General features: G+C 44.4%; 3 protein-coding genes and 1 non-coding gene across 14 annotated transcripts; 2 read left to right on the forward strand and 2 right to left on the reverse strand.

The window, feature by feature from the left end:
- Nucleotides 1-26,781: 26,781 nt before the first annotated feature.
- IRF7 (interferon regulatory factor 7) lies at nt 26,782-44,885 on the forward strand. Of its 4 annotated transcripts, none has more exons than XM_060276525.1 (13): nt 26,800-26,895; nt 27,773-27,895; nt 32,284-32,425; nt 33,808-33,973; nt 34,679-34,874; nt 35,102-35,187; nt 36,280-36,331; nt 38,048-38,128; nt 38,602-38,823; nt 39,710-39,922; nt 40,334-40,717; nt 42,603-42,721; nt 44,604-44,885. In XM_060276525.1, exons 3-13 carry the CDS (start codon nt 32,403-32,405, stop codon nt 44,748-44,750), a joined length of 1,689 nt encoding a protein of 562 aa, XP_060132508.1. In that variant the 5' UTR covers nt 26,800-26,895; nt 27,773-27,895; nt 32,284-32,402; the 3' UTR covers nt 44,751-44,885. The 4 variants fall into 4 exon arrangements, with proteins under 4 accessions (XP_034978207.2, XP_060132508.1, XP_060132510.1 ...); XM_060276527.1 differs by having other exon boundaries at nt 36,283-36,331; XM_035122316.2 differs by lacking the exon at nt 27,773-27,895 and having other exon boundaries at nt 26,782-26,895.
- Nucleotides 44,886-45,912: 1,027 nt separating this feature from the next.
- Nucleotides 45,913-45,980, forward strand: TRNAA-UGC (transfer RNA alanine (anticodon UGC)). The gene has a single exon. It is a non-coding gene; the product is annotated as a tRNA-Ala (tRNA).
- A 4,071-nt stretch (nt 45,981-50,051) lies between these two features.
- On the reverse strand, nt 50,052-66,890 carry LOC118088548 (malignant fibrous histiocytoma-amplified sequence 1 homolog). 3 transcript variants are annotated; one of them, XM_035122302.2, is made up of 11 exons: nt 66,835-66,890; nt 64,498-65,377; nt 63,292-63,583; nt 61,725-61,914; nt 60,359-60,549; nt 58,792-59,273; nt 57,527-57,684; nt 55,678-55,837; nt 52,876-52,946; nt 51,606-51,706; nt 50,052-50,504 (listed from the first exon to the last, which is right to left on the reverse strand). In XM_035122302.2, the coding sequence occupies exons 1-11, from the start codon at nt 66,851-66,853 to the stop codon at nt 50,487-50,489; spliced, it is 2,562 nt and encodes an 853-aa protein (XP_034978193.1). In that variant the 5' UTR covers nt 66,854-66,890; the 3' UTR covers nt 50,052-50,486. The 3 variants fall into 3 exon arrangements, 2 of the variants coding, with proteins under 2 accessions (XP_034978193.1, XP_034978183.1); XM_035122292.2 differs by lacking the exon at nt 50,052-50,504 and having other exon boundaries at nt 51,211-51,706; XR_009557842.1 differs by lacking the exon at nt 50,052-50,504 and having other exon boundaries at nt 52,550-52,946.
- Nucleotides 66,891-68,179: 1,289 nt separating this feature from the next.
- Nucleotides 68,180-94,457, reverse strand: PHRF1 (PHD and ring finger domains 1). 6 transcript variants are annotated; one of them, XM_035122389.2, is made up of 18 exons: nt 94,263-94,457; nt 91,879-91,993; nt 90,470-90,583; nt 88,584-88,804; nt 87,807-87,890; nt 87,059-87,177; nt 85,811-85,911; nt 85,113-85,285; nt 84,822-84,951; nt 83,101-83,225; nt 82,593-82,780; nt 82,148-82,267; nt 75,989-76,143; nt 72,500-75,238; nt 71,519-71,595; nt 70,440-70,700; nt 69,401-69,529; nt 68,180-69,198 (listed from the first exon to the last, which is right to left on the reverse strand). In XM_035122389.2, the coding sequence occupies exons 2-18, from the start codon at nt 91,967-91,969 to the stop codon at nt 69,061-69,063; spliced, it is 4,965 nt and encodes a 1,654-aa protein (XP_034978280.2). In that variant the 5' UTR covers nt 91,970-91,993; nt 94,263-94,457; the 3' UTR covers nt 68,180-69,060. The 6 variants fall into 6 exon arrangements, with proteins under 6 accessions (XP_034978280.2, XP_034978272.2, XP_034978262.2 ...); XM_035122381.2 differs by lacking the exon at nt 94,263-94,457 and adding an exon at nt 93,501-94,241; XM_035122371.2 differs by lacking the exon at nt 94,263-94,457 and adding an exon at nt 93,071-93,491 and having other exon boundaries at nt 88,584-88,798.
- Between the last annotated feature and the right edge of the window lie 31,298 nt (nt 94,458-125,755).

Consider the following 125,755-nt stretch of genomic DNA (forward strand, 5'->3'; position numbering starts at 1 on the left):
GAGAAGAGACCAAAAAGAATGTAATTAAAACACTGCTCTTTAAGGCAAATGGCCCATTTAGTTCAGTACAGTATCCTGTTCTCACAGTGGCCAACCACTGAGTTTCCTGGGGAAAGGGATTAATTGTTAAACCACCCTAGCAACTGCAGCTCTTTGAGCAAACTAGGGGGCGGGGGCGGGTCTCCTAACAACTTTCAGCACACTGAACAAACCAGGATTGTTTGGGGGAAGCTATGGCCGTTTAAAGTGGTGTGATACTGCTTTAAATGTATAGTGCAGATGGGGTCATAGTTCTTCATAACCATCAAATTGAAACCACAATAGCCCTTTAAAAATGAACAATTGATCCCCAGTGCAACAATTAATAAAACACACATTGATTATTATTTTTCAGGCTTTTAGATTTCTCCTTAAAACTGCTAACCACAAGGTCACACATATTTCCCAGGGGAGCTAATTCAACAAGTACATAGCCCCTGACAAAAGCAAAAACCCTGGATTTCAGAAGGATCTCAAAAGATGATTTTAAAGCCTGGGCTTATAAAGTTTATTGTAAGAGTTATTACACAGAATCCATTGCCAGATTGCATAGCCGATGATGCAACTAGGCTGAAACAGAAAGTGAAAGGGAGAAAACTCAGGTGGGTATTGAGGAAGCAGTACTGTGAAGTCATTATTAAGCAGAGAGAGATCCCAAGAAGCAGCAATCTTTGTGCAACCCAGCCAGACCCACCCACTGCGAGGTCATACATGAGGCTGCTGCCTTGGATGAATTCTATATTTAGGATCATCCAGATTTGCAGCCCTGTGCCATGTAACCACGGGTGCCACCCTTTCAATTAACTCAGTATTCTAGTTTACCCAAAGGGAGTGGAAGATCAGCATTCCTTCCTGTGTAACTGCAGAAGGAAAGGTTTATAACTGTAGAGTGTGTGTAGGGCAAACAGATTCTTTTAGGCTTAATTTGTGACACGGCTGTACCTTGAAATAGCGGTGTGTGTGTGTGTGTGTGTGTGTGTGTGTGTGTAACTTCTCTGCCTCAAGCAGCAAAATGCTTGTGCTGGCCCTGGTGTAGTTCCTTTAGAGTGCTGGGCATAGTAGCTCTGCAAGGGATAAACTACAGTTCCCAGGATTTGTTTGGAAAAGCCATGGGCTTTGAATGTATGGTGTGTATGCAACTATAGTCTGTTATAAGAATTTTAAGGTCTCAAATATATAATAAATATTCATAAATTCACACATATCTAAATATATGAACCATGTGTGTGAAATAGGAGAGCAATCCTGAAGCCATTTTGACTCTCCCAATGACCTCAAATATTGCTCTGCAGTAAGGGAGGCAAATGGGGAAAGCCTTCCCTTTGTGTTTTTGCTTGCAAAGCCTGTCTTAAGGGCATATTTGTGTGTGAATTGGTGGGCCTGTGACCTGGATTCAGGAACTAAAGTATTAACCATCACAAAAGAATGGCCAGAACGCCCAGGTAATGCAATCAGTGACTATCATAGCTGCCAAGTTTTCCCTTTTCTCGTGAGGAAGCCTATTCAGCATAAGGGAATTTCCCTTTAAAAAAGGGAGAACTTGGCAGCTATGGTGACCATTATTAGATATCCTGGCAGGAAGGATTTCTGCTGTAGACCGCCTCCTTCTGTGATGTATGTATGGTGTTTTGGGGGTGGTCTTGGGCTACAGAGTGAGCAATTTCAAAAGTCTATACAGTATAAGGGGTTGTGCACCATTGTTCAGGGTTCAGTATCTGAAGAAGTGTGCATGTACACGAAAGCTCATACCTATGACAAACTTAGTTGGTCTCTAAGGTTCTACTGGAAGGATTTTTTTATTTTGTTTTGACTGCATCAGACCAACACAGCTACCTACCTGTAACAGGTTTTTCAAGATATTTTTCCAAATGACGCCATTTTCGATGTCTGATTCCTGGATATGTCTGGGAAAACCCAGACGTTTGGCAGCCCTAGCTAACATGCAACCCAATGCAGTCAATGGGACTTACTCCCACATAAGTGTTTACTGCAACCAAGCTTTATTCCTTCAGCTAGCAAGGTTCTCAGAGGCTGCCTCTTTTACTACTGGCTGTCATCATCACCAACCTCAGTAACCAAAGGGACTTTCCCTGCAATTGAAATCAATCTAAGTCAAAGAGAATTAGAGAAAGAATGCAGAGCTGCAAATAGGAGTGGCTGCTCTATGTGGGGGGAAACCCATTGCGTGGGAGTAGAGAAGAGAATTTTGTCTGCCCTGTGCTTAAGTAATTTCATCATTCCTTAAGATCTGGGTATTTCCTGCTCTCCCAAGGACTGCTATTGCATAATCCCAGCATGGGTAAGAGTTCTTGTAACACAAGTGTGTGTGTGTGTGTGTGTGTGTGTGTGTGTGTGTGTGTGTGTGTGTAGAGCAGGGATATTTCACAGAGACTTTTAGGAGGGAGGGTGGGGTGGTATTCTTGGACCTATCATTGTCATTGGAGGTCCCAATGGCCACCATGGCAGGAGCAGTTTCTATCAGTTTCAGCTGGTGGCTCAGCTGCGGCTCCATCGGGGTGGGGAATGGCAACCTGGCAAATAGAAAAGGGTGCTGCTATTGGTTCTGTGGGTGTGTTTTTGCTGGAAAGGCCCTGCTCCGCTATGATCATGTGCTATACAGTACTGTCTTCCTCTTCTTCCTCCATCCGGAAGGGTCAGGATGGGGAGGTGGTCTCCCCCATTTCCCCTCCTCTGCCCAGACCCTGACATTGTGGCAGTGGCATAGGAAGATAGGGGCAGTGGGGGCGGGCCGACCCAAGCGGTGGGCTCCAAGGGGCCCAGGTGGCTAGGAATACCTATGCCAAATGTTGGCTGCGGTGCCAACTACTATATCCTTTGCAGAATAGGGCTAACCTAGCTACGGTTGCCCATATTCTGGTAACCTCCAGGATGGACTTTATACTGTAATGCACTTTATGTGGGGCTCCTACTGAAGACAGTCTCAAAACAGCAACTAGTGCAAAAACGTGGTGACCAAGGTGCTCATGGAAGTGGTAGGCCAAGTGTATATAGCATCTATTTTTTAAAAAAAATCACTGGTGGCCAGTTGCTTTCCAAATCACAGCTCTAACTTCCCTGAATCCAGAGAGTAAAGAGAACAGAAAAGCAACATTTTGTATGAACTTTGCTTAAAACTATCTGTTTCATGAAGCCTAATCTGGGTCGGGAGAATTTATTGCTTCTCTTCTTTGAAGATCTCCTAAGGTTAGCTCATTCTTCTCCGTTTTGGAAGCTGATAAGAGAGGCCCACGATAGGTGCTATGCCAGCAAAAGACAGAAGTGCATTTTCTATTCATAGATTGGGTGTGTGTGTGCAGGGAGAATTAGCAAGCTGCCAGAGCTTCAAGGCCAAGACAGCAGTGAATTTCTTGCAAAATAATAGAGAGCTAACAGCAAGAGAGAGAGAGAGAGAGGTGCCTATACTGTATTTCCAATACAGGACAATGGAAACCACATTGCGGCTGTGACTGTGTGTGGTTGTGACTGTGAGAACGTGTTTATGCAGACTCAGCATGAACTGAGGTTAGTTGTACATCAGAAACGTGTGCTGTGGGTTCTGGCATATTTCCTGGGCCAGTTTAAAAAATCAATATGAATTTATCATGTGATGGCTGTGCTTCATCCACAAGCACACTGCACACCTCCTGAACAAAGCTCACGGGCAACTGGCAGTTTGCAGACCACAGACCAGGAACCCCTTCCCTAGACTGCTAAAGTTTTGGTTTTTCTCAAAATAAATAAATAAATAAATAAATACTTGTACCAGTTTTTAACTCCAAAATACTTTGGCTAAATATTTTACAAGCACAACCAGGCAGCCCAAGGGTTGCTAGTCTATTACAGGAAACGGCAGCCTGCCTCTTCCCTCTCCTTGTTCTTAATCATGGAGTCACTTAGAGTTGCCAAAAGACCAGAGAAAATGACTTTGCCTGCGCTTTCCCACTGGCCACTGTATGTGTGTCTTGAAGAGCCGCTTGATGTGCTTATTCCCATAGCAATAAAAAGCTTCACCTTTTGACTTTAGCACAACAAGCTGTTGTCATAAGAGAAGATTATGCCACTCCTCCCCCTTATTAATTGGCTAGACAATTTTTGTTTGTAAAAACACCCAAAGACTCACCGAAGCATAGGGGCCAAGGTACCTTTGGCCACCCCTAATAAAATATTTGAGGGATGTGCCCCTGCAAGGTTGATGGGCATTGCCATTCAAATGGGGGGGGGGTGCTGCATCTTGCAATTGATTATGTGGGGCACAAGCGCCATCTTGCCCTTGCAATTGAGGGGGGGCATGCAACATCAGCGCGCTGTGCACACATGCCCTACAGTGTGCATGCATGACATCAGTACACCCCACAGCATGTATGCATGGCTGCCAAAGAACTTGGGGGGGGGTGGCTCTATGGTTTGAAATTTGGGGAGCTGCCCCCCAGCCCCCCTACTTAGTGCCCGCAGGGGTGTGACTTACCTTGGCTCCCACAATATTTTATTCAAGTTGGTACCCCTGCTGGAAAGCCTCTTAAATGTGCCAGGTCAAGGTACTTTGTCTCTTTTTTCATGTTTTTCCCCTCTAAGTTATTGTGAGATTCCTCAGATTCTTTCACCACAAATTCTTTCACTTGTCCAGGTTAGTGTTTTTGGTTTCTGTCCTAGAATGAGTTTTTTCTTCTTGGACACATATACAGAAACTTTCACAAGAGGTTGGGAAGTTAGCAAATATTGAATACTAGAATAGCTGGAAGCAAAATTAATGGTCCTGATCCTTTTGTCTCCAGCTGACCTGGTATGCAATATGAATCAAGGAAGTTGGTTACGTGATCTACTAGGCAAATGCCAGGTATCTGCATTACCATCCACTGCCTCAGGAAGTGTGTCCGGATGTGACTCAGGTATGTTACACCTGGGTGTGGTTTCCTTCTTTTATTTTTTTTACTGCCCTTGCTCCCATGCTTCTAACATTCAGAAATTAAGAAGGGGAAAAAAATCAGGTTTTTTACAAGTTTCTCAAAAGTTTTCTTGGTATGAGGAAGAGTTTAATCTGCCTAATTAGTGCATCTTATGCAACTGTAAAAGGCAGAGGAGCAGAGATGGTTTAAAAAGTTGACAATCCTAGCTCATGCAAAACTCAGTTAAGGTTTCAGTACAAAGTAAACAAGCCAGGGAAGAAGAAGAAGAAGAGTTTGGATTTGATATCCCGCTTAATCACATCCATCATGTGGCTAGAAGAAAAAGCACAAGAAGTCTAAGCAAAAAGTAGAGGGTTTTAAGATTAAACAATGGTATTATGAAATAAATTTTTTTTTTCAGTAGCACCTTAAAGATCAACTAAGTTTTTATTTTGGTATGAGCTTTCGTGTGCATGCACACTTCACTGTGTGAAGTGACCTCATTTCATTTAACAGTAGGGCCAGTCCTATGGCCCTCAGTCAACTCCAAAGGGCCATAAGTGGCAATGCTCCAGGAACCATTCTCATGGGTGCTATACTGCACAGCCTTACATATGCAAAATAATTTTGTGCCACTAAAGATGAAATCTTATGTGCTTCACAGTGAAAATGTATAGGTAGGATTTGATTGCTTGAGTTGTTGGGGAACCCATTAGAATGCATATTTTCCTCTTTTAACCACTACAGAAATGCTTTTATTTATTTAGGCCATCATAGGTGCATCTATCAACTTTCAAGATGTAGATAATCTGTTTTACAGAGTCCTATCTTCTTAACTTAGACATCCTTCAACATGGTGCCTGCAAGACTCTCACTGTCTACCACTGACACCCAAGTGGCCTGTATAGGTCAGCTTCCATCCTAATCATGCAGCAACCATTTGGAGTGATTATAAAATGGCTATCACATGATGAGGATGGGAGCCTCCCATACAGAGGCACAGCTTCTTTGTACCATCAAATTAAAACAATACAGTGCACCACACAGTAAAAATTACAAATCCAGAACTTGTCAATACCACAATGGCACAAAAACATTGATCGGAGCCACGGATTCTAAAGATTCTTACAATGCATTCTCTCCAGTACCTCTGTGTCCACAGATGTGTACTGTGATTTGCTTGTGATTCTGTTTGGAACACCTGTTAAAAAATTATGAAAATTCATGAGAACATGTGCCTTGGGTCCATGTTTTTGTGCCACTGCAGTGCATTTTTGTTCCATGGTGGTGGTAAACAGCCAGTCTTTAAATTAATTTACTTTGCAGTCGGCAGACACCAATGTAAGCTTTAACTTGATAGTGGCTTGCAGAGCATCTTATGTAATAATCATACAAGAGAATCACTGTTTTATCTGCTAGATGCTACTTTTACATTCTTGCTGTTTTGTGGTGGTGCCCACATCACTTTTTCACAATGCTAAATTCACCCAGGCCCAAAAGATTGAGGAACACTGATTTCTAATCAGAGCAGTATGCAAACTACAGCTGAATGGAGCTGTTAAGTGAACCCTGCTAAATAATGAGCAGTAGGACCATGATGATGGTTGAATGCCACATTCTACCAACCAAATTCTTAAGACTTAAAAAATTCAAAAGCATTACCTTTCTAGTTGAAAGATGCAACATTAGTTCAATATATTAGTTCTATCCCCAGATAGGGGAATCAAAGAATAACTACCCAAACGCTAATGTTTTTAAAAATGCAGTGGGGGTCCTAAATGTTTCAGTCCTGAAGTTTTAACTGTTTTTACCAATAAGAAAACCATTTCCACAGAATCAGAAGGATATGCCTTTATTAGCAGAGAATTCAACAGAGACTTCATATTTCAATACATGAAAGCTCTAATACACACTTTGAGAAACTTGTAAAAAAAACTGAAACATGAAACAGAAAGAGTTCCCATCAACATAATGAACTAGGAAGGCCAGAAATCCAGACTTTAGGACAGAGAAAACATCACTCAAACATTGAGACAGGTATTGAGAAACAAAAACTGGATAAAGAATTTGAGAGTGATTACCCTAACCTTTCATAGTCCTTTTAAACAAGGTGGGATTATAGAGCTGCAAAGGAGCATAAACCTTTATATCTTCAGATGTGCCGGATGTCCTGTCTTCTTTAAACTGCCTCATTCCTTGCAGGTGTTAAGAGCAAAGTGGGTATAATCAAATGCCAGATGCTAATTCATCTGGTAATAATTTCTGCCATACTATAGAGCATCGAAGGATCAGTCGCAAGCCAGATGAAGATACTGCTGTGACAAAAGATTCCCACTATCAAAGCAGCAATATTCAGGTACTTTGCTTTCTTGCCGTGCACAGCTGCACCTTCAGGATCTCCCATGACTTTACAATCCCTTGACTGAAACAGGGGTAGAGAAAAAACATATTTTTAAATAAATAAATAAAAAAGCAGTAAGGTTGTATATTGTCTCCCTGCTTATTTAACTTATATGCAAAATTCATCATGCGAAAGGCTGGACTAGATGAATCCCAAACCGGAATTAAGATTGCCGGAAGAAATATCAATAACCTCAGGTATGCAGATGACACAACCTTGATGGCAGAAAGTGAGGAGGAATTAAAGAACCTTTTAATGAGGGTGAAAGAGGAGAGCGCAAAATATGGTCTGAAGCTCAACATTAAAAAAACCAAGATCATGGCCACTGGTCCTATCACCTCCTGGCAAATAGAAGGGGAAGAAATGGAGGCAGTGAGAGATTTTACTTTCTTGGGCTCCTTGATCACTGCAGATGGTGACAGCAGTCACGAAATTAAAAGACGCCTGCTTCTTGGGAGAAAAGCAATGACAAACCTAGACAGCATCTTAAAAAGCAGAGACATCACCTTGCCTACAAAGGTCCGTATAGTTAAAGCTATGGTTTTCCCAGTAGTGATGTATGGAAGTGAGAGCTGGACCATAAAGAAGGCTGATCGCCGAAGAATTGATGCTTTTGAATTATGGTGCTGGAGGAGACTCTTGAGAGTCCCATGGACTGCAAGAAGATCAAACCTATCCATTCTGAAGGAAATCAGCCCTGAGTGCTCACTGGAAGGACAGATCGTGAAGCTGAGGCTCCAATACTTTGGCCACCTCATGAGAAGAGAAGACTCCCTGGAAAAGACCCTGATGTTGGGAAAGATTGAGGGCACAAGGAGAAGGGGACGACAGAGGACGAGATGGTTGGACAGTGTTCTCGAAGCTACGAACATGAGTTTGACCAAACTGCGGGAGGCAGTGCAAGACAGGAGTGCCTGGCGTGCTATGGTCCATGGGGTCACGAAGAGTCGGACATGACTAAACGACTAAACAACAACAAGTTTTAAACGGTTTGAGCATGTTGAAAGAAGGGCAGCAAAGATGGTGAGGGGCTGCGAAGCTGGTGAGTTGGGTATGTTTAGCTTGGAGAAGAGACCATAAAGAATGTAATTAAAACACTGCTCTTTAAGGCAAATGGCCCATTTAGTTCAGTATCCTGTTCTCACAGTGGCCAACCACTGAGTTTCCTGAGGAAAGGGATTAATTGTTAAACCACCCTAGCAACTGCAGCTCTTTGAGCAAACTAGGGGGGGGGGTGTCTCCTAACAACTTTCAGCACCCTGAACAAACCAGGATTGTTTGGGGGAAGCTATGACCGTTTAAAGTGGTATGATACTGCTTTAAATGTATAGTGCAGATGGGGTCACAGTTCTTCATTACCATCACATTGAAACCACAATAGCCCTTTAAAAATGAACAGTTAATAAAACACACATTGATTATTATTTTAAGGCCTTTAGTTTTCTCCTTAAAACTGCTAACGACGAGGTCACACATATTTCCCAGGGGAACTAATTCAACAAGTACATAGCCCCTGACAAAAGCAAAAACCCTGGATTTCAGAAGGATCTCAAAAGATGATTTTAAAGCCTGGGCTTATAAAGTTTATTGTAAGAGTTATTGCACAGAATCCATTGCCAGATTGCATAGCTGATGATGCAACTAGACTGAAACAGAAAGTGAAAGGGAGAAAACTCAGGTGGGTATTGAGGAAGCAGTACTGTGAAGTCATTATTAAGCAGAGAGAGATCCCAAGAAGCAGCAATCTTTGTGCAACCCAGCCAGACCCACCCACCACGAGGTCATACATGAGGCTGCTGCCTTGGATGAATTCTATATTTAGGATCATCCAGATTTGCAGCCCTGTGCCATGTAACCACAGGTGCCACCCTTTCAATTAACTCGGTATTCTAGTTTACCCAAAGGGAGTGGAAGATCAGCATTCCTTCCTGTGTAACTGCAGAAGGAAAGGTTTATAACTGTAGAGTGTGTGTAGGGCAGAGAGATTCTTTTAGGCTTAATTTGTGACACGGCTGTACCTTGAAATAGCGGTGTGTGTGTGTGTGTGTGTGTGTGTGTGTGTGTGTGTGTGTGTGTAACTTCTCTGCCTCAAGCAGCAAAATGCTTGTGCTGGCCCTGGTGTAGTTCCTTAAGAGTGCTGGGCATAGTAGCTCTGCAAGGGATAAACTACAGTTCCCAGGATTCGTTTGGAAAAGCCATGGGCTTTGAATGTATGGTGTGTATGCAACTATAGTCTGTTATAAGAATTTTAAGGTCTCAAATATATAATAAATATTCATAAATTCACACATATCTAAATATATGAACCATGTGTCTGAAATAGTATGGGAGAGCAATCCTGAAGCCATTTTGACTCTCCCAATGACCTCAAATATTCCTCTGCAGTAAGGGAGGCAAACGGGGAAAGCCTTCCCATTGTGTTTTTGCTTGCAAAGCCTGTCTTAAGGGCATATTTGTGTGTGAATTGGGTGGGCCTGTGACCTGGATTCAGGAACTAAAGTATTAACCATCACAAAAGAATGGCCAGACCGCCCAGGTAATGCAATCAGTGACCATTACATAGCTGCCAAGTACCCCGTTTTCCCCGGGAAACCCCCCGTTTTTACTTACCTTTTCCCGGTGGCCCCCCATATCACTGTGTCTCCGTTTTTCTCTGTTATTTTCTCCTGCCGGCGGCCATTTCCCCCCCTGATTTGCCTTCTATGGGCACCAAAAATTGCCGCCGCCGGCTTCAAAAGTCGCATCTACGCATGTTCGGAAGTGCATAACGCGACTTCCGGTGGTGGTGGCGGCCATTTTTGGTGCCCATAGATGGGCAGAGCGACACCGGAAGTTGCGGCAACGCACTTCTTGACATGCATAGAAGCGACTTTCGAAGCCGGCGGCGGCCATTTTTGGTGCCCATAGAAGGGCAAAGCGACACCGGAAGTTACGTCGACGCAACTTCCGGTGTCACACGGCTGCCGGTCCCGGATTCTGCAGTCCGGGACTTGGAAGGTAAGCCATTATCAGGTATCCTGGCAGGCAGGATTTCTGCTGTAGATCTCCTCCTTCTGTGATGTATGTATGATGTTTTGGGTGTGGTCTTGGGCTGCAGGGTGAGCAATTTCAAAAGCCAATATATAAGGGGTTGGGCACCATTGTTCAGGGTTCTCCTCTCTCCTGTGTGTGGTGAGTGGGGACTCTATTGCAACAGTTAATAAAGATCAGGCTCACTAGCCACTTTGCTTTTCAATATACTCTAGTTGGCCTTTATTTTCTCCTACCGATAGGGAACCGACTTAAGGACTACTATACGGGCTCTGGAACACCCCATAAGAAAAAAGGGAGCAGATTTTCTTATAACAAGTCTATGTTTAAAAACAGTGGGAAACACTGTGATCCAGCAATGTGTTTTCAATTTGCAAAGCAAAAGTGCATGCTTAGGCTCTCTTAACAGCTGAGTCATCAAAACTCACTGAAGAACATTAAGAATCCAATAATGAAACTATCAGGCACTAGAACAAGGATTGGTGAAATGAGAAAGAGTGAAACTGTCTCTATGTGCTGGCCATGTGTCCTACTTCACATAGGACAGGGGTCAGCAACCTTTTTCAGCCGTGGGCTGGTCCACCGTCCCTCAGACCATGTGGTAGGCTGGACTATTTGGGGGGGGGTGAACAAATTTCTAGGCTCCACAAATAATCCAGAGATGCATTTTAAATAAAAGCACACATTCTACTCATGTAAAAACACCAGGCAGGCCCACAAATAATCCAGAGATGCATTTTAAATAAAAGGACACATTCTACTCATGTAAATCACGCTGATTCCCAGACCGTCCACAGGCTGGATTGAGAAAGCGATTGGGCTGCATCCGGCCCTTGGGCATTAGGTTGGTGACCCCTGACATAGGACAACTCTCTATTTCAGGGGTAGGCAACCTAAAGCCCGGAGGGCTGGATGCGGCCCAATTGCCTTCTCAATCCAGCCCACAGACAGTCCGGAAATCAGTGTGCAGCGACAGCAGGAGGCCCCATTAGCTAAAGTGGTACCTCAGGTTAATAACAGTTTCAGGTTAAGAACAGACCTCCAGAATGAATTAAGTTCTTAACCAGAGGTACCACTGTACCTTTAACACACATTTAAAGCACATTCTTTCCTTCAAATAATTCTAGGCACTGTAATTTGTTAAGGGTTGCTGGGGATTCTGAGTCTGTGAGGGGTAAACTACAGAGCCCAAAATTCTTTGAGGGACAGAATGTACTCTAAAAGTATAGTGTGTGCACACAGCCTTAATACTGACTTAGGTCCCACTGAAAGCAATGGGACATTAATGCAGCTAATTAGGGTTGCCATATTTTAAAAAGTGAAACCCAGACACCCAAGTTGATGAGTTTTTTGTTGTTGTTTTAGCAATGTCTGCCCCCAAAAAAGTTTATGAGCAATTTTCCAGGAAAATTGGCAAAAAACAAAAACAAACCCACTCCCAACAGGAGTCGCCAGATATCCAGGTTTTTCAATATATTTTTCCAAATGACGCCATTTTCGATGTCTGATTCCTGGATATGTCTGGGAAAACCCAGACATTTGGCAGTCCTAGCTAACATGCAACCCAATGCAGTCAATGGGACTTACTCCCACATAAGTGTTTACTGCAACCAAGCTTTATTCCTTCAGCTAGCAAGGTTCTTTTACTACTGCCTGTCATCATCACCAACCTCAGTAACCAAAGGGACTTTCCCTGCAATTGAAATCAATCTAAGTCAAAGAGAATTAGAGAAAGAATGCAGAGCTGCAAACAGGAGTGGCTACTCTATGTGGGGGAAAACCCATTGTGTGGGAGTAGAGAAGAGAATTTTGTCTGCCCTGTTCTTAAGTAATTTCATCATTCCTTAAGGTCTGGGTATTTCCTGCTCTCCCAAGGACTGCTATTGCATAATCCCAGCATGGGTAAGAGTTCTTGTAACACGTGTGTGTGTGTGTGTGTGTGTGTGTGTGTGTGTGTAGAGCAGGGATATTTCACAGAGACTTTTAGGAGGGAGGGTGGGATGGTATTCTTGGACCTATCATTGTCATTGGAGTTCCCAATGGCCACCATGGCAGGAGCAGTTTCTATCAGTTTCAGCTGGTGGCTCAGCTGCGGCTCCATCTGGGTGGGGAATGGCAACCTGGCAAATAGAAAAGGGTGCTGCTATTGGTTCTGTGGGTGTGTTCTTGCTGGAAAGGCCCTGCTCCGCTATGATCATGTGCTAGGTTAGGTTTATCACAAGCCATCCTTCTGGCTGACTCAGGATTGGAGATCCAATGAACGCCTATTCTAGATTAGAGTTTCTGTTTTGCTTCAGATTGTAAAATGCAGAACCAAGCAGCTTTATTTGCTCGGCCAGTTTCAATTGTCCTCATAAACTCTGCCTCGGGGAGGAAAAATAACAAGGAAGAGAAACAAGGAAGGAAGTAAAACAGCTTGTCTTCAGTAGAACAAGGCTTAATAGGAAGCTTAATAGGAAGCAGGCTTTCTGTGCATGAGGCTGCCTTTTGCGGCTGTTAGATGCAAAAACAATACTTAGTTCTTTCATTTCCCCCACTTGTTGTCATCCTTTATAACACACTCCTATGCGTATCTAACATGAACGCAAGTCCCTAATATGTTCAGTGGCCCTTACTCCCAACCACAGTGTGTGCAGGATTACAGTCATAACCTGGTAAACCAGAGGAAGGACGCATTCTGGACCGGGGCTTTTCTAGTGTATGCAATGACTGTTATATCAACTTTTCCCAACGAGGGGTTCTGGCTAGGGTTGGCGAGAGTTGTAGCCTCAAATGTCATGGGTACCTTCCAAACCGGTGATCCTGTGTAGGTGAGGATAGAATCTCAACATTGGGATCGCTCAGTTGGGAGAGCACAAGACTCTTAATCTCAGGGCTGTGGGTTTGAGCCCCACATTGGGTGGAAGATTCCTGCTTTTGCAGGGAGTTGGACTAGATGATCCTTGTGGTCCCTGTGGCATTCACACATTGACCCTGTGCCACCACGTCTATTCTCTTCCACTGCCACCAACCAGGTTTCCCCGGTAATATATTCAGACTCAGTCAGGTTGTAACGTATTAACAAAGATTCCAGTTTAAGTTTTAAATACTTTGAAACACTGTAATCCGATTCACTCTCTCTGTCTCCCCTCTGTCTCTAACCCACTCTGACTCCTATGCCTCCCACCCACAAGAAAACCAACCAAACTAACTGTCTCTCTATTTCCAACTGTCTTCCCCACTGTCTAAACCTCTGGCTAAGCCTTGTAAAAGCAGGTAGGCTCCGCCTCTGGGCATTTCTATTGGTCTACCTATTAAAACTTTCTCCCCCTCCCCGTACAGACATTTCCAGGGGCGTACCCAGGATCAAAACCGGGGGGCAAGGGGCGGGGCGAAAGCACGGGAGGGGAGGGGCCACAAAGTGGGAACGTGGGCGGGGCTCCGGAGCCCAGGGGAAACTGACTCCGGTCTCACCTAGGCGCCGCGAAGCTTTTTGCAGTCAGAGGTGCCGGGGCTCCGCTGACAGCACCCAGCCAGGGTGCTCGCTCTGGCCCGCCGGGCTGCCCCCGGTGCACTAAGGCCAGCACCCCGGTAGAGCGTGCAGCCGTGGCCAAGAGCGGCGCTGCTGGCGGGGCTGATGGGCAGAGGCGGAGGCGGAGAACAGCCCAGCGGCATGTGAGAGCTGCGTTCCCGCCCGCCGCACTCTCCAGCTTCCTGACGGCTCTCTGGTTCCCCGCCGTGCTTGGCCTTGCTGGAGGGCGCGGCGTGGTGGGTGGGCTCCGCCGGGCTGTGCTCTGAATGGAAGTTAGAAGCAGCTGTGGTCCAGCGAGAGAGTTATTGTCAACTTTTGAACCAGTCCCTTTAACTGTACAGTATTGGGCAGAGGGGGCTTGGTCTGCAGCAATTAGAAAGGGAACTGTGTCAATCTCTATGTCTGGAAGAGTCACTGGAATACCAGGCTGCTGTGAAGGTCACAAAAGCAGACCAGGCTTACCCCCACCCCTCTATTCATTTATTTTGATCATCTCAACACCTGCCCCAGACAGATGCCCAACTGTAAAAGACGAGGACTCCTTTTAGCAGTTGTTTGGAAAAGGGAATATCAGCAGATGCTGTTTGTCATGTGAGGTGCACCTGCTTAAATTTCCCTCTTCTACACAAGGCAGGAGCCCTTTCCCTCTTTCGCACCTGCCAAGCTGAGACCAGTGCTTTCCAAAGGTTTCTTCCCCATAGACTACTTGAAAGTTGCTGACGGTCTTGGCAGACCACTTAATCATTTTTCTGTTTGTAATGTGCTATGCTGGATGCTGTATGAGTTTTAACTCTATTCTGTTGCTTCTTTTCTTTCTTAATATGTATTACATTTTATTATTGCGTTCCATAGAACTCATCACTATGCAATACAAAAGAATATATGGAATACAAAAGAAGAAAATGTTAACCAACAAAGGAGAGTGGAATAAAATGCTGGCCCTTCCGCCAAAAGAAGGCAAACTCAGCACGTGAAAAGAGTTCATATTTATTGCTGCAGGATAAAGCTAGAGGCCCCAGTGGATATCTATGAAAAGCTGGGACCCCAAACAAAGGGTGCACAAAATTTTTATAATATTACAGAAAGAAATACAATTACTACAGAAGCTTAAACTGTCTCAGTTGGCTATATCTATGCATTCTCAAGACATGATCCTATGTACCATGCAAATACCATAGCAACAGATAACAGAAAAGCAACATTTTTTATGAACTTTGCTTAAAACTATCTGTTTCATGAAGCCTCATCTGGGTCGGGAGAATTTACTGCTTCTCTTCTTTGAAGATCTCCTAAGGTTAGCTCATTCTTCTCCGTTTTGGAAGCTGATAAGAGAGGCCCACGATAGGTGCTATGCCGGCAAAAGACAGAAGTGCATTTTCTATTCATAGATGGTGTGGGTGTGTGTGCAGGGAGAATTAGCAAGCTGCCAGAGCTTCAAGGCCAAGACAGCAGTGAATTTCTTGCAAAATAATAGAGAGCTAACAGCAAGAGAGAGAGAGGTGCCTATACTGTATTTCCAATACAGGACAATGGAAACCACATTGCGGCTGTGACTGTGTGGGGTTGTGACTGTGAGAACGTGTTTATGCAGACTCAGCATGAACTGAGGTTAGTTGTACATCAGAAATGTGTGCTGTGGGTTCTGGCATATTTCCTGGGCCAGGTCATGACACCCAGTTATCAAACGCAATAAAAAGACAATTTAAAAAATCAATATGAATTTGTCATGTGATGGCTGTGCTTCATCCACAAGCACACTGCACACCTCCTGAACAAAGCTCACAGACAACTGGCAGTTTGCAGACCACAGACCAGACTCTGGGAAGCATAGGAGCCAACTCATAGGGCCAAGGTACCTTTGGCTACCCCTAATAAAATATTTGAGGGATGTGCAGAGGAGCAGAAATGGTTTAAAAAGTTGGCAATCCTAGGTCATGCAAAACTCAGTTAAGGTTTCAGTACAAAGTAAACAAACCAGGGAATAAGAACCAAATGAAATGCCATGTTAAATACATGATCATATTGTTGATGGCAAGGAAAAATAGGTAAGAAAGGAGAATTATTTGGGTGCTAAGATCCAAGTTTGGAACAAGTACCCTTTGGTAAGAGAACACCAGCGGAGATTTAAAATCACAAAATATGCAGCAAAGTAAAATGTGTAAATATAGGCTTTTAGACCTCTAAAATATGCCCTTGTGAGTTCCAAAACTTCCTGCTTCCCTTAACATAGAAAAAGACCATGTGTTTGGTAAGTTAAAAGTGGTTTACTTACAAACTCTCCAAAGGCAAAGCCATAGCTATGTGTGTGGGGGGGCAGCCAGGTTTTTGCCCCAGGTGAAGCCTCCAGGGGGGCACCACTGAGGCTCCCATCCTGTGTGTGTGTGTGTGTGTGTGTGTGTGTGTGTGTGTGTGTGTGTACACGGGGGTGGGTAGGTGCCAAACTGGATCTTTGACCCAGATGAAATAAAACCAGGTGTTGCCCCTGCCAAAGGTCAGACTCATGTGCATTCAGAAAAGGATGCACAGGCAATAAAACATGGCTTAGTTACAGTGGTGAAAGTTCCTAAATTGTTGGGATAGGAACACAATAATGGCTTGAAAGAGCCTCTTCACATGTTGAGCTTCCCAGGTAGACTGAGGTGCAACAATAGGCTTGATTGACCTTCCTCCCAAGGTTAGGGCGAATGACTTAGCTAACCTTGGCAGGACAGCTTACTCTAAGGCATTAATCCCTTCGCGTATTAATTAGACTTAAACATGTTGGTTATACAGTGGTAGCTCTACTTACGAATTTAATGTGTTCCGAACACACATTTGTAAGTCTAAAAAATTTGTAAGTCGAATCCCATAGGAATGCATTGGGAGAAAAAAATTGTAAGTTGAAGCAACCCTATCTAAAAATTCGTAAGTAGAAAAAATCCTATCTAAACCGCATCCAAGATGGCGGACGGAGCTCCATTCGTAAGTAGAAACATTCGTAAGTAGAGTTATTCGTAAGTAGAGGTAGCACTGTACTGAGCACTAAGGCACGCAAAATGAAATGTAAGCTCGGAGCTGGATGAAAAAATCCTATCTAAACCGCATCCAAGATGGCGGACGGAGCTCCATTTGTAAGTAGAAAAATTCGTAAGTAGAGTTATTTGTAAGTAGAGGTACCACTGTACAGTATGGGGCTGGTTATCCACACATACATATTCACAGCTGGTTATAAGCACATACATATATTTGTCCATAAAGTGACTAGTTGCCAAAGAGGAGAGGGACTCTTGCACCTTTAGCAGTTGGGTAGGAGAGGGCATGTCAGCAACTTTGCTGCATCTTTCCATCCCTCTGCACTTTCCCAGCTGTGCCATGATGTACTCGGACTTATCTGGGCACGTTGGCACCCGAACATGCCTTTCTACCTCCACGTAGCTTGTCTTGGTATATGACAAATAACCTTTTTATTTTTTGCCAGGAGGTGGATGTTAAGACCTTCCCACCCTTTCCTGGAAGATGCTTTTCTCAAAAGTGGAGAGTTCAAGCAAGTTTCGCTTCCTTTCAGAAGCCTCAGAGCAGCATAGCATACTGAGGTGATGCCAGGAATGGCTTCATCCATCATGTGTGTGTTGATGTAAAGGTGTGTTTCTTACCCACCCACATTGCACCTGAAAACTCCCCCAACCTGTGGGGTTTTAGCAATGAACAGATTCTGATGCTGCAGTGCTTCTGCTGCTGCTCCAGCTTAATTTGGCATTCTGCTACATACATCTGAGATTCTAATATGACCATGTGAGTGAGGTCACTTAAAGAGAAGCTTGTGGGCTCTTTCTCTCTCTGTGTGTGATGTTTTAGCATGTGACAGATTTTTCTGGACATTGCAAAAATGATTTTGGGGGGGAAACACCTCCATAAACCAGCTGCACTTATAGGTGCTAGAAATACTTTCTCTTTCTAGTTTGGCTGGTTGTAACAGCCAAAATTCCCCTCTTTTATATTATATATATAGACTGCTAGTGGTAGGAGGAGGTTGCTGGCTTCTGCTTTGCAATATCTAGGCTATGATGATTCAAAACCTGCCTCATTCTGCTCAAATAATATGCCCCAAACCGATTCCTATGTGTTACTAACATAAAGTTCTGCTCATCCTCATGACTGCCTTTCCATCCTAGACTGGTGAGACACCTGCTTGTTCCGTTCCATCTCAGCCAAAACTAGCATGGCCTCTTAAGGGCCCAGGCCTCAGTTTCTTACTTCATCTACTCAGAATTTCCAGCTCTCTTCCAGAAGCTCTGCATTCTTTCCCACCTGTCTCCCCTACACCAGCCACTTAGACAGCCAACCAGCACCTTGTATGTAGGCCTGGCCCTCCATAGCTCAAATTGTTTCAGAGACCAAAGGCATCTTGGTTCCCAGGTCAAGCATGGGAAAAGATCACATTTCAGCTTTCAAAGCCAGATGGGGGGGAAGCAGAGCAACTTGTGACATCTTATAGACTGGGATCCCCTCCAGAAGACTGGTGAGGGTTTTGTTTTTGTATGTTTTGACACAATATCAGTGTCTTAGCAATAGATCTGTACTGGGCCAGCCACACACTGGGCCAGTCATTCTGCTTCATTGGTTGTTCTGTGATGTTTCTCCCAACATTACTGCACAGTTGGCATCTAGCATGGTGTTCTTGCACTATTTCATATATTTTTGTTGCCGTTGTTGTTTAGTCGTTTAGTCGTGTCCAACTCTTCGTGACCCCATGGACCAGAGCAGGGGTGTCAAACTCAAATTCATTGGGGGCCGCATCAGCAGTTTGGTCACCCTCAAAGGGCCGGTTGTATCTGTAGGACTATGTGTCCACTCTTTATTATCATAAATTATTGTCACTGCATTCAATTATTACTGTTTTTTGTAATAATGTAAGTAATAACTAGCTCTGAAAGAAGAAACATAGTCAGAATAATGGCAGATAGATATTCAAATGTACAATTATTGTACAATTTATTGAAAAATGATTTTTGGTAACTGCACTGGGTGGTGGAGGCTCGCTAGGGTTTCATGCAGGACCTTTGCAGAGCTACTAGTACCTGGAGATGCTGGGATCCTTCTGCATGCAGGACAGATGTTCTGCCAGTGACCCACCACCCTTCACCAAAGGGACTAGCTGAGGTTGACTCACTGAAGCTGCTCTCCTGGTTCCAGGGTTTAAGGGCCAGAAGTATAAAGCAGCATCCTATGTTTCTGAGGAGAGGGAGAGGGAGAGGGAGAGGGAGAGGGAGAGGGAGAGGGAGAGGGAGAGGGAGAGGGAGAGGGAGAGGGAGGGGAGGAAGGAAGGAAGGAAGGAAGGAAGGAAGGAAGGAAGGAAGGAAGGAAGGAAGGAAAGAGGGAGTGGGAGGGAGAGAGGAAGGAAGGAAGGAAGGAAGGAAGGAAGGAAGGAAGGAAGGAAGGAAGGAAGGAAGGAAAGAAGGGAGAGAAAGAAGAGTAGGAAATAAGGAAGAGAATAAAGAAGGAAAGAAAAAGAAAGAGGGAGAGAAGACGAAAAGAGAGAAAGAAGGAAGGAAGTAGAGGGAAAGAAAGAATAAGAATGAGGGAGAGGAAGAAAGTTGGGAAGGACGGAAGGAAGAAAGGAAGAAAGGAAGGAAGGAAGGAAGGAAGGAAGGAAGGAAGGAAGGAAGGAAGGAAGAAAGAAAGAAAGAAAGAAAGAAAGAAAGAAAGAAAGAAAGAAAGAAAGAAAGAAAGAAAGAAAGAAAGAAAGAAAGAAAAGAGGGAGCAGGAGGGAGAGAGGAAGGAAAGAGGTGAGAGAAAGAAGAGTAGGAAAGAAGGAATAAAGAAGGAAAGAAAAAGAAAGAGGGAGAGAAGACAAGAGATAAAGAAGGAAGGAAGGAGAGGGAAAGAAAGAATAAGAACGAGAGAGAGGAAGAAAGGGAGGGGGGTCGCCGCCTTGATTCAGCGCCAGAAAAGAGCGCGAAGTGACCCAGGACCAAAAAGCATTTTCCTGGCCCCAGCTGTTTGTCGGCGCTTTGTTGGCGCGGCGCTTCAGCAGCAAGGTCCCACTGCTGGGTCCCGCTGGCTGGGGCGCTCGGCGGGCCACATGACGAGGTCTGGCGGGCCGGATTTGGCCCCCGGGCCTTGTGTTTGACACCCGTGGACCAGAGCATGCCAGTCACTCCTGTCTTCCACTGCCTCCCGCAGTTTGGTCAGACTCATGTCTGTAGCTTCAAGAACACTGTCCAACCATCTCGTCCTCTGACGTCCCCTTCTCCTAGTGCCCTCAATCTTTCCCAACATCAGGGTCTTCTCCAGGGAGTCTTCTCTTCTCATGAGGTGGCCAAAGTACTGGAGCCTCATAGATTATTAGGATGTAAACTATTTCAGGATTTTTATTGATGCTGTTGGAGCCCATAGGGTGGTTTCCGAAGCATAATTGTGGTAGGGGAGGTTACGTGGACCATATGTATGCATGGGTGAGACAGAATGAATGTGTTGCATGTTCATGATGTGCATATGTAAATATGTAGCAGGTGGGTGTGTTGTGTGTGAAAGAGAATGGGAGGCTTTTTTGCTTTGGCTTCACCAACTTTTGGCATGCCACCCAATGAGTTTGCCAGGAAGCACTGCATTCTGGAGGCCAGAAAAAGCACCTATGGCATGCAGAGCTGAGACAAATAGAAACCCCTTCTGTGAGGTCCATTTCACACACTGGGAGGCATCAACTCTTGGTTTGCTGCAAGTGTATCCTTGACAGGGAGCTGCAGCCAATTCTGGCTCTTTCACAAGAGTAATGTGCAAACATGTTGGTTAAACTCACACTGTACATTTTTACTTGTACACAATGTGTGAAATAGCAATGCAGTTGTGCTGGAAATGTCAATTGTGAAGGCAACCAACACTTAACAAAATCCTGATATCTGTTTTCTAGTCAAGGGAGCTGAGACATTTGGAGGTTTGTCTTTGCAAAGTCAGACAAGAGTAGGCAGAACTGCTTGGGAAAAATGAGGGGCCTGAGAAGTAAGCAAGCAAGACAAGCCTGCTGGATCAGACCAATGACCCAACTACTTCAGGATTCTGTTCTCACCAACCAGATGCCTGTGGAAAACCTGCAAGCAGGATCCGAGCACCTAAACACTCTCCCAGCAATTGGTTTTCAGAGGCATATCGCTTCTGGCCGTGGAGATGGAATATGGCCATCATGACTAGTAGCTGTTGATAGCCTTTGGGCAAATCTCCTGGAGTTTTGTGCATGTTCAGGCTGATGGCATATTGCACAAAAACGGTGCTTCATTCTTAGAAGTCACAGTCAACTGCTTCCGCTAGCAACGAACTAACAAACCACTTCTTTTTTTCACTCTTATGTCAGCCAGTCGTCTGATGTAAGGGCACAAACCACAGAAGGAGAAAGTAAGACTGAGGGATGGGTAATCCCATCTATGCAAAAATTCGAAGTCACCTGATAAAAGGCTGTAGTCAGCTTTGCCGGTTTCAGTTCATGCTCATTCATGTGTAAAGCTATGAATGGGTAGGAGCAAGCCGCAGACTTAGTGAATGGAACTTAATTGCTTTGAATGAGGATTGCTGCCTTTTAAAATGACTCTGCTCCTGTGCCTTGAACAGCAGCTTGCCATGCAGAAATAGCGCAGGTGGAGATTTTTGTGGCATGTAACAAATGACAGGGAAAGCCTCGCCAACCTGGGCCCCCTCTAGATGTCCTTTTTATTGTGCATCCATGATGGTATCAGGGCTGTTATATGTGATCATGCTTTTAAGACTTTGTTTCCAATCAGTGCTGAAATCCTATAACTTTTCAAACCACATATGTTCCAGGGTTGTTGTTGTTGTTGGGGGGGGGGCTTCTCTCTCCTATTTGTTGTGTGCTACAATGCAGGCGTGCCCTTCTAGGTGGCAATAATGCAATAGCGTTGGGGAGGCATTGCAGAACAACTCATAAGGCAAAATAATTGTGTGGGCAACCCAGTATAAATCTACCACTAATGCACTATCATTGAGTCAATAACGTGTTGTAGAATATGCCTGTGAAAAAAACACCTGTCTGGAGGGACCCTTAATTCCTGCGTGTCAGGCCACTGTCAAAGAACAGGAACAGAGCCAGTAAAAACAGTTAGCAGGTGCTTCTGGTTGGTAGCAGAGGTCATTGCTGCTGTCAGGGGCACAGATAATGAGTTGTATGCTGATAAGAGCAAAGAGAATAAACAAATACTGCTAACTATGTCACTTAACAAATGTGTGGATGATCCAAATATTTTAGTTATGAATTGTTAATCCACAGGTCATCCTGATTGTCAACAAGAACTCCCAATAAGAACCTGAAATATTAGCGTGAATTATTTTCCATCCATAGCAATCATTTTCCAAAAGCAATTTGATCATCCCTGCAGCAGTTTGGTTGATTCAGTAATTGCTTTCTTCCACTTTGCTCCTGGAGAACCATTGCAGAATGAAGAACTGAATCACCAGACAGGGGTAAGGAATGCATCTGTTAACAGAATCTCTACATCCTCTCCAAAGCCCATAGAGGAAGATACACTTCCTCTTGCAACTTATAGAGTTTTTCATTCACCAAATACATTCTACTAAATCCCTCAGAGAGGGGAATCCCACCAGACCACTTGTACTGTATCAGCATAAGCAAAAATGTGGCTTTAAAAAAAGCAGTGCTTTAATTAGCTAGTGTGCAGTTTAGAAGCTGAGGGCATACAGATGTTAACAAAAAAAGAATAAATGCTTTTCTAAATAGTTTCAAATCCTCTGTGCCAACTGGGGATAATTCTAGATGATTTTAAGAAGTTGGAAAACAGCCTGAAGCTATGTACATGACTGTGTACATAACATTTAATGCACACACACACAAACGCACTGAAGAATCCTGGGGACTGTAGTTTGTTAAGGGTGCTGGGAGTTGTAGCTCTGTGAGGGGCATAGCTGCCAAGTATCCCGTATCCGCCGGGAAAACCCCTTTTTTCTTACTGTTTCCCAGCGGTCTCCCGTTTGCTGATAAATCCCGGCATTCTCCCTTAAATTCTTCCTGGCGGCCATTTTTCTGGTGCCGCTTTGCCCTTCTATGGGCACCAGAAAATGGCGACGCCGGCACTGGAAGTCGCTTCCGAGCATGACCGGAAGTTGCGTGACGCGACTTCCGGTGGCGCTTCGCCCTTCTATGGGCATCAGAAAATGGCGGCGGCGGCGCCGGAAGTCGCTTTTACGTGTTTCCGGTCATGCGCGGAAGCGACTTCCGGCGCTGGTGCCGCCATTTTCTGATGCCCATAGAAGGGCGAAGCGCCACCAGAAGTTGCGTCACGCAACTTCCGGTCATGCGCGCGCTGCCGATCCCAGATCTTTACGACCCGGACTTGGCAGCTATGGTGAGGGGTAAGCTACAGTTCCCAGATCCTATCGGAGGAAGGATACGCTTTAAATATGCTTTAAATGTACATAATGTACACAGTTACCTGAAGTGAGTCATGCTGTGATCGGTGGGACTTACAAGCAGAAGTGCGCAGATTTGCAGCCACCATGTGACAAGCCATGGCAAGCTAATCATTAAGCTGGCGGGGTGTGGGAGGGGGCTCCCAAGAGGGTTGGGTGCCACTATGAGGATCAACATAGTGGCAGACACAGCTGGGACGAATTTTATCTTGCATCCTCAGATTCTAACTGCACACGCTCTAGCTTTCTATGGAAACAACAGTAAAAGAAAAAGAAAAAGCTCCTCCAAAGTGGTGCCAAGCATGAGAACTAAGGGTAGGTTCTTAACGCAGGCCCCAGCACCACTGCAAACAAAGCTGTTCCACAGTGGCTTCTGTTGCCATGAGAAGTCAACTTAGGTGTAGAGTGTGCAGGAAGAGGACACTGGCTAAGATTTGTTCTGGTGAGGCATGCAAGCTTTTCTGTTCTTAGTCTCCCTGAAAGTTAAGCTTCATATGTCACACAGGGTGGCCAAATGCAAAAGAGGGAGGTGTGCTCATGCACTTTAGGAGTTGTCCAGTAGAGGGAATTTCATCAGGCTGTAACTTGCCACTTAAGGTGTGCCTGCGGAAATGCTCCTCTTCTGCACAACTCTTCAAGTTGTAGGTGCCCCTCTCCCCTTTTGCATCTGGCCAAGTTGCCCAATAACTACTCCCTCTATTTGTGCCTTTTGAGAGCAGAAGGATTAATAGACATTAGCAGGCATAAGGTGCACCTTCATGCTGTGTAAAGCTTCTGTAGAGGAAGCTACCCTGGTAAATTATCAGTCAATCTCCCCCTGGAAACTTTATTATGGAGTACTATTGGGTAGATTCCAGGAAAAAGCCGTTCCTGTTATTAATACAAAATATGGCATCAGGTTTTTAATAGGAGGAATAGCAAGTTCCCAGAAACCCAAAGCTAGCTGATTTGCAAATATGCTGGAAAAAAGATTTCAACTTATTTTAAAGACTGTGAAGACAAGTTGCGTTCTAAACGGCTAGAATGCTACAGGAGCAGCTTCTGTTGTCATTAAATACATACAGGCCATTCTGCAAATAGTAGTAGTGGTAGTTCAGCCCTGACACTGAGGTCCACTGAAGTCCAAGGGCCTTCTGAGTGTTTCCTCACCCCAAAAATTACAGAGTGGCAAAACAAATTGCAGGAAATGGCCGAAATGGCACAACTAACAAATAGTTTGAGAGGAAAAGGTCAGGAAGAATTTGTTAAAAGATGGGATAGATACAAGAAATATGTTAAAAAATATACGGGTGATAAAATCACTATGATAGCGTTTGAATGAACTGTTAAAGATATAGGTTGATTTAATAGATATTTGGAGACTTAAAGAACTAGAATGTGAAAAGATGTCAAAGTAGAAACAGCATTGATTGTACATACATTTGATATTTAAAGAACAAAAAAGCAAGCTGCTGGAGGTAACAGGAAGTCCAGAGGTTTATTTATTTAATTATGTATATATTATCTTTCTTATTGCTAATGTTTTTTTGTGTGTGTGTGTGTGTGTGTGTTTTCTTTACAATATTACTATTACTATTTTCCTTAAAATATTATATTTTATTCTTATTTTTTTTAAATGATGTATAGAAAATCTGTATAAGAATGTTGCTTGATTGGAAAATAAAATAAAGAAAAATTAAAGGAAAAAAAGGAAAAAAGATTTCAACTTATTTTAAAGACTGTGAAGACAAGTTGCGTTCTAAACGGCTAGAATGCTACAGGAGCAGCTTCTGTTGTCATTAAATACATACAGGCCATTCTGCAAATAGTAGTAGTGGTAGTTCAGCCCTGACACTGAGGTCCACTGAAGTCCAAGGGCCTTCTGAGTGTTTCCTCACTGCAAGAAGGGAAGTTACTGCAAACCAGGCAGTGGGACTTCTTGGCAGTGGCACCCTCCCTGTCAGATGTCCCATCAGATGTCAAGGAGATAAAGAACTACACAGCTTTTAGAAGACTTCTGAAGGCAGCCCTGTGTCGGGAAGTTTTTAATGTTTGACGTTTTATTATGTTTTTATATGTGCTGGAATCATAGCTGCCAAGTTATCCCTTTTTTACAGGGATTTTCCCTTATGCTGAATAGGCTTCCTCGCGAGAAAAGCGAAAACTTGGCAGCTATGGCTGGAATCCATCCAGAGTGGCTGGAGAAATCCAGCCAGATGGGTGGGGAATAATAACAATACCCGCCTTGTTGGCTTAGGTGACTAGTGTACGTTAGAGGAAAAACTAACCCCTCTCCTATGCAATTATCAAAGGAGCAGGACCCCTATTCTGTCTCTAACTTATTTCCCTTTGGTTGGGTAGTGGTGCTGGACGGATCTGAATTATTGAACTGAAGAAACAGAATAGGCCTACTTGTAATGGAAAAGTGGAATAAATCCTCTCACACATTCCCAAATGGAGAACCTAACTTTCCCCAGAGGATCCAGAAGGATAGTCCTAACATCTGGGATGACTTTAGATCAGGCTGAATTAGACCACAGCACCACCCGCTCCCTTTGACAGCCATACAAACATAAAAGAACACAGGTAATGGCCCCCAACAGGAGGAGCACTTTGTGTAAATATCATTCTATTCTGGAGATGGTAGGAGTGATATCCCTGTACTGAGCCGAGTATTGAGGTTCTCGGATCATAGTTTTTGAGGTTGCTTATTACAGTAGTTTCTTTTTGCTGTTGGTATTTTATTAGGGTTGCCAGGCTCTAAATAGAGGACAGGACTTCTGGGCCTTTAATTGCCCTGCTCTCTTTTGAGTCTGGAAACCTTAAAGAGAAACCAGCAGACCCTTTGTGTAAATTCCAAGCAAACGGACTGCTGGTTTCTCTTTAAGGTTTCCAGACTCAAAAGAGAGCAGGGCAATTAAAGGCACAGAAGTCCTGTCCTCTATTGAGTCTGGCAACCCTATATTTTATGTGCCCTCTCCTGCTGCGGCGCAGGTCGTTGGCAAAGTTTTCTTGTGCCGTGAGGTGGCTGCTTGCCAGCAGAGGTGAAATCATTTCAGCCCTGCTCTGAGGGCGCATTTGTGGTCCTCCTATACAGTAGCTAGACCATAGCTGCCAAGTTTTCCCTTTTCTCGCGAGGAAGCCTATTCAGCATAAGGGAAAATCCCTTTTAAAAAAGGGATAACTTGGCAGCTATGAGCTAGACTCCTTCCTTCCAAAAAAAGAACCTATGCACTTTCTAAAGGGTGGCCAGCTGGCAAGTCACGTGGCCATGTGGCCCGCCAAGGAGTTCCGAGTCCTCGGAAATGAAACTTAAGTTTTCGTTGATATCATGTGATTTACAGGGACGGAAACCGCCGTATATGGTCAGGGGAGACGAGAAACGCCGGTTTCGGCAGCGGCGCAATGTTTGGGAGGAAAGAAAACACTCCATAGGGCGGGGCGCGGGACGCGGGGCGCGCGCCCATTCGAAAGGCGGCTGTCTCTGATTGGCCGACGCTGACGGCCTCCGAGCCATTCCGAGCCAATGAAATGCGTCCCGTCTTCTCATATAAGCCGTCGCAAGAGGGGGCGTGAGCTTATTGATATCGCCAGAATTCCACTACCTGCCGTGCAATAGAAAACACCTGGTAGCAATACAGGTAACGCACCTTTTTATTGGGTGTCTGGATCCCGGGGTGAGGGGAAGAGGGTCGCTGAGGTAGAGCAGCTTCAGTGCAGAGCGAGAGAGGAATAACTTGCATTATTTTCTGTCTTCCTCGTTTTAATCATACATGCACACTTACCTGAAAGTAAGTCGCCGTGAGGTCAGTGGGATTTGCTGCTGAGTATAGGATTGCAGCAACGAGCACGTCGAAGGGCAGCTTACAGTTTTGCGCAGGCTTTCCAGTGTGTTCGCGCGAGCACTGCCTCCCTCGCTCTTGAGAACAATTTTAAGGCTGTTTGTGAGAGAGAGAGAGAGAGAGAGAGAGAGAGAGAGAGAGACCAACACGGCTACCTCCCTGAATCTATTATCTGTTGTTATTTGCGCGCCTGGCCCGGGTCAGGTGGGAGGAGCAGCTCCCTGCGTGGCTGTGGTGGTCGAGCATATCCAAAGTTGGCATGCTCGTGCAAACCCCACCTGCCCGATGTGCACACTGTCAAATGGCTTGTAAAGACTATGTGTCGGGGGGGAGGGGGTTAAGAAAAATAATATCTGCACAGACATAGATGTACAGGAGTGGTAAAATGGCTTCTGGTGGCATAGGGAAAGACAAGCCTTCTTTAGAGAAAATTCTACCCTTTGGGATGTTGTTGAGCTGCACTGCAGCTACCAGTGCCAGTCACACGGCCAGTGATTAGGGATGATCAGAGTTGACCTGCAGCAGCACCTGGGGGGTTATGCACTGGCTAGGCCAGAGATACTCTGTGCCTCATCCCTGGTACAGAACAGGTTGTGGGAATGAGAATCCCTGGCACAAATTAAGCCTTGCATCATGTGTACCAGCCATAGCTGCCAACCCTCCCTTTTTTTGGCAGGAAACTCCTTTATTCCAAGCCACAGCTGTCAACTTTCCCTTTTTTTGCTGGGAATTCCCTTATTCCAGCGCCGTTTCCCGCTGCTATCCTGGATAGGACATACGTAGACTGTCCCCGGGACAGGTGAGGCTGCTGATCCCTTATTTTCAAATCTGAAAATTGACAGCTATGGTACCAGCACTGATGCAGTAGTTCCCTGGTCAGACTTGGGTTGCCTTTTAAAATGTCTTAACAGTCTAGGTTGCTTCTGCATTTTTGCAAGAGGGATGATAATTCCTCAGAAGAGGAGACCCCACTGAACTGCTGTGTCAATAGGAAGAAAATATTGCAACAGAAGTCAACCAGGGCAGTGGCATTTTTAAGGGAAGTCTCGCCTTTGGCTTCTCAGAGAAGCAGTTCTTCCCTGGTAATTTTTCAGTAGCACATGTCAGAAGACAGAATACTAGGTAGGTCCTATTCAAAGTTTTGCCAAAGGACAGTTGTTGGCAATGCACAAATGGCCCTTTGTCAGCACCAGCCAAATATTCAGTAACTTGAAACCGATGCTTGATTACTCTAAATTGGTGTAGTTCTGAAATTACATTTGTTTTCTATCCTTCTAACCTCCCTCATAAGTTCACGGGGGGGGGGGGGATTCACTCTGGCTGGGCAGAACATGCCACCAAAAGGGATAGGGTCGCTAAGGAAGCTCCCTCAACACTAATTAGTTGCCCCCTGCTGCACTTCAGACACAATGACATCAGTTATGATGGCATTGGTGTGCAATTGGCCTGGAGTTTTACTGATGAGGATGTAACAGAGGTTTCGCTAATGGGAAGGTAACTGCAGCAAAATATATTCATCCTAAACTGCTGAAAATGTTGTTAGGAGGTGCACTTTTGTGCAACAAGTGAGGCTGAAATGTTTGGCTGCGGCTGTTTGGAAAATTACTATAGGTTTACAGGGTTGGCAGTAGTTTAGTTTCTTGCAGTTCTCAAGCAGGCTGAATTGGGCAGCACATTAGTAAATGAAATGATTGCAAAGACACTGACTGTCTAGCCCAGGGTGCCCAAACTACGGCCCCCGGGCCGGATGCGGCCCAATTAGCCTGCCAATCTGGCCCGCGACGACCGCCGCTGCCCGCTCTTACAGCGTGCAGCGCGGCAGCGCTCTTCCGGGTTGGGAAAAAAAAGCGCTGAAAATCCTTTGTGCGCATGCGTATGGGCCTCTCCCGACCCGGAAGAAGTCATTTCTGGTGCACTTCCGGGTCGGGGGAGGCCCACGCGCATGCACACAACGGATTTTCGGTGCTTTTCCCACCCTGGAAGCGCGCCACCGCGCCAGTAAGCACCCGTGCGCATGCGCACGGGCGCGCACTCCCCCGCCCTCCGGCCCGCCACGCGATCGGCGCGGTGGGAACCGGCCCAAACGCCGGTAAGTCTGGGGACCCCTGGTCTAGCCATAATAATAGACTATGACTTAATATTTTTAAGCAGGTGTGAACCTTGGGGTGCACCTGTGTCAGGGGATTTTTTTATTTTATTTTTTGCCTCAAGTGGCAAATGTCCCCAACTTGCCCTGTAGGACTCCTTTTATGCTCTTGGAACACATGGCAGTTTTTGTTGCCATTATATGCTTCTGCATCTAGTATGTGGGTGTGGGGACTTATGGAAGCACTTTTGTAGTGGTTCTGCTCTTATATTGCCAGATTAGTTCCATAGAAATTAGCTCTGAGTCCCACAGGGCTCTTATTTTCTCTCACACACATGCTTCTTCACAGCTGCAGGAAATTAGGTAGTCATGAAGGACAGTTAATTTTATTTCTCCTTTCTATCTGAAGCAGCTGTGACTGGATGAGGTCAGATAAGTTGAAACTCATCGCAGACAAGAGAGCTGCTGATGGTTTCAAAAAAGAGAAGTAGTGCAAGTGGTTATTCTGAGTAGTGTTTGCACACTTCCTGAAGTGCAGCGCTCCTGTTTTTCTCCTCAATTCTCTCTCTCCCTCCTTTTAAAATTGTTTTATTTTTTCATGCTTATTTCCATGCTTATTACATACAAAAAAAACACCCCAATACCAAAAAGGGGTACAACTTAAGAGGGGAGGGAAAAGGAAAGAAAATAAAATTTACACAATCTGTTAATAAAATAAAAATTATGACATAAATTTGTGATTGCAATTTCATGTTACAATAAAAATAAAAATCTCATTATCTTTTATACCCGACCTCCCATTTATTCCTTAATTCTTTTTACATGAATTTACTGCCATACCAAAATACTATTTTTATATTAATATTTTCACAATTTATAAATGTTTATATTTATATAAGCTATTAATAAAAACTGCTGGGATCACTCAAAAGCTGCTACAGATTTTAACATGGTATAATTTCGTTTAAGATATACCGTATTCTGAAGGCCTCCCATTTTGATACAAATTCAATTCTCGGTTTATTGGTTGTTTTTTTCCAGATAGACTATCTAATTCAGCATATTCAGTCAATTTTTGTATCCACTCTTGTCTAGAAGGAATTATGTCGCTCTTCTACCTTGTAGCTGTAAGAACTCTCGCTGCCACTGTTGCATACAAAAAAAGATCTTTAATTTTTTTAGGAATATCTGAATCAGTAATGCGCAACAGATATGCCTCTGGTTTCCTGATAAATAAGATTCTTTACATTTTTTCTAGTTCAAAGTGGATTTCCTCCCAAAATTTCTTTCTTTTGATACATTGCCACCATATATGGTACAGTGAGCCTGTCTGGTCTCCACATCTCCAACAATTACTTTTGGCTCCTTTGTACATTTTGGCTAATTTCCATGGAGTTAAATACCACCGGTGTTGCATTTTTAACAAGTTTTCCTTTATGGCATACCACGTAGTAAATTTCCAACTATTCTTCCACAGGTTTTCCCATTGGGACATTGTTATAGCATACCCAAAGTCTTGAGACCACTTCATCATAGCTGATGTAACTTCCTCCTCCTCGACTTTCTAGTCGAGGAGGAGGCAGTAAGTTTTAGAACGGGTTTTACTTTTTGAATTTATTATGTCGGATTCAAATCTCGAGGTTTCCTTGGCGAACCCTTTTTGTTTATCTACTTTAAATCTTTCAAATATTTGATAATATTGGAACCAATCTGTATGGCATCTCTTAATTCCTCAAAACTCTTAAGTTTCCATTGGTTCTCTTCTTCTATTAAAAGTGTTTTATAGGTAGGCCAATTTTCCTACATATTCTTTTTCTTCACCACTGTGTCCTCTACTAGAGAGGTCCAACACAGAATTTTGAACTCCAACTGATCTTTATATTTCTCCCAAACTTTAAGAAGTGATCTCCTTATGATATGATTTGAGAAATCTCTCTGTATTTTTGCCTTTCCATATATTAAATAAGCGTGCCAACCCCAACGGTTATTACTGTATGTCCCTCCAACATATCCATATCTTTCAAATTGCACCATTCCTTCATCCAGGTGAGGCACTCTGCCTCGTAATACAATTTCAAATCGGGAAGGGCGAAGCCACCTCTATCCTTTATATCTATTAGAATTCGATGTTTAATCCTGCGTCTCCTGCCCTCCCATATAAATTTACATATTTCTTGTTGCCATTTTTTGAGGCAGCCTAGCTCACTCAGAATTGGGATCATTTGAAATAAGAAAACCAGTCTAGGGAGAACATTCATCTTATGATCAAAATCCTACCAAGGAATGACAACTTCAATTTAGTCCAGGTTTCAAGTTTTTTATTTTATTTCTTGCCAAGCTTTTATATAGTTATCCTGAAATAAATTTAGATTTTTGGAGGTAATCCAGATGCCCAATTATTTTGCTTTCCGGCAAATCTTCAGTCCTTTCTTTCTCCATGTCTTTCTTTTCAGTCGTAGGTACATTTTTAACTATTAACCTTCAATTCTTTCATAAACTTCCAGTACGCATTATCGAAAGCCATCTCAGCATCGACAAACATGATGGCTGCTGGTTTATCAGTTTTAAATCCAAGTACTGTATTCAAATACATTTATCAGTATTCTTATACTGGATTGCATATATGTTCCAGGGAGAAAACCTGGGAGTTCTGGTAATATTTCTGAGAGATTGTGATAGTTGCTGGTGGTTCATGTTGCTGTTATTATGGTATTTAGCCTCATAGAGGACCCTCAGATTTTGCACAACCTAATGCAGAGCTTTCCAGACTTTTCATGTTGGTGATACACTTTTTAGACATGCATCATTTCACAACACAGTAATTCAGTTTTACTAGCAAACCAGAGGTTAAACTAACCCCTTTCCAGCCCAGGGAGGAGTGTGGGGAGCGTTTGCCCGACATACCTATACACTGCAGCTGGCACAGTGATGTGTCGCGACACACAGTTTGGAAAGCTCTGACCTAATGCATACACCCTGTGCTCGCTTGGTAGCAACTCAATCATACAGTAACTCTGTTTTCTAACATGTAATAAAGCCTATCAAAACTTCCAAGTCTGCTAACATGGCTTCCGCCTTTTGATTTTCTCTGGTCTGTACAGATTTTGCCTCATGATCTTCCATTAGTCCACAAGACATTAAGCAGTACAAGATTCAGAGTGTGTGACTCTCATATTTCAACTTGCCACGAGGCATATTTTAAGACATCTTTGACTCCAGAATGGCTGCACCAACAAATGAGAGGTGAGTGTTCTTGTGGCAAACAAGAGGCATGCAGGCGTGGGCAGGGAGGGAGAACTGGGTGCGCGTAAATACACACACACACACACACACACTTCTACACAATAACTCCTGAAACTGTGTTGGTTGAGTTTGTCAGCCAAAATTGACATATTTATTTATTTATTTATGTGGTAGCACCCCATGGTAACTAGAACATGCTCAATCCAATCCTACACATGTTTACTTAGAAGTAATCTGATGTGTTCAGTAGGGCTTACTAGTAGTAAATGAGTTTTAGGACTGCAGACCTTACTGCATGAGACATCAATGGCCAAACAGTAGCGCCATTGAGGGTAGCTAAAATTGAGGTAAAACCTAATATAATAATAGGTCCAGTGTTTGTTCTGCTACACTTTTTTTTGAGGTTGTTCCTTTGATTTCCTGCTCCAGATAGTTTTAGTTTCTCTTGAGTGTCCAAATCCACTTTATGGTGAGCCTGTGCTTTGGAGTTTGGGCTTACCCAACTACAGCCCTCACCTGTGGTGAGTAGATATGTACAAGTTTCATGATTATTGCGCAAGAATCCAAGTGCACCTTCTTTACCCCAGCCTTGTAACAATAATAATTAATCCAAGCAGTTTTCTCATCAAGGTGAATTGCCCTGATTTTCATGGTTCAAATGGTAGACAAGTTCAGGTTCAGACTGAAGTCCACATCCAACTCAACTGTTGCCCTCCAGCTGCTGATTTGTTGACCCTCTTCACTCTCACGTCTCTTAATGAATTATATTGCTGGGCTGTCCTGTCCTGGGGGTATCCAGGAAGCTGCTGCTTTAAAAGTATTTTTGACATTTGTATGAGGAAAAGTGTTGCCTTCAAAGGCCAGAGCAACCTGTTGCCGATCGGAAGGTCAGCAGTTCGAATCCCCACGATGGGGTGAGCTCCCGTTGCTTGGTCCCTGCTCCTGCCAACCTAGCAGTTCGAAAGCACGTCAAAGTGCAAGTAGATAAATAGGTACCGCACCGGCAGGAAGGTAAACAGCATTTGCGTGCGCTGCTCTGGTTCACCAGAAGCGGCTTAGTCATGCTGGCCACATGACCTGGAAGCTGTACGCCGGCTCCCTCGGCCAAGAGAGCAAGATGAGCGCCGCAACCCCAAAGTCGGTCATGACTGGACCTAATGGCCAGGGGTCCCTTTACCTTTATGGTAATTGCCATCTATTTTTGTGTAGGATCCATGTCTTTTCTTTTTCCTAGAGGTCTGACATGAGTGATTTCTAGAGCCATTGTGCCACCTGTGCATCCAGCATAATTGACGGTGCTGCTGCATGTTCTGGTGATATCTAGGCTACATTCCTTCAGTATTTTTGAACCTCCAGTTCAGTATTTCTCTTTGCTGTTTCAGGGGCCGTCAAAAGGTCCGTTTCTTTGATTGGTTGATCAATGAGATCAACAGTGGAAGATATAAAGAAAAAGTGACCTGGACTGATGACACCCACACAACCTTTCGTATCCTTTGGAAGCACAATTCAAGGAGGAACCTTGTGGCAAGTGATTACAAGATTTTCCAGGTAATACTCTTGTTCTACTAAGGCTGACTTCTTGCATGTATTTGCCATGGCCAGATTCAGCTAATGGGTCGTGCCATTTAAGAACTTTGGTAGTGCAATTGGGATCCCCCTCCTCTCCTGCACCCCCATCAAATTGGCTCTGGGGGTTTCAGGAGACACCCACCCCAGAACAGCACCAGGGGTGGGGAAGGGGAAGAGAGATCATTCCATCAGGCAAGCAGAATGATCTCTTTAATGCTACATTGACTTCCTCCAACTCTCTAGTATAAAAGCCATTTCTGGCACCTTAAAAAGATTAACAGATGTATTATGGCATAAGCTTTCACAGACTGGAGTCCAATTTACTAGAGGCTGCAGCAGAATAATATGGCAGCTTCTCTGGTAGGCATGCAGAGTGCCCATTTCTGCAAACATGCAGTGTACCCGGCCTCTGAATGCGTCCTGCAGCTGGTATAATTTCCATAGTGGTTTCACAGTCAATCCCTCTTCCTAGGGAACTTGGAATTGTAGCTCTGGGAGGGTCACCTAACAACTCTCAGTACTCTTAACAAACTACAGCTCCCAAAATTCTTTGGGGGAAGCCATGACTGTTCAAAGAGGTATCATAGTGCTTTAAAAACATGGTGTGAATGTGGTCTTCATCAAAATACGGTAGTTCTTTCACACTTTTCCATCTCTTACTCTCCCATGTTTCTGTGTGGAAAGGCGTGGGCTATGTTCAGCGGAAAGTACAATGAAGGTGAACCAAACCCAGCCAAATGGAAAACCAACTTCCGCTGTGCCTTAAACAGTACAAAAAGATTTGAAGAAGTTGAATCGGATAACCCTGACTACCACGTGTACCGAATCATCTCCCACAGCCACAACTCTACATTGCCTGCTAATCCTCCTGCTGACACAAGTAAGGACAGAAAAAGGATGCAGGGTTAGGGCTTGATAAATTTCAGGAAGTGTGGGCATCCACCACAGGCTTTCTTTGTGGCATGATACTGCTTTAAATGTATAGTGCAGATGGGACCATAGTTCTCTGCAGCCAGGTCATGAAATTATGTATCTTCTCATATTGGCATTTCATCCCGGAACTGTTGTTCATTGTGTCATTTTCCTATGTCTCTCCTCCTCTCCAAGTCAGTGGAAGTAACCATAAAGTTGATCAGTTGCATATGAGCCCCTGCAGTGAAGGATCCCCAGCTCTACACCAGTCTACATCCCAGGTACAATACAGTACTCCTTGAGCAGGGGAGAACATTGCTGAAGAACTAATGGAAGGACAGGCATCTCAAGTGGTGGCAGAGACATGAAGAATCCCTGTCTGTAGGGATTCAGTCTGTTAGAGGCAGCTTCTCGGTCAACTTAAAGGTTTTTAAATTGATTAATTCAGTAGCAGATCAGTGTATTTGTTTCTTGCATAAATTTTACATATATAAAAATAACAAAGATTATCCAGCAGCTTCAAGATATGGACACATGTTCATGATGTTTTCATGGGAAGTTGGGAAGTGTTTATGTTTATGGAGCTGCTGGTGAAAATGATGTCATTGCCACGTGGCAGGAAAGGAGGGAGATGTGCTTGTCTTTGTGCTTCGGTGCACTAGCAAATAGTATTTGCTCAAAGAGTATTGGTCCCGTTGCTGGCCAGCTTTGTGCAGCTGATTACAGGAGTAAATCCAACAAACTTTCCAGACTTAATACATACTGGACATTTTCACAGGGGATGGTTATGTTGCAATTAAGCACAAGCCACTTTAGCAGTGCATTCCTACACAGGCTGACTCCGTAATAGACATGCTTAGGATTTGATCCCAAATTTTGTATTTGAAAACGTACATTACTTTAAATACATGTGAGAGATTCAAAATGGTTGAAACCTCGCATATGAGAAATGCTCTTGAGATTGTAGCTCTGAGGGAAGCTTCCCTCAGTATTAGGCATGCACAGCTGATGTGAGGAAGCCTTTGGTCCCCCAGATGTTGCTGAACCACAACATCTGGCTGAACCATTGGCCATGCTGATGGGAGTTGTAGTTCAGCAACACCTGGAGGGCCAAAAGGCTTCCCAATCCTGAATGTAAGACAATTTAGAAGGTCCAGACTAGTTCTTGTCTTTGTTTGGCCTAACTTCAATTTTTGCAAATTAAAAGGCAAGGCTGTTGCTCTGAATCACAAGAGTTGAAAGACAGTTGATTACTAAAAATGTAGAAAGTTCCTGGGATAAGCTGCAATAGTATCATTTAAAGATGCTGAAAACAGCATCTTTTGTATGCATTGTCTTGGTCTTGGAGAAAACTTTATTTTTCTGGTTTGCAGCAGGAGATCGATGATATTTTTAAATCCCTGTCACTGGAAAATCCATGCCCAGGTAAGCTGTCAAAACTTGAATGCTCATTTTCTGGTTTATTAACATAAATTTGGGGTAGATGCTTAGAACATATTTTTGCTATATTTATTCATTTATCATATTTGCATTCCAACTTTCCTCCAGGTATCTCAAGAGAGCATACATAGTTCTCTTCCTCCCCATTTTGTCCCCACAACAACCTTGTGAGGTAGGTTAGGCTGAGAGTGACTGGCGCAAAGTCACCCAGTGAGTTTCATAGCTGAGCAAGACATTGAACTGTGTTCTCCCAGTCCTAGTCCAATACTCTAACCACTACACCACATTGGAATGAAACGTGCCTGACAGAGCTACCATTGGGAAGCATGCCTATCCCTGTAGGATCACAACACACCCAGCACAGCAATTGAAAAATATCAGTTGATACTGGAAGATCCACTGGAAGTTCTAAAAAAATGAAAACCCGCACAGGAATCCCTAATCCAACCATTTGGAATTAGGGGCTGCTCATGCAAATTTCCAAGCCTTGAATATGGTTTGCATCAAGCCATTTTGCCCACCATTAAAAGAAATAATGACCAGAGAAACTAGAAAGAGAGAAAGAAGCTTCACAAATGAGTGATTACTTTTGGAACTGTTTCAATAAAAGGATTTTGACTGTGTATACACTTTAAGCTTTAACATGGAAACAAAAACAAACAGCATCACCACTGTGCAGTTTTCTGCTGGGCACTGGCTTTTAGATATCACTTTTTTAAAAGCTTTGGCAGATGCACAGCCAGTTCCCTGTCACCCGTGGCAACTGAAAAAAATCAAGGCATCCCCTTGTTCATCTGACAAATTGGGAAACCACTACTCTATCATGTCCAGAGAGGCGCTTTCCAGGGGCGTTTTGCTGGCAGTTGGGGGTGGTGCTGAACTAGCTGTGCCTCTGATTGGATTCAGAATGTTGCTGTTTTGGTTGCTTGCCAAAAATACGTGGCAGTCATTCATGCCTTGATAATCTTGCAGCTTGATTTCCGTAACGTGCTCTGTGTGGGGCTCCCTTGGGTTCAGTCCAGAAGCTGCACCTGGTGCAGAATTAGTTGCTAAGCTGCTAATGGAACTTAATTGTCTGCAGTACATAATACTACTATGCGACTAGTCCAGGTTTAAGTATTGATCTATACAACCTTGCCCGCTATATACAGGTGTGGTTGGGGCGGAGTGTATGCCCGCACTGCCCAGGGCTGGCACGCAGACTGCACCCCCCGAGGGGGGAGGGGCGTGGAAGGCACCCTTCCGTGCACCACAGTTCAGGGTTGGAGAGGAACGGGGAAGCTGCTGCCCACTCTCCTCCTGCTCTCTGCTGCCAGGTCAGGCCTTTGTAGCCAAGGAGAGTGGGCGGCAGCATTGCTGCCAACTCTCCTGCTATCTGCTGCCGGGTCAGACCTGACCCGGCCACAGAACCACTGCAGCTGAGCATGCCTTGCTGTGGCCAAGGAAGGCTGCTCTCTGCCGCCGGGTCAGAAGAGCTGCTGCAGGGGGTTATTTATTACATACTTGGCACTGGCTTCTGTTTTGTGGGCTCTGTCTGCATACCCTCCTCCTCTAAACTTGCATGAGAGGAAGAGAGAATTTCAAAGGCATTAAATGCTTTAAAATTCGGACCGGTGCAGCACCCACATCAACATCATTCTGAACTAGTATAGACTTCATCTGCCCAAATGCATCACTGCTCATGCCTGTTTTACCATCTAGATGTGCTCCAGTGGGTTTTGCAGCAAGCTGACATGGAAGTTTCACAAGTCTCCTGGGCCCCTGTTCCAGAACATCCTCTAGGTGGGTCTTGCTGTGGGCTTGGCAAACTCACCTTGCATCTCTTCCTCTGAGTTCTAAGGATGGCTATACATTTCTCTTTCTGGCTGCTGCTCAGATACTTTTAATAACAAATGTGATCTCATGCTCAGGGGCTTTAATGTACAATCTCTCTCTCTCTCTCTCTCTCTCTTTCTCTCTCTCTCTCTCTCTCTCTCTTGTGTGTGTGTGTGTGTGATGGGGAGTGAGCCAGTGCAGAGAGAAGCTATATATCCCTATACTGTATCAAAATTTATTCAAGAGGCATGGCATAAAAATTTCACATTGTCTTTTTGTTAATTTGTTATAAAGGCTAGTATGTTCTCTTGAGTTGCATTATTATTATTATTATTAATTTTATTTATATCTCATCCATCTGGCCAGGTTTCCCCAGTCATTCTGGGCAGCTTCCATCATCTCCCTTCCATTGATTTGTTTCTTTTCCACCCCCAATACAGCAGGGGAAGTTCCACATGCAATCCCTTGTATCAACCAAAACAGCTGCTTGCCTCTGGGGCCTGGAGTAGTGAGTGAACCACTGGCAAATAACTGTTGTAAAGTAGCAGACAGCTGGCTGGCTGCACATCCACCAAATGTGAATTCCCAGCCAATTGCCGTTCATCCACTGCAGCATCCTCAACAAAACACACCTCCTGGGATAAATCAAGCTAACCATGTGGGTGAGTAGAGTTACTCTGCAGTCTGCATGTTACAAAATGAAGAATTGTGCTAAAAAGGAATTTACTGAGCTGTGCAGTGGTATTTGGAACGTTGGAGAGATTGTTTCATTGGATCTCCATTTGATTCCTGGAACTTGCATATGATAAACTATTTTAAGATTTTCAGCCTGTTTGAATTAGTATCAGATGTTCAAAGCAAATATGGTAGTTCCTAATGAACAAAAAATCCAAAACGGACAAGGTGTAGCAAAGCTCCTGATTTGCTTTAGCAACAAGCAGAAGACTGTGGTTTCCTCCAGACTGCCAGTCGTTTGCCCCAGGGATTCAATTACATACCAGAAATTTATGTTTGTGCCATTAAAGTGAATTAAAGCACCCTGGTGCAAATAATAATGATAATAATAATTAATGATAATCCACTTTAAAAAGAAACCTTTACTTTTTGCAATTAGGAAACTGAGGGGGAAATGCACTAAAAAGTGTTGGGCTAAGGTAGGCATCCCCAAACTGCGGCCCTCCAGATGTTTTGGCCTACAACTCCCATGATCCCTAACTAACAGTACCAGTGGTCGGGGAAGATGGGAATTGTAGTCCAAAACATCTGGAGGGCCGAAGTTTGGGGATACCTGGGCTAAGGGATGGGAAGATGTATAAACCCTGTACAAGTGTGAATGCTTATTGTCACATAACCTCCCCACAAAAGAAATCTGAATGAATGCTCAATAAAGAGCTACATGTATAAGCCTTGTGCAAGCAAATCCCTGCTATGCTGAGACTGTTGAGAGTTGGCATACCAAATATCTGGAGGGCACCAGGTCAGCAAAGGCTGAGCTAGGGCATGAATAACATTTGTTAGAATTCCCAAGGTGTTCCTCTTCTGTGCTAGGAGAAGCCCTGTATGATAACAACTTCATTGAAAACGTTTTTGTGAATGAAGAACCTCAGGGAAATGGAGTGATGAACAACCTGTCGAGAAATGACTGTCATCTGTTTCCAAACCAGCAAGCCATGGTGGAACAGAACACATTTCCACCTCCAGTTGTCCCCTCCCCACTAGAACAACTCCCCCTTCATGCTGCTCCATTGCAGAACAATGCAGGTTAGTGAATCCATCCTATTTTTGAGCAAGTCCAAAACAAATGTGGAATCATGAGGGCAACGGGTGTAGGTCTCTGGGCAGCAAAGAAGAAATAATTGTTTTTACTTCTGGGCCAAACCTTCACTACAACACTGTAGGGAATATGTGCTGTTTGCTTAGCTATGGCTTATGTGCACCAGAGCTGTAGTGCTAACTGCTTTAATTTAGCCACACTGATGATAATATAGCTTCCTCTGTGTTGGATATGATGGTTCTATCAATGTACCTGCCGCCACCACCAAATGGCATTTTCCCTCTGTCAGTGTAACCGCTGTGCTGTGCTGCAGATGGCTTGTCAGCCTGCACCCCTTAGCAGGCATAGAGCTAGTAAGCTTCCCCCCACTAGATTAAGCACGGTCTTGTCTCTTGCAGGATGTGCCCCTCTCAATCTGGATGTCTCTATCTACTACCGCGGGAAGCTGCTGCACGAAGCAGGAGTAGAATTTAACAGCTGTATGCTCACATACAACCAATACTACAAAATTGAAGGAAACCCACAGATACATCATGTTCTATTTCCAAACCCGGAGGTCCTCCCTGATCAAAAGCAAGTTAAGTTTACCTTGACACTGCTGCAGAATGCGGGTCTGCTGCTGTACCAGAAGAACAAGAAGATCTGTGCCCGGCGAATTGGTCGATGTAAGGTCTTCTGGGCTTTCTCCAAAGAGTTGGACCACATAGCACAGCGTCCTCCATCCAGGTTGTTGGGACGGGAGGTAGACACTGACATCTTCAACTATGAAAGATTCTGTCAAGGTGATTCTCTAGGAACATGGTATTTCCTCTGTGGGCACGAAATTAAACTGTGTGTTTATGCACGACTCATTTAAAAACAGGCACATGATGATACAATTGTGAAACTGCTTTTGTTGAGTCATTTTTGGAGCAGCCTCCACCTGGAGAAAACACCTGACACATGGGTCAGGCCCAAAGGCTTTGATTTGGAACCTTTGTGCACCTGAAAACCTCCCCAGTGTCATAAAAGGCCTCCCTTAGGGGGCAGTAAGACTTTTTGCTTAGCTGTGATTTGGCCATAATATGCTATTTCAAAAGCGCTTTGTGCAATGAATGGTGTTGGGTGTTATCAGTAGCCTGTGACTTTCACCCTACCCAGGCCTTACCATTTCAGCTCTTATGGATATGAGTGAGATGAGGCTGTTATTGGGTGCAGAATGTATCATTCTCAGAATCTCTGCTCCCCACCCCCTTTTTTAAAAGAACGTCTAGTCCACAGAGCTTCAGAACATGGAGCAATAAGCAACAGGTATGGTGGGTTGAGGAGCATGTCTTGGCACAGAGTTTGGATTACTTACTGCAGGGTACACATGGCACTAGTTGTGGCCCGTTTTCATTACGCCTGTCAAGCTTCTGGCAGTGCCAAAGTGAAGGAGAACAGTAATACTGCTTAATATTTTTGGAGTGGTTTAGAGAATATGAGGCAGTTCACGTACCCTATTTTAGTAATTCTTACAGTGATCCAGAAAGGTAGGTCAGTGTTGTAAGGGCTAAAAGCTGAGCATCTGACGCTAAGGCCAGGGGTGAAGAACCTCTTAGCCTGCCAGGAGGTCCACTTTCACCCACAAGACCTTACCCTAAGCTCCACCCGCCCGCCCATCAGCTGACACCACTCGCCACATCACCTGATGGGTGCAAAGGCAGGGTTAAATCCTGCATCGACCGCACACACCTGTTCACAGCAGAGAGCAACAGCACACAGCCAAACTGAAACCGATTCAGTGAGGGGTTTGAATCACAGTCCCCTGCTTAAAACAGAGATGGCGTCCCCTGTTGTATTAGCAGAGGTTACAAAGCTAACCTGCTAATCCCTCTGCTTTAGCAGATCTTCACTGTTCAGCCTCTGCTGCTTTTGTTATTAAACTACATTAACAGAACTCATCCACACTTCTGCTTGTCCCTTGCTAGGAAGCACGTGTCAGAGCGGTTTTCTGCTTGACCCATACTTTCTAGGCATGGGTCAGAGCAGTTTTGCTTTTGCCCCACTCCTTTCCCAGGGAATACCCACTCTTTAGTGCTAAATCAGAGCAAATGTCAATCCAGAGAAAATCTCAATTGCCACCTGCTCTGATTGAGTGCTAGAAAGTGGATCTTCTGTGGAAAGAGGAAGTGTGGATAAGAGGAAGTGTGGATAAACCCACAGTTCAGACTCAGTTGTCACCTGTGTATAGAAGTCCATTCCTACACGTTAAATCTCTATATGCTGTTGCAGTTGCAAATTGGCACTTGCAAACGGGTGAAGAGCTTATTGATTAACTTAAAATCACTTCTGCCTATATACTGCTGTTATTCCAAAGTTCTTTTCACATAGAAGGCTTATATTGATTTCTTCTTAAACTGGCCTATAATGCAATGCAAACATGTCTAAATCTATATTGCCTAGAGCAGGGATAGCAATATGATGCCCTCCAGATGTTGCTGAACTACAGCTTCCTTCATCCCTGACCATTGGACTGGGCTGATTAGATTTGGGAGTCCAGTATTCTTCATTAACCTTCACACATGACACAAGTAGCTTTTTACCAAGACAAGTGAAAACACCTTTGGGTTTTTTTTTATTGCCCTTTCTATTCATGGATCCCCAAAGTGACTTAGAAGAGCCTTGGATCTTTCTCTTTTGTAACAGAACTGGTGGCTTTCCGCGATGGTCAGAGATCTTCCTCTCCTGACTACACCATCTACCTGTGCTTTGGCCAGTCCTTTGCAGGTGACAAACCCAAGGAATCCAAGCTCATCTTGGTGAAGGTGAGCAAAAAGCAGTCCTCTGAAGTTAACAGTGCACAGTCTTTAGGAATAAAATGACTTGCTAGTTTACTTGTCCAGACAAAATCTGAAGGCCATTTCCACCACTGGTATGGTAGCAAACCTGGCTTGCTTTCAGAAAAGGAACCATGGTTACTCTGGACTCCCTGGCAAGCATACCTGTGTGATGCATGTGTTCGCAAACACCTTTGGAGGCAGTGTAAAGTAATGCATCCTCCAAGTAGATTAGGGTCCTGTGCATAATTGTTGCACCTCCCCACCCCACCCCCAAAGTATTTTATTCTAGTAACAACTGTGTAAAGCAGCTTAAGCAGAATGACTAGCCCAAGGTTGCCCAGTGGATTTTAAAATACCATATTCCAGGGGTGGCCAACTCCCAAGAGACTGCGATCTACTCACAGAGCTAAAACCTGGCAGTGATCTACCCCCTTTTTAGGGGTTCAGGTCAAAGTTGTTGAACTTTTTTAGGGAGGGGGAAAGCCATAGTTTTTAGGGGTGCAGGGCAAAAATGATGAGCTTCTTTTAGGGGAGCCAGACTTGTTGAGCTTCTTTGGGGGGAGCCAGGGATCTACCACAGAAGTCCAATGATCCACTGGAGATCACGATCTACCTGTTGGACATGCCTGCCATATTCCAATATTTGCCAACCTGGTGCCCTCTAGGTATTTTAGGCTTCTACTCACGTCAGCTTCCAGCTATAAAGCATGGGGCTAGCAGAAAACCCCTTGGACCCGTGCTTTCTTGCCATTGAACAAGTGGAAGCTTGAATGAGCCTTCCATGTACTACTAATGAAGCAGTAGGTTGGGTTTGACCAGTCCCCTGTCTTTTATTCCTTTACTGCCCAGAGAGCTTCACCTGTTTCCCTCATGACCCTTCATATTAGTGGCTTTTGACTTAATTCAAGCTCTGATGTATTCATTAACCTACATTTTTCCTGCAACAGGGCAGTGTTCAAAAGGGGTTGTTTGGTGTGCATGCACACACACCAACACACACTTCCTACAACGTCTCACTGGCTTGTTGACGGCTGGCAGACATCTCTTGTTGCACTGTCTTGTCCCTCCTCCTGGAGGGAAACCAGCTCTATTTTTAGTTCCTTGATATCTATTGGAATATACAGGTGAAACTCGGAAAATTAGAATATCGTCGAAAAGTGCATTTATTTCAGTAATGCAACTTATTTTTCTTTTAATTTTTAAAAATGCTTTCTTTTTGAAATTCCACAGTAATAAAACAAATAGTTACAATAATACAAAAATAAACATCACTATTACATTCCATTAATTACATTCCATTTATAATTGACCCGCCTAACGACAAATAATTACAATTACAAGAAATAAAGGCTTGACATATCTTGCTTTGCATGTCATGCATCTATCTTATATATTGATTTCACCTTTTTGTTGTGTTACTGAAATAAATGCACTTTTTGACGATATTCTAATTTTCCGAGTTTCACCTGTAATGCTGAATCCTTGGCTCACATTCCTATAAGCACCTAGTAGGTAACAAAGGCAGATTCTTATTGCTCTGTTGTTTTTGGCTTAACTGGTTGTAGACTTGAGGCAGGCAGTGGTTTTTTTAGAGGGTTGGAGGTGGTCTGGGAGGGGCATCCTTCTTTTCAATCCTGCTATCTCCTTTGATCAAGCAGGTTTTGAAGACCCCCAGCCCTCTTTGCCAGAAGTGCCATTGGGAGAGGATTGTAGGCATTTGCCTCTTGAAAGAATTGCAGGCAGTCTGTCTTTGTTTTCTTTGGTGTTGGGTGTGCATATATTTTGGGGAGTTTTAAGGACAGCTGCATAGCAAAAAGGTATCTTGGGGTAAGTAGGCAAGCCTTAACAGGCTTTTTATGTCTTGCAGTTGGTGCCAATGGTTTGTAAGCAGTGGCATGAAGACCTGCAGAGGGAAGGCTTCTCATCCTTGAACAGTGAAAACATAAGCCTGCAACTCTCCAACAGCCTGTATGATATGATAGACCAGATAATTACCATGATGGAGACGGATTAGTTCATGTTTCTTATCAACATCTCAAATAGTAAGATGGAGTGTGTGGGTTTGTATGTGCGTTCACATTCACAAGGGGTCACTTCCACATTTGGCTTGCATGAGGAGCTACAGTAAAACTCATTTTTTTGGTCTCTGTATTCTGTCACCCTGCATAACTTCTGCTTTTTATCTGAGGTTGGAACTAACAGGTGCACATCACCATAGCGGTGCACAAGGAAAACAGCACCCCAATAACCTGTTGGACCACTTACCCCATCACATGATCTTGTAGCGATAGTTCCCCACTTGTAAACCACATACAGTAATTGGATTCCACCTTCAGTGGTGGGGGAATTCATCATGTAATGTAATGAATTTGGGGTGTTTCCTGGTGATGATTTTGCAGCATCCCTGTAATGCATATGATGTGTGTTTCGGTGTGAAGCTCAATTAATGGACTGACCAAAAGTTTAGGGTGTTGTCCTGTTGATGTTTGTGCCTCTTTCTTTCCCACACCCACAGAAAGGCTTCCTAAACCTTTTGGGAACAGGGTTACAATCAGGGTTGAATTTGCATCCTGCCCTTCAACCCAAAAGATCCTAGGAAGGTATGTTGCAATTATAAAATTAAAATAAACCAACAACATAAAAGTAAATATTGGGAAACAAAACATAAAAATAACAAAGCCAAAATGGCAATCTAGCAGCATTCCAGTTTTCAGCCAGTTATATATATACCTGATAAAACAAATGCACTGTCTGTAAACCATGCTAAAAACAGGGCTGTGTGTAGGTCCATGCTAAACAAGGGGGGGGAACCTGCACCATGAGATGCAAATTCTGTGTCCTGTATAAATTGTGCAGGTTAATCTAATTAGCGCAACTTGTTCATGTTTTGCATGTCTTCATGGATAAAGCAAGATTGCCGGAGCCCTGCTCCAAACTGCTAAAAAATCGTTACCCAGCCACATCTCTGGCTTCTAAGGGTTCATCAGGCACACTTTTAAACCATCTTCATGGCAAGAAATACAAGGTGAAAGATGATATTCTCAGGAAGCAGAATTCTGAGGTCAAACCACAACCTGCAGATCTTCTCCTGTTGGATGCCTTTGACGTGCACACAGCCCTGTTTACGATGCATCTTCATGTGAAGGAATATGAGTTTCTCTTCCCCCATCTCAAAGTTGTAGCTCAGTGGTAGAGCATCTGCTTTGCATGCAGAAGGTCCCAGGTTCGATTCCTGGCATCTCAAAGTAGGACTGGGAGAGAACCATGCCTGGAACCCTGGAGAGCTGCTGCCAGTACTGAACTTGATATACAGTGTCAGACCATTGGTCTAAGGCAGTTTCTTATGTTCCTATTGCCATTTTTTTTACCCTTAAAAAAAAAACACCCAACTACTCCTTGCCCTCCACCCAGCTCTATGGGTAATGTATTGGTAAATTGTCTGAAACCGGTGTGGTGTTCAGATCATTATACTGGTTTCAGACATTTTTAGCTGGTAATCCATTGCACCAGCTCAAATTGCCTGCAAACGGCAAAGTCACAGGCAGACAGTGCCTAAGAAAGGTCTGGGTGAGTACCTTCTCATGATCTACCTGCCTGCACCTTTGAAGAAGTCCCCCACCCCTCCAGCTTGCGTGAGCCAGAGCGGTATGGGGGCTCGCTCAGCTGGGAGGTGGGAGGCTTCCCATCCCCCAAACTGAGCAGTTTAATGAAGCCCCGGTGCTCCTCCCGCTCGTGTGAGCCTGAGCGGTATGGGGGCTTCGGCTGGGCGATGGATCTCGGCTGCTTCTTCCTCCTCCTAAGGTGGGGATACATTCCAGACACCATGATAGATCAGCATATTGTGGTATTTAGCTGCTGATATATCACAATGTTAAAAACCCGGTATTGCCCAGCCCTAGCCCTAAGGCACAGAGTGCAAAAAGGATTAGCAATAATGGTGCAGTAGTTGGGGTGGGCCGTTCCCTTTGTAAGTGAACTACAGTATTCCAGTCAGTTTTGCCTGCTGGGATTGAGAAGAGCACACAGTGTGCATAATATAAAGGGTCAACAGGGCTTTTTCTGGATTAGTTTTTTTTTTTACTTTTCTTACCCCGCCCCCTCTGTTACCCAAGGGTGCTTCTGGGTTTGCTGCAAAAATAAATAAATGCAGGCATCCAGGTACCGCACTCTTGTGTTCCTTTCCCCAGAATGCTTTTCAGTGTGGTCAGGTGGCAGACTGCCTGAAGGCCAAGCTTTGATTTTTAGCTTCACACTCCTCCTCCCTGAGGGGTTTCAGGTGGATAGTTTAAGCTGCCTGGTAGTTTGAAGGAGGGGGAGCAAACCAATCTTCCCAGCCTTCTTTTCTTAGGTGCAGGGAGAAGTGTGTTTAGGTATTTATGATGTGTGTATGTTTTGCCTGCTCTTGGTTTTAACTAAACTATTTGTTTAGGAGAAACTCTTTGGTGCTTTACCCATTTTTTAGGTGGGAAGAAGGTTCTGAGCATCCCCAATTTTCCTTTTGCAGTACATGTACTGTATAGAAATTTTGTGGTGCCCAGCTTTCCAAATGGGCCCCAAACGATTAGGAACCCCTGGCTCTATGGGGTAGCAGTGTAATTTGAGAAGCGAATCTCCTGCAGTCTTGGTGAGAGACTTTGTCAGAGAGATGCATGCCAGCACTGTTTGTGACACTACAAGGCATCCTGAAGTGCCCACTGTTATTTATACAGAGCAGTTCTTTGATGTGGGATTATGACCTCTGTCTGCCTAACCAATTGCACATCTTGAGGGGCAAAGCAGCTCCTCCATCCAGTTACGTTTGTGTCCACAAAGGAAGTGGGTGTGTCTTCAGCTGGGCAGAGTTTTATCTCAAATAGTCACGATGGTTAAGATTGTGAGGGTTGCAAGCCTAGTCATGGGCAGCTGTGTAAGACTTAGCTGTGCAACAAATGTGCATTGGTTTGAACTGGTGTTCTCTCCAATTGTATCATCTGGCAGTGTAACTTCTATGAGGGGCTTGGGAGCCAGGGCAGGTCTTGGTGATGACAGAAAACCTACCTTGCTATATTAAACTGCCTTCATTTTAATAGCTACCAGGGGGCTTCCACACAGTTGTTTTTACCTGGAGAAGGATGTCCCACGGACTCTTTGCCCTCTTCCAGTTTAGAGGAAGTGTGTAGCAGCCCCTGGGACATAAAACTATTCAGTTCTTGATGGGTAAAATCAACCTAGTTATTCCTGCTCTTCCCTTTTGATGCGATTTGGCAGTCATGTAGTGACTTTACCCTACTGTTCTTATGAAGGGAATCTTATTTAAATATTTGTGCGGTTTTGGGGTTAGCAACTCCTGTGCCTCCTGCTTTAGGAGTTAGAGAGCTCTTGCATAGATGTGTCTTAAGATGCTCAAGGAGTGGAAAACATAAATTTAGCCTTTTGTTCTGATCAAGGTTTTGTAGTCAGGCCTTGTTGGTAGATGGTCTCAAGACATCATCCGTTAACACTCTGCCAGGCCATATTGTGCACACAAAAAAGCCCTAATAGGCCATCAGCAGTGCTTTTTTCCAGGAAAAAAGTGTCAGAACACACTTCCCTCAGAACTCAGAAGACCCACCCCAGATCCCAGGGGGGGGGTCTCATCACCAACCAGAGGCTTGTTGAGGCTGCTCCACTGAGGTGAGGGGAGCCTTCTGCTTCTCAGCTGAGCAGCTTAATGAGCCCCATCGGAGGTGCCGGGTGCATTCCAGCTGGAAAAAAGCCCTGGCCATCAGCGTCCTAAAATACAATGGGATGCGACTTTGCCCCAGTATAAGCAACATGGCATATGAGATGGGGTCATGAAGTGTTTGTAAGTACTATGGTGTGTGGTGGAGCAGTGAGACGTTACAGAAAAGATAGATTTTTTTTCTTTCGCTCTTAAGACAAGTTGCTGGCATAGTATTTCGTATTACACAAGTTTTATGGGAAAGGGAAGATACTGATCTCTGCTTCCATAATCAGTTTGATAGTTCAGATCTGTGACAAGAGCTGGATTGCTATTCCTGCTTAATATTCAACATAGGTTTTACATTCTATGAAAAGATGTGTGCGCGTCACACTTACACAGGGCTGTCTTAAGCATGTCTTAAGCATGCAAAGATCCACCCAGCACCGCCCCCCCCACAAGGTTGCCCAGTCCCAGGTGCGCAGGAGGGTGGAGCTGGCTGACTGCCTCAGTGTCTCGCTGGCTCGGTCGCCCCCAAACTCGCAGCGCAGAGCCACCCACAGCAGAAGAGCCGTCATGGCGCTCCAACCGACAGGCAGACTCTTCCCCGGCCTCAACTCTCAGGCCCTCGACTCTTGGCCTGGTGCCCCCTGAGAGCCCAGCACCTGGGTGCCCCACACCCCTAGCCCTTCACTTACAAAATCAGTGTTGAACATTACCCACAACTTGCAAGTAGGATCCTATCACTGGCCACTTATATGGACAAGTGAAATTAAAGGGACTGTAGAGGGCTCCTCAATTTTGGAAGTGGGCTGCAGGCAGAAGTTGAATATCTAAATCATAGCACAAAAACCGCTCTTGTAAAATTCACTGCCCTTGAAGTGACAAAACCAAGAGCAGAGTCAGCCATAAGCGGAGCACTTGGTTGGCTACAGTGAGTGAAGGAAGGGAGGATACTAATAAGATCTGGAATGAAGCCTCTGCCACCTCCCAGTTATAACACTATTTTCTCTGTACAACAAAATTCCCCACAAAACAAAAATCTAAAAGCTTGAAAATTCAATGTGTTTATGGTTGTTTTTTATTGGAGAGGTATAGTATAGGAGAGTTTGTTTCTGGTGCTCATTAAGTATTGGTCCTCTTTATATGGCATTGTTATTTATTTATTATTTTTATTATTTATATACTGCCCTTTATCAAAAGATCCCAAGAAAGTGTATATCATTAAGAAGACATTTTGCAGGGCATAGTAAGAGACAGCATAATAAAGTAATCAGAATAACATTTCAAATGTACTGTATGCAGTGCTGAATCAGAAGACTTATTTCTCGAGCAAAGAGGCACCAGAATTACTCCATTAACTCTTGTGAAACTACACTTGTCATTGATGCAGATATTGAATGGCGTATACTTTCTTGCTACCTGTCCAGATCCCTTGAGAATGGGCAGCTCAAACACTTCAGCTAATGTGCTTCAGACATGCCTTAACTTTCCTGTTAATAGTGTATCTGACAATTCTATTTTTACTTGTTACTATAATTACAGTCCCTAGTGTTGACATTTTTTGTGGGGGGTCTCTGTGAGCACTTTGGGTCTCTCTGGATGTTGATACCAAGCACTGTATTCCTTGTGGCACTTGCTAAAAACATTATTGTGTAGACAAACCTACCTAGATGCTTAGACAGCTGCAGTGGATTTTAAATTTTTTTAACTCGGGGGTGTTTTTTACAAACACATGGGGTATGAATGTTATGAAACAAATAAATGTGTTTTTTTTATATAAAAAAATGCATACAATCCACTTAAGGTGAATGACGAATCATGCTGAAGAATCCCTGCAAACGGTTCTGTAACTTATGGTAGAAGTTTATTAGGTTGCATCCTTGCACTTCTGTTCACATATATCTGTAAATAAATTGGCATCCTACCATGGAATTTGAATTGCATTTTCAACCTACGATGGTCAAATAGTCAGTTTAGAATGAAGTGTTTCTAAGGTGCTGCATGGAGCAAACGTGTCTCTGAAAATCTCTGCAAATGTTGCTGGCAATTTTTCTTGCATGGCTCTTGTCATTTGTCCAGGATATTCTGCAACAAAACAGGTAATGGGATAAAATTAAAGAAGTGGCCATTTTGTTAAAAGAAGACAACTTAATTTAAAATGTGTCAGAATTATTTAATAACATTTTATGCAAGGACACTCTGGGTCCCTTCACACCATGCATTTAAAGCACTGTGGTACCTCTTTAAACCAGTCATGGGTGCTGAGGGGTTGTTAAAAGGTAAAGGTAAAGGGACCCCTGACCATTAGGTCCAGACACGGACGACTCTGGGATTGCGGCGGTCATCTCGCTTTACTGACTGAGGGAGCTGGCGTACAGCCTCTGGGTCATGTGGCCAGCATGACTAAGCCACTTCTGGTGAACCAGAGCAGCACACGGAAACACCATTTACCTTCCCGCCAGAAGGGTACCTATTTATCTACTTGCACTTTTGATGTGCTTTTGAACTGCTAGGCTGGTTGTTAGGCAACCCCATTCCCCTCCAAGAGCTTGCAGTTTCCCAAGCAATCCATTTTATTAGGGAATTGTATTTCTGTGAGTAGAATAGGGGTCTGCCTTTTAGTGTAGAGCAAGCAGAGGGGTAATCTCCAAGCATAGCACTAGGGTCCTTAGTACTGTACTAATATGGAGAGAAAATCCCTCTGTCAAGATTTCTCTTTCGTTATTGCAAATTGCAAATAAATATTGGGTGAGCTTTGCAGGGTTTTTTTTTTTCGAAAGCTGTGCTAATAATAAGTCAAATAAACATGCTATATTCAATCACGCTCTAGGAAGAATAAGCAACATGGTGCCGTCCAACTGTGTTGGACTACAGCTCCCATAATCTCTGGTAAGTGGCCTTGCTGCCTGGTGCTGGTGGGAGTTGGCATCCAGACCTCCCTGGAGGGCACTGTATTGGTTACCCTGCTCTAGGGAATTGCAGTCTCCATTTCCCCAATTGGCTTAGGAAATTTTTGAGAAACACTCCAGCACTTTTGGGGAGAAAGTGATGAAGATAATATTATAATAATAGACCTTTTAAGGCTGTATGGTACACTCCAGCAGGACTCATCAAGACCGCCTAGACAAAAGTATAAATCCCCAAGAACAAAGCACAGTAAGCAGCAGCCCGCACATACATGCATACCTGACTTTCCACGTGGACAGTGCTGGATCCAAAGGTGGCGTTGCCATAGCTGGTGACATAATACTGTGCAGGGGCCTGGGCAATGCTCCGTTCACTTGGGACTAAAACAACAACATGGTTAGTTACCCAGCTAGTAAATGTGACTACTGACTGGGTGCATATTTCCCCCCTTCATACTCTTAGTTTTGCATTACTATTTCATATTCCCAGTGGGCTTTTTTTGTGGTACACACCAGTACTTCTTTCTTTTTTATGCTGCCCACGGCAGCCAATATTTGCTGACACCCCCAGCATTTTTATCAATAGAAGAGTGCCAGAACCTTTTCCTTTCTTTCATTCTTTTTAACTAAAAAAAGCGCTGCATTTTATGATGCTTTCTGAGCAAGTAGAGGAGGCAGCCAAAGCACAAACTCTGGGCAGTATGCTAAAATGGTAGCCGTAATAGAAATTATGAAGGCCTGAGAGGAGGGGAGCAAGGACACTAGGCCAGAGGTGCCAACTTGAATAAAATATTGAGGAGGGGGACCAGGTAAGCCCCTACCCACATAATCGATCACATGACACTGCACACACACACCACACCCATCAACTGGGGGGGCAGTCCCCTCAAATATTTTATGGGAGGGTCTGAAGGGACCGCAGTGCCTAGGAGTTGGCTCCTATGCACTGGGCTATGGACACGAGTCAAGAGATGGAAAGCTCCCACCAATCACCACCTTGCTGTACTTTGGGCAAGATTCCAAAACACCCCTACTAGTATGATACTGTGATACCAGCAATTACAGTATCTCCTGTTTTGGCCACAATCCAGTGCAGAGGTAACTGCTTAAGCCCACTGAAATCAATTGCTTAACTATTAGTTGCTTTCTATATCATCCCCAACACATTCACAAAATGAAACAGAAGAAGCAACGGGTGCACTTCAGAGGGCAATACAGTCATACCTTGCTTCTTGAACAGAATCCATTCCGGAAGTCCATTCGACTTTCAAGAACCAAGGCGCAGCTTCCAATTGGCTACAGGAGCTTCCTGCACTCAATCGGAAGCCACAGAAGCCACATCGGACATTCAGCTTCCAAAAAAAAAAGTTTGCAAACCAGAACACACACTTCCAGGTTTGTGGCGTTCAGGAGCCAAAATGTTTTGAGTCGCAAGGCGTTCGACAACCCGGGTACGACTGTACTTGACAGTCTCTCCTCAGCTCCTGTCCCACACCAGCCAGGTTTAAATCTGTCTACAGTTGAATGAAACCTGAAATCTCCAGTCTCACCTTTTGGTAACAGCAGCTCAGTTTCAAATCGAAAGGCACAAGTTCCACATGTTTTGATTTCTTCTTTGGTCCTTTGGAGAAGGGAAGGAGTACCAAGGCAACAGTAAACAGATTTTGCAATCAAAATATTTATTTATTTTGGTAACTCTTCAGCTTGAAAGATGGCAACACAAAGGCTGTGTACACACTATAGCACATTTGAAGTGCCCCCCCAAAATAATAATTCTGGTTTGTTAAGGGCTGCTGGGAATTGTACCTCTGTGAACAATAAATTGCCAGTGCCCAGAATTATTTGGGTGAAAGAATGGGCTTTAGGGGTACAGTTTCCATCATTCCCGACAACTCACCATGCTGTCTGGTACTGATGGGAGTTGAGTTCAACTACATATGAAGGGCTCACCAGTGCAGTAGGGGTTGTATTCCCACATTGGTCATACTCAAGAGTAAACCCACTGAAATTTATGCACATAACTTAGGTAATCCAAATGTGCCAATTCTGGGTAAAACAATCCTAGGATGCTGGACATACAAAAGCCTATTCAGATCTCACCAAACCCCTGCTAAGCTCTTGGGAGGGGGGGGGGAGTACACAATGATTGGTCTGACTGGCAAAATCTGCCCATTTGTGTTGAACTAAAGCAGAAATGTTCCAAAAGGCTTGCAAATACCATCTTGGTAGTCAAGGTAACCCCAGACTAATTGGTGGTTGTTGCAAGAATGAGCCTGTATATGTTTATACTCCCTTCCTTTGATGTACAGTCGTAACTCGGAAGTTGAACGGAATCCAATCCGTTCGACTTCCGAAACGTTCCGACTTCCAAAACGTGGCTTCCAATTGGCTGCACAAAGCTCCTGCAGCCAATTGGAAGCTGTGGAAGCCCCGTCAGACGTTCGGCTTCCAAAAGAATGTTCAGAAACCTGGAACATTCACTTCTGGTTTTCGATCATTCGGGAGCTGAAACATACGAGTTCCGGGGTGTTCGAGAAACAAGGTACGACTGTGTGCTAATTGGTTTGCTTTGCTGTAGTGCTTATCGGCGGGTCTTGAGATGCTGGGCTCTAGGCCCAGAGGGACGAGAAACTTTGGAGAGCTGCCTCACCAACCAGGTGTGATAGGGTGTTCTGGGCAAACCAACCTATGCTGCTTTGTGCATGAAGGCTGCATGAACGTTTGTTTGGGTGTGGATACCCAGAGCAAAAAGAAGGAGGAACTTCAATGCTGTACTTCCCCCATCTCTGTTGGAGGCCCTAAGAACATCAGAATAGGGGAAGGAGAGAGTGGCCTGTGAGAGAACGTTTGTGGCTGGCTCAAAGGAGGCTGGCTGCTATTTCTGGAACTTGACAGCTGTGAGAAACTTGCTGCTTGTTATACTATTCATAAAAACCTGACAGCACCTGAGAGTTTTAGCCTATCTGGTTTAAATATTTTCAAACATAAATGTTTATATTTTACATATGCCTTAGATCATGGGTTGACAAATAAGGCCCGGGGGCCAGATATGGCCCAACCGCCTTCTAAATCCAGCCCACGGACGGTCCAGGTATCATCATGTTTTTACATGAGTAGAATGTGTGCTTTTATTAAAAATGCACCTCTGGGTTATTTGTGGGGCCTGCCTGATGGTTTTACATGAGTAGAATGTGTCCTTTTATTTAAAATGCATCTCTGGGTTATTTGTGGGACATAGGAATTTGTTCATTTTTTCCTTCAAAATATAGTCTGGCCCCCCACAAGGTCTGAGGAACAGTGGACCGGACCCTGCTGAAAAAGTTTCCTGACCCCTGCCTTATCATGAATTTTAAATTCATGATAAAATAGGCAATACATTTAAAAAGTTATCAATGGCTGATGTTTAAAATAATCAGCCATCGATAACTTTTTTTAATGGTCAATATTGCCTATTATCATGAATTTATTTTATTTTAATATTTAATATTTAATATTTTAATGTTTATTTGGCTTGACATGTTTTGAAATGAATTGGTATTAAGACTGTTGTAATTATGTGTTCTTCCTTTTTTTCTTTTTTTTGCTCTTGTGTGGTATGAGTGAGTTTAGACATACTTATGTGGAAAAGAGGCATGCAAACTGAAAGAACAAAAAAAAAAGAACTTGCCTGGCCTATCTCACAGGGTTGTTGTGAACATAAAGAAGTATTTGAAATGTGAGAACCTGTTATGTGTTGCCTATGGTCTCTTTGTGGAAGAAAGAAAAGCTTGATAGATAACTTGTCTGATTTATATATTGTGCAAATTGAGGTCTAGCTAGAAGAATGTGAAGCATAAAGGAAAATAAAATATCCACAACACATCACACATCAAATAAGAGGTGATAAGAAAGATGGACAGTTAATTTGTTTCTTGATATCACTAGTGGAATATGGTAGAGCAAAACAAAATGGCCCCATTGGAAATACCGTATATGAAAGTTTATAAATTGACTTTGATGGGTACAGAGCCATCCTCCTAGTTGCTTTGAATTCAGAGCACTTTGCCTCTGGGCCAACATCAGGGCTTTGTTTGAAATACACTATGTGTTCTCAGGGTATGGCCAAAGCTACTATAGTTGTAACAAGCATTATGCAAATAACAAAAGGTACCTGTGTTGGCTCATAAGAAAATCAAAATTCATATTAAGGCAATACCTTTATTAGGCTAACCAAAATGTCACTAAACAGTGTGCAAGATTTCAAGTTCTCCAGAAGCCTCCATCATGGAAGATGGAATTTGCTGTTTTTACTGCTGAAAAGTTAGGAAACTTCATGCTCTCAGGGCAGGGGAGCAGAGGGATGAAATACTTACACTGTGCTTTTGTCATCCACATCTGGCCAGACAAATTCTGCAGGGCAGCCAGCTGTCCGACAAGGTGTCTTCACGCAAAGATGGAGACCAGGCCACTCCTCCAAGAGTTTATTGCTGATGGAGATTATTGTCATAACAAAGTCCCACACCAACTGGAATCCTTTAAAAGACAACAGAGAAAGGGAACTAAGTGGGATTTTCTGTCTAGATAGTCAGCTTAAGGGAAATGTCAACAGATGCATCTTTTTAGCCAACATAAGTTGTCGGCAAAACAATTTATCTGCAAAAAATAAATAAATTACCAAAAACAACAAGAGACTCCTGTAGTACCCTAAAGGCAGCTAATCTAGCTTTCATAGACTACAGTCCACTTCATCAGATGCATTAAATGTTACCCCAACTTGCAGGCGCATTTGTATATCATTGGGGAGGAAACTGTAAACAGTGAGATCAGAAGGAAAGAGATGCAGAAAAATGCAGACATAATTACTTATTAACAGTGACTGTTCACAAAAATTGTGGTTAACGCAAACATCCTGGCATCAGCGACGGCAGAGCCACAGCACACATATACAGTAAAGTGCATTCAACCCACATTTAAACCATGTGGCTTCCCCCAAAGAATCCTGGGGACTGTAGCTTCTCCCCACAAGTCTACAATTCCCAGGATCCTTTGCAAACTACCATTTCCAGGATTCTTTGGAGAAAGTTATGTGCTTTAAAAGGTGTGTTGGGTGTACTTTAAATGTACGATGTGGGAATTCCCTCAGCTAATCAACACATCATCAAATAACCCATTATGTTTATTTAATCCACAAGTGAATAGAACTGAAATCAAACAAGTCCCAAAGTTTTGCACTAAAAAAACCATGTTTTGAACTACTCTCCAAATTGAGGAATTGATACAGCAAACCATGGTTCGCAGTTAACACCCAAGAATCCAACATCGTTTGATTCACTCCACACTGGTGCAAAATGCAGGGTTTGTGGTGCAACATGGTGCAAAAGCTTGGCGCTGGTTTGGAGGGGATCCCAAATTTCAGGGTACGTAGTTCATGAAGCTTTCCATTGAAATTACATTGAAAAGTTCATTATTATCACTTGTGGGATTGAATCGGCACAATTTTTGATCACACTACATGTTAGCTCACCAATGCTAGGATGGTTATGTTATCAACTGCTGCCACATCTTGCTCTATTGGCCGAGGGAGCCGGCGTACAGCTTCCAGGTCATGTGGCCAGCATGACAAAGCTGCTTCTGGCAAACCAGAGCAGCACATGGAAACACCGTTTACCTTCCCGCTGTAGCGGTTCCTATTTATCTACTTGCATTTTGACGTGCTTTCGAACTGCTAGGTTGGCAGGAGCTGGGACCAAGCAACGGGAGCTCACCCCGTCACCGGGATTCGAACCGCCGACCTTCTGGTCAGCAAGCCCTAGGCTCAGTGGTTTAACCACAGCCCCACCTGGCAGCCACAGTTAGTAAGGTATTTATCTTCATCTGTGCTTTTCCACATTTCCTTTCCCCCATGACCTCATTGTTTACAAATCCCTCCCCCAACCATGCAACTGCAACTCAGGATAACACTACATGCAACTGAAACTGCCAATTTTAACCTACGCAAAAGTTTTCTGCTGTTTTGTGCCTTAGTTTGGTGCTGCCACCATCGGGTCTGTGTTGGCACATCAAATCAAGCTTCAGAATTAACACCCTAAACCAAGCATGATCCTATCTGCTCCAATTTCCTGTAAAAGTTTTGTGCTTGGTATATGATAATGCTGGCTTTTCAGGAAGGAGATCGTTTCTAACATCCAACAAAGTGGGTCAAAGTTTGTCCTTCTGTGGTACCTGCCCTCTCAGCTGGTTTTCTGCACCTGAGTTCAATGTAGCTATATCCTTTCTGGTTGTTCGCTTTGATCAGTAAAGGTTTGCCACTGCAGATGAGCAGGCATATCGCTTTTGCCACCCAGTGGGTTGAGAAGAAGGAGCAAGCTTTAACCATGAGCCTGGAAAGAGAGAAACAACAGCCAATGCCTTCAGATCCCATCATGGATGTGCACAACATATTTCATTGGGTGTGCAGCCAGGGAATATATGAATAGATAGATAGAAGTAAAATAAAAAAATTCCTTCAGTAGCACCTTAAAGACCAACTAAGTTTTTATTTTGGTATGAGCTTTCGTGTGCATGCACACTTCTTCAGGTATCTGAAGAAGTGTGCATGCACACGAAAGCTCATACCAAAATAAAAACTTAGTTGGTCTTTAAGGTGCTACTGAAGGAATTTTTTTATTTTACTTCGATCCAGACCAACACGGCTACCTACCTGTAACCAGATAGATAGATAGATAGATAGATAGATAGATAGATAGATAGATAGATAGATAGATGCATAGTTCTTGCTTATAAATTATATTGGTTTAATTTATCAAACAAACTAAAGAAACTAAAACTTAACTAAACATAACTTTTTAAATTAAACTTTACTTAAAAACTACAAACTCTTCAAAAGAGACACAAAATACCAAAATTTTGCTGTAGTGCAATTTTTGCTTGATAATTTCTGTGGGAAATGTATGTATGTTTGTGGCTGACCCAGGTTATGCAAATCAGCCAATTTTCATGACTGTGGCCCAAATTCAAAGGAGACTGCAAACAGCAGAAATTGGTCACAAGCTGGGCCATCACTTCATATTGGCCTCTATGCGATCAACAGTCTGTTTAAACAGAGCTTTTTTTTCAGCTGGAACTCACCAGAACTCAGTTCCAGCCCCTCTCAGGTGGGCACAATTGCCATTCTAAGAGGAGGGAGGTGTTCTTGGTAAGTTCTAGTTACAGGTAGGTAGCCATGTTGGTCTGACGTAGTCGAAACAAAATAAAAAAATTCCTTCCAGCAGCACCTTAGAGACCAACTAAGTTTGTCATTGGTATGATCTTTTGTGTGCATGCACACTTCTTCAGGTACCTGAAGATATCTGAAGAAATGTGCATGCACATGAAAGCTCATACCAATGACAAATTTAGTTGGTCTCTAAGGTGCTGCTGGAAGGAATTTTTTTATTTGGTAAGTTCTGGCACCTTTTCCCCTAAAAAATAGCACTGTGTTTAATTACCTTTTGAAGAAGCCCTCTGGGATCTCTGGGGAAAAGTAAACACGGATATGAAGGTCTTCTGTGTGGTCTCCTCCCCACATTTTGGAGACCTCCTCACTCTGGTTGAGATAAGTGGGAAATAAGTAGTGAGTGTCCTCATGGCCTTGTGCGGCTTCCCACGGCAATCCAGGCACAAACACTCGGGCTTTTGGATTGAGCCCCTCTGCATTTCTGACCTCCAGACAGATCTCAAAGTGCTCCAACAGGCAAAAGAGCTTCCCCTTCTGAGATCTGCTGCCCACCATTTCCTCAAAGACGTCTCTCATGCCGTCCAAGTAGAGCTGGTGTTTGAGCAAAGCTCTCATGGCCTTCTGGCACAACATGGCCTTTGACTTGAATGCCCACACCCAGTTGGCCCGGTCTCGAATGGTGGCATGTTCTGCTATCAAGATGTCCACAGCAATGCTCTCCAGCTGCTGCGTCAGGCCATACCGGACAAGAGTCTGGAAGAACAGAAGCATTTTTTTTTATATAAAAAAAACAGGCATAGAAAAATTAAGTCTTAAATACACGCCAGATAAGGCTCACATCAGGGGTAGCAAATACATTCTTCAGATGTTTTGGACCACAACTCCCATCAGCCCGAGCCAGCATGTTCAGTAGACATTGATGATGGGAGTTGTAGTTAAAACTATTTGAAAGCACCAAGTTGGGGAAGCCTGCCTATCCCTCTTCGCATATGCTGCAGCTATTAGGAGTCATTGAAAGCAAAATGGCTTCCAGCAAAGATGTGGGTAGCAGGGGGAAATTCAGAACTGGTCTCTCTCAGTAGCTGATATGCACAGGTGAATCAATACACATGCCTGACTAGTCCATCCTGCAGTATTATCTGCAATCCTATTGTGAGATGCAGTGTCTCTGCTGATGCAGTGTTTCAAAGATGGCGGGGGGGGGGAGGGGACACTGTTCCTATAGTCCATTCCTGGCTATCTTTCCATAGCCTATTGATAAACCCTTTCGGAGCAAGCGGTCTCATTTAGACAATAATTACCTGAAATCCCCATTTTGTGCTAGAAAACAACCAAGGTGGTCATAAAAGTCCTGCGTTCTCCTCTACAGCTTGCAGTGTGAACCTGCTGATCTGAAGGACATGCTTGCCTTTGGAATGCAAGGGATCAAGTGTGGTGAAGTTGCACTACTGATTCCCTCAATCAGGTTCAAACTAGATGTGGTTAGTGGGGACAATAAGATAACTCCCTCCTCCTGTAATGAGGCATTAACCACTCCCTGGACCCATCCAGCCAATTCCCACCTACTAGATTTTATAGTGGTGTATAATGAAAAGGCACAGAACATCCATTTGTAAACCAGCTGGCAATCTCAGGCTGAGCCTTGGCACTCTAAAGGATGTTTTCTGTTGATCTCCTAGACAACTTTCTGTTGTGACGTGGTAAATAAATAAATGCTATGCTACACGCTTGTGTGGCACCTCCATTTTCATTCCCCTTCTAGTTAACTTCAGAAAATCAATGTCTCTACAGCATAAAGAGATCTGGTGTGGAAGCAGCCAAGGACACCTGGCACTCACTTTGAAGATGGTTATGAGAATGTCCGGGCAGAGAAACACTGTGCTCTCCAGCTGCTTGACCTCTTCGTACCACACGATTAGCCCAACGCGGTGAAGGTATCTCAGGATATCCCGCAGAAGTTCTACATCAAGGTGGGTCAGGTAATAATGATAGGAAAGCTCTCTATGTAACAGACTGAGATCCATTATACCTAAAGGACCATTAGAAGAAGACTTGTTTCTAGTGACTGCAAGGGATCCACAGAATGAAATACTTTGAGTAAGCACGTTTGGGATCAGCCTATCCCTAGACAGGGATGGATGGGTGGATTTGTCAAATTTGGATTCTCTCCTTTCCCCATATTTCCACTCCTAAACTCGTTTATCCACATTTCCACATGACTTGGCTATTTATTTATAAATTTTGAAGAATCGCTGTCTGTCTTTCAGTTTGCGTATTGTTTCAGAAAGTGTGAATTAGGTAAGGTTCGTCTCTAGATGTGATCTTAATGTCTTCCCCATCCCTGTCTGTAAGTGATGGAAATGCTGTAGTTCTGCTGTTGGAGCAGAACTAGAGGAGGACAGTAAATATTAAATAGGTCAATGCTAATGAAGAATCGCATCCTTACTTAAGCTGGCTCCTTCAGCAGGTTAACAACTATTTTGGAATTCATTGTAGATCTGGGAATGTGAAAATGCTCCCATGGTTTTAAATTTGAATGTTTGGGGTTTTTTCTCTGTGGTCTTGCTGCAGAAGGGGATCAGGGCCATCAAGCACTGATCATTTTATTTTATTTAATATGCTTTATACTTGGTTCAAATGTTGTTATGCTTTAATTGGATTTTTATTATTTTTAAAACGGGGGCCTGCCCAACTTTTCAGGCTGAGTGGACTATAAAAATAAATAAAAATTGACCACAGAAGAGAAGCCAGTATCAAACTCCTGCTATTGCCCCAGCTGCCTGAGGGACTGACTCAGAGAGACTTGGGTTCTCCCCCAAGCCATCTAGAGGCCATGACCTTTATTGCAAGTGTTTATGAGATGGGTGTGATGGTGGCTGTGTATTTCAACGAAATACACTCTGTGCATAGAAAACTGCCACCTACTGAGTCTGACTATTGGTCCATCTTGCTCAGTTTTCATCTATGCTGATGATCTCCAGGGTTTCAAGGCAGGGAGTCTTTCCCAAGAGATGCTGGGGAATGAACTGGGAACCTTCCACATGCAAAGAAAGCAGATGTACTACCCCAAGCGATGTCTCTTCCCAAAGGTTCAGAAGGACCCTGTTCTGCATCATGAATTCACCTATTCAAGGGCTAGGATCTTGCATTTAAAAAGGGGAAGAGAGGAGAGGCGCAAAATGCCCATTCCTAACAGTTACTTGCCATGCTTTGCCAACTCTTCATTTTTTTGCACAATATTCACAATTGCAGCTTCTACTTGCTTGTAGATAGGGGGAAGGACTTGGATGACATTCGGGAAGACAACTTCATTCTTGACGTGCTTCAGAATTGTGCCTTCGAGTGTTTTGATGTCCTCGTAATCCATGCAATTGACGGGAACAAGGTCCAAAACCTGGGGCAAAAAAATATTTAGATGCCACAAACAAACAAAAACTCCAGACAGTTTACAAGCAAGCAATAGATGCAAACGACCAAAGACTCAGATTGGCATCTTGTTATTCTGGTGGGCAGTCCATGGTTTATGCATGTTGGTGGGCAGGGGGGTTGCTCGTGTCATAGAACTTGAGATTCCTACAATCAAACAAAATCTCTAGATGGACATGAGATTCAGAACAAATGAAAGGAAGTATCTTATTCATACAGTATTTAAGTGAAAGGAGTCATCTATCAGTGGTGGCTGGATGCATCCTCCCAGATCTGAAGATTTATGCCTCAAAGAATCAACTGCCGGGGAACAATAACTTCAGGTTCCACTTGTGGGATGGCCACAGGCACAAGGCTAGCCACTACTGGAAGCAGGTCGCTGGGCAGGGCCAGAGGGAAAACGGGGTGGATCAACTCATAAATTTTACCTTTGTGCAGCAGGATAGTTTGTAATTCACTCACACACTGCTCTCAGTCCTGCATTCAGGCAAGCGAGAGACATTATCAGAGTTCAAGGACACATTCCAGCCAGGCCAAAGCACTCGTGGAAGGTGTAAAAGTAGGGCCAGTGAGTGGTGTGGGCTGGTAAAAGGGGGATGTGGTTAGGGTGAGTCTCAATGGCCTGCAGCGTGAACCTGGCCCCTGGTTCTGAGGTTCCTACCCCTGGAATGAATGGACTTTGGGTCTGCTCTAGGCACCTTATTTTGTTCTTAAGGTTCAATGTCCCAGCCTCCAAACTGTCCACATACCTTCCCGACAAGGTTGCTGCTTGTTCACACCCCTCTTTTGACTAAGGAGTTGACAAATTGGGGCCAGATGGGAAAGAGCCATGTTACTGCCTGTGCTTTCTGACTGCTGTATGGAAAAGCACATGAATCTGACCTTTGAAGAGTTTGTAAGTAAACTATTTTTAACTTCCCAAACATGTCCCCCCCCCCATGATGGGGAAGTGGGAAGTTTTGGAACTCACAAGGACATACTTTAAAAGTCCAAGAGTCTATTTTTACAAATTTCACTTTGCTGCATATTTTGTTATTTTAAATCTCTGCTCACCCAAGGGTACTTGTCCTAAACCTGAATCTTGGCATCCAGGGAATTCTTTTTATTTACTTAATTTTTCTTTCCCAACCAACACTATTTGGAGTTTATATCACATCATATTCTGTAATGCAGGGACTGGAAATTTGTGGCCCTCCAGATGTTGTTGGACTCCTGACTCAGGTCAAGCCACAGCCATTGTAACTGATGGTCAGGGAGTTCTGTCAAAAAAATCTGACGGGCCACAGGTTTCCCACCCCTGCTGTAGGGCATCCTAAATATTCAAACTACATCACATTTTCCTCACCGTAAGGGTGCAGTTCTCCATTTCCTTCAGCCTATTCCACTGGTCCACAAAGAACTCCGATTCCTCATTGTCCTCCAGGTTGGCAATGAGATGGGCTAAGGTGCTCTTCCTCTCATCCAGCATGTCCTGGATCTTGCTCATTATATCCTCTTTCTTTTCTTTAACCTCCTGCTCACAACAAGCATCTATGTGAGTTCCAACGGGAAGGACCACAGAGTTGGGCACTCGCATAAAGAGGTTGTTAATCCAAAATCCAACAAGCTCCTTGAAGGAGTCATCGCTCCGCTGATACCTAAAAAGGGGAAGTTCCAGATCACTCACAGACTCAGCCCACTGCCCTGACATTGTGTGGATAAGCCAATTTGTTTCTCTAATACTGGTAGCTCACAAAGAGAGTGAGATCACATTCACACTATGCACTTAAAGCACATGATTTCCCCCAAAGAGTCCCGGGAACTGTGGTTTGTTAAGGGTGCTGGGAATTGTAGTTCTCTGTGGGTAAAGTACAGCTCCCAGTATTCTTTCAGGGAAAGATATACGCTTTAAATATATGGTGTGGATGTGACCGGACCTTAATACAGATATTAAGAAGTGGCCTCTGCTGTGAGAAAATTATATACTTCCCGGCTTGCAATTGTGGCACTTGTGAAAATATCCATAAAAATAGAGTAATAATAATTATCCATAAAAGTAATATTAATCGATTGGTGGTGGCCAAGCAAAAAAGATTTCACACAGTGAATAGTGGAAAACATGCTTTGTTGTTGTCTTTTTTAAAATTTTGATGGAGTGCAATGATGAGTAGTGCACTTCAATGTCTAGCTAAGGCCTCTGCAACAGGTTTCAGCCACCTCCGATTTAGAAGAACAGCATGCAGTGCAAGCCTATGAAAGTTTGCTTGAAATTGTTCAGTGGAGCTTACTTCCAAGTGTGCATAGGATTTCAGCCTTAATTCGTTCACTGCTCTCTGATGGGCATACTAGCAGGGATAAAACTCCTGCAATTATTGAGTTTCTGGCTGACAAAAAACATCTAACTTCTTACACAGGAGTACAAATTTAGCCAACGACAACACATTTAAGTCCCATTCACTTATAAACAGGAATGTGAAGCACACGTGTAAATCGACCCCGCTGGTGCCAACAGGACTTAAAAGCCATGCTCCCGTTTGCCCTCCCTTCACAAGCTAAGCAAGGTGACACTTACTGCTGGAAGTTAATGACCAAGATGACCAGAGCCTGTGGCGTGATGAACATGTGGTGAGTCATATAGTATTCCAATTGGCCAGCAAAGTCCCAGAAGAGAAAAGTGAAGCCTTGGATCTGGAACTCGCTGATCTCAATCCCAACGGTCCGCTCTTCCGCTGACATTCGAACTATTTGCCTTTGCTTCAGGCTTTTGCAAATGGTGGACTTCCCTGCTAAGGACATCCCCAGGAACATGGTCTTGACTCGCCTGTCCTCTTCCGCTTGGCTGTTTTGCAGCTGGTCGAAGTAGCTGATGATCTGCCTGAGGCCTCCGGCGCAGACCTCGTAGGGAGGCTCCCGGAGAGGATTCCCGCTGACCTTGAACATCTTCAGAGGCAGCTCCTTGAACATCTTCATGGGAAGCTGGCGCAGCTTGTTGTTATACATGTAGAGCTCTTGCAAACGTTTCAGCTCCAAGACCACCAAAGGGATAGCTAGGAACAAGTTGTTGGACAGGTTGAGGTACTGGAGGCTGCTGCTGCAGACTGCCAGGTCCTTGGGAAGGCTATCTAAGCGGTTGTTGTTCAGTCGAAGATGTCTCAACTTTGGAAGGCAGGAAAAGACTCCCTCTGGGATAACGTGGATTTGGTTCTGATTGAGTTCCAGCTTCTCCAGATGGACCAAGCTCCCGATTTCCTCTGGGAAGTCTATGATATCATTTTTTGACAAAATCAGCTTTTTTAGGTTGCAAAGTTTTGCAATCCCAGTGAGGTGTTTCAGCTTGTTCCGGTCTAAATTCAAGCTTTCTATGCCATTATTTTGCAGGACCTCAGGTGGAACCACTCGGAGCCTAAGTCTGGAAAGAGTCACTTCATTGGGGTAGTCTTCTTGCCCTTGATCTGATGAACAGAGGGCGCAAGATACTGTGATTTATCATCAAGAAAAAGGACCATAGTTTCCAAGTGAGTAGCTTGCCAGACACTCTGCTCAAATTATTTCATGCCCCCCCCCACACATAAGTAATGCTCCAGCTCTTAACCGTGTAATGCTAAACACTTTTACTAGGGACAAAGCCTAATTGTTTACAGAGGGAATTATTTCTGACATAGAGAGAATTTTACAGTAAATCACTTAATCTGGAATTAACCTTTTTTTCTACTGCCTGGTTCCGAGTATAGGAGGGTAGTTAAATTATAACCAGGTTACTGTAACTGTATATGCAGGTAAAGGCAAGAGAAATTGGAGACAGGATGGGGTAGGACTTGTGGTATGCTTAAGGTCCTACATAGCCCACTCTTTTATTTTATTTTATGTTTGTATGTATGTATTCTTAAGGAAATCAGCCCTGAGTGCTCCCTGGAAGGACAGATCGTGAAGCTGAGGCTCCAATACTTTGGCCACCTCATGAGAAGAGAAGAATCCTTGGAAAAGACCCTGATGTTGGGAAAGATTGAGGGCACTAGGAGAAGGGGACGACAGAGGACAAGATGGTTGGACAGTGTTCTCGAAGCTACGAACATGAGTTTGACCAAATTGCGGGAGGCAGTGCAAGACAGGAGTGCCTGGCGTGCTATGGTCCATGGGGTCACGAAGAGTCGGACACGACTAAACGACTAAACAACAACAATGTATGTATGTATTTTATTTATATCCTGCCTTTCCTCTAAGGACCTCAAGGTGGCAGACATGGTTTTCTTCCTCCCTACTGTATCCTCACAACAGCCCTGTGAGGTAGGTTACGACTAAGAAGCTGTGGCTGGTCCAAGACCACGCAGTGAATTTTTGTATTTTCAGTCAGAAGTCATTCTTACCGAGCTCGACAAATGAGGCAGGATTTAAACTATAAGTATGCCCCACTACCACCAGCTCTCATTTCAATACAGTTCCTCTAATGCCAATCAGGCCTACTTCTGAACACATTATTTGAAGGAAAAAAAAGATCCACTGCGTTGAACACAAAGGGCATAATAACAAAGGGATGGAACAAGCCTGTGCTGTGGGCAGCTTCCTCTGGCCTTTTCACTGCTGCAGCTCCCGTAGCTGGAGTTAAGCCGCTGTAGTTGACAAGGTCAGCTTTAAAACATCTTGCCCCTTCTGTCTGTCACTCAATGTTGCAATGAGAAGGACTGAGAAAGTACTGATTCTATGCACAGTCTGTGCCCAAACTTGAATGTATGTCCTTCGGCACGATTACTATTTTAAAGATGGCAAGTTCTCTCATCCTAACAAATGGCACGTAGGCCCAGCATCAGCACCCAACTCCTGACCAAACCCTCCTCTAGCACTGCCCCTTCCATTATTTTTCTACTCCACTCCAAGCAGCAGCAATCAGTAGGAATCAAAGGCAGGTACTCACTAGATCCATGCTGGGCCATGTTGTTGTCCTGCTGCTCCCTGCTTCACAAGCCACGGCTATATCCTTCTGACGTAACCACCTGCTTTCATTTCCTCAATTCTCTTTCAAAAGCCTTTACCTCCTCCTTCTTCCCACAATTCATTTCAAAAGACCATACGGCCACATTACCACTCTTGCGCAAGATGTGAAACTTTGTGTGGGGCAAAATTGAAGGCTCAACATAGTTAAAATAACCACAGCCATTTCCCCAGTATATGATTGCCAGTGAAATGGGGAGATATTATATATATATATATATATATATATATATATATATATATATATATATATATATTCCTTCACACTCGCAGGTGTGACAATGGCCCTTTCTCAGGGCTGGCCCAAGGCATGTTGCTGCCTGAGGCAAAGGACAAAATGGCACACCCCTCCTTTATGGTTCTGAAGCCAAGTGGGGAGGTGGTCAAATCTTACTTCAACACCATTGATGGGATAGCCTCCTCTATTGCCCCGGAGGGCAGCAGGCTAGCACAGGCAGGCCATGTGGGGCATAGCAGAGGGGAATAGTTGGGGGCCTGCAACCTTTGGCCCCCACCCCAGCATCTGCCACCTGAGGCAGTTGCTTCCCTCTGCTTAAGGCTAGCCCTGCTTTCTTGGGATTGTGATGTTGCTCTCTAGACCAGTCAAACTCCACTTTCAGTTAATAACATATTCTTATCTGGGGTGAAGGTAGACAAAGACCCATACATGTAGCTATCTTTGTGGCCTTCAGGAGGGAGGGAGAGGACGTTGTCCCCAGCGAAAGCTTTATGGCAGACCTAACCGACAGTATGTTATCTTCTTGCTGATAAAGACAGACACGCAACTCATAAAGTAGTCCTCCTTGCAAAAGGTTAGAAACAAACCTGTAGCTGGGTATTATGGTGGCCATCTTATCTGATGGCTTATAGGCAGAGCCCATCATCGGTGTGTTTTTATTCAAAGTTGCCTTTGTGTTTTAATTTGTACGTTGGATATCCTTCATAGTATTGCAAATCTATAACTAGTTTCACTGTTTAAAAAAAGGACAGGTGCTGAACCTACTGGTCATCCCAGTTTGGGGAGGGGCGGGGAGAAGAGAACAGAACAATGACAACAGATTACTCCAAACAGGTAAATCTCAAAGCTGACTTGTGCATGTAAAGCCAAACCCAGATGGAAAGGTGGGGAGACGGGTGCATGCATGCAAGCTCACAACCTGTTTCTGATCCCCAAGTCTTGGAAACTGTATCTTTGACTACCCCCCTAGCCTCTGCACTTAATAGATACCAATAATGATACCACAACCAAAGAACCACTATGAACAACAAACAATTCAAAATAACTTTATAAACTGTCACATTTCTCCTTTGTACATCCTTTTTGCTGCATACCTCAGTTTTGTAATTGAAAGTCTGCAAACGGTGCTTCTCTGCCTCCACTCCCCCCACCCTCCCTGTTCAGTGAAAGGCAGCTCGTTGAATGCAAAACGACTCGAAACCAGCCTTCAGCACATTATTCACAAGAGCTTCAACATAGTTCAAATCCCCTTCCACCAGTTTCCACCCCCGCCCTTTCAAAATGAAGTTCCTCATTGAGATATTTCAACAGAATGGTAAATGAATGCCATCTCTGGAGCAGTGTTTTCAGGAGTGGATTTAGAAAGGGTAGCACACGCCTGCAACTCCCATAAGATAGAGCGAGTCAAAGTTCATCACAGAACAGGCTAGAAATACTGCGGTTCAAGTATTAAACCAAATTTCTGAGAAACCGCTAAAGAATCCACATTTCTGATAAATAAGAACACAGTGGGAGCAAGTATACATTGCTGTACACTGCATATAAAAGTGTCTGTTTTAAACTGGACAGACAGGTGCAGAGAACAAAAAAGGGGGGCGGGCGGGCGGGCAACCAAAGCCATGAAAATTGATAGTGTTGATCTCCCCAACACACACATACTTTTCTTTGTCCAGCTACTCCACAAGTTGAGTGGGATATGCTGACATTTGGCTCTTGAACTGCAGTCCAATCCACGCCCATCCCTGTGTGAGAATGGGCCGCCCTGCAGGAAGGCCCGACCACGTTCAGTTGCAGAGTGGGGAGGGGTGTCTTGCAACATGCAATTGCATTATCCCTGCTTTCGTCTGCAGAAGAAGAAAATCCTTGGCTAGAAAAGCCTCCACTTGTTTCATCTTTGGGGCTTGGCCTTTCTCAGTTCCCTGTTTCAAGGGGCTCTTCTTCAGGCTCAGCCTTCTTGTGTTTCCTTATATGTTTGTACTTCTCAACATAAGCCTTCACAAGATTAGCCACCTTCACCGGGTTAATTTCACCACTTTTGCTGTGGCAGATCTAGGAACGGTAAAAGGGGATCGAGTTAGTTTCTGTGAACCTAGCATTAAATCACCCTACCTTTTTTGACTTCAAATTCACTACCTGAAAGAGCAGGATAGTCGTGTGCAAGCAGCTAATGTTCAGTTTACAGAGTATGACTTAAATGGGGCTTTTCACAGCCATTTGCCTATGTTTAAAATAAGATACTCCCTCTTGTTACCTTTTGCACCGCCTTCCGAAGAATATCTTTGTATTCCTCCTTAGTGATTTCCCTCTTCTGGTAAAAGGGCTTAATTGCGAGTTTCACTTCTTCCACAGCCCTCTCTTGCATGTGAAGTTTCTTCATGTACTATAAATGACCAAAAAAAAAATCAGTTAACCAAAAAGCTGCCTGCAAATAGGGTTTTCAAACTGAGTTATCAGAGGAGTGGTTTTTAAATTACAGGAGGAAGATATGCTGCTTCCCCTGTGGCAGTCCTAGTTATGTTGAAATGGGGGTGGGGATCAAGTGGGACATGCAGACATTGTATTATTTCAGGCCTCCTCAGGAAGTAGAATAGGTTCAGGGAAAACCTATTAATAAACCACAGTGTTAATTTCCTGAATGCCTTGCTACAAAGTACAGTGACAGTGAATAGCTTAGACCAGGTCTCTTCAACCTTTTCAAATCCAGAACCCGCTTTTAACCAAAACATATACTTGGGGCCAATTTCTTGATCTTCTACCATATATTTGCATGTTCATAGTGCTCCCGTTGCAACCCACCTAGGATTAGGCTAGCTGAACCAGTGGCTTAGGTGTATCTAAGAAGCATCAGGCACATTCATACAGGACAGGTCTATCAACAAAATAGTTTAATGTTTCACCAAAATAATTAAATGTTCAGTGTTGATTTACTTCTAGCAACCAAGGGTTGAGTATAGCTCTCTCCATGAAGCATCTTTTGACTGTTCTGAAAGACTAGAGAGCCTGATGCGGCAGGAGAATTCTTAGATTTTATGGGAGAGATCCTATGCAGTTTGAGGGTTGATGTTGTGCAAGCAGTAGCACAAGAGGTAGTACACAAAGCTTAAATGACACAAAGTAGAAGAGTACAGTACTGTAGTTGCACTAAGACAAGCACTGGACTTGGCTGTTGTGCTATGCTAAGAATGGGGCTCCCACGAGCGCAATGGCTGTTGTGCAAGTGGGCTGCTCCATTTGGGTTTCACCCATGAGTTCAACTTCATCATCTTAGCGAGCCACCCACCTCCACTCACCTCCTCATTTTTTGATTTATCCACAGGGGACTTAGGTGCTTTGACTTTCTCCTCTGTATCTCCTGTGGAAGCTGCCTGAATTCCTGGTTCTGAAGCTGTTGCCAGATTGCCAGGCTCTGGAGTCAATCCTTGTCCCGCCACACAGCTGAGCAGAGGGAGACTCCCCTGCATGATGAACTGGACAGTGGGCTGACTAACAGGCGCATAGGGGGGCAGACTCGAGGGCAGTGGTGCTGTCAGAGGCAGGTTTTGGTTGTAAACCTGAACAGAACAAAACGGAACAGAACAGAAAAGAAAAAGATCACTTCTCATATCACAACATGTTCTCTACTTTTGAATGCCACTGAATACCAGTTGCCAGGAATCACAGGCAAGGACAGTACTGGTGGGGCAAGTCCTACTTTTAGGCTTCCCTGGAGGGCTACTATGAGAACAGGATGCTGGACTCACTGGGACACTGGCCTGATCCATCAGACTATTCTTATGTTCTGAACAAATGAGGGTGGGGATATGATCCATAGGGATTACAAGAACAGCTTTCATTTAAAGGGACACGCATATCACTTTCTGCTAATTCTAAAAGGGAAAAGTTTGCTTTAAATTGTTGTAACCTATCCTGGGATATTAGGGGGAAAGGAGGGTTATAAATTAAGATAATACTGAGCTCACATCAGCCTCACTGGTGAGCAAACAAAAGTATGTTTGTTTGCAGTCTAATAACTGATTTTAAGATATCCAAAGAAAACCCACACATATTTAATAAGCTATTGGAAATTAGAAGTCACAAGCCCATTGCAAAGCAGCAGAACACAGTTTCAATTTTTAAGTAGGGGAATGTCAAAGTCAGAAAAATTATTGCAGTACATGGGCTGAATGAAATGTACTACATGTGGGTTGGGGGGAGGAAGAAGACTGTTCCAAAATGAAGTCAAGTTAGGGGCACAAGTTTACAGATGGAGTGGAATGGCCTCCCATGACACTTGTTTTACGGCGTGGGAACCAACCTGGGAGGAATCTAGATCAGGAAACATAGGCTCAGGAATCATATAATTGGTTGGAGGAGGCTCAGTTAACTGCACCTGATTTAATGTCTGGGTCAAATCCTCCGCTTTCCAGACCCCTTCTTTCGTTCTCTGCTGTTTGCAGAATGGCACCCCTGAAAGATCCCCAGGAAGAAAAGCGTATCAGAACAAAACATCTAGACGATCACAGCAAATAAACACACTTCAAACCATCAAACTTCATGACCTCAGAAGAATTCAGTACAGATGGTTTAACAAGCCTCCCCAACCTCTTAAAATGAGATTTTAGTCTGCAAGCACAAACACGTCTCTAAGTTCCTAGAAATACCTAGCAAAGCTGAATTCATAGCTTAAAGCTCCTTAAAATTGGCACAGACATTTAGTTTATGAACTGTGATCCAGGATGAGCGTGGAAGAGTTATGCTTGTTTATAAGTTAGTTATGTTTTTATAATGCACATACCCATGTTATATTCTTCACACTACACATGTAACAAGTGAAACGGGAGGAATCAAGTCTCTCTGTAAATAACTGTAGCTGTTTTGGAAAGTTTTAGAGAATTCCCTGCAGTACTAAACACTGGTTAAGCACGCATGCATATATGCTAGAGAGAACTCCATGGCTTACTTAACAAAGACAAGCATTGTCCACCATTACATCAGAAATGGAAAACCATAAACTTCCTCTCCAAACCAAGAAAAAATATTGCTTTGGAATTCTGCCTTGTAGGCAAAGAGAAAACCAGTTTTCCAGGTTAGAGGTAATGGCAAACTATGGATTGCCACCAAAAAAAGGCAATGTCAGAGGGCATGAAGCAAGGAGAGAGCATGCAAGGTGAATACTCACTAACACAAGTGCCAAACTATAGCAAAACTGCACCCCTTATTTTTAACATAACCTGAGGCTCTCATTTAGTGGGACCAATCCAACCTTGAACTATGACAAACAAGTACATTCTGTCTCACTTCTAATGAGAAAAGCAGCTCCTATCCCCATGACATTGACTTTTGCCATTTTAAAGATTTACCATGCACTTACTTGATGCTTTGTCTGCAGTCACTGCATCACTTTCTTCCTCTTGAAGATTCCACGTAACTCTTTTCACTGGTGCTTTAGATTTCAATACAGGACCTTGAGCTACTGCTTCCGGTTCATGTTTCTTTACATCAGTGGCCTTCTCACCCAATGTAAGGCCCCCACCTTTAGCCTCTGTTGGCGTTTTGATTTCAGGCAAAACTTTAATTGGCATTGGCTCATCATGCTCCTGTACAAGTTCCTCCTTCACTGGAAGACAGTCTGATAAAAACGGACACACATCATCAATATCTTCTTTTTTAACTTCAATTTCTTCCAATTGCTCACTACTCTGGCTATCAAGTCCTGGTGACTCATAGCCTGCTGCCAATTCCTTCCCAGTGGAAGAATCTATATTGTCAGGTAGCACTCCAGAACTTGCACACTCTGCCTGAGAAGTTATTACAGTTACAAGTTTCTTGCAGATTTGCTCCTTTACAATGGCCTCTTCTAAATCAACTTTCATTGCTATCTCTTTTGGAGGGCTCTCCTGTACAGGCATCAGGTCCAGATGAACATTCAATGATTCTTGTGTTGAATCTTCCAAGTCTTGGGTCCAAGGAGGAGCATGATCAAGAGAACTGCTCAGGTTATCATCTGAGGATTTCTGGCCTTTCTGTTCTTTCTCTTGAAGAGGTAGCAGTGGCACCTCTTTCGGCTTATGCTTCCTTTCTTTGGAGTGTGACCTAGATTGCAGTTGTTTCTCCCTAGACTTAGGCCCTTTGGACTCCCGGGGTCTTGATGGTGAGGATGACCTTGATCTCCTCTTTCGCTTCTCCCGGGATCTAGATCTAGATCTCCTTCTCTCTCGGGACCTTGAGGTTCTCTCCTTCTTGTACCTGTCATGGCTTCGCTCTCTTCTGTGCTTCTTTTTCTTCATTCTCTCAGCACAGTTTGATGGGGAACATTCCCTCCCCCTTTCTCTAGTGGCAGAGTGCTTTTTCTTTTTCCGACTTTCATGCAACTCAAAAGAAGAGTTGCCTGGACTACCAGATCGTGATCTAGATCTCTTGTGTTCTTTTGCCCAGGAGCTTTTTGCCCTTTTGTCTTTCGTCTTATCCTTTGCTTTCTTTTTCTTCAATTGCTCATAACTACTGGAGCAGTCACTTGAGGAATGCCGAGTCTTTGATTTAGTCCTGTGGCTTTTGCTGTATTTTTCTTCAATGGAGCGAGAAGTAGATCTGGAGCTTCTATCTCTTGAACATGTTCTTGATCTAGATCTTGATCGTGTGCTTTTGTAGTCTTTTGTAGCTGCCTTTTTTCTTTTTAATTTGTTCTGGCTTCGAGAACTGGAATTTGATGGGGATCGTGAAAAAGATCGCTTTTCTGTTTGCTCATTTTTGGGTAACATCTGTAGACTGTTTTCTCTTATGGAACTGTCTGCCTCAATTTTCACTCTAGCCTTACCTAGGTCATCTTCAAAAACTACCCTAGGACCATTCTCATCCTCCTCATTTAAGTGCTCTACATCTGTAATGGCAGAGGATGTACAGGGTAGACTTGACAATTCCTCCTCCTCAGCTTTCTCTTGTTCTGTATCGGATACCTGCTCCACAAGCCTCTCCTTTATCATATCGTCATGAGACTCTGTGTTACTTGATGGCACACCTGATGATTCGGCAGCTGATCCAAATACATTTTCCAGTGTGTAAGGGGTAATGCGGCGCACTGTTTGGAATGTCTGGACTTTTGGACTCGCTATGGATATTGTTCTGGTGATATTAGCGAGGGGCAATCTTTCTGGACTGCTATTTGGTGAGCTTGAATCAGAGCCTGTTGGATCAAAAGGATCATATATTTCACTTTTGACTGGTTTAGTCTTTTTCAGCGAAAAGAGGGGCGACGGATTCTCCTTTTGCTGTACTTTATTGTCCACAGGCCGGAAAGTATTGCAAAACCCAGGATTAGACAGTCTGCTGGAATGCCCAGCATTTCCAGGGATGTTGATTTTAAAGCTCTCAAATGATGAGCTTCCAACATTCCCCCTTGAAGCAGGAAAGGTACAACTGGCATGGGCAGCAGTGGAGCCGCCACTTGTGTGCGCTTGTCTCTGAGGAGCACGCGACTTGCTGCTCTCCATTTTACTAGCGCCGACTGGTTGGTTTGTACTCCCTTTGCCAGTCAACTGTGTTATACAGGAGCTGGGAATATCACTGCTTCGGTCACTTGCCGGCTGCAATCCCAAATGTCCACCAGTCGATTCCTTTTTAATCTTTGGTATCCTGGGGAGTTCAGAGATATCAAGCCTTTTAGGAGACAATTTCAGAGGCTGCCGCACAGGTATGGTTTTAGAGACTGAACTCGAGATGTTGGACGATAATGTAGAAGATACAGAAAGAGGAGCCCCGGGCAGTTTAGAGCCTCCATTAAATCTGAATACTTCGCCCAGTTTGGGGCCACATCTATTCAGATTTGCTAAATTCTGAGCCTGAACAGACCTTGGAGTCATTGAGTATTCAAATCTAATGGGAGCCCTTCCAGACGTAAGCTGCAATGGACTCGCTGCTTTGTTTGCTAGGCTTAGTGAAGAAGGGGACAAGGCGCAAGTATTTGAGACAGCAGATTTGGAGTTTGAATTCAGTTGTGAAGAAGCCAAAGATTCAGCAGCAGAGCCACCACTAACTGGAGTCCACTGCTGGGCACTGTCCTCCAAGCCTTCCTCCGCTCTTGAATTGCTTGCTAAATTGTCATGCAGCAATGAGACTGAAAGAGACACGAGAAAAACCCATGAAAGTTTTCCCAATCATTTGCTTGTACTATTCCATACCGACAATAACATCCCATAATTTTAATATGAAGTTAACATGGGACAACAGAATAGGGGTTTTAGCAACTAATTAACACTATGCAAGTGAACTGTCAGCTATGCCAGCTAGCACAACTTCCAGTATGACAGAAAGTATCAACACTTAAAAAATAAAAGGGTGCCAGGATGTTGGTCATTGCACCCTAAGCTCTCTCATACTAATTCAGTATAACCTTTGATCGCCAACATATACTGCTTACCAAATAAAATGTGGGCAATTGGTCTATTTTATGAAATTCAGATTAATGTGATACATTATAGAAAGCACAACAGCAGTACAATGTTAATAATCCTATACTGTTCTCTTCTATTGCCATGCTTTGACAAATAAACAAAATACTGATCGGTACTGATTTTGTAACTCAGTTGGTTAGCGTGTGCTGCTGATAATGCGAAGGTTGCAGGTTCGATCCCCGTAAGGGACAGTTGCATATTCCTGTATTGCAGGAGGTTGGACTAGATAATCCTCAGGGTCCCTTCCAACTCTATGATTCTATGATACCCTATGAATAACTCTGGCTACCAATTCAAGGCATACTATTAAAGGCTGCAACCTGGCATTTGCTTGCCTGCTCCTTGCAAGAATTAGAAAACGCTCGTGTGCATAACACACTAACAAACTTCAGATCAGGCTAACTAAGCATTACCTGCTTTCTTTGCTGTCAACGATCCATCTCTATTAATGACGACATCAGAACCACTCATCATAAGGAGGCTCTGTCCAGTCAGGATGCTCCCCAACAGGTCGGGCACAGGGGCTGGGCCAGCTTCTGGCTCAGGTGCCAAGGCAGGAACTCTCCTCCTATAAATTACACAAGGCATGCCTTTTGATTTCACACTATACTGGTTACATCAGAATGAACAAAGGATCTTTTACATCCTATTAATATAGGTTTGAGACTGTAGCACATCTCCACACACCTGAGGCAGCTACATAGGTTAAAGATGAGCCATCCCTAACCAGTCCTCTTGCTACCAGTGTTTTCAGAAGATATAGCCTACCTTGTGTTGGTGGCATACAAAATAACTACAGCTATTGGGATAAGAAAACAAATGGTCAAGTATTATTTTCTTTATAGAGGGCTGAAAATACTATGAAAAGCCTTCCTATTGGGGGGTGGGCCGGAAACCCAGTAATATGCAGAGTTGTCTGTACTCCACAATCCAATGCAAGGGTAGAAAACCTGCAGAATCTCATTCTCATTTCATTTAATGTTTGCACCCACTTTTCCTTCCAAAAATGAAGCCTGAAGCAGATAATATAATGAAACACATATAATATTGAAACCAAAATAATATAAAAATGAAAAATGCTGCAATAATTGTTTTCAATCCAATACTTGTCCACAGCTGGATAAGCTATGTGAACATTTACCAAGACCAGGACTTGTAAAGGAGGGTGTGGGTGTTCCAATTGGTATTTCTGAAACCCAGAACCTTCAGATAACACAACTACATAACATTTGTAGTGCCATCTTGGCTTTCTGCCTACTACACTTTCATACCAATCTCTGAGTCTGAGACAGCAAGAAAGAACATGGAGCACAATCCAGTCATAAGTTGAGCACTTTCAACTGGAGAACGGAACATGTGGTTAAGAGTACAATCCTCTGCAAGTCTACTCAGAAGTAAGGCCAACTGAGTTCAATGGCATTTACTCTCAGGATAAGAGCGTATAGAAATGGAGCCTAAATCTGCTCCGCCAAAACCCAATGGCCTTAAAATGTTTTAGTCTGCCCCATTCATACCAGTGGGCACTGCAGTTAGTTTGTTTTTTTAAATCATTTTGGTCCTGTGCCAGCATACTTTTGCTGGACAGTCATCCAATCTTGTGCACTGTGTATAAGCAACCTGCTCAGCCTGTATAAGTCTTTACAGCAGCAGCGTCTCTTTGATTTGCTGCAGCCTAACAGATTCTTCCTGCTGCTCTTGAAGCAGTTGCTTTCTTTTTTAAAAAAGCAAAATATAACAGCTTTTAAATATTCAAATGAACACAATAAAAACCCATCTCACCCCCATTTTTATTTAAAGAGATATGAGTAGCAAAGAAATTAAAAAAAGAAAAAAACTCAGTGTATAGAACAAACTTCATTAGTGAAAACAACTCAGCTGACCTCTGCCAAATAAAAGCTGAGTTTTATTCACATCTCTGCTTTGATACTGTGAGCTTGAGCTTTCCGCCTGCCTACTGCAAAACATGGGTGTTACAAAAGAAACCCCAGTATTTTAGGTATCAGTGCCTTTGCACCCAAGAAGTTCACAAAACTCAACCATCTCATTAGAAGGTGCCCCAAAATGACAAAATGGGACTCCAAACCAGAAGATTGGAGGAAAACAATGCAGACATTCCATAAAAAAGAAGTGAGACAAATAAGATGCTCCACTGATGTTTTGGAGTGGCTCCAAAACATGTAACTCTTGTGGAGTCCTAGATCCATAACTCCTTCTGCTTGGCCAACGCCACATTTGAGAGAAAAGCTAGCTGCCTCTACACTCTTACCTGCTTTGCAGCTGAGCTAACAGGCTTCACACCTATTGCAGAACAATTAGCTCTGCCTGCAACTCCACACATACTAACCCTACAAACACTCTCAAATAACACCAATGTTACAGCATAAGCAGAAGGACTTCTAGTCACTCTTGCTTTTCACAGTAAGCATTCTATACTGTACATCACACCTCCCATTATTACTTTTAAAATCAAAGGCATTGTGCAATTGTCAAGAATGCGGAAAGCTAATGAATACTGATCTAAAATATATGGAGTCATTATATGTCATGCATTTAAAATGTGGCAAAGCAGTGTAACTATACCAAGTGTTGCCTGCATACCATGGAAATATGCCCAGCAGGTATCACCAGATCTGGCAGCAATTGTTCATGCTTTAGGATGCACACTGATCTGGAAGCAAGTCCTACTGAACTCAGTGAGGCTAACTTATGCATAAGTTGCATAGGAATTCACAACTGGTCACCTCCAGGTTGGCTTACTGTAATGTGCTTTTTAATGGGGCTGCTTTTGAAGACAGTTCAGACACTTCAGTTTGTCCAGAATACTGTTGCTAGGATGCTGGATGATGCAAGCCAACTGGAGCATACCACTTGCATCTTACACTATCTGCACTGGCTATCAATTCATTAGGATATTTATAAACCACTAAAGAGCCCCGCCCCACAATAATGATATAAAATAAAAACTAAACAGGTAAGAACAAATAAAGCTGTTCTAAACAACAACAAGCTCCTGCCAACCTAGCAGTTCGAAAGCACGTCAAAATGCAAGTAGATAAATAGGAACCGCTACAGCGGGAAGGTAAACGGCGTTTCCGTGTGCTGCTCTGGTTCGCCAGAAGTGGCTTTGTCATGCTGGCCACATGACCTGGAAGCTATACGCCGGCTCCCTCGCAGCTGCCATTGCACCGAAAGGTTTAAGTCTAAGCTGACATGAAACAAAGTTCTGATGCATGAGGTTCTACTAAGTGGGCTCCCATACAGTGCTTTTAAAAAATAATTTTAAAAAGGTGCTGGGACCATGAAGTTGTTATTTAAGTGCTGCACTTTAACATTTTTTTATTGGGGGAGGGGGTAAGGTGCCAATACTACGTACCCTTGAGTATCCCCAGAAATAAAGCACTGCGCATAGATCACCTTAGTCAACAGACAGGTATATAGGGGAGTAAGGTTCTAAACAAACTCGAATCATAGTACATGAAGAATCACTGCTGCCCATATGAATTTTCTAGTAGATCATCTACTGAAGCCCTGCCCTGAACTCTTCTGTCAGGGAGGGGTTTTCTGGGAAAGTGCCAAGAATATACAATGCCCTGCCAAAGGAAATACACCCAGCCTATTACTGCTTTTCAATGAGTAGTGGAGGCATATTGTTCAGCAAGATTTTGTAGGCCCACTTTAAAAAATATTTCCTGACTCTCTTCAATTGAGTTTTTTATTGTTTAGTTTTTAAATCAATGATAGCTATACTGTTTAATATATTGCTTTAAATTTTGTTGTGGTGTTGCCACCATGAACACTTCTTGGAAAGGCAAGATAGATACACAGTACTGCAATAAATAAAAAATATTAATATATTAAGTGTCCAAACTGGAATGGCCATAGCATCAGACATACATCCTGGTGTTCCCCAGGAGCCTTATCCTGAATACACACACAGACACACACCCCTCTTAAGGTAAGCACTGAAAAGGCCAAACTGCTGCAACAAGCTACTTCCCATTTTGGAACTCCAATTTGCTTTTGCCTTACCTGTAATAACTCACCTGGAACTTGCCTTCTTTGGAAGCAAACATTTGGCTGCATTCCTGCTCTTTGGTAGATTCTCCCCTAATTCTCAATGAGCTTTGGCCCTCTTTGGCTCTAGAAAGAACATCTCAGTGATTTCGGCTTACGCTTTGGCTCCTAATAAAAAGGAAGCAGAAAGCTCCCTAAACCTTAAAGCATTTTTTAAAAATTTGACAGGCATGGATCCACAAGACAGAAGCTTCGTTTTTGGTAGTCTCTCGGGGAGAGGAGCAGGAATCCAGTCAAATGACCCTGTTCAAATCCTAAGTAAGGAAAATGATTCTTTTTCCTCTGAGAATACTTAGTATGCAAACCTTGAGCTATCTCTTGGCCTAACCTACCTCACAGGGTCATTGAGATAATAAAATGGGGCCAGGGAGAGAACCACTGAGCAACTTGGTGGTAATGAATTAATAACAACAAAACTAACAAAAGCGAACAGAAATGAAACTGCTTTACATAACTGTCTCAAGAGAGCCCACATAATTTGTGAATCATGAAATATGCCATCCATACACCCCTTCTGATGCGGTGAAGACCCCCCACCACCACCATCATTTATATCGTGAACCAAAACAAACATGTGAACACAAAACAAAACAAAACAGCCACTTCTTATCATGTTTAGTTGTACTCTGAGTCTTCAGCCTCAGGGACAAAGCCAGGCACCAAGTTCCCATGATGCTACCTCCCTCACTTCCTCAAAATCCACCTTTTCAAAATCCCATTCCTCAAGTCTCCATTCCCTATTGGAACCGAGCCCAACTGCATACCCTTCCCCTCTGTACTCCCTGCCTCCATCTACTCCCTTGTACCATATTCTAGCACAACAAACTGTAAGCCCTTTGGGGGCAGGGATTGGTTCCCTCATTCTTTCTAATGCACCATGTAAATTTAATCTTCTTAAAGCAACAACCACAACCGAAAACATCTTTTTCAATGTGATAAAGCAGGGCTGTGACAACCTCCACCCCACCCCCCAAAGAAAACCCTCTAGATTTCCCATGTTGAAAATCCCCCTATATTTGTCCTATTCTGTTTGTTGTCTTCCACTTTTTCTGCTTACTCACACAGGTACTCCTCCTTGCTTGGCAAATCTCCCAGTCGCCCACCCTTTCCCTCCAGTTTGTTTAGGGCTCTCCGCCCTCTGCTCCCAACTGCAAGAGAACCTCCCGGCTCCGACATTCCGCCTCATGCCCCAGTTAAAGGGAAACTGCCTCAAAACGCTCCACTAGCAGGCAGACACCTGATCTGAACAGGGTTCCCAGGTACTCAGCACTGTAGGCAGCAGCAATGTTAGCATGCCAAAGATCAGTAGCCCAGGACTGCATGAACCTGGCGGGCTAAGAGCTCCTTTAAACACATTGCTGAACATGCGGGAACACTGCATGGGTAAGCTTGCTGGGCTTTTTTTTTTTAAGCATGCTTCCAAAATGAGGCCTGAATAAGCAGGGAATGGGGATAAGCATGCAGTAAGGTATTCCTCACACAGGAGGTAAGCTCAATGGAGAGCCTCTCTCTTTAGCCCTCTCCCGTGACGGAAGCAACAAGGATGTCTGCAGTCGGAGATCCTCTCACTGGAATAAGTGACAGCAAGAGACAAGCAAAGATTTCCTTCTCCACTGCTACAAAAAAATCTGGGTGAGCTAACGGTCTAAAGAAGGCATATGGATATGCTATGTGTGAAGAAACAATTAGGCAGACTGTGCTTGTCCCTTTCCTGCTCTCAGCTTCCTCCCTCAAATTTGATGACAATTGATCTCAGGAATATGCTTGCTTAGGATTTCATGGTGGTCAACAGAGATCTCCCGCTCCCCTAATTAGAAAATTTCCCACTAATTTTAGGGGTCTTTCACAAGCTTCCCTAGGAATTCCAGAGTCTTGAGCGACATTTGTATCAAATGTTTCCCTTCCACCTGTCTGTGGAATGAGTGTCAAACTAGTGAGAATGTGTGTATGAGAGAGAGAGAGAGAGAGAGAGAGAGAGAGAGAGAGAGAGAGAGAGAGAGAGAGAGAGAGAGAGAGAGAGAGAGAGAGAGAGAGAATATAGAGTTGTATGGTTGCTATTTATAATTGCTCACTAAGGTGAGAGTCATCACCTTAGTAATTTTAGGAATAGTGACCTATTCAGCAAACTGAGAACAGAAAGGAAAAGATTGTAGCTTCTTCAAGCCAACTACAGCTAAGCCAGGATTTGAACTGTCTTTCTATCTATCGTGGATGCTTTAGCAGAGATTCCTGCATTGCAGGGGTTTGGACTAGATGACCCTCAGGGTCCCTTCCAATTCCACAATCCTATGATTCTCCACATATACACATACCACACACACTAACTATGCTATAGTCTGTAGCACTGATTCATGTGAATCTATGAAGACTGCAGAAAGGGCTTGAGGTTTCAACACAGTGTGCAAAACAGGAGAGACCACAAACTAGAAGAGAACTTTGTGCACCTCACTTCTCTTGCTGCTGCTTGGTATAATAAAGCATCATGTGGTTGGCCTTACCCAGGAAGCCCCATAGCGACTGGTCGAGCGACAGGACGATGTGATCTTAGTGCTGATTGAGAAAGGCCTCTTCTTTTGCTGCTCACAGGTGAGGCTGAATTTACAGGAAGCTCTTCATTACTAAGAGAGAGTAAATTTTGAAGATCACAACCAACTTCCGTCTTATCTGAGCTTTGCCTATTTTCTTAAATGAAATATTCAAACTAAGAAGATCAAATTCTGTCTTCTGATATACTATAAAGGTTTTTGAATTAGCAGGGAAGCAAATGGGTTAAGGAACATATGGAGTAGGCACACTTAAAATATTAGCTTCAAGCTGAATAAACTCTATAATCTAATTTGGATTTAGCCCCATTTTTCTTTTTTCTTGTCTATCACAGAAAAAGACTCCATGTATTTCTGAATTGCAGTTCTTTCTTTTCTTCCCATTTGTCATATTTCATACCTGTTATAAGGATCCAGTTCAAAAGGATCTCCAAACACAGAGAGAGAGGCTGCTCCAATATCTGCTCTCATAAGGCCAAGAGAGGGTTCCATTGGTTTGTACATGGAAGGGATTGAAATGCCACGTACAGGCTTGCCAAGACGAAGGGTTTTTGCAATTCGGGAACGAGAAGTCAGCTCAGTTTTCACCTGGATAGAACAAGGAAGGTTAACTTTATGCTCAGAACAGGATTCCCACCAAACTCTATGAAAACAGAAAACATGACTATGTATCACAGAAATGTGAGGGGTTGCATTCTCTACTCTGCAACCCTCTTAAAGGGTATCATAGAAAGTAAATTAAAACCTTGGCCAGTAGGCCTGGAGATTGTCCTAGTATATGAAATAAATTAATAATTACTCCTAAATAAATAATGCTGTATCACAAGAAAATTGTAACAATGCTCTACTACAAGAAAAGCATAAACAATAGAAAAATTTCTGCATCAGTGAAAAATCCAGGAGCATACTTTTATTTTTTTTTCCTTCCTCCGCCTTGCTCGCCGTTTGCGTCTCTTAATCCAAGTTCCAGCGCTCTTTTTTCCAGCAGATGACTTTGCATGAGGTTTTTTACCTGATGATTTCTTTCTCCTCCCTGTATTAGGTAAAATATAGAAAGATTTTGGAGTTGGAGATCAGCAAATACAGGTTATAACCTGAATCACATCTGTAATCTGCATGCTAAATACAATCCACTTTCAAAAGGAAAAGAAACACGTGTCAGAAACATCACAGCCTAAATTTAAAGAGAGATGCCCTCTTTAAATTATGGAATAAATGGAAATTATTCCAGAGGTGTTCTTTCTCTATTGGCCTCTCATTTTCTGTGGCTTCAACAAATTGGGATTAATTCAGATGGCCCTGCAGACAGTGGTCAGATTCATATGTCATGGAAAGCCATAGTCTAAAACAAACTAGTATTTATCGCGAATAAGCAACATGATTGTGCCCTCTGCTAATTTGCACCTGCTTTGCACCACCTTTTTCTCAAGCTGGGAGAAACAAGCCCCCACACTTGGCTTAGGTTACACAAGAACCGGTGCTTGTGGTTTCTCTCCGACCAAACCATGAGCAGAAGTCAAGGTTTGTTCTTGGCCTACAGCTTATTTAGAGGGTAACCAACCACAAGCACTGGTTTCACATATAAAACTAGGCCAACCACCCTGTGGTCTGTTTCCTATCTCCAGGTGGGCTGAAGGGAAGCAGGCACAACCGAGCAGCATGCATCAGCACACACACTCGCTCACAGTAAACCATAGTTTATTTCAGACTATGGTTTGCTCTTATGTGTGAACAAAGACACTGTAAAGCCACCAGAGGTTACAGACCGTATGAAACTAATGGCTGGTCACTTGAATGCCTGAAGCATGCATGGTGCAAGATCCTCCAACCCTGGCTCATCTGAGGGTCCATAAAGTGGCTAGTTACCTCACCAAAAGAAAATCTGTAAGGTGTTATTATGTCAAAACAAACATCTGAATCAATCCACCAGGTTCAAGTGCAGCTGCCATCTGAATATTCATTAATATGCCACACACTTGGTAGCGGCTCTGTTTTCCCCTAGAGCAGGCATCCCCAAACTCGGCCCTCCAGATGTTTTTTAACTACAATTCCCATCTTCCCCGACCACTGGTCCTGTTAGCTAGGGATCATGGGAGTTGTAGGCTAAAACATCTGGAGGGGCGCAGTTTGGGGATGCCTGCCCTAGAGTTACTGACAGCTACATAGGGCCTGCTGCACCCACATGAACCAGGCCACGCACTTCGATCTTCAGAGAAGGCTCTGCTGCGTGTTCTGCCTTTCTTGGCTGCCTGCTGGTTTTATTGGTGCTGCTCATATTCTGGGCCTTTTGATGGTTGTTTTACGCTTGTCTGTTTTGTTTAGCTGCCATGGAGGCTTCACTGTGGAGGCTAAAAGGAGGCACAGAAATAGTTTACCAATAAATAAATGAAATCCACCGACTGCTTGAGTATTGAAAGAGTTAGTGATGTCATACTGGGGGGGGCAGGGAGACAAAGGTTCAAATCCACTGTGAGCCATGAAGCACACATGGTGATTCCCGGGCCTATCATACAACTTCACCCTAACCTACCTCCCAGACTTATTTGAAGATGAAAGGGTGGAAAGAGAGCTGTGTAAGCCTCATAAAAAAATTAACTAAGAACTATCACCACTGTTCTTAGCAAATTACCTCCTCTTCGTTTATTCTTTGTTGTGGTTCGAGGAGTCAGCGGTCTCTGATATACGGCTGTGCTCAGCCCTGCTGCAACTGCATCAATGGTTTCATCAAGAAGGGAAGACATAAGGTATCTTGGTACATGCTAAAAATCAAGATAGGCAATCATCATTATTGATTTACTACAAAATTAAGAAAGCAGAAAAAGCCCCACCCCCCAAAAAAATTCTTCCTAAATCAAACCATCTCTTTGCTACAATTAGGAGCTTTCTCCACTCAAAATCCTCCCCTCAGAATGTGCAGTACCTGAATTCGCTGTGCAGTTGTTATGCGATTCCTGTTCACTGTTGCCCGCACACGCTCACTCTGACGTGTTCTGGCTATAGCTCGAGTTCGGACACTGGGACGTAGTCGACTGGTGGTAGGGACGACATCAGCTATGAGGGAAGCAACTTCCTCTTCACTCACATGATCTGTTTCTTAAAACAAGATCAGTTGTCAGCTGTGTTTCAACCAGCACCTGAACACCTTTCTAGAGACCTAAATCCAGGCATTCTGCTAAGCCTCCAGAACAAAACTTGCAAGGGTTCTGGGGGAAAAGAAAGCTCCTTAAATCCCTTTGCTTTAGAATTCCCCATGGATAGTGCAATGTTTTCCCTTCCAAGGCAACTACCAGATCCAAACACCAGTTTAGATAAAGAGATGGCTATGGAGCAATTTACTGTTCACCAATGCCAATGCAATAGTGTGGCTAACTCTAGGTGTACCAGGCTTGTAGACTGGACTCCAACATTAGCTGAAGAAGTAGAGAGATCAAAATGTCGTTTTGTTACCGGTTTTTAACACTGGACGAGTGTTCTTTTATTTACAGTAATACTGATTTGATTTCTATGGGAAAATCCTATCTCAATAAAAGTCATGTTGCATAAGCTGTGGGAAAGTCCTGTTTTCTTGAAGAACAGCTCTCTACAATGCAAAGCTCAGCTACTAAAGAAAATACTTGCCAGCATCGACAGACACAGCATTTGTTGGTGCACATGGTGGGCAGAACCATTCATCAACAGGGATCTCACTCAACGGAGGATTAAGGCATTCCATGTGGTATCTTTTAAAAATAAAAAAGCGTAACATATTCTTACAGAGCAAGAGGGTGCAAAGCATGTAATATGTAATTGGCCGTACAAACATCTTTCCCCCCCCTAAGATGATACATGCAGGAGCTTCCTAACAACAGTAGTGCCGGCACTTGTAGAGACATACATAATTCTTTGGAGTGCAAAGGAAGTTCTGCAACTCTTTGAAGCCTCCTCATCCCACAAGCCCAGCTGCTTATACAAATCTTCAATCAAAGCATGGCTCCAAGTACCTCATGGTTCTAGCATAGCACAGCATAGGGCATACATTATGATTGCTCCTGTGGAAGTATCTCCCAAACAAGGCCAACTTATGCCCTATGTTGTATTCATTGACCTTCTCCTATCCTCTTCTTAAAGGCTTAGAGCAGGCACCCCCAAACTGCGGCCCTCCAGATGTTTTAGCCTACAATTCCCATGATCCCTAGCTAACAGGAACAGTGGTCGGGGAAGATGGGAATTGTAGTCCAAAACACCAGGAGGGCCGAAGTTTGGGGATACCTGGCTTAGAGCATTTCCTGCATCTAGGTACATTAAGGACCACCTCCCACTTAGCTTTAAGTAATGGGCACCAAAATAAATAAATAAATCCCTAGAGAAAACAAAGCAAGTTTTCTTTTGAGCCTATGATGACTTAATTTCATTTTTATTTTATAGCATGTAAATATCTGGTGGCTGTTTTCACACCTTAAATTGTTTTATAATTTACTATTGCACACTCTGTTTTTATGGTAGAAGCTGCCTTATCTCAGTGCTGAGGGAAAAAACCACCTACATTTTCAAGTTCTGCCTCAGAAAAATGAAGATCTTCTAGCAACAATGATTTGCTAGCATCCCCCCCCCCCTGCAAAGAGGGGGAAAGGCAGTATACCCATCAAACATGTCAACCTAGCAGGGCAGAGGGGGTGGTGGTGAGAAGAAATTATGCTATATATTTTTGTGTTTTTATATTGTGAACTGCCCTGTGATTTTCAGATGAAGGGTGGTATAGAAAATTAATAAAATAAAATACAGGCAGCATACAAGAGAAAGAAGCAGCTACAGGCCTAATTTACTGTGAAAGCATCAGGGAAATGTAGCACACCCAAGGAGGGTTTTTTTAAGGCAGAAGCTCCTTACCCATGATCACAGCCATCGCACAGCAACAGGCGATCTTCTCGGTCGCTTCGGCCACACACTTCACAAAAGGTTGGGTCCTCCTCCAGATCCTCCTGGGATTTTGCATTCCCAACAGGAATCTGAGCAAAGTTGCACATTTTTAGGAAGTTTTACACTATCGTGTTAATAGCTACACTAAGCATAGCCACTACTGCAAACTCCTGTCAAGTCAGTGCCTGGCCAAGCACCAGTCAACTTCATTATCCGCTTTTGTGCAATGGGACACAACATTCCTGTTCCCCTGAGCTCTCTACATTAAAGCATGCTTCACTGGTATTTCACCTGCAATACAAGCCACAATGTTCTTAGGCTAGGACTAGACCAACCATCCCACAGAAAGCCATCATAAAGAGAGCACATATGGATTGGGCTGTGTATAGAAAGGCCCTTTTACGCATACACATATAAGCCAGATCTCTAAGTGACAGCTGTAGCCTACCCAAAAAACATTACTTCTGAAAATCAATGTTGGAAAAATTGCACATTCCAAAACCACAACCATTCATTCCCATCAACAGTGGGATCAACAGCAATTCCCATCAACAGTGCCATTAATGAAATGTTTCAAAGCTTTAGGATGATACCCAGGAAGGGAAAAATTGATATGAATTCCAAGTTGAAGGAGAAAGCGGACACAAAAAGTTTTACAAAAAATGCATGAAACATGGATTCTGACTTTTAACTTTTCTTATGTCAATGGAAAACCTACTTTCTCCAAGATTTCTCCACCCAGACGCACTCGAACGCAGATAGACTTAAAAAGTATGCGATCCACTGGACAAGAGTTGGCATTCTGCAAAGAGGAGAAGGAGGGGAGTTGTTATTTATTTGGTTTCTTACCTGCCATTTACCATAAAGTATCAGAAAGGGTACAAAAATAAAATATGCAATTATAAAACAATTAAAACAGCTAAAAATGAAAACTAAAAGTAATTAAATTAGTCCATACATAAAACCATTAAAAACAATACTAAGGTAAGGGGACCGCAGCAACCACAATTTTTAGCTAAGGTAAGCCAAAATCTGCCAGATTCTGCCAGAGTAGCAATTTTGGTTTTTATATCACCCAAATAACCAAATTGGAAGCAATTAATATAATTGGTATTATAGAAAAAGATAACAAAGTAATGAACACACGCACTTTTTAAGGTCTACTGGGTTCACATTATTACTGCAAAAACTAAATGAAGGTTGGGCTCTAGTTGTTCAGGATAATACTGTAACTAAAATGCATCATGGTAGATTCTACTGGTCTAGTTCTTCCTTGCCAGTGACTGTAAATCTGCATTACAACTTGATCCCATACAATGAATCTCTACAAAAATCATGAAGTATTTTGCACAGGATGATCCGAAAATTGCCTCAGGTATGGTATTATTTTCATCAGGTCACATCAAATTATACTGTTTATTGCAAAAAAGAAAAAAGAAACAAATTGAGTAAGATAAATTATGCAACAAATCACATTTATCTAAAGAGTTCTTACTTTAGACCACTCGACTATACAATCCAAGCAGAAGTAATGGGCACAGCTTTCAGGCGTTCCAACAGCCTGATCCCTGAATGTGTTGAGGCATATTGGGCAGTTTTCAGCATCTTCATCAGAGGAAGAAAGAAAGCCATTAAGGTGCGGCTTTGCTTTAACCAAATGTGTTGATTGCGTAGCAGCCATTTCCATTTCTTCCTCCTCCTCTTCCTCCTCTGAATCTTACAAAACAATAAAAGAATTGCTTAGTATTTATTTCCACACTAGTGTCATTCAGCTCGTTAAGTAAACGGGTGCTAGCTGGGCGGGAACAGAGGGGAAGCCCTGGGACCGCGCAGGCGTCACCTCCATCGCCGCCTCCACCAGCGGGGATGTGCGTCAAGGGCCCCAGGCTCCCACTGGGTGGTTTGCTGTGGCGGTGGGCGGGCGGTTTGTGTGTGTGTGTGTGTGTGTGTGTGTGAGAGAGAGAGAGAGAGAGAGAGAGAGAGAGAGAGAGAGAGAGAGAGAGAGAGAGAGAGAGAGGCGAGCGGGGCTTCTCCGGGACGCGCTGCCTGCGCGAGCTAAGGGGAAAAGAAGCAGCCGTGAGAGAGGAAAGTTGCGGCTGCGCTTCCCTCCAGTCGAGCGGGGAGTGGCGGCCAGAGCTTGAAGGGCGGGAGGGCAAGGGAGGGAAGGAGGCAGGCAGGAGGTCCGACATGAGGCAACTTCCCCTTCCCCTCAGAGTCGGACTCTCCCCCCAAAAAAACCGTTGCCAATTTCCCTCACAATTTTGTCTCCTTTCCTCTTCGGACACTACTCCCCCTTCTCATAACTCCACCTTTCTTTACTTTTTCTTGAGGGGGGAATCCACAATGGTGCTTTCCATTATGTCCTCTCAACACTGTTCAGGGGAGTGGGGGGTGGGGAGAGCGTGTGTGTGCGTCCAGTCTCTGCGTCCAATCCCTGTGTCCGTGGGGCACATGCGCAGTAGCGCAAACCCAGGGACACAGGGACTGGACGCAGAGACACTTGGACTTTATTATATAGGATAATGCATTTTGGATTGAAGTGCCCTATGATCCTGAAGAGAAACAACATTCAAATAGATTCCTTCATAAGGCTGCATTATTCAGAACAGGCACTCTACAGCGATCCCATCTACTTCCATGATTCAACACCAGTAGGTGCACAGTAGCCCAATGCTATATTAAAATTTCAGTTAACTAGCAGTCATCATATGTATGGCTTGCTTGACAGGAAAAAGCAAAACCCAAATTAAGTCACAATGTTTATCAGGGTATTGCACAGCAAGAGGGAGTGCAGTACAGTGGTTAAAGCAGGTGTAGGGAACCACAGGTTCTCTAGGTCTCTCTATCAGACTTTTGGGGCTCTGCCCAGCACAGCCAATACCCATTCTCTAGGCCACATCTCTCACTGCCCCAGCTCTGCACTCTCCTCTAGTGATTTTACCTGTCCTTGAATTGTGACAATACTTCTCGCCTGGATAAAAGAGTGGCACACAACCACTTGTGCAACACACACCATTGGTATGCAAACCTCGGGAGAAAGCTGCCCACTAGGTAATGTGGCCTTCTGGCTGAAAAGGGTTCCCTGCACCTGGATCAAAATGTTGAGATTGAAGACCAGGTATTCAAATTCCTGCTCACCCACAAAGATGATTTCAGTCTAGGTTGTTATAACCGTTCCGCTCACATAGAGCATGAATGCCGCTTGAGATCTTTGAAAGAATGGAGAGATAAATATGCTAATGACAGTTTACATTCTATCTCATCTCATCTCATGTGTGGACCATGGTCCAACAAGCTATGTCCAATTAAATAGCTGCTGGAGACAACTTCACTCCATAAAATAGTAATGAGCATAACACTGAGCTGTTTTTTTATCATCACCTTCTAGATCTTCATCTTCACCTTCTTCATCCTCTTCACCTCCATCTTCATCAGTATCACCTTCCTCCTCACTGCCCGTGTCATCAGAGTCCCCACTATTTCCATCGCTGCTTTCTTTTGAACAAGAGGAACATAAGAGGGGCAGGGAAGGGAAGAACATGAGTGCTCAGGGCCAACTATCATGTAAGGCAAAGAAAAAGCAAAGTCTTTACAAAAAAATCCAACCACCCATTAACATGTAGTACTGGTGGTATTTCCCCCTCCATGGTTGTGTGTACCATTCCATATATCGGAAGTGTTGATCTCTTGCCAACATGAAGTAACTACATCTCCACCACCAGGGAGGGACTCATGAAGATAATCATAGGCAGTGGTTGTGACCATTCTCCCTTATAGGAGTTTGTATTAGGAGCTTTCCAAGACCATTGGTATTTAGTTTCTGTTTGCATATTACATATGTACACACAAAACTGTATAATCAGTACATCTATACACAAACATGGCATTGGTATCAGAAACAAAATGATTTATGTTTAGTTTCCAACCAGAAAAGAATAGATTTCTAGTTCTCATGGCTAAAAATGTGTGTGCAGTGAGCTTCGAAAACTCAGAAACAAAAAGGAAGGGTGTGAGCAGGACTTCAAGCAAACAGGGACTGAAGCGTCATTGGCTGCATGTTGTTTATCATTCCTCCACCATGAATAGCCGAAACAAAATAAAATTAGGCCAAACAAAGTGCGTAACATTAAAAAATTCACATAGTTATTTTTATCAGGGTATTTGGTTTTCTAAGGCAAAAAAGGATAGTTGTTGTTCTCTTACTTCCTCTGCTAAGAAAACCCAATAGATGTATTGCACCACACACTAACATGCATGAGAGTTTTAAAGGCTAATGCTTGCAATTGCATTTGGCTGTGTAGGGAATTCTAGCCATCAGTGTTAGCTAAATAAGGAACCATGTACAGTACAGTATATGAAGCTTCAGATTGCTAAACATAAGAAAAGCTGGTATGATGTAAACAGCCTTCCCCAAATTGGCACCTTGTTGCTAGAGTACAAATCCCACTCTCCCTGACCAATGGACATGCTGACTGAGACTGATGGGAGCTGCAGTCCAGAACATATGGAGGGTCTCAGGTTAGGGAAGGCAGATGGTTTCTAAAAAAGACCACCAAGTTGCTTTCTGTAGAAATGTCTTAACGTTTATAGAGTAAAACTGCCAACCTTACTCACATCCAAGCTTTGAAGTGACTAGGAAATAAATTATGCCTATACCTAGAGGTGTACAGTTGTGAAGCCATGAAGAATATCTCCAAACACAAACCACAGACCAGTTTTCTCTTGCAAATGCCTTAAGGTTCAGAAGCTCCAGCAGTTTTAAGAATAAGGCTCTGACTAGTTTCAGTTACCTGCGTCGCTGATGAGCAGTGCAGTCGTTCTTTTGACTTTGCCTACTGCAGCATGCTTGTTAATGAGCTCGTCCTGACTGTCATCGTCCATTGCAGGGCATCTGGAATTGGCTCCCTAACAAGAAACAAGATTCAAATTGAAGGCAAACTTTTGAAAATGACACAAAATGCTGAATACATTGTTTTTGGCTTTGTACATGCAACTTGAACCATGTCTTTCTCTGGGTTACATACTGATTTTTTTTCTTATTAGGGAATATTTAAGTTACAAACTAAGAGGCAATTAAACATCTTTTGCAGGAGATGTGGGTACACATGTTAAGAGTTTGGTGGGCAACAGTAATAATCTGTATATACTTTTGTGTGACATCATTTCCATAGTGATAGAATGACAGGTGTCAAGATAAAAAGGTAAAGGGACCCCTGACCGTTCGGTCCAGTTGCGGACGACTCTGGGGTTGTGGCGCTCATCTCGCTTTATTGGCCGAGGTGGTGGGTGTCTAAAAGACAGTGAGCAAGGCAGGTCCAGTTTCACCTTGTATGTGACCAAGTCAGTCTTCTTCCACTGATTATTAAAACACTTTTCAGACAACTGCACACCCATAATGTTTTCACCACATATCAACAAGTAGAAGGCAAGTCATATTTCCTAACAGGAATGGAGAACCAGTTAGGCAATAAAATTATTTTTCCAAGAAAGTCACCTGTCCCACAATTGACCATCCCTGCCCCACAATTAAATTGGATTTGAAAACAAATTGATTCTGCCATGCTATCTGAGAGCAAGCCTGGACTTCCAAGTCATGTTTTATCTGCATCTAGGGAAATTCCAATTGCATAGAAATGTTGTGCTAATACTTAGAAATATAGGAGATTTATTAAGCTATAATTAATTTATTTAGTAGGTGCTAATAAATATGAAATAATTTTTCCCACTACTGGAATAAAGCAAGCAGTGCTGAATTTTTGAGGGCTTCAGACATGACAAACTCAGTCTAGGACAGCTATGAGGATCAGTTCTGTTGGTACAAGAGTCAGTTTTGTAGAGTTTGGAAACATCCTTTGTTCCTTTATTGATACTGAGTTTCAACTGGGTTGGACCTCAGCCTAACCCTATATCCAAGACTCCATTAACAGGTTGGAACATCTTAACTATATGAATTGGGGCATGGGTATCTGATGGACCACCTACTTCCACATGAACTTGTCCACTTGCACAAGCCCAATAGCACCTGCCTCCAGAGGTCAGATGGGTTGCAGACAGAGGCAGCATTTTCTGTTATGGCACCCCATTCATGTAGTGGTCATCAGTTATGGCATGTCACTAATGGAATGCTATCCCTCTGGTCTGGCACTTGCACTTGTATCTTTTCCAGTGCCAGGCAGACGTTTTTCTTCACCTTTCTTTAAAATAATAATAAAGATTGCCTGAATTAGATTTCACCCTACTGTGCTGAGTTGTTGGTGGTTTTTTAACCACTATTTTGCTATTTTATTGTTTTAACATATCTGGGGGTAGCAGTGCTGAAGGGTAAGATTCGTAAAAGTCCTCCAAGCAAACAAAATACATACTTTAAGCCTGACTAGTCAGCAAACAGTGGTATCAGTCCTTCCCATCTTACCTTTTCCCTCATAGGAGTGGCAAATCAAGTACACACCAATAAAGCAAAATAAATACAGAAAACAAGTCTTTGGCAAGAATGTCGTCAGGTGCAACGCAAGACTGTTGCACCAGGCGGAAATGGGCCAGTCATTTTTGAATTCTAGTACTTATACCTGGGATGGGGAGGGAGGGGGCGCTCCTCAAGGCAAATCTTTAAAAATGTAGTAGAAACACTGACAACTGGGAAACACTGGCCTGAGAACGCTCCACTTGGAGAACTGCCTTTACCAAAGGTGTCATGGGCTTTGAAGACACTTGAACTCAGGACGCAAGGGAGAAACGTGCTAAGAGGAAGGTACGCTTGGCAAATCCACACCGTGATCAACTCCCGCCTGGAAACCAATGTCCCCACTATGAAAGTATGTGTGGATCCAGAATTGGCCTCCACGGTCACTTACGGACGCATTGTTAAAACCGTGTTTATGGAAGACAATCTTACTCGGCTACGAGTGATCGCCAAAGAAGGACAGCTCCCACCATCCCAGACCACGGGGCCACTGGGAGTCCAGTAACAACTGGAAGGCCGCCGGCTCCCCACCCTTGACACAGGGCACCCACCGGACTGGGAAAACAGGAAAGTGGAACGCAATCTTAAAATAAGAGAAGGAAATGCGAAATTCTCCAGCGAGCAGCCTAGCGCAGCCGCCTTCCTCGCCCGTCGCTGACGGGCAGGGGAATGCATCTGAAGGACCACCATGCTGGAGATGCCCCCCCCCCTCACCTGCCAGGAGGAGACCCCACAAGGCTATGTAGACCGGAACAGGAGAAGAATGCGCTGCTTTTTTTCCACCCCCTTTTCCCACAAAGGAATGCAAAGCGGGGCGGGGTGGGGGGTGTTGAGGCAGACACCGCGTCGCAAAGCAGGACCGCTGGGAAGGCCGAGAACGCCTCCGGAGCCGACCCGGAAGGGAACGCGCAGATGTTCCGGGTTTCCTGACGCGGCAGGCGGCAAGAAGGGCTGTTCCATTTCTATGCAAAATGCGGGGGGGGGAGGAGAGAGAGCAAAGGCAGAAGAGGAGAAGTAGAGCGGAAGCCCCACGGAGCCGCGACGCAGTGTGAGCTCCCGGATTCTGCTCGAGGGTAGTGGCTGCGATTGGGCGGCGCGATTTTGCGACACAGCGAAACGGTGGGCGCAAAGCGGGCTCGCTGCCTGCGAAACTGACGGCCCTGCTCATCGTTTTATCTCTGGTCTCGGGAAAGACCCTTGTTGACTTGAGATTCTGGCTTGGGACCTTCTCAACCTGGGCACTTTTGCGTTGATTGGTTGATCTAATCTATGTACCGCCTTTCATCCGAAGATCACAGGGCGGCTCACAACATAAAAAATACACAGTGAAAATGCGTGCAAAACATTTTCTCTCTCGCAGAGGTGTCGCCTCCTAAACTATTAATTACTGAACAGAGGAGGAACTAGAGGGGCCCCCATCTTACGAAAGAAACAATGCAAAGCAACTCCTCCGCTAGTCAGGAGATGGCCCTTTGCACGAGCTCCAGGGTGCTCTTTCGCCGCGCCTTCTGTGGCGACCCAGCGCCTGCACCTTGGGCAGCCCGATTCTGTGCCTATTGGGTCAGAGGTCGAGGTCAATGGGATTTACAGATGCGGGCTTTCTCTGGTAGCACTTGAAAGGGGTGGGGTCCCTTTTGGCGACTGCAACTTGTCATGCAGGGAAAAGGTTCGCCTGCCAAAACTCCCTCTTGAAGGAGGTGACAAATGCCGAGGTGCGGGTGGCAAATGCCGAGGTGCGGGAGCTCTTCATGCCACCCCCTCCCTCCAACGACGCCCTTCTAGGTCGATGCGCAAATAAAAACTAATTTAACTAGTGCAGACGTTATGACTTAAATAGCAATCCAGCTCTTTTTATCCGATCGCTTTGCTTAACATCCAACCGGACGAAGAGTTCTGGTGGACTCGGAAGCTTGCTCACTGCTTTGTGAACATTTTGGCTGGCCAGAAAGGAATTTTGATTTATAGAGAGAGAGATGGGGGGGATTTTAAAAATTATATAACGCCATCGCCCCTGCCATGAAATAAGTTGTCCTCCCCGCTCGCCACCTCGTAAATCACGGGAACTGTTATCCTTACAGTTTAGAAGGCTGCGGATCTGCAAGAGCGAAACAAACAGATATAAAGCTCGATGGAAGGCAGGGACATGTCTGAATTTTCAACACCGTATGGAATCAAGAATTACAAATCTGAGCTTTCCTTTCTTTAAAACAATTGTGTGCGCCTAGGTCACGAAAGAAGCGCTCGGCTTCTCCAGACACAGATTCCCACGCACGTACGCATTCCTGACTTTCTGCAAGGCCCCTAGGGAATCGGAAGCGTTGCTCTACTAACTTGGTAGGTTCCTTAAAGCAGGCTTCAAGCAAAATCGTCTGTTTGATTGGTTGAAAGTTAAAGCAGTATCCGCGTAATTCGGTTTAGTGTTGCCAATTGTGACAGCGGTCCCAAGTATGCTCACTACACAGAGTGAGACCTATTGAACTAAGCAGAGGCTTCCAGCCTCAGCACGTTCAGGATTGTGCTCTCTCAGTGGAACGTGCTTTGAATGAAGGCCAACAACGTCTGTGCAGAGCGTTTCCCTTTTTTTATCTGGCAGTTTTAAGAGATGGGGACCTCCGCGCTTCTGCACCAAGCGGCAGTTCCGCAGTTCTGCCACAAGAGGTCTCTGGCGCACCCATCCACGCCGCCGCACCCTGCAGTCGAATGCGAGCGAGCCGTGCGTGTTAAACCCCGCGGAACGGATGGGCAGGACTGCATGCCAGTATTCTCTTGCTAAAGAGTTCGGGATTATAAGGATTATACAGCTAGCGCAAGCGGGAAGCCCGGTGTTATTAATGCTCCAACTAACTCAGCGAGACAAAACAAAACGCGCTCGTGGAAGCAAAGAGCAAGAACCAAACTGAGAAAGGTTAATCGCTTGTTTTCGCTGCATTAAATGTGTCGTTATCCGAACGGGGAATGTAAATTCACATACAGACACACACACACACACACATGCTTCCTGGAAATGCATGGAGTGCGCTTTATGGCTTCTATGGCTGACAGGGCAATCCTAACCCCGACTACTGTATTCGGAAGAAAATCCTGCTGAATGCTGCCAAGGTTGCTCCCAGGAAAGGGGCTAGAATTGCAACCTTAGCTAGTGGCCCTCCTCCTCTCTGATTTCTTTATTTAGATCAGAGCTTTCCCCAAACTGTGTGTCGCAACACATTAGTGTGTTGGTTGCAGTGTGTAGGTGTGTCGCGCAAACACCTTTATAAGGGGTTAGTTTAACCTCCGGTTTGCTAGTAAAACTGAATTACTGTGTCGCGAAATGATGCATGTCTAAAAAGTGTGTCACCAACATGAAAAAATTGGAAAGCTCTGATATATATTATTTGTACCTGGCTCTTCAGCCAAAAGGGCTCCCGAAGTAGCTATGAGACAATCAATTAAAACAAGACGATCCTTACCTGAAGACTTTTTTTAAAAAAAAGACACACAAGGAAAAAGGGACACAGGATGAAGAAGAAAATAAAAATCAAACTCATGCACCAATTCTTAAAATGACCAGGCAGCACAGTTCAGGGGCAGGAGGTGCCGGTGGAGCTGGTCTTTCCGCAAAGCTGATGGAATGAGCCCTGCTTCCCATCTCTCCCACTGAGGCAGCCTGGTGGAATGGCTGCCCCAGGTGATATGGTAGCTGAGGGAGAGGAGGCCTGATGGCAGCGAATGCCACACATTTATCACACACTGTTTGTGAAGGTCTTTCTTTTGTCTGCCTGAAATCTCCTGCCAGTCAGTTTCATTGGGTAGTTCTAGTATAATGAGCAATAACATCCCATTCCTCTCCCCCGAAATCATTCATAATTGTATAGCCTTCCTCAAGTCCCACACTAGTTATCTTATTTACGAAGTTATTTTCCTCTGTTATGAGAACTGCCTGTTTAATCTAGGCTCTTGTTCCTGAATACATTGATCCACCCACCCCATCTTACTAAGTTTACTCAGGGCCTCTGGTGAGGGACTTAAGCAAAAGATTTTGGAAGTCCAAGCATACAACCTTGGACTTGTTGGAAGTCTTGTTGACAAGGTGCAAGAATGCCCAAAGTAATGCATACACATCAATTATGGCATGCAATTAAAGCTACCGTTCTCAGATCCTTTGCAGTGTAGTCCTTTTAAAGCCAATGTGACTACTTAAGAAAAAAAACAAATAGGCCTTGCACTCTTAGTACGAATTTGCACTACCACAATATGAATTGCACCTCCCAGTGGTACCTCTGTTACTATGTTCAGTTTAGTGATGGCTGGAAAAACGAGCCATTGTTTCAAAAGTCCCTGGGGAAATGGCATTAAAGGGAAAGGGCAGGTGATTCCAGGATACAGAACAACTAACTTGATGCCTAGTAGGGTTGCCAAGCTTCCACACCCTTTCAGTGCCATAGCTGTGATGTAAGTGGAAACGAAGCCAGTGAAACTTTTTCCAAGCATGCCATGGTGGGGGAAGCTACTGCTGCTCCATTCCTATTTGCTATGTGACAGCTAAAGCAGCTTTGTAAATAAGCCCACAAAAGTTACTAGCCTCCTGACCCACCCAATGCACCAGCCTGCTGGGGTCTCACTAAGGACAGACAGAGTGCTCCACCAGCCTCCTCACTCACCTGCATGCAACTCCTCGTCACCTATGGCTACCAGGCTAGTGCTTAAATGCAAGGCTGAGTAAAAGGCATAGTAGTTCTCCCAAGAAAAAAAGAGTGGCAACTCAAGCTACCTACGGGGACTAATCGAGACATGACCCAGGAGATAAGCAATTGGGATCTCCTGTATTCCCCCCCCCCCAAAAAAAACCAACAGCTTCAAGCTCATCTTTCTGCATCCAGTTTGTTTGTTTGTTTTTCTATCCCACCTATCCTCCAAGGAGCTCCTTCCCATTTTATCCTCACAACAACCCTATGAGGGAGGTTAGGCACTGGAGGTAGAGACAGTGACTGGCCTAAGGGCACTCAGTGACAGCTTCATGACACAGTGGGGATTTAAACCCTGGTCTCCCAGGTCCTAGTCCAACAATCTGACCACTATAGCAGAGTTTGGGACTACAATGCTGGCAGGGGATGGAGAGGCTTATTCCCTCCCCCAGCTCCTGGGCAAATGTTTTCCAAGTAAAATTGCTTCCTCAAGCTATTTTTGGCCTGTAGAGGAAATGTACAGGTATTTGCCCTTCCTCTACAGAATAGCAACTTGGAGGGTGGGGTTTTAATTGGGAAAACAAGGGGGTGGTTATCTTCCCCTCCCACATTATGGTCCGAGTATCATGTGCCGAAACCACAGAGCCTAGGGCTTGCCGATCAGAAGGTCGGCAGTTCAAATCCCTGCAACGGGGTGAGCTCCCATTGCTCGGTCCCAGCTCCCGCCAACCTACCATGGCAGTTCGAAAGCACGTCAAAGTGCAAGTAGATAAGTAGGTACTGCTCCGGCGGGAAGATAAACAGCGTTTCCGTGCGCTCCTCTGGTTCGCCAGAAAGCGGCTTACTCATGCTGGCCACATGACCCGGAAGCTGTATGCTGGCTCCCTCGGCCAGTAAAGCGAGATTAACACCGCAACCCCAGAGTTGTCCGTGACTGGACCTAACGGTCAGGGGTCCCTTTACCTTTTACCATTTGCCCACAGTAGCTGTTAATCGATGCTTAAAAAACAAACAGTCTGGGAGATCCTAACACCAAACATCCATGCTGCATCTGGCAGTGCCTCTAACTCCCACCCCATCCAGCAGCTGACCAGCTCTGTGAGAGAGTGCCTGGACTGGGAAGCTGCTGGGGTGAAGCAGTGGGACCAGGGAGGAGTGGGAGAGGAAGCTTCGCCTGGCGGTCTCTGTCTCCCCAGTGCCTGGCCCACTGCGACCAGATCAGGTACTCCCTCTCTTCACTCCTAGTCTGAAAAGGATTGGGCCTAAGCTTCCCAGAATCCTTGGAGTTATTCTTTCCACGTGCTTCTGGACCTGTTCTGGGGAGGACATCATAATGGATGGGCAGCAGGCAGCATGCAATAGCCCCAAGGTGGAGAGTAGCATGTTCTCCCTTAGGGCTGCAATCTGGTGACATGCATAGGTGGCAGCAAGCTCCATTGAATTCAGTGGGGCTTACTTCTGAGTAGGCACACAGAGAATCCGACTGACCTTTGACTTTATCTGTAAGGAAAGGCAGTTTGTTGAAAGCAAAAGACTCCAAGGAAACTGGGAAACGTACGGAGCAATCTCTCTCCCTTATACATAACATGTACTCATGAATCATGTAGGTTTCTTGCTCAGCCTTGGGATGGGATCTTGTCAGAAACCAGGGGAGGGTTTTAGTCCCTGGTAAGACTAAAAAAAAGCGAAGCAAGAACAGCACCAGCCTCAGCTGTCCCTTTCTAGCAACGCTGAGAATGAAACGAAGCAAAAGTAGGAAACGGCCTTTCCAGCTATAATTCATGAGACACTGAATGTTGAGGAGGAAAACAAGGCCTCCGCTATGAATGAAAGACCGCCCAGATGCAATCTGAAGCACTCTCTTTTGGAACAAAGCAGGATTTGTTGCTGCTTGGGGCTGTTCTTAGCAGAGAATACAGTTCCAGGGGGGGATCAGAGGAAGAGGGAAGGTGGGCCCAGGAATTAGAGAAATTAGTTTAGTGCTCCTAAACCCCAAGTGCTATTCTTTCATCTACTGCAGTGTCTCTGTGTAATCACCTGGTGTTTCCTATTTGTCCTTGTGCCTGTGCCGGCACCTTGAAATGCAGAAATGTAGCAGACAAAGCTTTTCCTGGATTGGAGAGAAGAAAGCTCTACCTGTGGAATTTCAGCCTGTTGGGCTGGTTTTTAAAAAACACAGGCGTGAGTCTAGTTTAGAAATAAAGAATAAAGGCCAATGATGAAAAAAGGCAGCTGGTGTCTCAAAGTTTATGAGAAATTAAAAACATGGCTGTGCCAAATGTCACTGCTTTTCTTAAATCTGAGTGAGAAACTTCAAAACTGAGACTGCAGTATAGTCGTACCCTGGTTTTTGAAAAGCTTGGCTCTCGAACATTTTGGCTCCCAAATGCCACAAACCTGGAAGTTAGTGTTCCGGTTTGCGAACTATTTTCGGAAGCCAAACTTCCAACGGGCCTTCCACAGCTTTCAATTGCCTGCAGGAGCTTCCTGCAGCCAATCAGAAGCTGCACTTTGGTTTCTGAACGTTTTGGAAGTGGAAAGGACTTCCAGAACAGATTTTGTTCGACTTCCAAGGTATGACTCTACTCTGATGAAAAACAATACAGGAGTACACTGTTTTAAGTTGCTAGGTCAGGAGTGGAGAACTTGCGGCCCTCCAGGTGTTGTTAAACTACAACTCCCATCAGCCCTAGCCAGCGGCGGCCAATGATCAGGATTGTTAGGGGAGTTGTAGTCCAACAGCATCTGGAGGGCCACAAGCTCCCCTTACCTCTGCCAGATATCTGGCACATTAATCCTAAAACGGTCAAAATCCAAACCACTTCTCTTCCAAAGAAAGTATTTCGGAGTGGAGCTAAAGTTACGTTCTCCACCAAGGATGTCATCCTTCAAGCTACAGCCATTCATTTCTTTTCGACTTCTTCACAAGCCTCTGCATCACCAGTAGCAGCCGGCAACCTATGGCCCATGGATCTCACCCAGCCCTTGGCCTACTTCCATATGGCCCTCAGTCTAATGTCATGTGGCCCTCTTAAAGCAATCTGTTCAAACCTCTGGCAAGAGCTATCTGTCCCCCTCACCTGGTAGCCCACTGGACAGGAGGAAGGAAAGAAGAGAGGCATCAGAAAGAGATAAAGGGAGTGGTGCAGCTACTCATTGCTTGACTGTGGCCCCCAACAGATTGTCCATAAGTGAATGTGGCCCCCAAGAGAAAAGGTCTCCCATCTCTGCTATGCATAGAAGCGGCAAAGAAGGTAACATTGGGAAGGGGAAGCTGGTATCTGCAGCACTTGTTTTGGACAGCTGCAGATATCCACTAAATAACCTAAGGATACGGAAATAATACCCCTAGGAGAGTTAAGTAGGAATACATTCAACTTCAGCTGGTACTCTCTAAATACTTCAAAAGATATCTCAACCATTTAAATTCTTAGATGCTGGAGCTGTAAAACAAGGGGAACACAATGCCATACCCTCCAACCATGGGCGTAGGAAGGGAGGGGTGATGGGGGCGCTCGGCCCCGGGCAGCATGATCCCAAGGGTGCCATGGCAGCTGCCCGCCCCACCCCCAGAACACACCACGCCCCTCCGGGCTGCACGCCATGCCCCCAGAACGGGCGCCAGCCCCGCTCCCGGTGCCGGAGCATGAAGCTCCGCCAGTGCCTCCAACATTTCTCCAGTGGAAATAGGGACGTCCTGTTCCATAATAATAATTTTACTATTTATACCCCACACATCTTATTGGATTACCCCAGCACTCTGGGTAGCTTCCAACATATATAAAAACATAAATCTTTTTTTAAAAAAACTTCCCTACACAGGATTGCCTTCGGACAGCTCCGGGGTCAGATAACACTATACCTTTCCAACATTTCTTCAATGAAAATAGGGACATCCTAAGGAAAAGCAGGACATGCCGGGATCAAATCAGAAACCGGGATGGCTTCTCTAAATCAGGGATGTCCCTGGAAAATAGGGACACTTGGAGGGTCTGCAATGCTGACAAATAAAGCCATAAAAAGCTCCTGGCAAAGTAAAACAAGGAGGATCTGCCTCTGAAGATGGTTCAGAAACTGCGGAATACTGCTCCTGCTCCTGTGCTGCTAAACAGGATCAGACATTACATGCATTTCTAATTCCAGTTTAAGTCTTGAGGTTGAAAGGGCTTTGAGACTTGGTGCAAAGGGCCTGACTCCGAATCTGCCTGCCCATAGTCTGAAATCACTGTCAGAGCCGCCCGCCATATGAAGTGCGGGGAAAAGGGCCTTTTCAGTGGTGCTGCCTTGGCCTTGGAATGATCATCCCATAAAACTTTGCCAGACACCCACTTTTCAGCGGCAAATGCCCCCAGCATTCTTTACTTTTCCTTGCTTGGTTTTATCTGGGTTATTTCAATGCTGTTTTGATGCTCCTTTGGTATGCTTCCTTTTTTTCGAGCTTATTTTAATGTATTCGTTATTTTATAGTGCCTTCAACATTTTATCGTAAGCTGATTACGTGTCCAAAGAGTGTTACATAGTCATAATATACAAATAACTAAAACAATGAATATTGGCTTCGGTACAGCTCTAATCACATACTGTATGTTGTTCTGTGACTAGTGGCCCCAGTTAAGGGGTGCATTTCCCCATTACTACACTCATCCATCAAATTCATGCTTGGATGAGCATCCTAAGGTGGGAAGAACTCATCAGCTGAGTGCACAGGTCTCTCTCTTGAGAGAGGTAATTCAGTGGTAGAGGTCATGTTTTGGATCCAAAGGTCCCAGGTTTAAACCTTGGCATCTCCAGATAGGGCTGGGAAATACTCTCGCCTGCAACACTGAGGCTACTGGAAGCCAGGGAAGAGTAAACAACACTGAGCAAAATAAACCAAAGGTCTGACTCAGTATAAGGCAGCTTCCTAGAATAAATGGATTAGTTGCCACTAACACTTGGGCTGTTTGACCTCTCAGGAAACACAGGAAGCTGTGAGCTTTCAGAGCCACGTGATGACAAGACATATTGCTGTGATGAGCTGCAAGAAATGCCCTAGATCAGTGATGGCGAACCTTTTATAGACTGAGTGCCCAAACTGCAACCCAAAACCCACTTATTTATTGCAAAGTGCCAACACAGCAATTTAACCTGAATACTGAGGTTTCAGTTTAGAAAAAAAACAATGCATACATTGTCTTAAAAGAAAAACACAATAACAGAGCTTTCAATGATACAACTTGTAAAAGTTTGCATTAAGATTATCCAAACTAAGTAAGGAAAGCAATCCCAAGTGCTTTCATTTACTTAAAATTACTTGGCAGAGAATTCCACACTTTAAGGATTCCACGCTTTTAAGCTCCAGCCCGAGCAAGCAAGCATTTTTGGCGTGGCTCTCTGAGTGCGTGCAGAGCGGTGCCCCCCCATCGTGCTACTGTTTCCTGAAAAGGCCCCAGGGGCTGCCCCACATGCTAGCCCTGCTCCCTTGCCCAGCCCCGACTGGCCCCTACGCAGGGTGTCCAGTGTGGCCAGAGGGTGTGTAAAGCCTCAACCTCATAGCAAGAGGAGGAAGGCGGCCCACCAACACAGCAGCACACCTCTGAGCGGGTGCAGAGCACTGTGCCTCCCCCCCCACACACAGCAGAGGCTCCCCAAGGGAAAATGTGCGCCTTGGGGGTTGTGGCTCCGTTTTGCACCACCACCCCATCCAAGGCGCTTCTACTTGGACACAAGTCCTAGGATCCACGCCCAGCCTCTGAAAACAACATGAGCACCTGCTTGGGGATAGCGTCACATATCTGAAATGCCCCACCCGGCCCTTCCCTTTGCACATCCCTGGCCACAAGGGCACCTTCTCGATCTGGGCATCCCACGTGGAATGGCTGAGCAGACAGGCCAGTTTGGGGATTTGGGCTCTTTACTGTCCTGCTTGTGCAGCATCCAAAACTGAGGGCCCACCATAATCATTGCCAGTGCTATTTTGCAACCCACTCGCACAAAATACTAATTGCCACAATATGCTCCGGAAGCCTCTGTGCAATGGGGCGCAATGAACTCGGGCCAAAGAATAGCTGCGACTCCTGTTTGGGAGAGAGTCAGCACCCTGACGGGCATCACATCCCACTCCTGCTGCGCAGTTTCCTGCGCTGACCCACCATGCACATGGCACTCTGGCCGCCCAAGTTAAGCAAAGGACTCAATGTGCCGCCCTCACCTTCTGCTGGCTCTGAGCTGGGGCGACGGCATGCGAGCCCACAGAGAGGGCTCTGCCATAGGTTCACCACCACTGCCTTAGATTGACACTGGCTTATCAGCAGTGATTGACTTAACTAAAAATGTATTATGGGAAACATTTAGCAAGGTGCCCACATACATATTAAAAATCATTTTTTACATTATTGCTTTCTAAACAAAAAATGCGCTGCAATGCTGGAAACCTGATCAAAATCTGGAGAATGTACATGAATATCTTGCTAAAGAAATTGTGTTTTTAATCTGATTTAAAAGACAAATATAATCCAGGAATTATTGCATTTCCTCTTTGTAGTGAAAAATAAAGTAACAGTAATAATGATATCATCTACTCTTCCTCAACAAACCCAAGGAGGCTACCACCACAAGTCAGAAGAGTAAGTTATCCATTTTAAATACAGTTTGAGGACATCAATAAATACAATAAAGCAACCATAAAACACTAAAACATCAGAGACAGAAAAGACAAAAGACAGACCACCATCTCAATTATTCCTTGGACATTACAGCCACTGATGTCTGTGGTCTGTGACTGTAAGATATACTTTGGCTCTGACTGAAAAACACCCCATTGTCTTCACATAGAGGATTTGAATCCACTCCAGCCTCCGATGTGCTCTCCAGTGTATGGTCACACACAGCTAAACACTGGGATAATTAGAACGACAGACACATTTCCCACGTAAAGCCGGCCATGGACTGTTCATTTTTATTGCTGAGCTGTAAAAGTGTTTCTGTGAGTCACAGAAAGGCAAATAAAGGCTTGACCAGTTTAGATTGTTAAGGGAGATCTCCACAGTAGATCGGACTGAAATTCAAAGAACACTAACTTGGAAAGCTATCCTTGCTCTCCCAGGCTTCCATCAGATGATCCCAAGCCAGCCACCAAGCTCTCTGTGTGGTCTCATGCAAGTCACTCTCCCTCTCTCAGCCTTCAACCTAGCTCACAAGGTCATTGTTTGGGTCAATGAGGAAAGAGCTGTCAACTGTTATAAAAACTGGGAAAAGCTAAGCATGACAAATAATAAGCCTTATGCTGGGAGTGAGGGTGGACTGGATATAAAAAAAATCATTGTGAACCAAACTAGGATCTCGGGACTTTCAATATTTTATATAAACTATCTAGAGTCATGATTTCCAGCGTGGGACATTAGCTCCACAGGGGGGCAATTTGATTTTTTATGGAGGGCAATTTGGAAGCTTGTTTAGACCGAGTAAATGGCCTTTTAGGCTTCCTTCATGTGAATAGTAGTTCACTTTTTGAATAATAAGAATTATATGTCATGGGGGGGGGCATCAGGATTTTTGAGATGCTTAGGTGGGGCATGGCTAAAAAAAGGTTGGGAACCAAAAGGAATGGAGTAAATTCGTGGACTACATGGAGAAGAACTGTAGAAATTTAAAGACACTTGCAGGACTGAAATAAATCCTACGAATTGGTTTTAATTAGATGGACTAAAAGGAACTGCGAGATAAGAGTGGGAAAGAAAACCGAATGATGGGAGGGAGGGAAGTCAAAGCTTGGTGGAGCAAAATGAACTGAGAGAGGTGAATATAAGTTAAAATGTAAAAAAAAATTGTTTTTCTTTGTTGTTGTTATTTGTTTTTGTTGTTGTTCATTTGGAAAATTTTATAAAAATTATATTTTTTAAAAAAAGGTTGGGAAAAACTGGTGTATGAAATTCTCATCTACTTTCCACTTGACACACATCAGTTTTGTTACTGGATTTCAACTACAGTACGGATAATTCAATCTGAGGAAAAGGCTGTAGCTAAGAGGCCAGTCTCATGCTTTGTATGTGGAAGGTTTCATGCCCCTCAACTCCAAATGATCAAAGGGCTGGGAAAGGCTTTTCTTTGAGCTGTTGAAGAGCACCTGTCTGCCTCACTGTCTGTCTCACTTTGAGACAGTTCTGGGCTACATGAACCAAGAAGTCTACCTAATATAAGTATATAAGTATAATGTATGGTCCATTTATCCTCCTTGACGTCAGCTGTGGGGCAGGCTCAATATAAACTGGGCAAACGTCTAGGTGTGTCTGTAAGCTATAAACAGACGTGGTTTTATTGAAGAGCATTACCAGCAATGCATGTGTGTGTGTGTGTGTGTGTGTGTGTGTGTGTGTGTGTCTGTGTGTCTGTCTCTGTGTGTCTGTGTGTGTAGTATAAGCAGTATCTTCAGGATCACATTGCTGTCATCTACGGTAATGGACAAGGAACCACCCATTAGAACAAAGTAAATCTGCAGAAAATGTTTTACAAACACTTTGATTTTTAAGAGATGGTATTTCTCCTTTCTCCAGGGAAAAACTGTACAAAAACTTCTAGAGCTGTAGCAGAAAATGCAGGAAGGTACAGACAGGGATAATGACCACAATTAGTAACGTAATTATCACCCTACACTTCTCTGCATTTTATCTGTTTTTATTTTATTTATTTGTTGGATACTGCCCTTCATCACAAGATCTCAGGGCGGTTCACAAGATAAAAATAAGGGATAAAGGCACAAATAAACAGTTAGAACAAACACAACTAAACAGTAACCCCCACCTCCCACAAACACATTCAAAAGGCTGTAGAATATTAACCTGACCTCAAGCTTTACAATTTAAAATATTTACACACAAAAAAACCCATATGTATACCTGAAATTCAAGATAACACTTCATGTATCTGATGACATGAGTATAGTATGGGAAAGCTTACATCATAATAAAATGGTTGGTCTTTAAGTTGTCTGTCACAAGTTTCTTTTGTCCACTAGAATGTAATGGGTGCTATTCCTCCCATCCTGCAGGTCAAGGGAACTTCAGCAGCCCTCAAATAGTCCTTTCTCACCCTCAGACCTCTCTCCTAGGCCATTCCTCTAATTGGCCCTGCTTCACATCCCAGATATTTTTGCCTGGCTGGAATGTGTCCTTCAACTCCTACAATGCCTCATGCTTTGCAAATAGAGGAGGTGTGGCCTACAGCATGAGATCAACATTTGCATTTGTTGCTCCGCCCACTTTTGATTCTGGCTCTCTATGGAGTTTACTCTAAGCCTCTATTTCTCTCAAGCATGTGGATCAGCATGGGGTAGAAGGGAGGTGCAGTTCACAGATCACCTAATTGTCGCAATCCAGTGGTAGCAGACACAGGTAAAGTGACCAACTGCTCATGAAAGAAAGTGCACGTTCTTGTGCCTTCAGCAGCCTGGGTCTGCAAAAACCAGGAAATACTTTTCATAACACAGCTAAAAACATGTATCACGTGCTAATCTTTGCCACAATGACCACCTGAAAAAATTATTAGCCATCACCCTTGGACAAAACCAGTTCCTTTTCTTTACTGGAATGTATTGGAAGACCTTGTGTACAAGTATTAAAACTGTGTAAACTCATGCAAAGGGATCTAAGTCTTTGGGGTTTAGTTACTGCAAATCCCTGCAAAAGACAATTAGCCTGAGTCTAATCTCATTTACAGTGGTTCTAAACCACTGTAATTCCATGACTTCATTGGTATTGCTCTGCATGTATGCCAGTAGCACTAGATTAACCAATGAGCTTGCTACACTCCAGTAAAGGAGGTTAGTCCATGCTGTTCTGTACACGTGCTGGTCTGCTGTGTATGTAGACTAGAAATATTTTCAGCCTATCAAGTTGCCAACACCAGAGATAGCTTGATCCAGTGAAATTGGCATATGAAGTAAGCAAGAAGCCACACAAAGAAATGGAAATAGATGGAATACCAGGAAACATGCCTTAACTTAACTGTATGAATAGGCAGGCAACATGGAACACAAGATGCAGGGAATTTGTGGAGCCTCGCAGGTTGACGGTTTTCTCTTTCTTTTTCTGGCTCATGTAACACCAGTGTTTGCTAAAAATCCCAAACTCTTTGAAACACTTCCTCTTGGGAGCAGAATGAATGCTCTGAAATGTACTTAATTTGGCTAATTCATTCTGGTTGCAGAACTCCACTTTCTTTGGCACTGAATCTACATTAGATGGGCAGTTAGTATGTATGCCAGTCACTAAGCCATATGAAAGCAATGCTGTTTCTAAAGGCAGAAAATGATATGTGTTAAAAGCAGCCGATTAACTGGCTCAGAGGGGCAAACATACAGCTTAAAAAGCAGTGAGCAAGTGTGGAATTAACTAAGTAATCCAGAGAGAGGGGGGGGGGGTTGAATGCAAAGCAGAATATGGTTAGCCCTCCCTTTGTTTTGTACACAGATGCTTGTCAGAGAGTAAGGGGGGTTTGCCTAGTTCAGATGCTCCGACCTATACTTTTCAGTTGCCTAAAAATATTTTCCCACCGCAGTTCCTACTGATAGAAGCAGCAACTGGTGGAATTTCCCTTTCTACACAATTCCTAAATTGCTCGCTCCGCCAGCTGAGTGCTCCTAGGGCTCCTGTCTACCAGGGAAGGGGGGCAGCAGGAGCTATGGAAAGACCCAGGGTGACTGACTGAGGGTGTTTGCTTAGGGTTTATACGGGGCTGCTCATCATTAGGGGAGCACAGGGTCCCACCAAGCACAAACGCTGAGCTCTGGCAAGATACTCCAGGTCCAACGCAAACTCTAGATGCGGAGTGGGAAGAAAGAGCAACATAGGAAAGAACTAAATGGAGGGAGGGAGCGGCAAGATGGGGCATTGGTGAGAGGAGAGGGAGGGAAGAAAAAGGCGAAATGCGGGGGGGCGGGTTGGAAGGTGGAGAAATGGCAAAGGAGTAAATCTGGGCAGAAGAGAGTGGGGGTAGGAGGGAGACAATTGACAGGGAAACGGTAGCAGTAAGATTAATGCCTTTTTAATTGGCATCACCCCAGTGTCCCTATTCAGCATGGCCACCCGTACCCCATTCCTATGCAGTGAGGTAAGGGGGCAGTAGTCCGTAGCCATTCCCCTCCATGCCTGCATAAGTTGTGCACAAATCCCTTATGCATCGTTGCTCTTTTGGCCTGAAAGCTTCCTGCCCTGCATTCCCGTCCTCTGGACTGCAGCCTCCGCCGCCGCTATAGGCTGAGTCTCCTCTTATGTAACACTCACTTTTGTCACACTGTTATTTGAGGCTGAGCCGGGAGTGCAAGTGCTGAAGGCGTTCGACACGCTCCTCCTCCCAAGGATTTTTGTTCTTAGTTGACATCAATTCTGTATATCTCATCGTAAAATCGGGGTGGGGTGGGGAGTCAGAAAGGTTTTACAAATTACTTGGAAGGATTACTGTGGTGGTGCATTGTCATTGCCATTTCTGCACTTTATCCTTTGCCCATCAACGGCAGTTCCCCCTTACTTGATAGGGTCATAGAATTGTAAAGTTGGAAGGGACGGCCGGGGGTGGGAATACTGCTAGCCTACATTAAACAAAAGCAATTGTGTAATTAAGAAAAATATGCCAAACATAATCTATGTTCAAACATGTGCACGTGTTGTGTGCTTTCTAGGGCCATGCCGCTAGATACCCTTTCTGGAATGCAAGAGGGGAGCTTGCTATAACGTTTAGGCGTTATGTGATCAGCTGAGAGACCTCCATTGTCATGCAAGTCTTTTGCCCCAACTCATGCACAAAGTGCCATGCAGTTCATAAAAGGTCACGTTGTACTGAAAGTCCACCCTGAGAATTCCTGCAACCCTAGAATTCCTGCAGTGGAAGATGATGAAACAGCATCTCAAAATCGCATCAAGGTAGTCATAACGGGGCTTGGAAGCAATACATTTAGATGCCCCTTCGTGTGTTCTGTGCATCACTTAAGAAAAATTCAAATGCACCTCTCCAGCTATGGTTCTACGGCATACACTTTTTTTAAAAAGAAGAAAACTACGAATGTGTCCGAAAGGAGCCATGCAACCCATGGACGCCAAGGAGCCCAACTTGAAGTACGAGGCTCAGGTGCCCAAATGCCTTCGATTTGCACCACCACCACCACCACCCCAGGCAGCGTGCAAGATTGGTAGCGTTTGCCGCACAGTCTTGAATGTACTGTTCCCGTGCTAAAGATAACCCAGATCCCCTGGGCTTTTTGCACGCACACAAACACGAACACGCGCGCGCATCCTTTAAAGAAGCAAATGAGGTAAAAGAGCAGGGCGGGGTTTCTTTCGCTCCGTCTACCTTTTTGGAGAGGTGGAGGGGGGGGGACAGAGCGGGAGCGGCCGGGCTGCGCTCGAAAGTGCCTTTGAGGACAGCGCGCGCCAGCTGCAAACAGCAGCTGCCTCGGCGGCCGCGCGGGGAAACATCTCGCGGCGCGCGCCCGCCCCTGCCGGCACCGCGCGCCGCTTGGGACCCGGCCTTCTGCCGCTTCTGCGCTTGCTACGTGCGCACTGACACTGTCCTCATGGCAAAGCCCAGGCTGGGCTGTACCACTCGGCGCCCCCGAGGAGGGGAGGGGCGGCCGAGGGGAGCCGAACCACGCCAATTGAGAAAGGCGGCGGACGCGACGCCGCGGTCTCGACCCCGCCCGGCCCTTTCGCCAGCCGCGTTCCTGGAAAGGAGCCTGGCTGGCGGCAACCATTGCGGGAAAGGGAGCGGGGGGGAGGAAGGCGGGCGGGAGGAGAGCGGCATCGACGCTCGGGCAAGTACAGTTGGTTCCTCCCTAAAGTAAGGACGTGCAGAACCGAACGCGCCGCACCCCGCGCTGTAACTCCCGGGGAAGGGCGAAGGAGGGAGCTGCCTAGCCCCGCGCGAGGAGGGGGTCTCCGCCGATTGGCGGGCGCGGCGGGAGGCGTGGCTGGCCGGCAGCCGGGCGCAGCCTCCATTGGAGGACCCGCGGCGCGACGTCACCAGCCTAGATTTGCATGTAGTCAGGGCGGGGTAGGGGAGCGAAAGAGAAGGCAGGTTGCGCGGCAGCGGCGTGGGCTGGGTAGCGCAGCGCAGCGCCGGGAAGGAGAAGTTGCCGCTGCCTCTGCTTCGCTCGCGCTCTCCCTCTCCCTCCTGCCTGTGAAAAGTGGGCAGCGCAGGCTGCCGAAAGGAGCCGGGTGGAAAGTGACCGAGCGAGAGGCAGCGCCTGCGAAGTTCAGGTAACTGGGATAACTAGGTAGGGAGGTGGGTGCTGGGGCTTCGGGGTAGGGCTTGGTTTCCGGCTGGGTGTTTTAAGATGGGACGCAGTTAAGGGAAAGCATTAAAAAAGGGGGGCAGCATTTATTGGTTTCACTTTCACCGTGCGGCATAGAGCATCCCCCCCTTTCCCGGCCAAGTCAATTAAAAGGCGCATCCGTGCTCAGGGAAGAATTTCAAGTCGTTGTCACAGCGAAGTGTACATGTTCGCCGAGGAACGAACGGAAGCAAGTTCGTGCGAGGTCAATGACAGTCCTCGATCCCCATCCCCCCCCCCAGCTCTGGGAAAGGGCTCTGAACTTCCATTTAACTTTTTTCCTTCCCTTATTATTATTATTTCGAAACGTTTCGTTACCTAATGAAATTGCAGCTGATCCACTTGAGGAGGAAAGAAGCAGTTTCACTTTTGTTGCAAATTAGCCAGTCGCTTAATTGGCATAGCTGCCAAGTTTTCCCTTTTCTCGCGAGGAAGCCTATTCAGCATAATGGAATTTCCCTTAAAAAAAGGGATAACTTGGCAGCTATGTTAATTGGTCGGCCAGGTTTCCACACTCCCTCCACTTCAGGGTGTGCAAGGAAAAGAATGGGGCTTTTTTTGCTTCGTTTTGGTTTGCGATCAGTATAACTTGATTCTGAGCAGACTTGCGCTGTTTGGTTGCCTGTGCTTGTATAAACACCAAGGGGTGGCAGAGGATGTAATTCATATCCAGTGAGTAAAAGTGGTGGCAGGAAATTGTGCTCCAGATGGAAACAGAACTTCCTTATTGCTCCAACTTCTACAGCAAGATCTCTTCCTTTATTTTCTGTGAATTAGCTGGGGGTCTGAATCTACTTTTGACTGGACTGACCTAACTGTTTCTTCCACGTTGACATGTTGTTTTGTGTTGGGGAAGTGCAGTACAGAATTAAGCAAAAAGTGGCCAAAGGGAGACACTTCAAAACGCCTGCAGCTGATGCCTTGCCCTGTGTTGTAGAAAGTCCCTCTGGTGTGGTCTGCATCTGTCTTGCACATGTTGGAATGGCCCAGGGGTGTTGAAACAGAAGCTTTCTGGGCTTATTTTTGTATGTGTCAAAATATGGGAAGTACATAATGTGGCCGAACGTATTGGGGCTTAGGGAATGCTGGTGGTGACTCTGCTGCTGATCTATTTCTTGTGTATTTCAGATCCATGCTGTAGTAGGGGCAGGGGTGGTGGTAGTGGGGTGTCTGTTGCTGACATCTTAGAAGAGCCAGCCTGCCTGTGGTTGGTCTAACTCTCCAGAAGCAGGTGAGCCACTGACTAACGCACATTGTGCTGCTAGTGCCCCCACTGTGCGTGTGACAGCGGCTAACCTGCTTTTCGGGCATCACTATGTCTCCTTCTGCTACCTCCTGCCAGCCCCTTCCCCAAGAAGAAGCAACGCATTGGAGCCTGGTGACTTCTTCCAGTCTGAGTGCATTTGGAGAAAAGACTCCTTCAAGAGCTGGACATCAACCACTAACAAGCCTGCACGTCCATGGCTGTTGCAGAAGGGCAGAGTTAACATTTGCACACTCATTGGCATGTGTGTTCCTTCCTTTGAGGATGTATGGAAGACTCAAAATAAAATGTGTTGGATCTGCTATTAAATAGGTTGTGCTTTCCCTCGGGAAGGCGGGCAATTGGCAAAGACTACTTGGCTTGGACTCTCTTGGGTTTTCCCATAAAATCAATGAAGTGGAATGCATACAGAATGAAGCAGAGAACCGTGTGGGAAGATAGTAAATGTATGATGGTCAGTCTAAGGGATTGAACACTCTTGCCAAAATAAAATAAAATTATACACTTCTAAAATGTTGCTCAGTGGAGACTCTGCCTCCTGTCACGGTCGGTATAGTAATGAGTGAGTGAGTCAGGCAGTTGAGAAATTACAAGTGTGAGGGGCGCTCTCTGATCTTCTGAGCATCATTTGCAACCATTCTTTCCCACCCCCTTCCTCTGAGGTATTTGTGGTGTCTTGCTCCTTTCTCCGCTTACTTGTCCTGTAGGTGCAGATCAGGACAGTACAAAGGGTTAAGCAATGGCCTGTAATCTTAGACACATGGACCACTTAAAAGTCCTTGGCACATGAGACCACTGCCTTGCTGAAGCTGATCTGATCTAGGTCAGATGGATGAGCGACCCTCTCCCACAGAGGTATCTGTGTGCCACCTTGAATTCCATAATGGGTGAAAGGCAGGATATAAATGTAGGAAAACAAACACAAGCCTCTCTCCTGCATGAAAGGCAGAAATGCAGTTTTATGTGCACAGTCAGGGTTTTAAACTGATTGGCCATGCAGGAAAGTATATTTACAACTGCATTTCAGTCTTCTTTCATTTTCATGTAACCTGCAAAGAGGTGTTCAATTTCACCAATACAGTATTGGGAACACAGCTTTACCCACTCTTCCCTTCCCTGCTATTTCATAGCTGCTGCTTCAAGAAAGAGAAGAGGGGAGTTTCCCCTTCAAAAGGGCATGGGGATCCCCTCCCCCCCGGAAACTGTCAAGGTCCTGTTTCCCTGGAGAGCAGAGAAAGAGACAGTAAAGAAAATAGTTCAGCAAGCTAGGAGGATACCTGTGGGATTGCATCATAGTCTAAACACAGAGCAAGGTGGAATAGGCAAATGCCCTTGGGGGGTGCCTTCTCCCACGGCAGCTGGGATGGTTATGGTATAACATTTAAAGAGGTAAAAACACAACCTGTGAATAGTGAAAATGTGGCATTAACAGGTGACTATCATTTTACCATTTGTGTACAGTGGAAAGGAATCTGGGATGGCCAAATTATTACTTTATGTCTGGCTATGAAATAATTTTGCTTGACTGAATGGTTAAAATTTTCTTGTAGGTCATTCTGTTCATGATGTAAAAATTGCCAGATTACCGTGGTTTTGTATCACTTCTGTTGGTTCTGTCTAACACTAGTTTTATGTGCAATGTTGTACATTCATCATTCCATTCCTCCTAATCAAATTCTTATTAAGCAGATCATTGCGCTCCTGCTTCCCAACTAAAATTGTGAGGGAGATACTCTTGGCAGTGATACCTAAGGAATCCATGGTGACGACTGGAATTTGGACCCAAATTTCCCTAGGTAGTCAAGCAATCCACTGTGTTGCATTGGCTCATTGTTCAGATGTGTTTATTTTCACAGTGAGGTTACAGGAAAATGAAGGTGTAGTTACTGACAAAGCAGTATGCAGACATTAAAGGAGATGCTATATATGCCTCCCCAGCTATACAAATGTGGAACCATAAAACTGCTTCAAATATTAATTGTGTGCGAGCCCAAAGAGCTATGGTAGTGCTCAACGTCTCACTAGCATGATTTGTGAAATGTGTGTTGCCAAAATAAATATTATTTCCTTACATATACTTTGCAGCTTCTGATCTACCTGGCCTCTGTAGGTTAGGTTAAAAACATAGTTGCCTTAGTTTAACTCAGATGCCCAGACAGAAAGGAAAGCAATGCTGACAGCTGTTGGTTGATGAATGTTTTTAGGTTGTCTTTGGTTTGTGTGCTGTGCTCCTCCAGATTCTGGGAGTGCTCCAGTACACCTTACAATGTACACCTCATTGCAGTTCACTGGGTGTCTTTTTCATCAGAGAGATTGTGAACTAAGTAAGCTAGAGGGAATTTCCTAGACAGATGTGTCTTCTGCTGTACCAACAACATAGATGAAACCTCTCTTTTAGGCACACACTGGCCAGCTTTGCTTGTTACCAATTCCCTTGACAACACACACATACTTCTGGCAAGCAGGCAGGCAGGCAGGCACACTCATCCAGGCATGCTCCTCAGTTGATATACTGGAAGATCAAATAGATTATGTGAATGAGCGATCGAAGACATGAACTAATTTTATCACCTCATTTTAAAAGAAGTCAGTGGAACTGGTTTACATATTCAGCTGTGAGTAATCAAGTGATGTATGTGAATGTGAGAACCAGCTTTAGTGATGTAACCTGGAGAAATATTCATTATGTATTAATGGGATCCTCTAAATGAAAGTGGAGACTTCTTCGAACAAAACACATCCATTAGCCACCAACAATCAACTGGCCTACAGTTTGTTTTTTGTTCTCAACTTTAACTGTGTGTAAATTACCTATATGATACTGCTCAAAATAAGCAAGATTTTGTAAAGCATCACATTCACTATAAGGAAGATTTACTTTTTTCAGTGTACCCCACCAGTGAATTTCCCATTGCAATGGCTCATGAACTCACATGCTTACCTGTAAAATGGGAATAATTATGACCTAATGCAGGTTCCTGGCAAGGCTGAATAAGAGTTTGTAAAGCATTATATAACATAAGAAATTCATCATATAATCGACTGGAAGGTTGTTGGCATTGGCAAATATTATTGGTCACTTCATCTTTGTCATATTGTTAAATCAATAAACATTTGCAACCAAAATGTGTGTGTGTGTGTTATTTTTGTGGTGGAAATATGCTTTACTGACATTTAGAAGACATCTGTAGGCAACCCTTTTCAGAGAAGTTTTTAATGTGTGACATTTTAATGTATTTTAAATATTTGTTGGAAGCCGCCCTGAATGGCTGGGGAAACCCAGCCAGATGGGCGGGGTACAAATAATACTTTATTTATTTATTTATTTATTTACTATGAGTCACATTTGATGATCCTCAGTTACTGAAAATGAGGATGGGATCTAATTTCATCTTCTTTTATAGCCTCACTTCACCATCCAAGTAAAACTTTATTTGCATTAGCCAACGGCCATAGCAATGACCTATAGATATGTACAGGAACAATAAGAAATATTAGTATCCTCATTAAGACTATGGACTAGAGATCTCAACGGGACCTTTAATGCTAATGCAAATGGTGCACATTTCTGATTAGAAAAATCAATTTATTTGTTGTGGAAACCCCCCCCCCCCAAACATAGGGCATGAATCTTAATTGGTAACTTTCAGGTATTTCCGTTTTGATGAAGAATGTTATGGGTTAAAAGTCAAATTATCTTAATTCTTGCTTTGCTACGAGTACATACATACTGAGAATTGAGATCCATGCTCATGCTTGATTAAAGCATGTAACTATGAAAGCAAAGATGCCAGTATGAAGACTTTGCATTAATTTTTTAAAAATAAAATACAAGATCAGAATCTCAAGTGGTGTAAAGTTTTGCTAAATATAAAAATAACCAAGCACATAGGAGAACAAGTCTTTCTTCCACAGCCAGCATAGCTTCTGCAAGGGCAAGTCCTGTCTCACAACCGATTAGAAGTTATTTGGGAGTTTTAAGTATCCTGGTAGTTGTTTCAGCTTGCAGAGTATACTTGGACTTTCAAAAAGACCCCTGAAGTAAGCTTAGTTGTGTAAAAAGATGAGCGGTCCTGTGGTTCAAGGGGACGGAGCAATTCCCCCTGAGGAAAGCATTCAGGACCTTTTAGAGAAGAGGCAAGGAGGCGGTGACTTGCATGCATGCATGCAAGGAAATGTGCATGGCTTGGAGAACGTGCATGAAGAAAAGTCTGCCTCCTCAAGACTAGAACTCTGGGACATCTCATGAATTGCAGTTTTGGAAGATTCAGGGCAGATGGTGGTACCTCTCCAAGCATTGATGGCCACCTACTTGGATGGCTTTAAAAGAAGATCACACAAATTCATGGAGATAAGGCTATAAATGGCTTCTAGCTACAGTGGCTGTGCTCTGCCTCTAGTGTCTGAGGCAGTAAAGTTCTGAAGACCAGGAGTCAGAAACCATAGGAGGGAAGAGTGCTCTTGTGCCTGGCTCCTGCTTGCTGGTTTCCCACAGGCATCTGGCTGGCCACCGGGAGAACAGGATACTGGATGCATTGGCCTGATCCATCAGGCTGTTATGTTCTGATGCATAACATTATTCAATTGGAGAAATAGGCACGATGGTACTGTAGTGCTGCAAGAATTGCCAATGAAGGCCGTTTAACTTCTTAAGAATGCTTTTGACTAAGATGCTCTGATTTATTATTCTTCCATTTGTCCTTACGGAGAAGGCAGGTTGAGACACCCTGCCCGGCTCCTAATGTGCGCCAGAGTCTCTTGACTATGCCAGTGGGATCCTAGAAGAATGTAAATAGCATTTGGGGCTGAGCGGAGTATGTTTCTGAAGCACCGGAAGAGCACGTTACTTTCACATCAATGTAAGCAGAGGCTTATATAATGCTTCTTAAAATCAGTTGGCAGGAAATTCCACTGGGATAGAGAACTTGCTCATCCAGAAACAGCCAGAATCTTCTGATACAGAACAAGAGCCACTGAAAAAATAATAAGGCAAATCCTAAACTCTTGTCTCCCTGCTATTAAGCGTCGGTTGCATAGGACGGGTGCCCTTATGGATTTGTTGGGTTTTGAAGTTCTACTGCTTGACTCATTTGCAGTACCCCAAGCATGAGACTATTTGAGAGCAGCTTTGCTTATCTGGATGGCCTGGTGTGTGTGTGGGTGTGTTGACACAAGGCAGCGGCAGAGATAACAGGCTTATATTGTGTGTGACTGAGTCTTACTTCCCTGATTGAAATGCTCATGTTTAACTTGCTTGCAAGCCATCTGCCCGAAGATGATGAGCCCTCTTGGCTAAAGCAGCCCCTTCTAGTATATAAAACACTCCTGTTTGCACATCACCTGGAAAGGTGTTGGAGTCAGTCAGGTCTCTTCCTGTACTTTAGACCTTGGATTTATGTAACAGGCAATTCCTGAAAGAAGACTTGGGAAAGCTGGCTGCAAGAAACCCAACATACAGAAATTTGCACTGCTGCTACATAGTCTACCTTTTGGTTTGTCCTACATTACAAGGGAAGGCCAAGACACACATTCTTGGCCAGGGGTGGGGGCTCTCTGGTCTTCCAGATGTTGTGGGACTACAACACCCATCATCCCTGCTGGCTGTCCAGGCTGGCTGAGGCTGATGGAAGGCCAACAGCATCTGGAGAGCCACAGATCCTCCTTTGATTGTGGCCTCAATTTTAGCTCAGTGTTTTGAGTTCTTGACCTTGCAGAAATGGCAGGTATGTAATACATGGAGGTGCCCAGCTGGCGAGGGAGGAGGATTAAGCTGGGTGAGTTGGAAAAGAACTTGTTTCTGCTCTTGAACTTCCATGATCAAATATTTCTAGCTGCTGCAGGAAGAGCAAACTGGCCACCTTCACATAAAGAGCAGGCAACCACCACACTTTATAGCATGCTTGTTCTCTGTAGGGCTCTTCTCTCCCATTGGCTAGATTTCTCTCTGTTATGTGTAGGGAGAGTTGCTGGCCCTCTCTTCCCCGCCCTGCCATATCTCCACATTTTGTTTAGTAATGCTGCCATAATGTATTGCTCACTACCGTACTTCCATGAAATGCGCAGCTTACTGCATTGTTTACTAGGAAAGCATTGAATGCAATAGAAAGTGACTGAAGTCTGATCGAATCTGAAATAAGCTTACTAATGCTGCTAGGAACTGATGTTTGCCATCTTAAAAAAAACAACCAAACTGGTGACCTTACCCTTCTGGTATGACTTCATCAGCTATTGGAAATACAACATATCCACCCATGTGATGTTGCTGCTCAACTGTTCTTTGTCTAGCTGGCAGGGGGAGATGCCTGATGATGCTCACAAAGAGATGATTTGAAACCCCAGCTTGGACCATGAAAGTTAAATTCTACTCTGTGTAAAGAGAGCAGCCCTTTGATTGTTCATTTTTTTTTCTTTGAATAAGGAATGGCTTTTGAAGAGGAGACACACACACACACACATTCCCCATACTCCCTCCTTCACACACATTAAAATGTCCTCAGGTTCCATCTGTGTTCTTCCTGGTATCTTTGGGGCAGCACAGAAGCTAAAATCAGATGCTGACTGATTAAGCTTATTGTACAAATTAAGCTTATTGTAGCAGGAGGGAATCCAGCTATGAAAGCAGAAGTAAACTCATCTCCTGCTTTGGCCACGATTCCTTCCAAAGGAACCCGTCAGGGGCAAGTTCATGGCTGCACCCTGCTGTCAGTAAACAGCATCCTTCTTGGTTCATTCCCAAAAAGGATTTAGGTAGGAAAGAAGGGGGGCGGCAGAAACAAAGCAAAAATAAAATGAAAAGCAAAATGGCCTCTAGCCATTACCCCAACTTGGTAACCTCCAGCTGTTTTGGAGTATGGCTCCCATTAATCCTGACCAATGGTTGTGGTGCTGAGGGTTGATGGGGGCTGGAGTCCAAAAACTTCTGGAGGGGGGACCACATGGGCATGGAGTTCAGTGACCACAGTGAAGCAAGTATGGTGACAGGGAGAGGAACCACAAGAGGTGTCCTTCCTGCACCACTTGCAGTTGCCAACCCAGTTTCCTTTACGCAAGGGCTCATCTTCTAGAATGCCATAGCAGCCTTTGTACTTCCTGCTCACAAGGTTTGGGAAGTTAAAGCTTGTCAGAATGGGCAATGCAGCTCACAGTTCTTTGTCAAGATATATCCGTCCACCATCCAAGGATGTCATCTTTTTGTCCAAACATCATGTATCCCAAAGGATGTATTTAGATGCCAACTAGCTGTATGCATGATTATTTCCAGGTATGGCTGGTCAAGTGGGATCAAAATGTCTCACAGGGAAGACTTGCACATGTAATTTGCACAAGATATATATGCAGCAATGACTGCATATATAAATAGTTATTTGTTAAATAACTATGAGGTTGAATTCTCAAATGTGAAGGAAGCACAACGATCTCAAACTGGAAATTGTGGGTGTTAAAACTTATGAAGAAAACAATGTGTTAAAAAATGGGAATGATTTTCCAGAGCATAGTCCATTTGAGTCCTAACAGAGGAAAAGGATGATACAAGGCTTTGTCATAGTTATGTGGTTGTAAATACCTATTTTACCATTGAGTTTCCTGAATGAAGAAAAGTATTAATATGATGTTGCTTAGTAGTGCCTTCACAGTGCCTTCACAAATCTAGGGCTGGATTTTGGGGGAATTGTGTTGCTTCAGTGCTGAGTTCCAAACAGGCAGATTGTTGCTTTGCCTACAGTAATTTCCATGCTAGGAGGCAAGTGGCTAGCCCCATCCCTCTTAGGAACTAAGTAGAAAGCTTGAAGCATAACCGTTCTGCAGCACTAGGCCTTGCTCGTTTTTGCCTGAGCATTCATCCCAATACTTGGCCCAGTTTAGAAAGATGGCGGGGGCGAGGCAAGTTTATCAACTACCAGCCTTCCCACCAATAACATTTGCTAATAACAATGACTTGTAGGGGCTCTTGTAGAGTCTTGTCTCCTTTTCCTTGTGATCAGTAGCACTGAACAGCCAAGGGCATTCTGCTCATGTCTAACCCAAAGCACCCTAGCTCTTAGCCTTAGTCAATTAAATCCTCTGCCTTACCAGGCTTTGATATTTTAATCTGCGATTTGCGAGTTGTTTAAACAAGAACGGCTTGGAGCTGCTGTTCCTCTGACCCGTTAATTAGACTCCAGTCACAAATTTTGACCAAGAGGCAAAGTGGAGAGGAGAGGCCTGTATTATGGGAAGCTCTGAACACCCGTAGAACTTTGTCAAATGTTGTCAAGGGCTTGTTCCATTGGGGTTTCTGGAATCAACAATGGATGGAAACTAAGCATCATGGACTGCAAGTAAAGTATTGCTGGGATAAGCAGAGTTGCGCTAGAGCACCTCAATTTCGGCTGCTGTGGCCAATGCCCACATGGAGAAGTGCAGTTGGGCTTGCTGCCACAGAATACCTCAGGGAGGAGCCAGCTGAGGCACTCAAGGCTCAGAATCTTGTTCAAGCCCTTCCTCCTCACGATCTCCTCTTCATTTTCCACACTATGCTTAAGTAATAGTTTGTTGTACGGTGGCCAACAATTCCTTCCCGCTGCTCTGTAGTGGTTTGGGGGGATGGGGTGGGGGAAACATCTCCACTGTAGCGAGGAGGCTTCTCCCGTCAGGCATAAAACTTTAACCGGAAACAATCGGCAGCCTTGAAATGGGAACAGCAAGCTGCAGAAGTCAAATCATCAATAAAATATTAAATGGCAGAAATGTATTATTGACGCCACCTCTGCACAAAGCTCCCCCCCTTTTAAACCATACCCAAAGGAGGAGGAATGTAGAACATGGAGATATTCTGCTTTTTTTGTCATAGATGCGCAGATGTGTTTAAATGAGAGCATATGGCCAGCATTCATTGGCTTTCAGGAATAATAACCACCCATCTAGCCCGCTACTGGTGTGATGAGGTGAGAGCAAGAGATTTGCGAGGCCCAGCAGCTAAGGAAAGCTCTTTAAGTTGACTGGTGACATGTCACAAGAAGTACGGCTTCCTCTTTGCATAAATAGCAGAGCAGAGTGGCTTCAAGATGCTCGGGACTGAAGTGTTTCTCTCTCTCTCTCTCTCTCTCTCTCTCTCTCTCTCTCTCTCTCTCTCTCTCTCTCTCTCTCTCTCTCTCTCTCTCTCTCCTAAGTGAAGGTATCTTGTTTAAAGGTGATACTGGGCCAGAAGCAAAGTGGTATTCTACATTCTGTAGAGCAGTCTTCCCCAACCAAACTCTAGTCTGAAAGGACGAGAGGAGAGGGCTGCTGTAGAGAACTTTGGGAGTAGGGTATTTGTAGAGGTCTTTCGTGTTCCTCACTGAGAGGCTGGCCTACCACTAACATTCACAAGGTAAGACGGCAGTAATGGCATCCTGGGCAAAGAAGGCCCATCTCCCTGTCTTCTCTTCCTCACTCACAAAGAAGAAATACAGGTGACTTCCCACTTAGATGGGGGTTAGGCTCCCCCCCCCGTGTGCTTAAGTGAAATGTGCGTACGTGGGAAGCCCACTGCAGTATATACAGCTTCCCTTCCAACAGCTGTTGAGTGGAGTAGTGTGGCAGCAGTGAGAGCTCCCATGTGCCATTTTGGAGCCCTTGGAGTAGGTTTTTTTCCCTGGACTTTTGGCTCATGGATGTCCTCTTTGGGCTCTGAGGAGGGTCTCATCGTGAGGCACAAAGACTTCCCATCTCCCTCCCGCCATTCCAGGTTAGAATTTGTTTGTTTGTTTGTTTGTTTGTTTATTCCCCAGCATAACTGGCAGGGATGCCTGTGCCTGTGTTGTTTCTCATGCCAGAACAGAAGTATTACAAGGTATTTTATCCTTCTTACCATTGTTTATGTGAACATATGCGTCTCTAACTTCCCCCAAACATCATGTGCAGGTGTTTCCCTGAGAAACTAAATTCCAAGGCCACCCATAAAACAAAATATAAATCCATCTACATGCATATTCAACACTCATTTTAAGTTATGGCAAGCCTTTAAATCATCACAGGATGAAGGTTGCCCACATTTCTAAAGAAATCTGTGTCCCGTCTGACCCAGCATGGCAAATAAAAATGGTTTGTAGCAGAGTTAGCTGTTTGCAAACCAAATCCAATTAGCTGGCCTTCGGCACCATTAAAAATGTCAGTTTGAGGGTAAGTTGCAGAATGTTCTTGTTTGCACAATGCCTCTAAAAGATAAAACAGTTTAAAAATAAATGTCAGTTTTAGACTTTTGCATGCATAAATTAAAAGTAATAAAATATTCACTGTCAACATACTATTGATTAGCTGTGATGAGGGGGTGGAAATAGGTGATTACCTTCAACAAATTTGCATTAGGTATAGGAATGCAGATTTTTGAGCGGCACAGAATTCATTAGCAGAGAGCTAAGGTCTGCCAGTGACTTATTGTTCCGGGAGGGAGATTCTCTTTAGGGTCTTATGGGCTTACAGGGAAAATGTTAATACCATTTGCAGGAGACCTGAATCAGATCAGGACTATGGTACCGGGGGGGGGGGGGGTCCCTTTGCAGTGCAGACCCCTACAACTGGATTCTTCAGATGCTGTGTTCGTAGCCTATTGACTTCACAAAACGTACAGGGAAAGAAAGCAAATAATCTATTTCATGGAGCCAAAACGGACACATCTTGCATTCTGCTTGGCCCTGGCTCTATTTTTTTTTTTGTACCAAATGTCGTCATAAGGCATCAGCAGCCATTATTCTATGGATTTTATAAGCATATTAAACTCAACTGGTTGTGCAGCTATTCAGCTATGTTTTATAGCTAATCCACAATATCTCCTAGACAGCAGCGATAGTAAAATACTAAGTAGATGGCAGTAGCGTAAACACCACTTTCAGACTTCCCTGACTGAGGGAATTTCAGAAAGGCAAAATAATAATAATAATAATAATAATAATAATAATAATAATAATAATAATAATAATTTATTATTTATACCCCGCCCATCTGGCCGGGTTCCCCCAGCCACTCTGGGCGGCTTCCAACAAAACAGAAATTCTAAAATACAGAGATCCATCAAACATTAAAATACAGAAATCCATCAAACATTAAAAGCTTCCCTAAACAGGGCTGCCTTGAGATGCCTTCTAAAGGTCTGGTAATTGTTGTTCTCTTTGACCTCTAGTGGGAGGGCATTCCACAGGGTGGGTGCCACTACCGAGAAGGCCCTCTGCCTGGTTCCCTGTAACTTGGCTTCTCGTAGTGAGGGAACCGCCAGAAGGCCCTCGGAGCTGGACCTCAGTGTCCGGGCAGAACGATGGGGGTGGAGACGCTCCTTCAGGTATACCGGACCGAGGCCGTTTAGGGCTTTAAAGGTCAACACCAACACTTTGAATTGTGCTCGGAAACGTACTGGGAGCCAATGTAGGTCTTTCAGGACCGGTGTTATGTGGTCTCGGCGGCCGCTCCCAGTCACCAGTCTAGCTGCCGCATTCTGGATTAGTTGTAGTTTCCGGGTCACCTTCAAAGGTAGCCCCACGTAGAGCGCATTGCAGTAGTCCAAGCGAGAGATAACTAGAGCATGCACCACTCTGGAGAGACAGTCAGTGGGCAGGTAGGGACTCAGCCTGCGTACCAGATGGAGCTGATAAACAGCTGTCTTGGACACAGAGTTGACCTGTGCCTCCATGGACAGCTGTGAGTCTAAGATGACTCCCAGGCTGCGCACCTGGTCTTTTAGGGGCACAGTTACCCCATTCAGGACCAGGGAGTCCTCCACACCCGCCCGCCTCCTGTCCCCCACAAACAGTACTTCTGTCTTGTCAGGATTCAATCTCAATCTGTTAGCCGCCATCCATCCTCCAACCGCCTCCAAGCACTCACACAGGACCTTCACCGCCTTCACTGGTTCTGATTTAAAAGAGAGGTAGAGCTGGGTATCATCAGCATACTGATGGACACCCAGCCCAAACCCCCTGATGATCTCTCCCAGCGGCTGCATATAGATGTTAAAAAGCATGGGGGAGAGGACAGAACCCTGAGGCACCCCACAAGTGAGAGCCCAGGGGTCTGAACACTCATCCCCCACCACCACTTTCTGAACACGGCCCAGGAGGAAGGAGCGGAACCACTGCATGACAGTGCCCCCAGCTCCCAAACCCTCTAGACGATCCAGAAGGATGTTATGGTCGATGGTGTCAAAAGCCGCTGAGAGATCCAGCAGAACAAGGAAACAGCTCTTACCTTTGTCCCTAGCCCGCCGGAGATCATCGACCAGTGCGACCAAGGCAGTTTCAGTCCCATGGTGAGGCCTGAATCCTGACTGGAAGGGATCCAAATGGTCCGCTTCTTCCAGGCGTGCCTGAAGTTGTTCAGCAACCACTCGCTCAATCACCTTGCCCAAGAATGGAAGATTTGAGACTGGGCGATAGTTGGCCATATTGGCCGGATCTAAAGATGGTTTTTTAAGAAGCGGTTTAATAACCGCCTCTTTCAGCGGGTCTGGGAAGGCTCCTTCATGGAGAGAAGCATTTACCAACCCGCGAAGCCCATCGCCCAGCCCTTCCTGGCTAGCTTTTATAAGCCAGGATGGGCAAGGATCAAGGAGACAGGTGGTTGGTTTCACTCGTCGAAGCAGCCTGTCCACATCCTCGGAGGTAACAGATTGAAATTGATCCCACAAAACTTGACTAGACAGGACTCTAGCACTCCCCCGCCCCGGCCCTGCTCCCACGGTGGAGTCTACCTCTTCCCGAATCTGAGCGACTTTATCTGCAAAAAACTTTGCAAAATCATTGCAGGAGATCATGTGGCCCGTACTGGGCCCGGATGGAGCAGGTGGTTCCGCTAAATTGCGAACCACCTGGAAGAGTCTCCTGCTGCTGTTTTCTGCAGATGCGATGGAGACGGTGAAGAAGGTCCTCTTCGCTGTCGCCATTGCCACTTGGTAGGCTCGAAGTTGAGCTCTAGCCCGTGTCCGGTCTGATTCAAAATGAGTTTTCCGCCACCGGCGCTCTAGCCGTCTCAA

The sequence above is a fragment of the Zootoca vivipara genome, chromosome 1 (assembly GCF_963506605.1).
Source record: "Zootoca vivipara chromosome 1, rZooViv1.1, whole genome shotgun sequence".
NCBI classification, from domain to species: Eukaryota; Metazoa; Chordata; class Lepidosauria; order Squamata; family Lacertidae; genus Zootoca; species Zootoca vivipara.

Coding starts and splice junctions, on each gene's coding strand:
- IRF7 (XM_035122316.2), top strand. CDS start 32,403: ATGGCTGCACCAACAAATGAGAG. Junction 32,426..33,807: donor GCTGCACCAACAAATGAGAG/GTGAGTGTTCTT, acceptor TTGCTGTTTCAG/GGGCCGTCAAAAGGTCCGTT. Junction 38,129..38,601: donor TGTTCCAGAACATCCTCTAG/GTGGGTCTTGCT, acceptor CCCCCAATACAG/CAGGGGAAGTTCCACATGCA.
- LOC118088548 (XM_035122292.2), bottom strand. Junction 63,584..64,497: donor TTGGTCATTAACTTCCAGCA/GTAAGTGTCACC, acceptor TCCCCTTTTTAG/GTATCAGCGGAGCGATGACT. Junction 57,685..58,791: donor CCAGAGGGCTTCTTCAAAAG/GTAATTAAACAC, acceptor CTCTCTTTCCAG/GCTCATGGTTAAAGCTTGCT.
- PHRF1 (XM_035122351.2), bottom strand. CDS start 93,151: ATGCTGCCTCTGTCTGCAACCCATCTGACCTCTGGAGGCAGGTGCTAT. Junction 88,805..90,469: donor TGAAGATGAAGATCTAGAAG/GTGATGATAAAA, acceptor TTGTTTTGTAAG/ATTCAGAGGAGGAAGAGGAG. Junction 70,701..71,518: donor TGACCCAGACATTAAATCAG/GTGCAGTTAACT, acceptor TGTTCTGTTCAG/GTTTACAACCAAAACCTGCC.